Source organism: Solea solea, chromosome 1, assembly GCF_958295425.1.
Source record: "Solea solea chromosome 1, fSolSol10.1, whole genome shotgun sequence".
In the NCBI taxonomy this organism is placed as follows: Eukaryota; Metazoa; Chordata; class Actinopteri; order Pleuronectiformes; family Soleidae; genus Solea; species Solea solea.
Genome location: NC_081134.1, coordinates 2,605,582 through 2,721,351, shown reverse-complemented (window position 1 = coordinate 2,721,351; position 115,770 = coordinate 2,605,582). Strand labels below are relative to the sequence as shown.

General features: G+C 40.9%; 1 protein-coding gene across 1 annotated transcript; it reads right to left on the bottom strand.

Moving 5' to 3' along the window:
- Positions 1–692: 692 nt before the first annotated feature.
- Positions 693–80,328, bottom strand: LOC131462432 (neuropilin-1a-like). Its single transcript, XM_058633659.1, has 18 exons — positions 79,581–80,328; positions 78,540–78,714; positions 52,858–53,039; positions 42,035–42,262; positions 37,034–37,204; positions 31,292–31,458; positions 21,032–21,187; positions 19,420–19,564; positions 15,690–15,865; positions 15,074–15,229; positions 13,510–13,654; positions 11,332–11,520; positions 10,952–10,996; positions 8,110–8,247; positions 5,637–5,962; positions 4,906–5,002; positions 4,644–4,688; positions 693–4,121 (listed from the first exon to the last, which is right to left on the bottom strand). Exons 1-18 carry the CDS (start codon positions 79,645–79,647, stop codon positions 3,847–3,849), a joined length of 2,883 nt encoding a protein of 960 aa, XP_058489642.1. The 5' UTR covers positions 79,648–80,328; the 3' UTR covers positions 693–3,846.
- Positions 80,329–115,770: the final 35,442 nt, after the last annotated feature.

The window sequence follows — 115,770 nt, the reverse complement described above, 5'->3', positions numbered from 1 at the left end:
GAAACCTCACCTCAACCATAGCCACACGTAGGAAGTTCATATCAGTACACAAACACATACACACACACACAGTTTTATGACAAAGATCAAGAGCCTCACTTTGTTGTTATGCCTCAGGCTGCTCAGTGCTGCCACTCTGTGGTCAAACGTTGATATGACAGACAGATCAATTCCCCTTGAACAGGACATAAAGAAATGGTTGTTTGTCTCTGTATGTGATGGACGAGTGATGGATGAATGAGTGAGTGAGTGAGTAAAAAAGATTTTTATGGCCTTCTTTTGACGCTGGCGTGGTCAGATTCTGATGATGCTCCAGCTCCACACCTGATCATGACGACACAGGGAGTTGCTGAAGAAAGCACATTTACACTAAATACACATTAAAGCCACAGGAGTTTTGATGTAAACGATTGTCCCACAGAAAACACAAAGGTGTAAAATCAACAAACAGGAGTGTGGGTAGAGAAATATTCCAGGAAAACTTCCACTTCCTGTGACAATAAGAGAGTAACGTGTGTAAGTGTTTGGTCTTTTCTTGTTCTTTTCACTGAAAGTGTAATTTATGTTCCATTAGCTTTGTGTGGTTTTGTGTCAGAGATGAAATCACTACTACAACTAAATTTAAAGTGTATTTTGGGAAACAAACGTTGACACGAGTGACCCTTAAAGCAGCTGGAAACAGTCGAGCAGAGTTTTACTTAAAACATTTATTTGATCCAATTCTTTGGAATGTAATAGTCAATGATCAGAGTCTGAGGGACGACCGGGACGGATGAGTGTGGGTGCTGACCAGAGAGTCAAAGTACAAACAATACTTTTAGTCACATAAGGCCTCACTGTTTTCCCATTGTGTGTTTAAGTGTGTGTGTGTTTGTTTTTTATTTTATTTTCTTTTTCACTGGATCTGAGACAGCAAAACTACAGAAGCAGTACTGAAAACAAAACATTTCTCTTGTCATACAAGGGGAACAAAAACATAATGAAAATAAAACAATAAAACAAATGGCACGTACATCAGTGACGGTACAAAAAGACAAAAGTAAAATATTATACCAAGTGAAATACACTTCAAAGAGACGATATAAGCTTTTTCGAGAATGAAAAACATCTCTGTGAGTTTCAGAGTCTGAAAACTGTGTTCGAACAACACTGTCTTCTTCTACCATCTTTGTCTCTTTTCATAAATCAACATCATAAACACATAGATTTTTTTTTTCTTTTTTTTAAATATATATCAGTGCAACATTTGTTTTCACGTCGAGTGCTGCAGAATCCTTTCTTCGTCTAAAAATGAATCAGACCATCATCATTTGATTAGAAATGTTCCCTAAAAAACAGACCAGAGTCTGATTCAAACCGATCCGAGTTTCCTTTACATACAAAACAGAAAACCCACCAAAGTAAAAGTCTCGTTTAAAAAGAAAGTGAGAATTGTTTGACCAAAAATCCCTATCATAAATGGTTGTGAGTGACATTGTTAGACTGAAACTTTATAAATCAATAATATTAGCATGTGCCGAGTTATTTCCACTTTTTAAAAATGAATATTCACTGAAAAATACCCAGATTTTCCTTTGTTTAACTTCATTTAACCTGATTTTATTTTCTGCTGTCAGAGGATACTGATACTGATCTGTGGTGAGATCGCCCCCCAGTGGCTGGCTGCAGTATAGGTTATATTAATAAATAGGACATGGATCAAATTACTATCATTATCTTCAAATTGTATCCATCAGAAGTCACTTCATCAATGACCAGGCTGTATATTAAAAATTTAAATCTGTTTGGAGAAGGAGAGTGAAAACGACATGTTTCAGCTATAATTTGAGTATTTTCCAGAGCTTTTTTTTCCCTTGTCTCCCTTCTCCTGTCCCGTCCTCGCCATAAAATACGCTGACGGACGTGAGGAGAGACACTTTAAGTCTTTCTGATGCCGAACGGGGAGGACATTTTGACTCCAGTCCGACTAGGCGTATACACGCAGGAGTAATCAGACTATGAATCGCATAATCCAGGTATGCTAGTCCGACTAAGACTAGCTTGATTTGAGTCGGACTAACGTGTTTACATGACATTAAGAAAACTGATTTTTGGTCTTAGTCTGAGTGACTATGCATAAGGATCTCATGCGGCCTTATTTAAAAACAAACAAAACAGAAATATCCCTTGAATAGCTAATATCAGTTCATAGTTGATGTAAAGAGCGGTGAGTGATTTAAGTTGAACCAGAAAATGATTCTGCAGAAGCAGAATTCCAAAGGAAAACAGTACCGAGACAAACTGGGGTGCTTTAAATGCAAGTCATGTGATTGAAATCCATATTTTGCACAATTTAAACATTAAAAAGAAAGAAAAAGAAAGTTTGATGGGTCTGTTGGGTCTCTGCTCAGATACGGTGCCGACTTGATTCTGTGTGTGTCGTCTCCAGGCCACTACTCACCTGGCGACTCAGAAAAACCTACATTTGGCTCTAATAAAAGTTTCATTGATAGTCAAAATACACTGACAGAGTACAGCACTGTCACAACAAATCCACAACCTCCCAGCAAACGATGGACGTGAGGAGAAAGTCTCTCTGATGCCGGACACGGCTGCAAAAACATCTTCCATCTTCCACATGCTTTCTGCATCTTAGTGGTTCTGACATTGTCTTTTTTTTTTTTTTACCCTGTACAGGAAACAACACTTCCCATGATGCATTTCTCAGTAATCTCAAAAACATTCTCACAGTTTAAAAAAATCTTGTTCCCAGAACAAAATTCCCCAAAACATGTCAAAAGAAACACATGATTGTGTCTCTGTTTGTTGAAATTAATATATATATATATATTTTTGTACATTTTTTCTGAATTTAATTCCAACATAGAAAGGATGCTGCGGCACTGGTGTCTTTTCTATTCAGAAAAACAAAAGATGGGGGGGGCGCAAATATATTAAAACCTATGTACAATATGTTAGATGTGTCATGTGCCGTGAGAGCGAGGCATTCAGGGCTCCTACACGTTCCCCAGATTTCGTTTTTTTGAGCTTCCAAAACTTCACTCTTGGCCGACGACACAAACATTTGTCGTGTTGCGATCGCAATCTGGAAAAAAAGGTACAACGTTCATTTCTCCGGGTGTTTTTCCGCACTTTCGTGTAGGAACCCTGGACGGAAACGCCAGCCGAAAAAGAAAACAAGGCAACGGAAAAAAAGAAAAGAAAAAAGGCACTGTTGGAACTAGACACAAGTCACACACACTTGTTTTTATATCTTAGTGAGGACACTTCATAGATGTAATGCATTTCCTAACCTTAAAACCAGTTCTTAACCTCTTAAAAAAGCACTTTAAAGTTGTGGGGCCCAGAGAAAATGTCCCCACAAAATAGGACTGTAGGTTTGGACCTCACAAAGATATAAATACAAGTACACACACACTCACATACACACTCACGCTCACACATTCTGCTCTTTTTGTGAAATTATGACAAGAAAAACAACCAATCTTGACTCTCCATAAAAGTACACAAACAATACTTTCATCTGAATTGGTCTCAACACCAGCGTGTGGTTACATGAACTCAACAAAGCACATCGAAAAACAAATAGAATCCTTAGTTTTCTTGCTCTATGTTTTGTTTTTTGTTTGTTTTTTGCTGTACAGATTCTTTATACACAGTGCCCCCTACAGGTCGGTCCCTTCCACCGCCGCCGCTCCTGAGAAATAAAATTACATGGGCTCACGTTCAGCCCACCCTGCTGTCCCATCTGTGGCATCAGCGCCTCCCCCGTGTTGCTCCTCCCCGCTTGATTGGCTGCATCATGTGTCCACGCGGAGTGACCTCGGCTCCGCCTCTCGTCTCGCCTCACGCCTCTGAATAGTTAGTCTGTCCGTTCATCTTGTCCTTCTTTAGCTTCACGCCGTCCACCAGCTCAAAGTTATAGTTTTCCAGGGCGGATAAGTTCCTGTCCGTCATGCTGCCCTGAGAGCAGGCGCAGTACAGCACCACGCCACAGATGGCGCCCAGGAAGACGCCCAGCGCGGACATGGCGATGATGGTGATGAGGATGGGGTCCAGGGTCTTCAGCATGTTGCCTGGTCCTCCATGCTCGCTGGTCTCCTGAGACAGCGAGTCCAACGCTGCGGGACAGACACAAGAATGGACACACGTTACAAGTCTGCTCCAGTGGACTGAAATAACAAAGGCCTGTCATTAAAGGCTTAAAGCAACAAAATGGTGGTTTCACATGTTCTGCACCATAAAACAAGAAAAAGCACAAAGTCAATGTTGTACTGAATGCACCACAGAGGAAGTGGTCACTGCACATGAAGCTGGACGTAGAGTAAAGCCAAAATATCTGGGTCGCCCCCTGGTGGCTGATGCCCCCTGCTTTTAAGTACATGTTTTTATTTAGTTATTTAGACTTTGCCACAGATTCAGTCACTGGTTAATAATTGACCAAATGGAAATCGGAGGAAAACAATCAATCATCTACTTCTACCATTGTAAAATCCAAAATGAAGACGTGTGATATTGAAACTTCAAGGGTAACCGTGTCAGTGTCACGGAGTTTGTGGAGACAGGTCGAGGGAAAATGAAAGTATACGCTGCGAAATCAAAAACACAACTGATAATAACCACAACAATGATGATGTGCTTACGTAAGATGATGATCTCAGTTGGCGGAGACGTAGGAGTTTCTGGATCTGGAAGGAGAAGAAACGCAGCATCTATTAGCTTTAAGTCCCTGATGGTATATACTGTACACTGTTTCTATACATACATATATATATATATATATATATATATATATATATATATATATATACATATGTATGTAAACTAAAACTGGATTAATAAACCAAGTAAGTTGAAAACAATACAACAAAGTAATGCCTGGTGTCTGTAGTGAGATCTACACACCCTTGCAGTAATCTGCATTGATCCCATCCAAGATCTGGATGTTGTCCACAGCTATGTGACCTGTGCTGTGTCTGTCTGCAACTCCTTCCACCACCACCTGTAAACAAACAAACAAACAATCATATGTGGAATCTTGTTAGATATTAACTAACTAATGTTTTCTTTTCAAACTATTCCATTATCTTAACTTTTATACTGAAAACACGGGGTTACACACCTGGAAATCTCCGTTTTAAATCAAAAATCTACTCTTTGTTGACGTGTAAGAGTTAGCAACACCTAGAGGTGAAGTTGCATATTGCAACCAACTGTTTGTTCCCACACATTGAAGAAAACTACAGTTGCATTCAGGTAACACAAGGACACAAAAGCAATTTTCTGCAGCGAGCAGTTCATTTGTCCTTTCTGATCTACAGTACACATATGGAAGTACTGAATACAGGAGAATACCAAAGAAAACGCTTAAGACAGCCTTTCTCCAGCTGGTTAGTAAACCACAAAATCTCCTGTGTTTAGCTCATGGGGACACAGGAGCTGCTGGTCCTGGTCCACTGCTGCCATTGTTGATCCGTTTGTGTCACGGAGGTAAATCAGAATGAAGGTTTTCAAACACCAAAGTCACAGAATAACACATTTGAACTTAGAGATAATAAAGATACTGTGGATTTGTTTTAAAGAGAAAATACGAAAAACCAAACCACAAGTGTGTCCCAGTTACAGTTCTCTGTTACCTGATATGAGACACTGGAGTGTGGCAGTAGAACCCGTCCCTCCCTCCAGCGCTTGTCCTGGTGTCCACTGAGTGTCCACAGCATCTTCTCCGCCTCCGTCTCCTTCCTCTGCTTGATGTGGAGGGAACCCGCATGCTCGCCGAACATGTGATACCAGAAGGACATGCACAGGTCGGCGTCCGCTGCCGTGATGGGCAGACTGGCCAGCCTGGCCAGCCTGGCCGCTCTCTCCTCCTCCTCCTCCTCGTCCTCATCCTTGCCTTCACCCATTTTACCGTATGTCTCTCTGTCCAGCAACTGCATATAGATGAAGTTCCCCATTCTGCCTGCAGGGGGCAGCATCAGACAAGGTAAGAGGTGACTGTGTGTTGCAGTGAAATGAAGATTATTATCAATGGTACAAAGCTAATAAATTAAAAGTCTTTTTTTTCATGATCAAAAAGCCTTGAAATGTTTTCCAAGGTTTTTAATAACTCTCAAGGGTTTATTATACTTTCACGCGTTTACATAACGTATAAATATCTGTCTTTTAACGGGATAAGAAGAAGAATACATCTCCTAAAAGCATTTAATACATTCAGAGTCAAAACTTGAGTTGACATGAGAGTGGGCTCATTTTTTATTTCTGATCTGGTTGAGTCAAGAAATCAAGGTGAAATCATTCATTTTAGAGTCGCTGCTGCTGCTGCTGCTGCTGCTGCTGCTGCTGCTGCTGCTGCTGCTGCTGCTGCTGCCTCTGTCCGTACAAAAGGAAAAATCCATCAGAGGAGCTGTGAATGGAGAGAAGGCCAGAGCGAGCGCAGAGGCGCGGTGATGAATCTGAGGGCCGCATTTTCAAAAGTATCTTCAAGGACGTTTGCCGGGAGTTTTTGTGATGCATTGCTTATTAGTTTGATTTTGTTGTCTCACTTACATTTGCCACTGAATAAAATCACCTGCACATTTCTTTTCAACCTTTAATTCATGATTTCTTGACTCCATTTCTGTGTAAATCTGATTTAAGGGCTCATCTTTGATCTGAAACTCATTATCATTGCTGTTTATACCCTTTATTACTCATTTAGAAAAGACACTTAAAATCTAAATGAGGATTTCCTAAAAGACAATCAATTATTCATCGGTTTGAGTGTACTTTCAACAGAACACTCAGCTTCAGCTTCTTAAATGTGAATATTTCAAGTTATTGTTAAGTAGCTTATTATTAATCTGTTTTAAGAAGCAGGTATAAATGACAGTGGCAACAAGAACAGCAAAAAAAAATGTTTTTTTTTTTTTATTATTATTATTAGCCATTAGCTTCATTTGAAACTTCAACTTTCAAAAACAACATTTTCACAAGGAAGGAGAAAGTTAGTTCCTAATGTCAAAAATTAAACAAATAAACAAAACTCTGGACCTATTTGCCTTTAGTTACTCGTTGCTCTTAAACTTAAATGATCTTGGGGCCAGCGAGTACCTCGTGTGGCCAATAGGGGGCCGGTCAGGTGACACGTTTTGGGGGAAATAGCTGAAACTATTTAGGAGTGTTTTCGCAGAATTTCTAAATAAAATTGTCTGTGTTGATATGGACCGATACATAGTTATGGTATTGTTTTTAGTGGCTCTGTGTGTCTGTTTGTTTGTTTGTGCTTCCACACTTGCATTTGCCAATATGATCAGCAGAGGCCGCCAGAGGCTTGTTGCGTGGGACGTCTGCCATCTCTGATCGACTTGTTTTATTGTGTAAGTGTTTTATGATGCAAAATAATATATTACTAAAAAAAACAACATACAGAAATAAGTCATTATAACTTCATATTAAGTGGTGGGCCACATGTGGTCCACCGGCCACGAGTTTGAGACCTGAGACCAGTATAAATGTTGGAACTGTGATGACGTTTCCCAGTTTAACCATCAACTCAATCTTATGTAAAATAAAACATGAATGGAATCTAATATAAAGAACTTTAATTAGGAAAATAAACCTAATTAAATGCACAGGCGAAAAATAAACGTTGATACTCGGACAAACCAACTTTAGTCAGTCATGATTTACTAGTTATACATTAGTAACTATGTCAATCAACATATAAAAGTCATTTCTGTGTGTGTGTTTTCACTTATGTGGAGATTTCTGCAGATTTATACTCATATCATATAAGGTTGTGTAACGTTCTCCATGTCCTTCAGAGCAGGAAGAAAGTTACAGAGGGTTTTCTTTTCTTTCTCTTCCTTTCTTCTTCTTTTTCTTTTTACATCATAAGCATCTGTCCCTATTGCTTAAAACAGAACATAGGTACAGTTGTGAATTCCCAGCAGCACCGAGAGCCTCGAGTGTTATTTAAAGCCGAGTTTTAAAATATTCCGTCTAACAAATAGAGGGTTAGACAGACTTTTCAACAGCTGCACATAGAGCGCTCTCACACTGCATCTGCCGAGTGGAGCTAAGGTGAGAGCACACACACACACACACACACACACACACACGTCGTACCTGCGTGGTCATGGGCGGGGCCTCTGTGGACAGAAGCGGCGTCACTGGTCTGGATGAGCCACTCCGCCCCTGTGCCGGCCTCTCTGGACCAGCCGCAGAACGACGAGAACTCGAAGTTACAGGCGAACCACACGTAGGCTGCAGTCAGAGACAAAACAGATGTTGTTAGAGGAACCAGGAGTTCATCCATGCCGTGTTTTTTCAAACTGAAGTTTCATGCTTCATCCTCTTTGTATTCTCACACAAATTAAACACACATATTCTCAAGATAAGCTGAAGAAGCTTCCGTAAATACTGGATCTAGCCAACCAGGAAATAAGAATATATTCTATAGCCACCAGGGGGCGACTCGACTGGTCTCAAGTCAAGTCAACTTTATTTAATAACAACCGAGGTTGACCAAAGAGCTTTACAGAGTTAAAGGCACAGCAACATAAGAGGTATAAAACATAACATCAGTAAAATAATAACATAATAAAATAGTGTCTGGGTTGACTAGTCTTATCCTGAAGTTGGGTCTTTAAGAGTGATTTAAAATGTTCATTGGTGGAAGCAGATCTAATTATCGTGGGTCACTCGGAGCAGCTACAGAAAAAGGATCAGCCCAGGTTTTTAGTCGGGATTTTGGCACAAGAGCAGCCTGTTATTAGACCTCAGAGCTCGGGATGGGAGCGCGAAGAAGAAGAAGGAGTTCTGAGTGGTAAGATGGTGCCAAACTGTTAAGAGCTTTAAATAAAATGTTTTTCAATCAATCCTAAATCGAATAGGAAGCCAGTGGAGAGAGGAGCAACACAGGTGTGATGTGGTCTCTACGGGTGACGTCACGGCCGATTGGCACTTGGTTAGAAGGTTGTCCGGCTTTGGCTGTGACAAGATTGTGTTAAGATTCAGGTGAACATGCGACTACTAAAATTAAAACAAGCTTTTTGAGTTTTTAGCTTCTAGAACGTGAATGTTTTCTGGTTTCTTTGCTCCATACAACAAAGGAACTATTAAGAACTATAGTTTGTGGACATTTTACGGACCAAACAAGCACTGGATTATGAAAATAATCTTCAATTGCAGCCCGACATGTGACTATCTTAAATAATCTAGAATCTATATGAGCTTCAGGCGTCCACATTGCATCTTCCAGACTAGCTTCATACCAGATCTGTGACGATAACGTGTATATTGTGTAATATAGTGTACGATGCAGCGGCAGTGCTGGGAGGGAGAGGAAATAACTGCGAGCCTCGGTGTAACATCAATATTACAAAGCTGTTCCCGCTCTATTGTTCGCTCAGTATAAATTGTGTAGCTTGTAAGAAAATGTATTGCACAAACGGAAACGGTCCAGGCCAGACGGAGCAGAGTGAGGGATGCTTGTGATTGTATACATCACACGAGACGCTGCTGCCGCGGGCTGTTGTTCTGCAGACGGACTCAGTCAAACACATGTACATATGTTTGGGATCAGGACGTCGAGAGGGAGAGACAGAGAGAGACAGAGAGAGAGAGAGAGAGAGGGAGAGAGAAGGGTGTGGTGCCACCAATATGCGGATGTGGCCCCTGAAATAAACCCCAAACAGAGAGAGAGAGAGAGGGAAGAAAACAACACTTCCCTCCCTGTGTATCTGCCTGTGCCAGCAGTTGCCCGGCGGCAGTGGTTCACCACAGCGTCCACATGAGCGCAGACTCCTCTGAACACTGGACATGTTGTTTCTGAGAAGCTAATAGGATGCAGAGATGACCGTGGAGCTGCATGTTAACTCTCCTCCTCCTCCTCCTCCTCCTCCTCCTCTTCCTCCCTCCCTCCCTCCAACCTCAAGCTGTCTTCACGCGATGCTCCGGCTCGAGCTAATTGAGACCCAAGAGGCCTTTATTCTTTCTCTCTCTGTGTCCAGCCCTTTCTCCCGTTCACCCTGACTTTCTCTGTCCATTGCTTTTGCTGACACTTCTAATTCTTGTCTTTCTTTCTGCTTAATCATCCCCCTCTCCTGCTCCCTCTCCATTTACCCCAAACGAAAAACCTCGTGTATTTACGCAGGACGATAAACCGTGACGCGATTCTGCACGTTTGCAGTATAGAACAGTCTTTTATAAATATATATGTATAAAGGCTACTGTTCTTTTTATATTTCACACTTTTTTTTATCGTATTGACGTTTCAGCCACACGGAAAACAGAAATCGACAGAAAGTTTGCAAGATTTGTCAGAGTTTGTGGGTCTGAAAAGTCGCTAAATGTAGCGACAAAGTCACTCAGTTGTCAACACTGTTGTTTGGTCACTTGGTTCCTTCTTTATTTTCCTTCCTTGAATACACTGTAATGTGCATTTTTGGAATGAATGAATGTTTGCCAGCAGCTACATGAGTTAGCATGTCTATCATTGGTGAAATAAGTGCAATAGGCTTAAAAATAATTAATAATAAACTAATTAATGAACTAACATCAGCTAGTTTCCTCTTAATTCTTAGTCGTGGTAGCAGTACAGGTTTAATGTAAAATCACACATGTTACTCTTGCTACTGCTAAAACAATACTGCAGAATCTTAAAAAAAGGTGAGATTTCTTTTTTGCTTGATCTTACAATCATACAATCCCAATCTTATTTCAGCCAATGCCATGTTTCAGGCACAAATTATAGAAGCAGGCTTTAAATACGCAGCCATTGTGCTACATTTAAGTGCCGATCTGGCAACCCTGTATTATGCACAGTGTCGAGATGAAGAGATGAAGACGAAAGAAAGAAAGAAAAACTGAAAACAGCTCAGTAAAAAGAGGGGAAGAGTGAAGGAGTGAATCAAAGATGAGATTTATTCCTCGAGACGTGGAAGCAGATGGCGGCGGACATCCTCACCTGGCATGAAGTCCAGGATTGGGTCAGGCGCCGCCGTGCCTCCTGCTGTGAACAGATGGGACAGTCGGAGTAAGGTCACAGGTCAAAGGGGGCTGGTCACTCCCACACAGATGCCAACACACACACACACACACACATGCGCGCTCAGAGAAATCAATATCTGATAGTTGACATCGTGAGAGATGCAGAAAAATGATGGGTTTGATTTTGTGTGAGACATAAAAGTAAAAAGTTAAAACTGAAAGTGCGAGGGGGAGGATGATGGAGAATTTACTCTGGCAACTTTCAGCTCTGCCAGACTGGATGGTATTTTAAGGCATTTATTTTCATTTTGACAGACGTGGATGAGGGTGTTTTTTTTTGTTTTTTGTGGCATTAACCTGTCGCTGTGTCGTCGTCGTCGTCGGTGGGCGCGTCCGTCTCGCCGCCGCAGCGCTCTTGTCCTCCGTCACAGTCTGTGGTCCCGGTTGTGCCCGGCATGGTGATGGGCGCCGTGGTGGTGGCACCAAACGTGGTCATGGGAAGCGTGGAGGCCATGGGTGTGGTGGGCGGAGCTGTCGTCGTGATTTCTGAACGAGGAGAAGAGGTCAGAATTCAGGTTATGTTCACAAAAAAAGGACAAAACTACTAAAGATATTTAACAAAATGAATAGCTTCATGAGTACATTGAATATTTATCAGATTTTCATCAGCTTATTTAGCTGTTAAAGCGAGTTTATACATACATTAACAACATGATTCCTAATGTGTGTGTGTTGGGGGAGTGGCATGTAGGTAGACCCTCCTTTCTTTGTGCGCACATGTGCATAGTTAAGTCTTTTCCAGTGTTCACATACGCTCTGCATGCATTTGAGTGTGACATATGGTGTGTGTGTGTGTGTGTGTGTGTGTTCTTTCTCTTTGAAGTGAAACTGTTCATCTTAGCCACACATACCATAATAGTTCTTCCCTTTCTTCCATTCTTTTCCAACACACACAACACGTTTTGATGTTTACGATACTTTTTTACAACAATGCGACTGAACTGAGCATCAGAAAAACAAAAGCATTAACAACAAAATAAAAGGCTTCAAATGAAAGGAAGTGACTGTATTTGAATTTGAAACGTTTAAAACTCATTTAATAACTTGTTTAATTTGCAGGGTTGTAATGTAACAAAGTACAAATACTTTGTTACTGTACAAATTCTCGCATCTTTACTTGACTTTATTATTATTCATATTTCTTACTTTTACTCTACTACATTTCCTCTAACTCGTTATTATCAAATGAAATCAGTAGAAGAAGAGTTGGTATTATGGTCTGTATTTATATAGAGCTTTTCTAGTCTTGATGAGGAGCTGCTTTACACTACAGTTTTCTGTCATTCACACGCTGCAACATGGGGTTAAGTGTCTTTGCTCAAGGACACACATAGACTAGCAGAGCCAGGAATTGAACCCAGAACCTTCCAGTTGAAAGACAATTACTCGCCCTGCCACTGAGCCACCATGACTCAATCCTAACGCCTTTCGTTTTTAATACTTTTACTTCTAAAACTTAAGTACATTTTATATCAGAAAATGACTTTTGATACTTAAGTAAAGTAAATGTCATAAAGTTAAAGTACTTTTACTTAAGTAATATTATATAAAAAAGAGACTTCAACTTCTACCAAAGTCATTTTCTGGTAACATACTTGTACCCCTTTTAGGTACTTTATAGACTGTTAAGTTTTGTGTATGTATGTGTATTACAAGACGGCTTTTATTTTGACGTTTTTTAGATTTTCACCTGGATAGTGTGGCACACTACCACATACACACTCACTGAAATCCCCCTACAGGGAAACCAAACATTTAAACTACACCACGCTGCCTCCCCTCCTCCATTCATCTCTTCCTTGGTCCCCTGGAGCCCTCCCTCCTCTCCTCCTCTCCTCCTTTCCTCCTCTCTCTCCCTCATTAAACCAAACACTGCACATACGCAACATCCTCACGTGTGTGTGTGTGTGTGTGAGATCACTTCTGATGTGAGGCCACATTCACATAACATGCACAAAACATCTGTTTATCTGTTAAAAACATTACATTTTCAGTCCACACGAACATGTTTCATGCTTAGTTTCGGCTTCTTGGACACAGACACACACACACACACACACACACACCGAGACGACGACATTATTCCGTCATTTATTGTGGAGTGGAAGTTCAGACGAGTGCGGATTAATCCCACAGACAAGGACTCAGATTTAACTCTCAGTGGTTTTTAATGTCATAGAGAAATCCCAAGGGGGAGGAGTCAGCCTCTACGTCAGTTGTCTGTGTCTGTCGTCTCCTCTTTAAAAGTTACAAAAACATACTGTGTACACGACAGCTGGAAACTGGAGAACCCTCCACTGACGGAGAGGTACAGTATAAATACAGTAATAGTCACCACCTCCTAGGTGAAGCGTCACTTCCTGAAATTCAGCCACGTTTCTGTGACTGGTTACTGAGCACTGTTCTCCACGGGAGAGTTCCTCTGAAACACTGTCATTTTAAACATGTCCAGTTGAGTTTATTACAGTGACAAACCTTCCAGTTCACATCCCAGAAGCTCCAGTCGGAGGCCCAGGCCCTCGGAGGTGGCTCTCTCTGGGTAGATCCTGACAAAGCGCGTGATGAACGGAACCATGGACCTCAGCTCTGGAGTGTCGTGGTTCTGGTTCCCGGAGAAAACCTGTGGGTGAAGAATCAAACTGAATCTGGTACCGCTCAGGATGAGTTATAGTTCCCTGGGATCTTGAGGAAGAGACGCAACTGTTGGGATGTTCCGCAGCTCGGCGAGTGACACGCAAATAGATTTTTACAGAAACACCTGCAAAAGTCAGGATTGTCTGATGTGTGTCAGGATGATTAATAAGTGTTAAAAAATAATAATAATGATGAAACGGTGTACACAGAACTGTGATAGGTCAAGTTTCTGTAGGTGGCGCTGTTTGTTTTGTTATTCTATTATTTAATCTGCCATTAATGCTAAACCTACGACATAAAGGGACACACAGACTGTCAGACTGCGTCCTTGCAGCAACAGTGCAGAAGTTAATGAACCCACATGAGAATTATGGGATGTCTGATGTGGCTGTCGAGTGAGTGAGTGAGTGAAAGAACAAATGAATTAATGTTGCCGTGTGTTTGTGTGTGTGTGTGTGTTGTTTAACCAACATTTCTTCTTATACTTCTTATGAAAGTGACTGCTCTGTGTTGGTGTGTGAGCCTCTTTCCCTCTGCGTTTATTACTCTATTTATTGTATTTTAGCTTTATTTACTTCAGCAAGTCCTCAAGAGTCTTTGACAGAGTCATACACTCTACACTACACATGATGAATCTACACAGACAAATAGAATTCCAGGAGCGGCGCTGCGTCGAGCCGAGTATCCGCCCGCCCGCCCGCGGGCTTTTTAGAAAATCACAGATCACACTTTATTTCACGCCAACAAGCTTATATCTGGCTTTCTTGTGAATTAAGTTTCTGTTAATCTGCCTCGGCCAAAATGAGAGCAGCGCCACTGCGAGTGTGGAGAATTGTATGATAAGGAAATGGGAGCGGGAGACGTGACTGAACGTTACAGTGGTGCATTCGTCTCAAGCTTCTTCCTTTTTTTTGTAGAAATCTGATCGTAATTGTATTTCTAACTACCTCAAAATGTGGTTTACAGTTTCCTGTGGAGTTCCTTTTACATGGATCTGCACAGTTTGGCAGCAGATCTTAAAAGGGTCATCACTCTACACCTTCACCATGGCAACCTTTCTCTCAGTGATGTGGAACCACATACTGCGAAAAAACTCACAGGTCAAAAATACAAAGAAGACACGCCGCTTCATTTAACTGGTACGTTGACATTTAAACACCAATTAACAGCTTAAAAAAGGGGGGCGGGGACACTTGAACTCATCTTTACCTTCCTAAATGGGATCTTAGCAGAAACATTTGATATTACAAGAATAAAGGCAACGGAAGAAAGTCTGTTTCTGACAAAAATGATCTTATTGTAAGTCTGCTAAATGACACATAATAATGGAATAACATTACAACAAAAACACATCCACCAGAAAGCAAAGCATTTCTGAACCAAAACATGCCTTCTGAGAACTGACCTTTGGCCTGGTGGTGTTTTCCTCTTTGACGAAAGTCCAGTCCTCGCCATACAGACTGTAGCCCACTTTAAACTTCCTCATGAAGACGTTCCTGTCACGGTGTTTCCCTCCCTGGATCAACACACCGCTCACAAACTTGTCCTGGCCCAGATCCACCTGACGGCGAGAATAAGGCAACAGTTGATTGGTTAACGAGGGGTCAAGAATCTCGTTTAAAGTGGATTTTAACCCTAATTTAACAGCTTCAGAGTCTTTAATGTCTTGTTAAATGTCTTGTTGTGTTGTCTCTACTCCCCTACACACTGTCTGTTTGTGGAAAACCAGGAAAACCAAGAATTGTAAAACACAAAAGCATGCAAAAGAGATGCCGACTGAAAATAAATGCACATGGGCATGAGAGGGGAAAGGCGAGGGGAGTGTCGATGGATGTTTACGGTGGTGTCGTAAAACACATTTACTCCAAAACTGTAGGGGGAGCTCCGTAGAGTTAAAGGCGATAAAAGGACCAGAGTTCCAAAGTTTCGCTTTAAGGTCTTTAAGAGAATCTACTTCCTGTTTACACCTGGTGTACCTGAACAATCATGTGTTATACTGCACATTTCCATCCCAAACTCACCTGCAGCCACTCGTTTCTGAAAGGCTGCTTGGTCTGCTGCCCGGTCCAGCCTGACCTCCCCGTTAACAGGCGAGCGTTCTCGGCAACCCAGCCCCGGTCGGCGTAAGACGAGGCGCTGATCTGTGCATCGGAGATCTGACCCGACACCATCCCCAACATCCCGGAACACGGGTAGTCTGCACAGCAAGACAGAATAGAGAGAAACTTTTGAAAGGCGTACAGTGTGATAAGGAAGGCCAGTACTGCACTGCCATCGTTATCGTGTCAGCTGGATTTAGCTGTTGCCCTCTGGGGGTTGATGCAATGCTTCAGACTCCAGACTTCAGACACAAAAGAGTCATTTATCTTCTCGAGAACAAGTTAGAGATGAAGCTTTTCCGTATCATGAGAATGAGTCTTATGAATTCTATGGTGAATAACGTCTATTAAAAATATAATTACAGCTACTGTTTGAACTGCAAGTACATCAATTGCTACTGCTTCTACTGCTGTACTATAAATAAGATTATTTTCTATTGTTTATACTGCAAACAAATTAGGCTTACATAAGGTGTCTATTGTGTATCTGTCCAAAATGCAGGGATTGAGGTTTCCTTTTTTGGAGGGATGTTTTTACTTTTCGATTTAAGGCAATTTTGTGATTTGTGACGTGTGATGTGTGGCTTTATAAATTACATTCACTTGACTGGAGGTTTTTACACTGGGGATCTGCATTTTCCTGTCCAAAAGGCAGTTGGGGAGAGCATGATTTGTGATATTGGCTGTAAATAAGGAAAACAGAGTGCCTTTGTTGTTTCAAGCATGGTGACTGTACATCTACATATTCAATGTTTTAACTCAGTCTGGACTCGATTAAAGACACGTAGTCTTACTCTCTTGATTGAAACAAAAGGATTCCTTTTACGGCAAGAAAACATGATATTTTATCTGAAAAGAAAATCCATGTAAACACAACCAGCTGTTTCTTAAATGGTTTGACAACAGTTGGAAATGTGCACATTCTATATTTGTACAAAAGTCAGGGGCCAAGAGGCGAACTGTGGCAGAGAGTTTGACATGTCAGGGGATCACTATCTTGTCATGTGACCTTGAGGCTTTAATACAATCTATTTAACAAAGCAGGTCAATCTCATTTCTCTAATCTTGCCATTTTAGGTCATCAAGTTTTAGGATGCACACTGGGATAATTACAGAACAATTGGGACACTGTGTTTTTTTATTTTTCCTGGAATAAGCAAACTTAATAACATTCTAAAATACTTGAGCACAATGGTTCTGGTCATTCTGAGCCAAGTTTAATTCATTATACACAACAAGCTTGTTCTCATATCCTGCCTAAAACAGCCTGGAGTCCCAGTGTGTGTCGTTTGTTTACGTGACATATGCATTTAAGATTTACATCTGGAGCTCAGCGGCAGCTTCTGAGGATGTAAATCCTTGATTATGTGAATTTACAGCACTGGTGGGGTGTGTCCTCGTGTCCACGAGAGCCAGACAGCCTCGTGAAAGAGAGTCTGCCTTGAAGATTAATCTCATCATCGCTGTTAAACTGTTAAACGTCTCTAATGTGCTGCATAAGGGTCTTTGTTTGGGATTAAATATAGAATTCAACCGTTTCAACAGAGTTGTCAGCACAACCTTGACTGTTGGCCACCAAAATCAAAAATGTCCAGAGCATGTGGGTCAAGTTTTTCCTTCTGTGTTCTCTCAGGGGTTCATTCAGGGGTCATTGCATGGGCATTAAACAGGGTGACTTTTCTAGACTGTTGTTCATCCACTTGCTTGAAAAAAGAAAGCAGCATATGGGCATTTTCAGACCAAACAGGCATAGCATAGGGCTGTAAAGTCCCAGTCAACTGGTCGATTTATGAGTCAATTCATTCTGGCTCGACTTAAATTCTGATTGGTCAACTTTCTTTCATACAGTCTATAGTTCATTTGATTTAATCCGGAGGAATGTACCAAGTACTAATGGGGGTGTTTTCAGAGCACCCCTTTTTCACAGGTAACAGCGTGTCTTCAGAGATCACCCCCCTTGTTTTCAGAATTTTGGATTAGCCCAAACCATAGGAAACAGATCAAAGAACGTCCGGTGGTTTTATTTAATTTCGAGCTACAGTCAGTCCTCTAACATCCAAAAATAGACGGCGGGAAAAAAGGTCAAATTCAAAGTTTGCCAGCAACAGTTTACAAATCACAGCTCGACTACAAACATGGCATATCATATAAATATGCTAAGCTAACTTGTCTGCGTTATGTTGCTTCGTCCTTTTTGAGTATATGAACATGTCAGAATTGGCATATTTCAATGTTTTAGTCTAATAATTGTGATGTAAAATGCTTTCAGAGCTGTCAGACTCTGAAAGAATTTCTTTTGGTTGATTACAGCCCTAGTATAGGAACTATGGCTATGGGAACTACCCACCGGGATGCTCCCTAAACAAGTATTTACCCTATGGGGATTTCTTTCTGTTTGCCCCACCAGAAGGTGCCATTAAGAGAAGGAAGCTGGCCAATGCCTTGTGCCAATCAAAGTCCCGACTCAAAGGTAACAGCTAAACAGGTTCCTCTGACAAAGTTCGGTGAAGCATGATTGTTCCCAGTTCCTGTGGTGTGGACGTGCCAAAAAAGGTGGACCAAATCTGAGAGGATTCCCTCAAGGCAGGCACTCTTAACTGTTGTCAGCACGTGGACATAAAAAAAATAAATAAAAAAAGACGACGTTTGAAATTACGAGCTAAGAAGTGGATAATATTAATGGCTCTTCGTGTGCAAATACTTGCACATCACACATACGTCCCCAGTTGTATCATTATATCTCTGGAATCACCTGTCTAGCACTCTACAGCCTGTTCTCCGATGAATAAGAGCCTAATATCTACTTTATGAAGCTCTCCTACTGAGAGTGGCTCGCAGCACATCAAGGACTGAGGTTTATATAATGTTAGAGGATGAGTAATGAGGCAGCATGATTTTCCGCCGCTCCTCTGTAATGAATAACGGCGTCCTTCTGTGGGAGTTCGCCTTGGAAGCAGCGATTATTTTAAATCAACAGATAGCAGCAGGAGGTTCTCATCCGCCAGCCAAAAACATGTTAGTTTGATTCATGATGTGAAAAAGCAAGAAAGGGGATTTTTAAAAGGGCAAGTTCGACGTCTGACAGGAAGAGTTGGTCAGCGCCAAAAGCAGGTGAAACCTGTTGAGAAGGATCTTTTTCACTGTCACTCATTCCAAGCCTTTCGCATGAAGAATCGACAGGATTTTGTCTTTGATAAGTTACATAGAGCTTTTGTACAAATAAGGGATGGATGGAAACTTTATTTACCAAAATAGGGTAACTATTTTTTTTTGTTATAGTGCATTATTACTTAATTTTGTTTATATGCCTCTGATATGAGAAAAGACATACTTTAGATTTGTGAAAGTGCATCAGTTCAACAACTACTATGACAAAGTAAGAAGAAAATGTCATTAAAGTAAATAAGGTTAGAGGAAGAAAATAAAAAGACTATAATGATTATAAACAGAAAACAGACATAAAAATATCTCAAAACAACCCAAACTGAACATGTGTGTTTTATTAGATCAGACTGAGATGATATTAAGCTGTAAAGATCCCTGTGCGTATAATTAAGATGAAAAATTCATGACATTTTATATGATTGAAAACATTGAGTGAGCCTGAAGTTAAACACAAATCACTGGGTAATAAGGCTTCGATCAGCGTTACCTGACGTTCTGCAGCCATAGACCTCGAAGCGCATGCAGATGCCTTGCTCCCAGGTCATGGGGCGGATGCGGACGTAACGAGCCAGAGACTGTTTGGGAAGGAGGGCGTGAACTTCGTCCATTGCATTGTGGTTCCCCTGAAAGATCTGACGATAGACAGAAAACACACATGAGTGTGTTGGTTAATTCTGTTACTTCTACAACTGATATGATCTCAAGGAAATCGTTTTACTACATAAAGTTGTTATCAACAGCTGATACAGCTATATCAGCCACTTGTAGAACCAAATAATCAATAACCAAACACAACAAAGAAACAACCTACAAAAGGAACGAACCAATTAACCAACGACAGAATCAACCAACCAACCAAACTATTAACCAATCAACCATCTAAAAGACGTATGAATCCACCAACAAAAAGAACAAACCAAGGAACCAGAAAAAGAAAAACAATCAACCCATTAACCAAGGAACCAAAGAATGGACCAATCAGCCAGCCATCCATCCAACCAACCATCCATCCATCCATCCAACCAACCAACCAGCCAATGAATCAGTCAACCAAAAAAACAACAAAAATCTAAATAAATATTCAATAAAAGTTAATCAATCAACCAAAAATCAACCATCAAAAGAATCAACCAATCAAGGAACCAAATAATCATCCAATCAATCAACCAACCAGTCAACGCAGGAACTAAAGACCGGACCAACCAACCAAGAATCAAACAACAAAAGGAACTTACCAAGAGAAAGACTGAGGAAAAGACTCAGTAAAAGAATCCAACCATCCAAACTATTAACCAATCAACCAAGACTAATCCATCTAAATTACCAACCAATCATGGAACCAAAGAATCAGTCAATTTAAAACCAATCAACTAAGGTTTTAAAGAATGGACCAACCAACTAACAAATGAACCAACCGGTTTAGCCTATTGACTGAAGAAAGCCATGCAATCACCATCATTATTTCTGTGAAGTCTCTTTTTCTGGTTTTATGCATATAATACATTTATATAATATAATGTTTGCACTATTACTAGGACCACTACTGTATAGCTGCTGCTACAACTATAACTGTTTCTACCAATGGTGTGATTTTTGTTGCTGCTACTGCACTTTCTAACAGACCTGGGAGAGAATATACTGCATACTTGACTTAATCTTTGATTGTACCGTCTCAGCCTCTCTTTCTTCTAAACAAGGGACACTGTCTCCACATTAAGCACCATGTAAAACTCTGCAGGCTCCATTTAACGGCCGCGGAGACAAAGACGTGACTTATTAGCACAATGTCCCGCGTCTATCAATATGTTGCTTAATGAGAAGCTCATTGCAGTTCTTCACCAGTATCCATGAGACAACTGCCTGTACAACAGAGTTCCTTCCTGGAAATTGATAGTGATTTTGATGAGGGAAGCGCGATGTAAAGCAGAGACATTCAGATGAGGCACGCTGCCAAACCCTGTCAGCCTTGGAAAACATTGATTAAACGCTTCACATTTTCCTCCCCATTGATTACAAAGCAGAGTCCTTCATTACTCATCAATATCATACAGATAAGAGTTGTTACAGCATATCAACTTAATCATCGTTCATTTCATTACCTTCTGCTTGGGGCCCTCCTTCACTGGGACCCAGTCCTCTCCGTTGGAGCTCAGGTCTACCTTGAACGAGCGAACAAAATAGTGCTTCTTGGTCTCTTTTGAGATCGCTCCCTGCGTCCCGATGGCTGTGATGAATCTGAGAAAACCCAAGTCCACCTGGAAACACAGTGGAGGTCAAAGATACATCAGCGGAAAGATTTGATTGACAAAATATCCATATGTTTAACCAACTTGAACTTTATATATTCATGTTTTTGATCCATAGTAGAAAATATCAGTGATAAAAATGTGAAAAGTTGATATATGTGCATGCAAAGTGACTTAATATAAAACTGAAAGTGCATACATGGCTAAAAAATGAAGGCGTCATGAAATGAAAGTAATACATTTAATAGCAAAAGCTAATTCATAGATTGTTAGAATACAGGGCGAATAATTAAATGGCTAAACCATAAATACTTGGTTATAAAACATAGTAAAAAAAAATATATAAATAAACATTGTAAGTAAGGTATATTACAACGGTTAAAATACAGAATGTTTCTTAAAATGATATACAAGAGAAATACAAATATATTAAAGTAATAAATCATGGTTTCAATACAAAATGTATGAGTATTTGCAATACATGTGCACATAATGAATAAATTCTGCCTGGGATACATTAAGGACAACTTGATTTGCACTGTAAAATCCAAATGGACAGAAAAGAAAAATGAATAAAAGGGAAGAAAACGAGAGCCTGAGGCTGCAAAAGTTCTGGATATTAAAGGCTGATTTCACCTGCATCTGCTCGTGTTTTTTATTACTGGATAACTGAGTGTGAGTGCTTTAAAAACACACATTGTTCTGCATCACGGAGCATCCTATGATCCTAGATTTCCTCTTTACGTTACAAGAAAGAGGCAATTTGAACAGTTCACATGTAAAACCTCGCACCCACGTTGACGGTCGGCGGTCTGTCCATGAGCAGACAGTAAAACATTCAGACAACAGAGACAGACACGCCACCAAACCAGGACCTACAGGAACATCACGCAGTCTTCACGCTTCACTGCCAAACTGCTGACAAGCCGTGTCAGTGATGAGGACTCCTCAGTCATTTCCTCTTCAAATAGACACTCACACCTGATGAGATTTTTAAAAAAAGGCTTTTTAAAATCTCCTCAGCCATTTTCAGGTGCTTAAAAACTTCATAAAGACCGTCAGTACAGGGTCATCAAAGGGTTTATCACCACATCCTAAATTTCAGGTGGTACTTTTTAATTCACCAACAACTGATTTATACACATTTACACACATTTATATAGCAACAAAACGAGTTTTAGTAGAACTGGAAGAAGTATAATTAGTCAGAGTATGATAAGGACTTATCCAACGAGGACATTTTCTCAGTTTAGGACCTTTTCTGGCATAAACGAACAATAATGTGGACGTTGTCTTTAATCAGCAGCTTGTTACGAAGACAAAATGAGACACGTCCTCGTACTGTTAATATCTGTTGTGCATCATTTACATTTAAAGATTTACTGCGTCTTCTTTGAGCCTAACATATGCAAGTAGCTATTTTATGGACATTTACTCCCCAAACCTGGCTGTCTCCATGACAACAGCAGTGTTTTTATTTTCATTTTGGGACCATGCACAAAAACCGAGCGTTCTGAAAGGGGCGGGTTTAGCAGGGTTATTGAACTGCTATGGTGCTTCATCCTTATGGTATTTTGACCAAAGCGTGTCACAGACATGTTCATTAGGACACCAGGGAACTATTTTAACTTGGAGAAATAAGGTATAATATGTCTCCTTTAAGTTAACTGTCCATTCTAGCAACAGAATCTATTTGAAAGAATTTCATTTTTTTTCAGAATAAAAGCTCTGAATTCGATGTGAAATTGTAATTTGTTTGAGAAAATAAGCAAATAATTTAATCAGATCAGATTTGTTCAATCGTCTACTGGGCCCAGATACTGATGCTGGCGTGCCAATTTTGGTCACCGGGCCACCAATTGCTGACCACTGCTTTAGGCTGTCAATGCAGTGTCTGTGTGTGTGTTCTTGTATGGGTGTCTTTGTAAGGACCAAAGTATAAACCATAGAGACTGAGGACATTTTGGGAAAGTGAGGACATTTTGGTTGGTCCCTTAGGGTTGGCACTTATATGTGATGGTAACGTTATGTCTATGAGTGTCCTCACTTAGAACGCTGTGCCAACATGTGTGTGTGAGTGGTGAACCAGTGCAGGACAAATTTTATGGCTGTCCACTCGAATCTCTAATGACTAGACCTGTGGGCCATCAGTGTAAATATATAAATGTGTGTGTTTTTGTAGTCGTCTGGGTTTAGAGGTTATGTTGGAACAGCACTGTGAACAAATTAGGAATCTCACTCCGCAGGTACTTTAAGAATGGAATTCCAGCGTAAATATCCTTATTTTTGTACAGATTTAATATGGTTTTGACACAGAGGAGCTAACTGTAGGGACAGAAACTGGAGAAAACCCACACACACACACAAGGAGAAACGCCCGGACCAGGACTCAAATCTTTTTTAAAGAAAGAAAGAAGAAATTATATTGACACTATCACATCATCATGACTTTTCCCACAAAGTTATGATCTAGGGGTAAAACATCCCAAAGAAGATAAAAAAAAGATGGACGAGGCGTTTTTTTTTTTTGTTAATCTCACTACGTCCAGAAACGGCGCTGCTCACAGTGCTTTTACAGAAAAAGATAGATAAGGATATTTATCACCAAAGAGAGCAGCGCTGCTGATAACAGGAAGTCTTACTTTCAATCAAAAGGCTGTCCACCAAATACTAAGGCTTATCTGAAACGAAGAATACTTCACTGATAGTGGCTTTGCATATAATTATCGCATCAACTTCCTCCAAACCGTATGGAAGAATGAGGTGGAACCCATTTATACTCTCCATTTAACTGCACTTTAAACCAAATAAAAGTGCTTGTTTGTTGAGTTTGGAAACGATCAGTTGTGTACCGAAATACACTCGCCCCCTTCAGTATGTGGGACGCTCGTGTAATATATGGCGTGTAATTATATTACCATAGAGACCATGTTGCTGCTGTGATAGTGTACATGGGAAGACACAAGAGGCCTTTAACTCTTCCCACTGTTGCTTATTCAGGAAAGCGGGAGAAAATAGATTCCCGCAGGTCTGTGACTGACAGGGAGACGGACCCCATGGGAAAACCAGGCTCGCCGTCGTTCCCGGCTCTGTTCTGATCTAAATTCCCATGAGATCTGTCCGACGAACAATACACAAACAGGACGAGACAAAAGACACCGTGCATTTTAAGTTGTAGTGGGAAAACGAGTGAACTTGTATTGTTAAATTACAGCATCAAGCGCAGTAATGGCCTGTTGCATCAATAATTTCCTAACAAAAAAGGGAACTTTTGGTGCATCTAAATTAATGGTTTCCACTCATGACTCACCACCTATACTTTGTCTACCCAGTGTCGCCGCTATACCGAGTCTGGGCAACACAAAAACACAATTATGTGTCTCTACTTAAGAATAAACAAGGTAACGTTTCTTTCTCAATGCTTGGCAAAATGACATCTGTGTAAATGGACTCTGACGCCGTTGTTCTGCACGTCGCGCCTTTGATTCCAGAACACACGCGTGTTATCTGAAATCATGCGGCGGCAAAGTGCCAGCTTTGTTTGCTCCGTGTAAACAAGCCAAGACAGAATAATAAAGAATCTTTACAGTGGGAGCTTTGTTTAAAATGGGACTTTAGTGAGTTGCCATATGGTATAGCATTATGTAAATGAGGATCATAATCTTCAGTTACTTATCACTTTAAGACGACAACAACAACAACAACAACAACGACAGCGCTTTATGAAAAGGAAGAAAATAAACCAGACGAGGCATAAAGAACAAGAGCAAACTCATTCAAGCCGCAAAATATCATGTTTTATGAGGCGGCCATGACCTTGATGTTTGACCTTTGGGGTAGATTTTAGTCATTTTTTAAGTAAAGGATTCTCTCGAGACATTCTAAACATAAACTATTCCCAAGGCAAAAAGGTTTGCAAGGTCACAGCAACCTTGACTTTTGGCCAATCAAATTGAGTCCAAGTAAATTTTGTTTATGCCAAGTTTGTAGAATTGATTCCCTCAAGGCAATTTCATGAATCACGCTAGACGTATCGAAGGAAGGCCGTCTGTGTAGATTCTTATTTATCCAGGTCATAGTTCTTCCAAAGTCACTGAATCTGGAGCACATGTCGATTTGCTACTGATAAAAAAAAGAGTCAAAACCATGTCAAATTGTTCAGTACAACTAAGTCTACGTGTGTCTGTGTTTATACTATCTATGTAACGCAAACATGTGCTTCTTTTTCCTCATTTCTGACAAAGAAAAGCACATATGAAGTTGTTTTTATACGACAAAGGGAACATAAGAAATGGAGGTGGTCAGTGTGCCAGTGATAAAGACATGACATCGACATGAAGAATACCAGTGATCAAATATGGTGGTTTTGACATGAGACAAAAGTGTTGAGCAACACTGTTTTCTGTCCATTTCTGTCACTTGGCACGTTTTAAAAATGTCCTGCGAGCATAAATCAGAAGAAGTGTTCCCCTTTGTCACCAACTGTGACTGGGAGTCATCAGCAGGGCTCAGTCCGTGGATCTCAATGGTCCAGACGACACATACCAGGTCAATAAATCACAGAGGTTTTCTGGAGCGACGTCGTTTTAAAGGCCTTAAAAGTGAGCAATAAAATTCTAAAATCAATTTAGACAGCTCACAGCTTCAGCCAGTGTAGGAAGCCCAGAAGCACAGTAGCAACGCGGTCAATGGATGATGACGGTGGTTAGGTTTGGATAAACACAAAGTTTTAACAGGTCCAGTGTTTATCTTTGGTTCAAGTACAATGTATCTGCGGACGCCGCAACAGGGAAAAAAGCTCAGCGTTTACAGTAAACTGTTGGCCAGGCATCACAGTCAATACAGCCACTCAGCGCTCCGTTCTCCACACTCTTCCTCGGAGGCTAATTGCTCTTCCATCTTCTAATTACTCAACACTTGGCAGTGCCTTCATTCATGCCACAGAAAAGAGTCACACTTAGAGCTTTTTAATGAAGGGGACAGAATGCAGGAAGGGGACATATTTCAGTTTAAATGTGGCTAAATGAGATTTGAAAAAAAAAAAAAAAAACACACCACAAAACAACAACAACGGTGCTACTTCCTGCCAAAACAGGATACTGCTCCAGTGGTGATAGTCGGACAAAGAACTTCAGTTAGTCACTTCTCATTTGTTTTCGTCTCCTGGGGACGCAGTGGACGACATACACTGTATGTATCTCTGGATTTGTAAGGGTGGTTATTTTAGTTCTTTGTTTTAAGGTCAAATTATTCCATCACAAATGTTATATCACAGTTTTTTCCAGCAATTCGAATGTGTGTTATAAAACATGTTAAACATGATAAAACATGTTTTTTTTTAGACCTAAGAAACCATGTTTGAATGAGAGGGTGGGGCTACTGAAGGCCAGGTGGATGATGTCATAGCCACACCCTAGAGCAGGGGCCTCAAACTCAAAAGACCTGGGGGCCAGTGAACTTCTAGTCTGGTCAAAGCAGTAAAATATAATCGAAAATTAAATCAATAAGAATATTTAGACAATGCAATTAACGGGTAACTAAACCACGGCTAACTCCGCCCAATGACTGATCTTGAAAAATACCAAGAAGTGGGCCGAGAGCTGAGTGAGTGGCAGTGCAGGGGGCGTGGTCTGATTTGGATCAACAAATAACATCACTAAATACCCATATACACTGGTTTACACCTGAAAAAAGGGGTTTACCCTTTAAAACACTACTCTAACTTATATATAATTTTACCTTTAATGTTTAATGTAATAAATACAACCTAATGAATTATTATTGCAAATATTGTTCACTTTCCATGCCAATGCTAAGAAAGTAACACACTCATGCTGTGTTTACTTGGAGGATGGCCGCATACAATCGACTGAGGGGGCCGCATATGGCCCACGAGCCGCAAATTGGAGACCACTGCCCGAGAGCAAACCCTGCTTTATAGCGTATTTGACTGATGATTTCCAAAATGGACATCATGCTATATTGAAGAAGTCCTGACCTGACCAGCAGTGTCACCCCCTAAAGGCCATTCAAGAGAATACACGTTTCAGACGCCTCTGAAATGTGGTGGAAAGACATTTATAATAATTTCATAAACAAATTTAAAATGACCAATTACCAAAAATGTCAAACACGCCCATGTTGAAGTTTTCACATGATTACTTCCATCTAATGAGTGACCTTTGTGACCGCAGGACTCTTACAACCTCATTACAAAATGTCAAAAAATGGTGATGATTTTATTTTCTCTCATTTAAAAAAAATAAATATATATGTTGTTGAAGCTTTAATCCAAAATTAGCCCAATGCTAATTAGAGCTACTTTGCTTTGGGGTTTTATTGTCCGTGATAAATGACATTTAAGTCATATTTCGCTACCTTTTTACTTCCACCTCCCTCGTTAATTTGGAAAGCAGATTTATAATTAGCACAGAGAGGGAGTCCCCCCCTCGTAGTTATTGATAGTCACAGTGTTTGCAAGGTAACCTTACTCTCAGGGTCTGCTCTGGATCGTGAGGCCCTTAATAAACCCTCTCCGTCGGATCCTTTGTCTCGCAGTTTCCTCCTACAACGTAAACCGCTCACACAAGATCCAAATGTGTTTTCCAGATGCTCAACGCCGAGCTCTTCCTGGTGGCGGGGCGTCTATAAATACCTGAAGTCAGGAGGGAAGGAAGCCTTTCCTGGGCTTACACCATGGTTTTCAATAACAAGTCAGTTTAAAGATGCACCTACTGGCCATTTTTAGACACGTTCAAAAATAAACAGAGTTTAAAAATACCTGGTTTAATCTGATCAGATTATTTGAGAGGTTTAAGATCATAATTCTACCTACTTTTGAATTATTTATAAATGCAAGTACAGATCAATCTATAAACTATATATATATGTATAAATATAGGTTTTCCATTACCGTATAAATATTTAGTGCGGTGATAAAACAAGCCACTACAGTGATATAAAAATATGATTACAGGTTTACTATAAAGCAAGACAACGACCTCACTGTCTGCTGCCATCCCAGTTGCCATGAGTAACATCACAGTCGACAACGCTTATGAATAGTAACCTGAAAATAGCGTCGATAAAATATAAATGCCTTTAAATGAATAATAGAGGTGTTTGCAGCGGAGGAGGCAGACACGCAAAGAATTAACTAAGTCATAATTTTCTCTTCAAATAAGACGGATGGAGAGCCGCGAGGCAAAAACCATGCTGTGCGAAACTTGGCCACGCACCACACTTAATCAAATAAAGTGGAGTATTCTCCTCATAAAAAAAAAAAAAACACCAGTCATAACTCAGATGCTTGAGTCGGAGGGCAGGCGGCAGCAGCAGCAGCAGCAGCAGCAGCAGCAGCAGCAGTGCTGCTTCTGATGGTATAAATCACAGTGGCAGGGGGATGGTCTGCTGTTTCTTCAGGACGTGCTGACAATAAAGCTTTGGTTAAGCAAAACAAGAGTGTGCACAAACCATAGAGCAAAAACGGCGTGAGACTGACAATTCTCATGTTAAAAAGTCAAATGAGGCTCTGTAGCAACATCTGGAAGAAAATATGGTATTTGTTCCTCATTAGCCAATAATAGTGAACTTCTGAACACACACATGTGGAAAGTATGAACCAGGCCTAAGACAGTTTTGCAGAAACTGTTCCAGATCTATTAGCTCACCATCTTTTTGTATATTGTGAAGAAATAAATGTTCACTTCTCTTGTAACTGAAGCGGAAACATATCCGGTAGTTTTCAGGGAATAAATAAAATTAAACAGCAAACAAAAAAGCTTCTGCATTAGAGAGGAGTTCTTGGGGGACTCGTCAAGCCGCTGCTGCCGTAAATTCAGTGAACAATGTTCGCTGGCTGTAAACTGCCAGTGCGAGGGTTTAAAAGCATGCAAAAAGCCTCATTTTCACTGTGTCTGTCAGTTGCTTTGTGATTCTTTTATAAACTGGCACTTTATGTGAAATGGCGCTCGTGAAAATCTCGCCGAGGAGGCAAAAACACGCTGTGTCAGATGATTTCTCAGCCATATTTGATTAAAACCTCTCAATACGGTTTAATCAAATCACAGCAATGCAACGGAAACACGCGAAACACAGGGGCCACTACTGTTTGCAGTGAAATGTCATTAAGGGGCCACGTCAGCGGGGATGTCGCGTTAAAGACGATGAATTTATTGATCAAAACACTAATAAAAGCACGTTACCCAAAACCTAAATGAAGAAATATGCTAATAAATGAATAAATCATTCCTTTGCCATGACACGAACTTGGCTGAAACAAACTACTCGTAAAAAAAGAAAATGAATGGACGCCCCTTATTTTCACCCCATCTGTACACATTTAAATATCCTGCAGTTACAATGCTCACTGCACGTTAGCAGCTCAAAAACAAAGCAGTGCTCCTGAGCGGGTGTATTATCTAGTATTTATGTTATGACTGAGTGAACCCTGTATTGTATGTGTGTGTATTTGTTCATCTTCATCTAGATATCACTGTATATTCTCTTTAAAATGAGCTAAATTATCCCTTATTTGTAACATTGGCGGGATTTTCTTTTTGGAAGGTTTACCCCTGGAGATGTATCGTCTCGTTTTCAAGGGGCTCAGCCAAATTTTGCAAATTAGGATCCCATTTATAAGCATTTTTATAGTTTTCCACACTTTTCCACTACGTGGTCCTTTCCTCTGCAACTTTCTCACCATTTACACAAACTGCACTCAGAGCTGCTCTGTCCTGCATGTCGTCATATCCCCGAGGGTTCATCTGTGCTAAAAGAAGTCCCCAGACAGACAATAGAGAGCCACTCATACTAATCAACACTGAGGCCGTCTCTCTGGCTGCTTCCTGTTGTAACCCCTCAGGAAGGAAGTGACGGCCTCTTCTTACTGTGAGGGCCACTGAGAGTTTCCTGTATGAGTTCCTGTCCCGGACAATGGGACAGTCGCGGGCTCCGGCCGCACCTTGCTACTGGAGGAGGAGGAGGAGGAGGAGGAGGAGGAGGAGGAGGAGGGGAATCTGTTTTCTTTGGTCCAGCCTAGACTCTCTGGAGTAACTGCATTTATTTTCCTGTCAGTTTAAAATCGACCACACTCTTCCCTTCAGCTCTCTGTGTCAGAATTATCTTTTTTAATCCCCTTCAGTAAACACTGCAGCTACACAAACAGGCCAGTGCTGCTGCAGAAAAAACTAAATGGCTAAATAAATCTCTTTTATCATATTAAAATATACACTTTCACCCTTGTGAAATGAGTAAGAACAACAAAATAAATGTAAAAATAAAAACTGGACCAGAGCACATTAACTGCACACTCGTTTTAAATATAGAGTTATTCTGCCTCGTACGAAATATGCTTTTATTGTGGAGAATGTGTCAGTCCACATCAAAACAAACACACTTTTACTTTGAAATGCTGCAGAATATTATTTTAATACTGTTACTGTGATATCATGATGACGTAATGTGGTATGCCTACAAAATAGTTGTTTTTCCCAAATGATTGGACTTCTTTAGATTATATTAAAAAATAATCTTGCGTATGAATAGAACATGACACAACAATATTAGTAATCCTTGGAATTCGCTGTACTTTGTCTCAAGCTCAATATTAGAGATTTACTTTCATCATGTTCATCTCTCAAGGGCTCATGCCTGATATTATTTTCAGAAATTGGACATGGGGGTTTAACAGGAAAAGGTCCAGAAAACATCCACTCCACTTTGGAAGACATTTCCATACAGACTCTGAATAATGTCACGAAAATATCAGGACGCAGCTTCTAAGGAAGACAACAGAAGCCTATATTTATGGTTTTGTAGCATGTAGTTTAAATGAATTGGACTATAATGATGGGCGTTTTTGCCACAGCACTAATAACCTGTGTCAATCTTCCAGAGAGAGAGAGAGATAATGGATATGTTTGGATAATTTGAAATAGCAGGTTGCTCCAGTTTCTGCTTTCAGGGACGGCAGATTTCACGATGATGACAAATGTCGAGGTACAAACCTTAGACAACACATATTTCAAGATCAGTCCCTGACTGGAGCTGTAGCTGGACGTCAACAAACAAACAAACATACAAACAAACAAACAAACACCAGACTTGACCGACCTGTATCCACTCCTTGATGGTGTCGTCCGACGGCGTCCAGCCGTTCTCCGCGTAGTTGAGACGCGAGCGTTCGGGCGACCAGTTGGAGTTGTACTGGGAGGAGGCAGTGATCTGATCTGAAGAGATTTCTCCTGACTCCATCCCCAGAGGCTCCATACAAGCGAAATCTGGCAAAAAAACACATAACAAGTCAATGTAACATCCATTTTTGCAGCTTCTATTTATAAAAACAGTAGTTTATGCTGTTTTAATATTGATCTTGTATTTCTATTACTAATATTTATGTTCCCTTAAGTTTACATTCAATGTTCATTTTATCGCTCATGTTTTCTGGTCTTTTTTTCCTCTCCTTTTTGTTGCTGTAACGCAACAAATTTCCCTTTTTGTGGGAGCAATAAGGGAATATTATCATATTGTATGTCATCTTATCTTATCTTATCGTACCACATCCAGTCACACTGCAGCGGACATGTGAATGATGAGGAGAGGTGAATGACGAGGATAGGTAAACAATGAGGACAGGTGAATGATGAGGACAGGGGAATGATGGGGACAGGTGAACGATGAGGACAGGGGAATGACGGGGACAGGTGAATAACGAGGACAGGTGAATGACAAGGACAAGTGAATGATGAGGACAGGTGAATGATGAGGACGGGTGAATGACGAGGACAGGTGAAAGATGAGGACAAGTGAATGATGAGGACAGGTGAATGATGAGGACAGGTGAACGACGAGGACAGGTGAACGACGAGGACAGGTGAATTGGCATTAAGATAATACTGATACTAATACTGATACTGATATATGCAAACACATCATTATGTGTTTGCATATTTTGTCACGCTTTAATTTGTAAAGGTTTGCCTTTAATTAAAAACAATTAACGTGAGATTTGTGTTCCCTTGTCCTTTTTGCACGACACAAGAAAGAACCTTGTTAAAAAAGTAACTAAGTAACTTTTACTCATTTTAAACAAGTTACTTTTTTACTTAACTTGAGTACATTTTTAGACCAGTACTTTTACTTGTTAAAATGTGATCAAAATACTTTTACTTGAGTAGAATATGTCAGTACTCTTTCCACCTCACTTGATCTTTTTTTTTTCTTTCTTTTTTTGTTTCATCTCTGTTCATGATGTCATCTCAGCGTGGAAACTCCATACATCAATAACTTTTACAGTCCACACTACAGAGAGATGATGATGCAGTGATTGGGCTGCTGCTGTTTTATGTTGTTAATGCAATCGCACTAACTGCCCCTTTAATATCAGTTTTAAAATCCTGTTTCACACAAAGTTAAGTGAGGGAACTGAATGTTGGTGATTCATGCCCTAACTTCTCTTTTTTTTTTGCTGCTAATGACTGAATGAATGAATGAATGAATGACTAATGACTGAATGAATGCTCCGGAGGAAACTCCTCCAGTTAAGAGTCGTAAACACGTGTCTGTGACCCTGTGAGCGCTGTGATTAGAGCGTCGTCCAGACATTGTAAAGTGGTCGTCTGAGCTCCCTGCTGAGCCGTCGGTGTGGGGGTCAGCTTCTGTGTTTACAGGCTGCTCACTTTACCATGACTTTGTCGCCACGTCAAATATCTTTACATTTATTTTAAATACAACATGTAGAAACCTTCCAACCACCCTGATACACATGGCTGCAACCATTGATTCTCTCCGTTTGCTATATTATTTCAATTATAAATAGTTTTTTTATATTTTTAATGAAAAGCAAAAACTAAATACACTTGAAAAACCATAAAAACACATTTTAGAAGATGGGCCCTGACATTGTTTAATTTAATTTTATCATTTTTCCTTCAACTTACTAATAACAAAGACTAATAATCACATTTTTTTGTCATTATTTTTGAGTGATTTACGGCTTCTGTGACATATGAATAGTAGTAGTTTTATGATTCCAGTTATTTTCAGGCAGATTCTTTAAGCTGTTTAAACGTGTGCGCTTCTATCACTGAAATTGTAAAAAAAAAAAAAAGAATCTTGATTTTATTTTCCACTGTGTCTCTCTTAAACTTTGAGTTCTATACGTCTTAACTACAGAGGGTCTAGAATAAAAAATAATCCTTGTTAAATTACAAGAGGATTAAATATAAAAGAGAGTCAATGGATTTGTTTTAAGACCAATAAAAACTCCCATAAAGGCCGATAAAAACTTTGAACACACAAACACAATGAACATGAAATACACATTTGGTGATTCTCGTGTATTTAAAAACACTATCTAGAAACATTCTGTGAGTAACACGGCTGTATCTCCGAGGAGGAGACGTCCACCCTCTAACAGCAGGGAGTCTGGGGAAGGAAAGGAAGTGATGCAGGGACACAAAGGGAAACGTGTGTGTGTGTGTGTGTGTGTGTGTGTGTGTGTGTGTGTTGTTGGGGGGGTGGGGTATGTGGTATGGTCTGACACAAACACACTTAAATAATTTCGTTCCTCAAATAAATCAGGGAGTGTCTTCTTACAACATCATTTAAAAAAAAAAACACACACAGGAAGTTGGATTTTATGCTCGTCATCAGTATTTCCTCCAACTTTTTGGCTCAACTCTTCAAATACAGGACTTCACTCATAAGTAGATCCTTGCTCTAAACGTTTCACTATCAAAACAGTAAGAAAAGAAACAAACTTTATGTTTTTCTTCTCTGCTCAGTTCCACCAACGTCTCTCTGGGTTTATTCTCATTTTTATTCATGACCTGACCACCATGTCACTGCTCACCGCAGGCGCGGGGAACAAACTCCAACCCCATCTTTCTACCTTTCCACACAGACAGGAAAGAGAGGGCATTAACTGGTGACCTCACCAACAGCTCAGCCGATCAAAGGCTCGGCTGGAGGCCGTTTCTGATGGCGATGGCAGGACGCAGCGACAGAAAACCATAAATTCACCACCACAGCAGGAGTTTGATCCCGCTGTGGTTATTAGTTATAATATTATAATATTCTGTCTGAATGGAAATCATCTCTGAGCGTTTAAAGAAGCTGAAAGCAGAAATTGGTTGGAAAAAAAGAGTTTGATGAGCATTTTTGGCAGATGCAACTGTGTAGTCCAGTCAGAGCTAAAGCTCCAACATCTTCCAGATGTGTTCATTTGAATAAAATAGGGAGCACTGAATGAGCTTTATATGTAACTTTTACACATTTCTGAGTCAAATTAACATCAATTTGTCTTTTTTGTTTCAACCATTAATCAACTAATGTCCCAATTTCTCTTCCTACTTGCCTCATTTGACCCAACTCTATGTACAGACCATGGTTATCTCCCAGTACTGCAAAGCCTTCTGGTGGGTCTCCCTTCATGAACAATGAAAACACTGCAAATGATCCAGAACAAACCTAAAAGAGCACAGATCACGCCACTGCTCACAGACCTCCACCGACTGCCAATTCCAGCCCTGATCGAGTGACTTCTGTGTCTGCACCCACGGACTCTGCCATTCAGATCCATGCACCTTCTCGTCTACGTCGACCTCCAGTGGATTCCGTCTCATTCTGCCCTCACTGCACACAAGACGATCTCAGTCCAGACTCTTCTCAGATGGTGGTACGAGTTCATCCATGAAGTTACCGGAGTTACTGCTGACTCAGTATGTGGACATCATGGATTTTTCTAATCAGAATATAATTGCTATTTTCAGATTAGTGGAGCTATTTTATCTCCACCTTCCACGTCTTCCACAGCAAACCCATACGGTACCAATGCCCCCCCCCCGGTGCTGTGGCTGCAAATCACCGGTTTATGGCACCAGTGGTTTGCATAAAAGAAGAAAAGACAATAAGATTTGGTCTGTTGAGAGGCTTTAATTCAATCTGCTGCGCTTAGCTGGGGGTCTGAAGGCAAGAGTAATTGTCTTTCTCTTTGAATGTGTTTGTTCCCTCATTTTCTGGCATAAACACTGACCCTGTCAGGACCAGTAGTCCTCATGGACACAAAAACCTGATCCCAATGAGGCAGAAACTCATTTCTAAGGAACTGGTGATGGTAAAGTTAAGGTTAGGCATTAACTGGGAATGGTTTATGTTAGAGATTCCCTTTGTTTAGGCTCTACAAATGAATAGAATAGTGAATAGTGATGCTACAGGGTCTGTGATGAGCAAAATTAGCATCGTTTGCATAAACACTGCACTGGTAACTTCCTGAAGTCACCTCCACATCACAGTATAGTCTCTGTTTTTAAATATCAGTTTAAAACTGGATTTATGTCCATTTTCTCGGTGTGACTCACCTCTGCACACACTCACATTCCTGAACAAGGAGGTGACTGAGGTCGAGGTCACCAGAGTTCAACAACCATACGCAGCAGCATAACTTAAACCTCTACAGGTCTTTTCATACAGTCAGCTGAGGCGGGCGGACAGATGGCTTTAAAGAATGTTGAAGACCGTGTGGACATGAACACACACACACACACACACACACACACACACACACACACACACACACACAGCAGGGAAAAAAAGAATGTATAGAACAAAAAAAATAGAGGAGGAAAGCTCCATCTGGTGATGATATCAACATCCGCCAAATGTACGCGCCGCTCGACATGAGATAAGATTTATAAGGAGATCAAACAGATGAAACTATATTTCTTTATCCGAGTGAATCACAGTTTTAATTCAGCGTTTGATCTTTGAGATTAGATTAAAAATCCTAAATCAGATATTTTAAAAAGCTCAAGAGAGATGAATGTTAAAACAGTCGCTTCATGTGGTTTTATACTGCAGATGACAATAGATGGGTCGATGTAACAGCCCAATCAGAAACAGTGCATATTTTAAAATAAAGAATTTTAGATTATTATTATTATAATTATATTTTTTCTAGATTTCTAGTGCAAGTTAGGCTAGAAAGTCAGTGCTGAGTCATAATGTGGACATTCTCTGTGAGTTATCGGTGGTACAGTCAGACAATGTTTTTGTCTGGCTCCATATTTAGACTGTGGTCACTATTGTATTACAGAAAAACTGTCTGCAAACATTTCACTGATACTATCAATAGCAACATATTTGGGATTTGCCCCATTTTATAAATCCATGACACAACTTCCTTCCTTCAAAAAGTCTTTGCCTCTAAGTTGTAACTAAAGACGAATCCATTGGAAACATGAAACAACATGAAGGTCAGAGGACAAAGGTCGTTTAGTGTCCTCTGGGTACCAAACCACAAACGTAAGTCAAACCAGTTTTATGATGTGTACAGTTTACAGCCATGGTTCTCAAACTGTGGTTCATCTGGTGGTACTTGTTTGCAAGTTTTGTGTGTGCATGGGTTTTCTCCGGGTTCTCAATATGGGGATTAGGTAAATGGGACACTCTATATTAACCGTAGGTGTGAGAGTGGATGGTTGAATGGTGGTTTGTCGCTATATGTGGAGGAGGATAAAGTGGTAGAAAATGGATAGAAACCGGGGTATGTGATCATAGTGGAGCTGAGGAACTTTTACTGGAGTGTGTAGACGTGTGTAGTCACCTTATCTCTCGCTCCATCTTAATCTAATTTCACTACACCAGTGTGTGAAGTATATGTGAGGAAGAGGAGGATGATGAGAGAGCAAATTATCTTCTTGAGAATAAATCTGCCTCCCGTGAAAAGCTCGGCCTATTTACACCACTGTATTTTAATGTTAAAATAAAGTCAAGTCAGATGACATCAGAACCATCCTCACTTCCTCCACCACCACCATCAGCACCACCACCATCATGGCTCATGCAGCTGCTCACCCTCGTCCTCGTGTCCCGGGGGGAGGTTCCTCTCACGGATGGTGTAGTTGGCGGAGAATCCCTCTTTGGCGATGGCGCTGTCAGTCGTGATGGTCATGGACAGGATGCCGGTGTAGGAGATCACACGGCCCGGTGAGGTCTGTCCACAGTATCTGCCAATGTGGGGGCCCACTGTGGAACAGAGACAAAAGGAGAACGTCAGCGACAATTACTCGTTATTCTTTCACTGCCTTTTACTTTTACACTGACTTTGAGCTTTTTAAGCAGTTGTAAAGTTTGAATGAGTTAGAGTTATTTCTGCACACACGCTAGTTAGTTATTATTTATTTATTTATCTGCTTTCCAGTATCCATCCATCTGAGGTGAGAACACGAAAGCGATCTCCAGTGTCTCACCTCTCATCAGTGATGTGACGCAGAGACAGGAATAAAGGTGAGATGACAGGTAACACAGACACCTCATCTCCCCGTGTTGTATCGACACTTATTGTCCAAACACTCTTTTATTATCCAGTTAGTTTTCACATTCACAGCTTTGAATCCTGGAAGTTCAATTAAAAACTCTAAATAAAATCCGTCCGATAAAGAATAAAAGAGATTTAAAGTTAGTTAAAGCCATAATGTAAATGTGAAAGCCTCTCTGGGTTTATCTTTCATGAAAGAACATGCGGAGCTTTGCTCCACACTCACATGTAATGATAAAACAGAGAGAAGCACAAACTGGGGCTCAAATCTCCTGTAACAACATGATTGTCTTCTTTATGAGCAGTGAACAGCGACAGGCTGAACGCCGACGTCTCTGCCTGCCCACAGTTTGCTGCTCATTTCATCCTGTCCTTATCAGTGGGAGACAAAGCCGCGCTCACTGCGCCTTCTGTTTCATGGCGATACTCTGATATCTGAAGCCTCTCCACGACTAAAGGAGGGAACGTTCGCTTCAGAACGAAATTATAGATATTACACTTTTTTTTACCAAGATTTCCAGCCTTGGGGCGAATAACGTGATAGCAGAGGAGTCTGGTGGATTAAATTTATCAGTTACAGTTTCAAGTATGTGTCTGTGAATCTGTGACAGATTACACTGCGGTTTGTACGGTGGCCTTGAGATGACATGTTCTGTGTTTCCACTTGTTGTGCAACTTTTCCCTCACATGGTGTTGAATGGTGTCATTTTGAACATGACCCTTGTTTTTTGTTTTTTTTTGGAAAAAAACTTTTCAGGTTTTGCACATGTTTATGTTTAATGTGCACAGACTGGAACCGAGCTGGAGCTCTAGGTCACAAAATATGGAGCTGTGAAAATAAAAAATGATGCTTAAAGGATCCTCTGATAATTCTTAATCCCACTGAAAGCCGCTGATCACATATGTTAACCAGCTGACTCATCGCTGTCGTATACGCAAACACACACACACACACACTGATTTCCATTACTTCAGAGTTACATTAATTTCCTGGAGATTAACCTTAACTATAATTGCTACTGACCTAATCCTAACCCTGACACTGACCTTAATCTAACTTTAAAACATGTCTTCACCTTAAAATGTAGTAATAGTATGCATAATGTGACTGTATAAACAGAATTAGGTCCCCACAACATAAGGAATACCAGACACACACACACACACACACACAATATTAGGGCCCAAGCGCTCACACAGTGATGTGAGGGACCTATTGGAATTCTTATTTTCTTCTGAAATTATCATATTTTCGAGGTATTAAACGTTGGGGAAAATGGACAAAAATTGGCACCCAAATCAGAACCAGTGAAACATTTTGATAAAATATGCAGAATATGTAAAAGTGGTGCAAAATGGCTCAGTAGCGCCCCAAAAGGTGACTCCTGGTAGCACAAAGCTGAGACTAAGTTGCACCAAATTGTATAAAACTTGGTGGAAAACATGTAACAGCCTAAGACGATTGGCACCATGGCCTCAACTCAACAGGAAGTCGGCCATTTTGAATCTGGTGTTCATTTTGGCGATTTGTACATTTTATAAATGAAATTATTCGCCTGAGCATGATAATCATACCGACATAAAAAAACAAACATCATTTTGTGCTGAACACATCAAAGATGAAAAGTTACCAAAAAGTCTTGCATATTAAAAGGGGTGTGACCGCAGAAACCGGAATTTGGCGAATTTCAACCATCTGCCACGAAACAGGAAGTGCCCTGTAACTTCGCCGAACTTTGACCGATCTGCTCGAAACTTCGTACACGAGCCAAGACACCGACCCTGAACACGTCTACCAACACTTGCTGTAGTAGATATGTCTGGGAATCCTGTTCATGATGTACTTGTATTACAAGTTAAGCATTTTGTTTAATAAAATCTGCTGGAGCTGTTTCACACAGTTTTCAAGTATTTCATTCATATTAAGTGAGATTAAATATGGTTTTCTTCTTCTTTTCTTCTTCTGTTTTGCTCTTCACTGACAATAAGTGTTTTCACTTAGTGAATTACTGACTTAATGTAAAATACCGTCTTTATTATGTTCAATACAAAACAATAAAACAAATAAAATTACACTGAACGTCTTTATCGTTTATTTTCTCTTTGAACTTTAATCAAAGTGTGTCTGCTGTTTACGACAAGTATGTTTTTGATAAAACGATGAAAAGAACGTTCTGCAGAAACACTCGCTAGTTATGATATTCATGAGACCCTTTTTTATTTTACCACATCTATCAGAACAAAAATGAAAAACGGGGGGAATAATAACAATAAACAGTTGGTTGTTTGTGAAAAACAGAATTCAAACATAAAACCCTTGATATTTGTTTGTTGGATTACATCCCGTAAGAGGAGCTGACACCTCCTCTGTGAAGACATGATTTGCATCAGCAGCAGTGCATGCTGGGAGACGTTTGAACATTTTTTGGAAAGCGTTTGATGGGATTAAAAAAAAAGAAAGAAGAAGACATCCTGGTCTTCACCTTGCTGCAGTGATGCTTTGTTATCTGCACTGACTCACACTTTCACTCAGCAAACACAGGAACACAAGGCCCACCACACATCATTACACGTGCATTCATGCAAACACACACACACAGATCATGTGTTCATGTTCCCTGGCACGTCTTTAAAGTGAGCCATTGTCCGTGTACCTGTGCCAGTCCCTCTGTCCCTCCCTTCCTCCTGCCAGTCTCCAGGATTGAGACAAAGCTGTGGGCACAGCAGTGAGTGTCGTGGGCATCCTGTCAGCCGCGCACAGGTACGCAGCGCTCGCCATTATGTTCACGCCGTGCGGATAATTAGACAACAATGGAAGCTGAGGAGCGGAGGAGGAAGAGGAGCTCATGTGTCCATCACTTGTGTGTGTGTGAGAGAGAGGGAGGAACAATGAGCACGCTGTGAAGATGTATTCATTCACCAGTGAGTGAATGAGTGAGTGAGTACTGGGCTTCCTGTTCTGGCAATGTCTGAAAATGACATCAGGAAACTCCACAGTTTTCCTTTTCTGCCCCTGCTTTCTTCATCCCTCATCTTCATCAACTTTTTTTCTCCCGCGTCTCCATCTCTCCACCTGCAGGGGAGCCATCCATCCATCCTTTCTTCCCCTCCCTCTCACCTCAGGCAGGGCTACGTCTGTATCTCTGTCAGGGAAAAGGCTGCGCTCATCCTTCTTCTCTCATCCCTCCCTCCCTCCCTCCCTCCACCATCTTCACCCTTCATGTTCGCTCCTTCATCTTCCACAAAAATCCAATTTCTTCTTGCCGCCTCCATGTCTCCTACGTTTATTTGCAGCTTCATATTCTGTGTTGATGACATTTTTCTTCTTCTTCACCGCTGCATCTTTGTGTTGTATCCATTTTTCTTTTTAGTATATTTGACGGTCATTTCTAACGCGATGTAAGAAAGTGTGTTGATGTGACAGCCGCTTGAGTTAAAATGCACCTTCATCAAATGTTTATGAAAGTTGAAAATTGTAAAATGTTTTTTTTTTTCTTTATGATCACCATCATGCTCGTGTATGAGCAGAAATGGAAATTATGAATATTTCCAAGTGGTAACATTAGACTTCTGCCGCCTTTAAAGAGACAGTTCAGGTTTACTGAAGCGTAGATTAATGATGTTCTGACACATTTATCTGTAATATCTGACTCTTATATATTGTAATATTTTTAACATTCTGGTTCAGCTGTCTACCTACCCACTTACCCTTCCATCCTTCCTTCCTTCCTTCCTTCCTAGCTAGCTACCTACCTACATATCCATCTATTCTACCAACCTATCCATCAATCTTACCTACCTATCTATCTACCTACCTACCTACCCATCTATCCTACCTATCTTACCTACATATCTTCCCATCTATCCTACCGACCTAGTCATCTATCCTACCTACCTACCTACCTACCTACCTACCTTCCTTCCTTCCTAGCTAGCTACCTACCTACATATCCATCTATTCGACCAACCTATCCATCTATCCTACCTACCTACCTACCTACCCATCGATTCTATCTACCTAGTCATCTATCCTACCTACCTAGTCATCTATCCTACCTACCTACCTACCTATCCATCGATCTTACCTACCTACCTACCTATCTTACCATCTATCCTACCTACCTACCTAGAACCAGTAGCATGGTCTCAATGAAATCACGTAGAGACACTGATTTAAGTCACTAATACAATCTAATCACCTAATAGAATCTGCAGCTGTTTATGTCGACGCGTTCTTAAGAATATTAAGAATATTTTATATTTGGCAATGATCTGAAATATTACCCACCATAAATTTAAGCTGGTGTAGATTTTCTAGATTAGACACAAGTGTTTCCCTGTATCTCTCGCTGTCAGCCATGTTTTCACTGACAGTGGACTTGTTGGGTTCGAGGCATCACGATATAATAAATCAGCGCCTGGTATAACCAGACTTTAAAGACCCTGAACCCTGATCACGTTAAGATATTCCTTCACTCATAATCCACCCTCAACATTCCACACATTATTTCCTCATATGACGGGAATCCTCTCCTCACCTGCGGGGAATCCGTCCCAGATCTCCAGCCAGTCGAATCTGCAGAGGGCGCCCGGTGGCGGTGTGGTGTCGGGCTCCATGTCGAAGCTGTCAAACTCTACCACGATCTCCGACATCTTGGGGGCGAAGATCATAAAGGTGCAGTCCAGGTTGTTGGGGTATTTCTCAGGGAAGCCCGGCGTCTTGATGACTCCCCGGGGAGCTGTGAAGTTTCTGGAGCATTCTGGACCTGCGAGGGCAAGAGGAGGAGGAGGAGGAGGAGGAGGAGGAGACACAGATGAGGTTTTTAAAATGTCACTGTATGTTTGGACAGAGCGAACCGTCAGAGGTCAGAGGTCATGGCCCTTTCTCTCATTACTGTCACTTTGAATTGAACTTTTCTTGCCGGAAAGTGAAAAATATACGTCATTGTTGCATTGATTTTTTCTTTTCAAAATAAAAGCACTTAGCTTTGCAATGCTACTCTAGGAATATGATTTAAATCCCAACTTAATGAGACTTTGGTGCCTGATAAAGTTTGCACTTTATTCTGTTTTGTATTAATATACTGACGTTTTTGTGCGCCGTTGCTAAAAACAGTACAGACATTGTAGAAATGCACAGGCAAACTGAAATAAAGTGTTGGCTTCTTTTTGAAGTTTTTAACTTTTAGTGTCCCAAAGCACTTTTACAGCTGTGACCTCTGTGCAGAGTGTTTTTTATGTCATGTTATACGAGACACTTTGAAATAAATGAAGAAGAAATTCAAGGGGGAAAAAAAGCACATGAAACTATATTTATTTCCATTTTTCTGAAGTGCTAATGAGAATAAAGACATTAAAGCAACAGCGCAGCAATAATAAAACCACTTCACTGTTTCATGACAACAACACACTCAACACACTAATACCATCTCTGTTGTGATGGTTTCCTCCTTGTTAGAGCCGGTTGTGTCTGTGTTGTGACTGTAGTGACATGATGGTGTTTACATGGACAACAAGCATCAACACACACAAACACACACACACACACACACACACACACACACACACACACACACACACAGAACAGACGAAGACAAGCTGAAAGGAAACGTATCGCCACCAGAACAAGTTGATAAATCAGTGAAGAAAACGTCACATGATGTGATGTAAAAATGTCAAAATAAAGACGAGGTTGAAGTGAAATTACAACCTGTTATTCACTTTCTTTGTTTTGAAAGTCAGTTCAAATAGATATAGAAAGCCTTTATATTCATTATACAGTGTACAACTATATTTAAAAAGCTTGCTGATATATGTATTTAAATATATACTCTTTTATTCATGAGATTTACATTAACACATAAAACTACATGATTTTAAGAGAAAAAGCAAATATAAAAACATCAGAGACAAAAAAAACATTGTGAGCTGCTGTTTTACAATGCCTGACAATTATGTGTAATTTATCACACTTTCATTCATGCGTTCACACATCCAGTCACACCATGCAGTGTTGAAATCATCAGCTGTGGTGTGTTTACATTCTTGTGTTCATCCTCATGTTGTCGTGCGGCGCCGTGTCGTTAATTATGATCCGAGTTACGGTGGAAAAAAGTGAAGACGAAGCTTCTTGTGTGACATGAATGTCACATGAAATGAGGCGATAAATCCGTTTTATATTACATCATAAAGCTCAGATTCATCCAGTGTGTAAAAAATGAAGTGAAATCATTCTCATTTGGCAGAAATTTAAGATAAAATGAGGATACTTCTGTATTTTACTTTGTTATTTATATTTCTAGCAGCTTTTACTTTTACTCGTTATTACCAAATAAAATCAGAAGAAGAAGAGTTGGTATTATGGTCTGTATTTATATAGAGCTTTTCTAGTCTTGATGAGCTGCTTTACACTACAGTTTTCACACATTCATACGCTGCATCATAGGGTTAAGTGTCTTTGACACATAACCCATATAGCAGAGCCAGGAATTTAACCCACAACCATTCCAGTTGAAAGACAGCTCCCCCTACCACTGAGACACCTAACGCCTCACTTTTGTAATACTTTTACTTCTTAAACTTAAGTACATTTTATGTCAGAAAATGACTTTTGATACTTAAAAAATGATGTAAAATAGCATCACAAATGTCGCCATTGCTGGAATTTGACGGAATATTGTGATACAATTTTACCGCCCAGACTGAACAGTTGTTGTTTTCCCCACACAGTTGGACTTTTTCCACTTGAGTGACTGACACTTGCCTCCTGACCAGACTTGAAGCTGAAGTGGCCTCCAGGTCATTTGAGTTTGAGACCCCTGACCTAGAAAGAGCATTTATTAGTTTTATGTATCTCGAGCAGGGTTCAGCTTTAACGAGGGCGGCATTTAGACCATCATTTAGACCACCAATTGAAGCATCTATTGAGTTTTGATGTGAACTGAAGGCTATTCAGCTGCAACTTGCAATAAATGCCAAATTTCACACACTGTACCTTTAACAGTCCTTTGTGACACATTCTTCTATAAAAAGCAAAACCAATGCCAGAAATATGAGATGAGAGTCACATGGTCCTCGTGATTACAGGATAACGACATGAATGACAAAAATTCAGTCATGTGACTCGAACGCATCCTGAGAAGAGCACAAACAGAGCAGCTGGCCAACATGGCGGCTCTTGTGTCTTTGCTGTTTCCCCCACAGTCACATCGTCGCTGTCACTGCTGCTCATGTAAAAATCTCAGCGTGGGCTCGCATCGCTGCTCACGCCTCACTCGTAAATGTGACACGAGCGAGGTTACAGGACGGTGACTGGTCGCTGCAGGAGGAGGAGGAGGAGGAGGAGGAGGAGGAGGTGTGAATGAGGGTCAGGGACTCCTCAGAGGCAGAGACACACAGAGTGTGTGTGTGTGTGTGTGTGTGAGTGAGTGTTGGGGGTGAGAGTGTCTTGTGTTGCCAGACCAGATGTGACCTGCATGTTATCTGAGCATGCCTATAAACAAGAACACACAGAGGTTTGCACAGCTATTCTTCTTAGGACTCTGCATTGACTTCCATTCATTTGGACAGCCTGAACAAAGCATTATCCCTAAACCTTAACCATAACCAGTTAACCATAACCAGTTAACGCCTGCCCCACACGCAACAAACTTTGTAACTGATTTCAGGGATGTTTTGTGCTGAGAAATGCAAAAAAACCTGAAAAGACAGAATCCACTGGGCTTCTACAAGTTACAATAATAATATAATAAAATGAAAATATCAATAAATGAGTCCTTTATCAGTCTCGCAGGGGGAAATTCCTTCTCTGCATCCTCGACTAGAAACCTTCCTAGGATTAGAAGCAGCGCCTGGGGAGCGATGATGGGGGTTGGGTCTCTTGCTCAGGGGTAACCCAGCCCTTTTTTGACCTGGTGGGGACTTGAATTAGCAACCGTCCGGTTACAAGCCAAGTTCCCTTTCCACTCGTCCACGGACTGCCCATGGGCTGTTACGATTCTAAACAAAAGTTTGCAACATCCGTTTCCCGGTCGACTCGCTCTCAGAGGTTATCGCAGGATTCTGCTCACGCCCCCAATCGCAAAAGTCATAAAAACCTCAAACATGTTTAATACTTACGATTTGAAATACTCTAATGACATCTGTTAATCCCTCACACTACAGGATCATTTTGGCCAGATAATCTGTTTAAATCCCACCCACAATTGTCGGAAGAGTCAGAACGGGACCGAAATCTGACCCATTATAACCTTAACTTAACTTAACTTAACTTAACCACAAGTCAAATCTTAGCTCTCAACTTGATCAGTTCTGCCTCATTGGGACCCAGTTTTGGTCTCCCATAAGGACTATTGTGTTCCTGACAAACCTAACTAACCCTAACCACAAAAGGTCCTGAAGAGGTAACATATACAAGAACACACCCCCACACACACATGCTGTGGACTCCTCCCTGTTGACACAGGTGGTGTCATTAACAGGCCGACATGATGAATGATGTGAACGGATGAGCGGTGAAGGGATGCGTCGGGCTTCGATGCTGCTCAGCTGGCACACTTTCCTTTGTTTGTGTGTGTGTGTGTGTGTGTGTGTGTGCAGATAGAAAATTATGATTATATTGTACGCCCATCAGAAATAGGTCAGAATGTGGATCAGGAGTAGGAGTGGGTCGTCCACTCACCAGAGTGTCTGAGGTTTGATCCCCGGAGCCTCCGGTTCATGTGAACGTGTCCTTGGTGAACACTAATTAGTCTGTGAATGATATGTAATGTAAAAGAAATGTGCGGCATGAATGTGTGTGTGTGTGTGAATGAGAAAAATCTGTACTATCAGGCCTTTAGCTGGCTGGTTATTGAGGTCTCAAGAGAGGAGAGCCGCGGAGGCAGAGTCGCTGTAGCTTCACATGTGAACACAAGCTCCAGCCTAAAGTGGGTCACCTGGAGGAGGGACCCGGAACACCTGCTGATTCCTGGAACATCACTGACGATGTGTCCACCAGTATCAGGGCAGAGTGTGTTTGCACAAACGGAGCGTTACCTGGAAACCATCAGACAAGCTTTTCTTTTCAGGCAATCTAAAAATAAACATAAACATTGGGACGCACATTCATCCCAAAATAAAGACCGACACCTACTTGGCGAAGAAAATGTCGCAAAACGTGAAATGAGGAGATTCAGATAAAACCTGTTTTTACAGTTTAACAGGTCAACCCTTCTGTAACAGGGTTTGGCATGTGTAGTGTGTGGCAATCTGTCCGGGGTGTGACCCCGAACTTGATAACTTTCACTTTCCATATCCGGCAGTTATTCAACCAATCCTGAACGGTTGAATAACTGCCGGATATGGAAAGTGAAAGTTATCAAGTTATGAATTAGCTGTGGTTCTCAAACCGTGGTCATTTGTGCGCGTTTGTGCGTGACCAGCGGTCGTCCTCTGACGCGTTTCCGCTTTTTGTATTTTGTCACAAACTAAAACCGTTCACATCTCATCCGTCACTGGCCAAATCCCGTGTCCATCCGTCTTTGTGCTTCTTTCATGTTTCTTTTTTCTTTTTTCATCAACAACCCTTCAATCAACTGAAGCGGCTTGAAGAAAAGAAGACGAAAAAAAGAAAAAGAAAAGCCTCCGCCTCCCCCGCGTCCGCCGCCTGAACCGCTGAGACATGTGTTTCTGGTTTGAAAAGCTGCACTAAACGCAGAGAGTTGGTTCAAATATAGTGACAGGACGCTGCAGCGGCCTCACACGGCTATCGTTTATGAATGATGTGTGTTGTGTGGTCAGCAGAGGGTGGAGCTATGGTGCTGGTGGTTGTGGTTATAAGAGACGGATGCAGCCCCAGCGCTCATTAGGCCAGAGATTTGCAAACCACAGCCGAGCTCTATCTTTAATACCAAACAGAGGCTTGTCATCTGAACGAGGAGTGCGGTTTTTTTATGCTGGAGCTTTGGGATTTTCTCATAGTAATGACATATGTGTGTGTGTGTGTGTGTGTGTGTGAGACAGAGAGAGAGAGACAAGGCAAAAGAAGCACTTTCTCATCTGCCACCTCTTTGGCCCAGTTCAGACTTGATATAAATATCCATCCTGAGAGATCACGTCGCAAGGTCACAACGCTAAGTACATCTGTTCACAAATGATATTGGGATGCGTCCTGAATGTGTCGCCGGTGACCAACGTCACTGCTGTGTGACGATCAGTGCGCATAACATAAAGAAACCAACAAACGTGCACTGAAGAGTGTGGAAACAATTCCAGATGGGACGTAAAGGCCCATTTATACTCTGTTTATCATCCGCTTTACGTCTTTCCCTCAAACGTTATCTCCCGTCACTCAACCTACTGACGCAATATTTCCTCTAGGGGGCACTTCTGAGTACGAAGTAGTGAAAGGGGAATATTATTTATTGGTGCTGCCAATTAGAGAGATCAATGACGAGCGGGATTTTCCGTGTTTCAGCCGAGACTTTTGACAACTTGCTTCACCGGATCAAAACGAGTCAAACATGCCAGTGAGTGAAGCCAAGCGCCTGGAAGTCACTCTCCGTCAGCAAGCTCTGGCAGCCAGTGGTACCGTTATAGACCAGGGGTGTCAAACATACGGCCCGCAGGCCAGATCCAGCCCACAGGATTCATTTGTTTCTACTACTACTACTACTAATAATAATAATAATAATGTGAAATACTATATTTTTCAGTTCCTGATACTGTGATCTGTAAGAAGTTGTAATGCGAGCATGTAAATGGTAAACTTAGGCGTAATATTGTTGAAATTGCACTTATTTTCCTCAATAAATTTCAGGTTGTTTTGTAAATTAAATGTGAAACTAAACAATGGGAAAAAATGGTTGTTAATGAGTTAATATGCTGGAGCTCCAATTGCTGTGTATGTGGCCCCTGCATTATAATGACTTAGACACCAGTCATTATTGACTCTTCTTCGTTGTTTTCCTGACTGACTGGACTATTGACTCTATACTGCCCCCACAGTTTCCAGTGGTATATAACTAGAGTGTGTGTTTTCAACTCATAGTTCCAGGAACCAGAAATCAATATAATTGCAGAATTACGCTCAATACAAACACAGTCTGAGATTCAAAATAATGTGACGATTGAAGGTTTAACTATTTTACCATTGAAGAACAAAAACAGCGAGAGACACAGAGACACAGAGAGAGAGACACAGAGGTCTCCACAGTGTTTGTAACCACCTCCATTTAGCAGCCGGTTTCAAATATGCTGCTCTGACTGTAATGGATTTTAAATGTGGCGAGAGGGAAGGTGGCAGCCTGGCAGGGGGAATTACCTGAGTGACCACAAGAGCTGTTTTTAACTTGTTAGACGGTGGAGGAGCTGTATTGAGGCCAACACACACACACACACACACACACACACAAACACAATACACATGCTGCCCTAGTTTCAGAGCATCCATCTCATCTGCAGGTCACTCCCGTTGCCTCCAAGGACAAACAGCCCATTAGCTAAATGAGCCTGGGGTCCCGTGCACCTGTCGTGTCACACACACAAACGCATCAGTGCGTACGCGAGGAAACACAGAGCACGCGGCGGCGCTAAACAAACAAGACACGGCGGCTACACGTGCACAGCCCAGTCTCCACGATTACACACTATGTTCCTATAACTGACGTGCATGTATAGTATGGTTATATATATATATATATACTGTATATAGTATAATACTAGTATATAGTAGTGTAGTATGTCTATATGACTCTTTTCACACATGCACTGATGACATTTTGTGTCACCTGAAAGAAAACATCATGGTTTTACTTTATCATCAGCATCATCCCCTCCACTGAGACAATGGAGAGGACGGTAACCATGGACGTCTGCCGGCACCCAAACACGTGCTCGAAGAACACGAGGTGAAACAGCAACGAGGGTAAGACTGCAATGGACTGTGAGATCAAGCGCTCGCTAAACTGACGCCGACCCTCGTTGGCTGTGAACGATGTGGAGATATGGACCAAAATATTGTTTCTGTGTAAGAATCTCTACGTTATCTCCTGAGAAATGCACAGACATGGAGAAAACATCTCCATCCTGCACTGAGTATGACTACTTCATCAGATCTGCAACAAAATGGAATGGTTTCTCCACCCTCGCACCATGAATTTTTTAAGGAAATCACGTCAGGCTGCAACAGAAACAACAAATGGACATTTGAACACCTTTTTTTTTATTTTTTTATTATTCTATTAAAACTGGGAAAAAATAATCAATCATATGAGTGAATCTAGTTTACCAATATTTCTTGAAATTAAATAAATAAAAAATTATTAAAAAAAAATATAAAATATGCTTCATAAAAGATATATAAGATATATAAGATTCATAAAACCTTTCCCTTTTAATAGTGATCAAAAATCTTTCTTTCCATTTTCAAGAAACAAATGTGTCGAGGAGCAGTTTCTTCTCCTCCTTCAAAGCTGATACCTTGTTGACCTACTTTCAGAGCTAATACACGGCTTTTCTGAAAACATCCCGTCATTCATCAGTCACATTGTGCAGCCTGATAATAAAAGCTGATCCAAGCAGACTTTAAAGTTTCTTGGTGCGAGAAGTTCTTCTCTCTCCTCCCGAGTGCAGTGAATGCAGGAGCTCCAGAGTGAATTGTGCCTCTAACTGTGCCTGTATTACTCCCTCACTTCTCATTTAAGTACAAAGGAGCACTTGCCTATCTATTTTTCATTGTGCAAAACAGGACTTTTCAACATAACATCCACCCTGGGATTGTTATTCCTGGATCCTGTGATTCTCTGAATAGTTATTGCTCTCTGGGGGTGAAAACAAAAAAAAAAAAGAGAGAGAGAGAAATCTAACGTCAACACATGTTCTGTTTTTATCTGATTTATCTCCAGTCTCCACTGGTGGCAAATCAAGTGGTCACAGGAGACTTGCTGTTTTGGCGACCGCTCAAGTGGACCCAAGAGGGAAGCGCAAATACAGATGTAGGACACGGGAGCAAGGTTCCTTCCTTGACAGGCGCTGTTTATGTAAGACTATCCTTCTGGCATCCTGTCCCAGCTGGGAATCACTGCTGCTCCATTGGAATTGTGGGTCTTTGAGTTTGTTTGGCCTGAGGCTCAGAGGTCAGTGCACCAGAGGTTCTTCTCTTCAACTGTGTGGACGACCTTGGCCAACATTGGTGCGTGCCTTTAGGAACACTTTTAGCCCCGTTATCTTCTCAGAAAGGTTATTTGAGGGGAACGGGTGAGAGTTTAAGCAAACAACCGAGAAATCATAAAAGCTTCTGGCCTCACTTTTAACCCTCCTCCGGTGTTCAGTCTATTCTGACCCATTTTTTAACAGCAAGTATAAATATTGTGTTTTTCGACATATTGCCACAAGAGCTCCTGATATCCTCCACAATAAGCATCTGAGCGAATGAAATTGCTTTTCCTGGTCAAGAAAATGACCACCATAGGAAATGAATAGAAAACAACGATATTATGTTCGTTCAACAGATGGAAAACATTCACGTACGCTCACAAACACATCCTCAAGCCCACACCCTGTCACCACGGGTGGGCTGTGGACAATGAAATAAGGGAGGGTTCAAGGAACCGCAGAGGAACGTTGGACTTGTGTCCTCTGTTCATCAGAAACACTCCACCTCAACAAAACTACCGAAAAACAAACGCTTACACGTTTTCTCTTCTCAGATTTCCAAGTTATAGCTCTTTGCTTTTTTAGAAAAAAAGAGATCTTTGGTCTTCAATACCCACACAAATATGTAATCTAGAACACGAGATGCAGTGATGGTTCAACTGTTGACAAAGCAACAGTCTAAGTAATAGATGAATGTTTTGAAAAGGAGAGATAAATGGATGATAATTGGTTTAAATAGTTGTGAAATAATGTTTGACACATGCTGGAGCTTTGGAGCTCTGACACTACAAATGTGCTTCTGCCAAAAACAACAGCTATAAACATGTCATCATTCATTTATAAAGTTCAGGACACACACACACACACACAGAATCCAGAAGCGGTGCAGGAGTCTACTTCTCTCTCAGGTCATTTGATTTTCATTAAGATTATTATGAAACGATTGATCAAAAATGCTCAGAATGTGTTGCTGTAAACTGCACGATCCCTATCCAATGAAATACAAGACAGTCAAATGATGACTGTCTTGTAATGACCTACACTATAGAAATATTTAATCATAATAATTAGAATAACGTGGTTAAATAGCTGATTTTCTTTTCCCTTTATGACCAGCGGTAAAACTCAAATAAACACAAAAAACAACAACGCTGAGGCCAATTAGTCCAATGTTTTTCAAACTGTGCCTGAGCCTTTTCCAGCAAAGTTCCCACATCTCAGCAAATATTATAACTATTCATAAGAATGAATAGAATGAACAGAGAGGGCTGTAATAAAAGTGAATTTGCCCGTATCTGTTACTATTCCCCTCCTGAAACGCCTGAAATATGTAAAACGGCTACAAAGAGTTCATTGTGGATTCTTTTTCCTCAGGTGTAGGTGGTGATGTGCGACACTGATCCAAAAGGCTGCAGCACACGGCGGAGTCGTGTGGAAACTTGGCTTTACTACGCACAGCTGAATTTAAATTGGCTGTTTTCCACAAGGCGACTCATCACTTTCAGCGCAGGGTGTGGAAAACAGCAGAGCGACTGCAGCAAACCACCTCTGTCCCTGGTTTAGGGTTTTTCGCTGACGCAGGGACACTCCGACGGTCGTAGAGGGAAACCACCGACAGAAATCACACGATAACGAAATCAAAACGAATAGAGGACTGAAAACTGACTGAAACTATGACGAAAGCTATTACCCATACATTCATTTTCCTCATGAAACTGTAAAAACGCTAAAAAGAGCAGACGCTTTCATGAAAAACAAGATACTTTGTAGACTACGAGGAGCGACAACCACCAGAAAACTACTTGAAACGATGACATTTGTTCTCGTTGAGTCATCCTGACAAAGTGTTCATTTCATCTTACGATGACGGACGAAACATAGCAATACCACCGGAAATCGTGGGGGCAGTATAGAGCTAATCAGTCAGGAAAACAACGAAGAAGAGGCTTTACACGGCGTTTAAAAATGCCAAAAGTGTTTCAAAGAGACGGTGTGTGGATTTATATCCGTCTACAGCAGAGGTGTCAAACTCAGTCTATATCAGATCAGCACAAGAAAAGAACCTCTTCAATCTACGCAATGTTTGTTGATGCCTGCAACTTGGTGCTCGGCACTGCCCTCTAGAGGAAGTATTGTGTTGACGTCCATACAAGCTAGAGTGGCTAAATAAAAAAAGGTTGCAGACACTGGAATCAACACTAGAAATGGACCATGGACCAACACCGACCTGTCTTGAAGACCTCGTAGCGAACAGAGAATCCAGCTCCGTGTGTCTCGTAGTCGGAGACAAACTTGATGAGCAGTTGGCCGCCGCTGGAGATGATCGGCGACGGCGCGATCTTCCCGCAGAACTTTCCCAGCATGGGCGAAAGCTCGTCCCCGCCGTTATAAACCTCCACGTAGTCGTACCTGTGAGGAGGGGAGAGGGGAAACGGGTTAAGTTGCGTCTGAGTTGTGGAAAAGTACCTTATGTTTACATGAACACGAGCTCGTAATTGATTCTTTTAAATTAACCTTTTGCCAGCGGATTATTGAGCGCCGCAGTTTGTGCCTCCGCGGTGTTTTATTGCAGACACTTTGCTCGAATGTACACAGCTGCTGAACACATGCATGAGTAATCGCTGTTTCTGACTGGGCCTAATTTAAAACTGCTCCGAGCGAGCCCAACTTGATTAGTGGCGATGCAATTTTAAAGAGGTATTCCGCTAATTTTAACACATGTGAAAGTCAGTTTACAAGAGTGCAGATGTTAAACAGGAAGCCGGGGTTACAGATTAGGAGCATGGGGGGGGATTGGAGTCTTTCTTTCTTATTTACACATCGTCTTTACATTCTTTTTACAGGTGAATGATACATTTTTATCATAAAATGTACATAACTTCATGATAAATCAATGCAGTAGCCAGAATGTTTTTCCTCCATTGCACAGGTAAAGGAAAGAGAAGAATGGGACAGTAATATTATAACTGCCATAAAATATGTTTATATCTGCAAACACAGATGCAGGTTATCTATACGTCTGTGAAAGTCCCACATTGACTGATTTTAGAATGAGGCTGGGCTCCATTTATTATTAAAAACCAATCTGGTCGAGCTGACCAGGTTTGATATCTGAAATCTGGACGCAGCAGCACCGAGATGTACAGTACATTCAATCTCAAAATCCAAACCTATATCTATCTATCTATCTATCTATCTATCTATATAGACAGATATATAGATATAGATATATACATCTCTATATATATACATATACTGTATATATAAATATGTATATATGAGAATGTGAGGAACACGTTTGTCAAATGTCTCCAGCTTGTGTGTCACCTAATAATCTGACCCTACAATTCTTCGATCCACGTCCGCGAGCTTGAGGAGTTTGAGGTGACAGACGATGTTGTGTGTGTAAGACAACAGGAGCTCCGTCTAAGTAGGTGTGGGCCGCGAGAATAAAGAAAAACATTGGATGTGACAGAGCAGAGATGAGTGCGGTGGTGAGACGGGCAGGAGCAGAGAGTGAGTGAGGCGGCGATAAAAGAGATATGAAGACGCGGCACTGTGAGTCTCCTGCGGATCCCAGCGAAGGACTTCATCAGTCTCGCTTTACCGCGTGGACCTCCCACCATCGCTGCAGGACCTCATCCTTTTACCAGCTGACACACCCCTGTCCGCCCACGATGAACTTCACAACATCTCAAGAGTGTGTTTTGAATGTGTGTGTGTGTGTTTGTTGTTGTACGTTGTGTAAAAACGCATTTTAGTAACTCAGAAGTGAAGGTTTTTGTGGATATAGCTGTCAATCTTCTTCTTCTTAAATTCTTATTATAATCCTTTTCTTATTCTTATTATCATTTATTTCATTTTCTACACACCCTGGTACAGTAGTACTTCTGATTTTCCTTCAAGTACCACCAGAGGAAGCTCGTACCACAGTACCACAGATTGAGAACCATGGCTCTAAACTCACAAAATGCTACAGAATCCATTTTTTCCTGTGACATTAAATCCACAACAGTCAGAATCCACTGCAGGAACAAACACCCTCTCTTCCAAGTCAGGTATAAAACACTTTTTGCTTTTTTTTTCTGCAGCACAGTAAGACACAGCTGAGCGCGTCACACACACACACACACACAGGGTCGATATCCGGGCCTTGTTCAAAGTAACCGGGAAATGTACAGAATTAATGCGAAGTAGCAGCTGCAACAAGACGCCAATTTCACCTTTTACCACAAAAATAATTCCAGTTCTAAATTGACATTGAACAGCCCACATGCGCACAATCAGCATTCATGTCAGGAGCTCTCTGATGCTGAACTCATGACATGATCTCTACATGTCGGTGGTCTGTGTCCACTGCTCTGCATCAATGTTTCTATGGTCAAAATCGCTGGTTCAGTGCATGCTGTGCTACAGCTGGAGCAGAAAAGATGGAAACACCTGTAGGTTTCCCACGGAGGCTCCAGCTCCACCAGACAGTCTGATGATTTTCCTTATCACTAACAACGTTAGCAGGGCAGACACAAAGATCGTCAGATGGTGAATTTCAAAGAGTCTCTTTTTTTTCCCTCTCCTCTTCAGTTCAATCTCCAACACACATCAGACATCAAAGGCTTAGAACTTTGTTAAATGGACACGTCTACAGTGTCTATCTGGTCATTTGATATTTCTTTGACATATTTGATCAACAAACTATATGTTTTGGAATGTGAAAAATGTCTTTCTTGGACGTTTGTCTTTGTTAAGACAGTTTATACTGGAAATGGAGACAGGACATGTGGGTAACAGAGGGATGGAATTGGCCTGCAAACCAACCAGAACTGAACCATGGACTACGCAGTCATATTATTCTTTTTATTAGAATCACCACATGGCATGACATCCCTACATCTGCAAAATGTGGAACTATTGAAGTTTATTTTTACCAGATAAAGCAGAATCTTTTAAAGGGTCATGGGAGTGCTGGCGTCAATCGCAGCTGACAACTGGACCGGTCACCAGGACCAACCGGCAGAGACAAACACACATTTTTGCGCCTCAATTTAGATCACAGTAAACCCAAACTTAATTCACACGACTGTGGACGCAGGGCGGTCTCGTCAGGCTGGGATTCAAACTGCCAAACACCCTGTTGTGTGTTGCCACCGTCAAATTCCATTTGATCTATACAAATTCTCGATTCACCGCCAGCAACGTCATCGGCAGGATAAACCAAATGTAATGTAAAACACATTTCTGAGGATGTGGTTGTGTTATTGCTTCTCTTTCTCGTAGAACAGCATGTAGGCTGTTGTCTGCCGCCGTTGGCAGACAGAGTCTCCCGTCGTCTGCAAGACCTCGATGTCATTGAATGTCAGCCAATCGTCTGCAGAGCCTCCTGAAGTCTTTCTTTGTGTGCCGTCACAGACGTAATGTCCAGAGGCAGGTGTGCTGCCCAGATGGCTGATGATGCTGACCAGCGAGTACCTGGTCTTTTGGTTGTTGGTGCCACTGAAATCGAGATTCACCTCCAGCTCCCGTGAGACAAGCACGGGGTGGTCCAGTTTAATCTCACTGTAGGATGGAGAAAATGCGAACCTCTTTAACTGGACGATCAACACATTTGGTAGGGTTGAGAATGAAAAACACTGTGTTGACTTCACGGCACCACACTCGCATTTATATTCCAGGTGGCTCCCTTTAAGGTGCTCCTCCAGACAGTCGCTCACTGAGCCTCCAGGGACCAGGTCTAGGGAGAGGTAGCTATAGTCCTCCTCTTTGGTTGAATGGTGAGCACATTCTGTGCAGGTCCTTGTGTTCAACATCTGGAAGGCAAAGTGAGCTGTAATGGGGCAGGTGTAAGTCATGCCTATGGTGTGCGCTGCCATTTGGAGCTTGATTGATTGGGTCCTCATTATCTCCAGGACACAGCTGAGGAACTCATGAGCGTCCTTCTGATGACCATCCTCAAACTCTGCGTTATATTTAGCAACAATGTCTTTGAAGGCAGCCAGGGCGTACATCTTCTCCATCTCGTTCTGAGAGTAGCGGCAGCATTCAACCTCCACAAACCCGTTCATGATTTTACAGTTCGGGAAGTGACGCCAAACCCCCTCCTGGTTGTGGACCTCCTGCATGAAAGGTGTCAAGGTGAGGAGGCCTTGCAGAGTGGAGTTCATGTAACAAGTCTGCTGCAGGTTAGGGAACCCGAGGCAAAGGAGCTCCTTGCAGTCATCTTGTTCCATGTAGATGTGTTGTTTTACTTGTGTGGTCCTAGATGCGGTCGGCTTCGGTCGCCTTTTACATTGAAATTGGCGATTGAATCTTGATTTTCTCATTGAAGTCCATTTAGTTAACCATGGCTCAGCCCGCAGGTGCCTACTACGATCGGCTGAGTGGGATTGCCATTTTGAAGAGCTGTTAGCCTCGACACCATCTGCAGGGTTGTTGTCCTCGCTGCTGGATAAGTCGGCGTAAGCCTCACTCATGTTAAAATCAACAATCTCCATTAAATAATGAACTGAGAAAATGTTCTGTTCTGTTCTGTGTCCTCTCTCATTTATTGGCTGTTGTCCAGGGTATATCAGCAAGTGGTTCAGACGGTCCTTTGATCCGTTGGTCCTTTGATCCTTTGATCCTTTGGTCATTTGATCCTTTGATGTCAGTTGTCCTTTGATTACACAACTCATACAAGTGGGTGGAGCTACAGGAGGGTGGTTCTAAATGTGAAGACTAATATGGTGCTGGTTTAAGTGTATTGATGTTAATTTAAATACTCTAATTGGAACAATGTTTGCCCAATGTTGCTTGACCACACCAAAGTATGACTTCTATATTAAAACGAGATTTATTGAAAATTCAAGAATCAATTTGAGCCAAACTTGTCAAACCATCAGCTCAAAACCTTTAGACTCACCATTTACTATCACATATTACAGTGTTTCACAAACTTTTTAACCATGACTATCTGATTGTGCTGTCTTTTTTATTTAAAAACATAAAAAAAAATTATAATAACGGGGAGAAAACAATAGGACCTTGGTGTCCGTCGACAAGCTCGGGCCATGATTATCACAGCGCTGTTTAAGCAGCCGTGTACAGTGCAGTCTGTTCACACGGGTTATGTATCTGCAGCACTGACAGCTCAGGGCATAAACAATGTTCTCCGTGTTGAAATGGAGGTATTTGAGCCGGAAGAGTTTAAACAACACGAGCTGTTCTTTCCTTCTCTGACTTTTTCCCTTCTCCTCCGTGTGTTTGCAGGCGGCTTTACATGGCCACCGAGAAAAGCACTCTAAGTGCTCGATTGTAAAGTCTTAGTGCCGACAGTGATGGCATTTTTATTCAGCGCATCAAACTCCCTCCTCACACCACCTCCCCTTCTCACAGCGCTGTGTCTTACAGAGGCTCATAAAAGAAGAACTATAGGCTGAGGTGTGTGTGTGTGTGTGTGTGTGTGTGTGCATACAGATGGCTACACTCACTCACTCTCTCAGTGGCTGCAGCCAGTCCTGGAGGCAGTCTGTGTTTACAGAGACAGGTCATTTAATGAAGTGGGTCTTTCTCTTCACACTCTAGTTAAGGAGGAGAGTCTCTCCGTCTGCAGCCCTGCAGCCTCCTTTCCATCCCCTCATATCACTCATTAACCACACCAGCTATTTATGCCCTCAAAATGCAGCTGTCCGTAGCGAATGCCTTGCTCAAGGGCAAAACAGTCGCCACTCTATCCGGGCCGCCCATGAGCAGATGTTTGAAATTAACATTTTACGCTATTAACTGGCAACTGTACCAGGAGTGAGGAGAACAGTGTGTCCAAGTGGACTAAATGAAAGGTTCAAAAGATAGAATAATATTATTTCTATATATATTATAAATCTGGTCAAATTCTAAGTCTGGAACAAATGAATGTATGTGTGTTTTTAATGAAAAACGGGTGAATTATGCAACTCTGTATCTCTGTATCTTAAAAACTTACCCCATGATTATTATTTTTTTTAATTGGCTGATTTTAATGAGGAAAAACCCTTGAGAAAATGAAATGCAATTATGTTGTTTTATTTGCACCTGGGCTGCAGGTGCTGCTCAGTTATGAACATTTTTCCTTCAACTAGAAGCTACATTTTACAGTGCAGCCACAATAATCGAGATTGTATCAACTAAAGATGCATCACGTCAAGAACTATACTTAGTTCAGTAAATTTTAATCTTTATAATACAGAAAAAATATGGATAAGAAAATTCATATAGTTACAAAATAAACTTGTAAGGGTGAATGACCAATGGTAAGGGGGTATATGAGTGAGTGAGTGTCCCGTTGCCTTCATGCTCCCGCCAGGCTCCACCCCTCACCTGGATGTTTCAGACATTCTCCTGCTGTTGTGAATGGATCTGACCCAGAGAATCACCCACTGCATTCTCCACATGTGAAAGGCAACCTCTGGAAAATGTCAGAACCCAGTCTTCCAGGCTGTTTCCATAGTTGATGTCTGAAAAACGGCTCGTGACACAGTGGAAATCGCTGGAACGAGTGAGTCGCATGTACAAAAACTTCCCCGCGTCACTGAACTCCGAGCGCAGGCAATTATATTTCAGGCTGCACGCAAAAACAACATCATTCCAGCAAAAATAATAATAAAAAACACAAATTAAGACGCCACAATGTTTTTCCACACAGTTTAAGTAATCTTCAATACGGTAAATACACTGCAGTAACCAATGAGCAATAATGCCAGTGTAGCCTGATTTAAAACAAATGAGGATGTGGTGGATTACGACCTAAAATAAATAAGATCCAGACGGAGAAGGGGAATTTTCACACAGCCCTGCATTCCTTTCCAAGCTACTGGAGTACTGAGCTACGAGGAGACACCCCCACCCTGCTCCACTCACACACCGCAGCTCATTAACATGCTCCCTGTGTTGTGGTATGCTGTCCCCCCCCATGCCTGACTGTGTAATATACACCTAGAAGGAAATACATGGGCATTTATCAGCTGAACGTGTGAGGTTGTGTGAAATTCACCTCCTGCAAAGCAAAGCTAAAAACTAAATGACTCAGTGTTTCAGCAGACCATCGTTTCCTCTGTCCATCACTTGTTCCATGCAGCTCTCCCTTCATCTGGATCTCTGCTAACACAGTCTGTGCTCCGCCTTCCTCTGCAGACATTAAAGGATTCTTCCAAAGTCCTGCACTCCTCTGTAAACCAAGCGGCTTTAAATAAACATTCCACTTCGGCGGCAGCCAGACCAAATTTTCAGAGGTTAAAATTTGATCAAGTACTGCAATAAAGTCTGCCATGATTGCCCAGACTAAGCCTGAACGACTGTCGGAAAATATGCTGCATGTAGTTTTACACTCAGGCAAGATGTCTAATTTCTGAACTGTAACAAGTAACTGAAATGCATTATTGCAATAAGGTGAGTGTGGGTGCAAAAAGGAGTTTACCTTGATTTTGTAATAGCTTAAGCTCATGTGCATGGCACATTGCCTCTCACTGGCTCGTTCAGTGATACATCTGTCTAACTTTGACCGATGTCTCTTGCATTTCTTGTCCTAAGAACGTCAAAGTGAGCTCTGCACACACTGGTGCCTTTGGTAAGTCAACCGGCCAGGTTATGTGATCCATAATTGGGCAGACGGACAGATGTGCCTTGGATTAATAGATCCGGGTTCTCCGGTTTCCTCCCATGGTTCAAAAACATGCAATATGGGGATTAGGTAAATCAGACACTCTAGATTGACCGTGGGTGTAAGTGTGAATGTGTCTCTATGTGTCCCTGTGATGGATCTGTCCAGGGTGTGACCCCGTCTTTCGTCCTATGTCAGCTGACATTGGCGCAGCGGAGGAGGATAAAGCGGTAGAAATAATTTAAAACATATACCGTGATGTTGATGGACTTGTTACGGACGGAACCACAGATTGAACTCCGTCCGACCAGTCGTTTGTGCTCTGCTCTGCTGGGAGGCTACAGATGGTCGGTTTGTGTGTGTGATCAAGAGAAAACACACTACATCGCCACCTGCCACACACACACACACACACACACACACACACAGTGGTCCATCCATCCCCGTTTCTCACCTCCCCCGTGTTCACCAAAAAACCTGCATCATCTATCTGTCACTGTCTTATTCACTCATTCACACAAGCACACAGCTCAGGCTGTGTCTCTGTGAAGAATACTCAAAGTCTCTCTCTTCATCACTTCATCACTCAACACAGCTATTCACCCACACACGCACACAAACGTGCTCCTCTGACTCAAACCATGTCACAGCTCCTTGTATAAAACTGGCGAATATGTCAGAAACCATCTGTGATAAAATGTTAATATTCTATCTGTCTTTTTGTGGTTTGGCCCACGTCCACATGAAGAAGGCCGTTTTTATGACTTATACTGCAGCCGGCCACCAGGAGGCGACCTAAATGTTTTTTATGTGTCTATGAGGTAAATAACCTCCTACACTTGATTTATATTGTTTATATTTATATATTGTCTCGGTCACTAGTTTCAAGTCTTCCTCAGTACAACAGGACGTCCATGTTGAACACCGTGAACCCATGTACACACGATAGTGCTGAGCAAAGGGTAAGTAGAACATGCAGTGAGTCAGTCTCCACCCCTTTTTTCTTCTCCTAACATCGTAACTTCTTGTTTAAAAAAACAAAAAAAAACAAGAAAGCAATGGACCAATTATTAAACTCAGCGTTTTACAAGACACTTGACAAAACCATTGGGTGGGTCACGCAGGATTGTCACACACACATCACTTTAAATAAGTAAGGACCGGAAAATATGTCCTTCCTTTCCAAAAAAAAATCAAAAAAAAAAAAAAAGTCCTCACTCAACAGGAAACACGGTCCTTACAAGGATATAAGATATAAGAGGCTGCACACACACACACATAGTTGGGAGTCTTACAGACAAATGAAAACACATCAGATTAGATCCTTAACGAGCAGATTAACGAGGAGAGAGTGTGGAGGGGGAGAGGGGGGAGTCAGAACAACACACACACACATCTGCAATCAGTGTACTCGCTGATACACTCCAGATGTCCCAAGTGCAACACAATCACTCCTGTGCACGACAGTAGGGCAAATGTCAATGAAAACAGCTGGATTTTTTACAGTAAACAGAGGTTGTTTTGGCTGATTTTTGTGCGTTGCTTTCATTTAGATTTAGATCCATTAAACTGTAGAGTAAGCACGAAAATGACTGGATGACTTTTGGACTGCTGGAAAACTGAGACAAGGGTGAAGGCGTCGTCATATTTGGGTAGGGAAGGATATTTAATGTGTCAGGAGTTAGAGTCTGCTTGTGTTCTTAAACGTGAGGGAGTTTTCAGGCTCCATTCATAACTCAGGTCTGTTTTCACAAGCACAAATTCGTCAGAGACTTGAATTACATCTTGCATTCAGAACAAAAGTGTAGGTCATCCTCACATCCTTAGAAGGACACACGGGTTCCTGATAAACACACAAAAGGTTTCTTTCATGTTGGTCCAGATAAAACCATGGAAAGTGAGTCATTCATTGGTTGTTTGGTTGGTTGGTTTGTTTGATCACAGGACCACGGTGGTTGTTTTGGAGACACTTTTGTTCTTGTCATATTGTGAAACTGACAACACGTGACATTACATCCCTACAAATGTCAACATCTGTGACGTTACTGAGGTCCATGTTTGGTGCTAAACCAACAAAATTAGACACTAACTACGTTGATAATCATTTCATTGGTTTGAAAAGTGACATGGCCACAATTTCCTGACATGTCAAGGAACAAACAACTCATTTATTAAGAACTAATCAAGAAAACAGTCAACAAATGACATTATAATGAAGCACAGTCTCCAGACATAGTGCATCTTTTCTTTTCCTCCTACATTTACTACAAAACAAATACATGTATTATATATTAGAGTCTCTCTCTGGACGACTGCATTGCCAGCTCTTAATGCAGGCAGTGATCCTTAGATATAAAGAAGGATAAACTGATCAGTTCTGACCTACTTCTACACACACAAACACTTTTGTGTTTATGGGCATCCCAAAAGTCACAAGACGCCGCGTAAAAGAATGAAATCCTTCCACCGAATGACAGACAATTCATGTGATTTGTCTCTTTGGTTTAAATGCGGCTCAGTCTTGTGGCATTTTTAAAAGGTCCATAAAGTGTAAAGGATGCAAAGGTCAGAGCTCAGTCACCAGGTCAAACTACGCCGTGACCTTGTCTGAGATGGACAAGTGACCCAGGAGGCTTTGCACGCTTTAAATATGTGTGACGAGGAATGAGGACAATGAAGTCTTTTCTCAGCTTGTATCTGTCTGAGTAGAAACACCCCAGGGCAAAAATCCATTGAGAAACGTAGGTAGAGGACACAAACACACACACAGAGAGAGACACACACAGGTTTGTGCAGCTATTCTCCACTTTCTTTCATTTGGTCAGTCTGAACAAAGCCTTATCCCTTAACCTTAACCATAACCACAATTCAAATATTAGCCCCAAACTTAACCAGTTCCCCAAAGATGAGGTTCTTCCTTCTAAGGACCATGAGGAGGTAACAAATACAAGTGCACACACTCACACACTCACACACACACACAGCACTTGTGTGAGTTATTTTGAATCAGACTGCTGACTGAAGTAACACAACGGAGTTTAAGGAAATGGGTGTTGAAAGCAGAAACGGTGTGTAACCCAAACATTCATTCTGACTCACACTCACACGAGACAGAGCACAAGCAAGTATCACTGAACAATCGCCAGAACGGTTATAATCACAGTTCCATCCTGATGCAGCAATAACACAAAGGCATTAGAGCGCTACAATAACAGCGCACACACTTTTGGTCTAATGGTTTTTATTGTTAGAAAATTATCCTTACGGCATTTTCATATTTTCCTTTTTGTATGTTAGAGAAACACAGGTTGTGAAATGTATAATTCTTTTAGCCCTGAATCCTATACCACAATACCTATTTAATGGGAAGAATAACTTAAGTTTATATAGACCAGTTTTGCAGTAAAAAACTGAATTTCCCAGTGAAACAAATGAAAAGGTTATCCATGTAAAAGAGAGAAATGTCTCTTCAGGTTCTGCCTTTTCCTTCCAAGCCACTAGCTCAGCTAATAAATAATAGAAGATTATCTTTTAGCAATAAAAAAGTGATGTTTTCTTGGTACCACAGCGAGAAAGTGTGGTGTTTGAATCCTGGTTCAGCCAAAGACTTTCTGTGAGGACCTCTCATGTTCTCCCTGTGTGTTCCTTCTCCACATACTCAGGCTTCCTCCTCCAGTCCAAAGACATGCAGACTGCAGTGGTTCTCAAACTTTTTATTCCAAGCACCTGAGAAAATATCGAGCGATCGAAGAAACACTATTATCACCAACATGGTAGTAGGCTGAGCAAAGTCACAGGAAGCAGTTGATTTATTCTGATTTATTATTTAATAATATCATTTTTTTGTGTTCATTTGTTTAATTTTCAGTTTTAATTTCTTCTTTTTACAGTCGGTCCCAACTTTTTGAGAGAAATAAATCGAAATGATAATATTCATGATGAAATTTCACATAATTTCAAAATAAAAGTTTTTTTTTTTTTTTTACATGGTGAATGATAAACAGTTCACAATATAAACTTATTAAAGACGCAAAATGAATCTATTCATAAAACAAAAGCATACAGACATGGTATTAAGTGGTGAATTGATCTGGGGGGGCCGCATGTGGCCCCCACGGGCTGTGAGTTTGGGACCTCTGTTTTGGGATATGTTAGACCTGCAATATGCTGGTGATACTTCTCAGCGGGAAATGACTTCAGCTCCCTAAACGATAAGCACCCACTTTAAAAAAAAGTATGCTGGTTTGCACTTTTATTGTTTTGTAATAAACAGGTTATTTAGCCATTAAATCAAGCCTTAAACCATAATAAAATATAAGTTAATACAAGATAATGCTGTCGCTGCCGCACCGACACCCGTGTGTACATGTAGCACCAGACGCAGTGATCCACAAGAACAGGGGAGTGATTTCTGTTTTTATGTTTTCATAAGTGCAGAGCTAATTTGGCAAATGTGTTAATCTCCATTTAAGTTTCTTCATTTCCCTAATGCTGCTCGTTAAGTCAGAACACCAGCAGGCATTACCGCTCAAGAACATTATTCGCTCTGAATCACAACGTACATCTGTTTGTTCCTTATCTCTCTATCTGCCTCCATCCATGTCGGCCCGACACTCTCGCTGCCAAACTGCAGCATATTCCCACCGGGGGTTTCTATGTTGGCTAATTAATGTCACATGTTTTGTGGAGAAAGAAAAATGGATGTAAAGCGAGCAAGGCCTCCGTGCGCATGCAGATGAACCTATGGAGCGCTAACACATGTCAGAATGCAGCGAAAGTGACACGGTGTTTATTGCTTTGCCCCAAAGTCACCGGAGAGAGGTGTGGATTGAGTGTTGCTCGACAAAGGGCCTTTTTCCTCTCAAATCTCTCAGGTACGGACGGAGACGTTTGGCCTTTTCACTGCATTCAGACTTGGAAGGAAACGCCCTTCTGTGTTTATACAAGAATAAAGTTCCCTCGACTGGATCAGGACGCAGAGACACACTTCATGTTAGCAGATGAAGAAACCTAACAATCAACTATTTCTACCATTCCTTTTTTTTCTGTGAAATAATATCACAAATATCATAAATGTGATAACATGATGGGATAGTTCTGAGCTCATATCACCCGCCCTGACTGCTTTTTGACCCCAAAAAGGTAGAAACTATTTTTCCACATGGCCGGCCCCCCTCCTGACCAGACTAGACGCTTGGCGACCCCGAGGTCACCTGAGTTTGAGGACCCTGCTCTAGTGATCCAGTCTACTGCAGCTTTAAATAGGTTTATAAACAATCTGATATTCAAAGAGAGAGAGAGACAATCATTCATAAATGCTAATATTAGAGCATTCCTCTCATTCTGTTGCTCTGTAAGTACTCTGATCTACGGTATGTCTCATCATAAGTAGTGCAGTCGTATAATGTTGTTATTGGGTCTTTCTGAGGTTATTCTGTGGTTATAACTAAAGAGGCAACAGACAACTTTAGTGTCCATGGCGGTTCCCGTTTATTAACTGTCGTAAAGATGCAACAGTAAAAGATGTCGGTGTGAACACAGGTACTTCTCCTTTAGGTATGGTGGTGGACATAACAAGCGCCCCTGCTGTGAAAAACAAGTCCACTGTGAGCCACAAATGTGTGGAGACTGAGTTAACGCTATTCTTGGCCGTGTTTTGGCGACAGAATAAGGCATTTCCTTTGTGCTGTGAATCAGCCGTTATTTTCCCATGAAAGCAAAAACAAGAAAGTAGTCGAGGCAAAACATAGAAGCACCAACATAAAGATCATGAGATCAGGATGCTTCCCTGTTACTTTTACACTGTGCAATCACTTTTACCATTAAACAATTTGATCTCAATATCAATAAAGTAAATCTCCTTTGACTTTGTCACACTTTGTTTAGTCACACAAATCACTTCAACGAGGACCAACGTCCACAAACTTCACCGTTTGTCAGTTTTTGTACAGAATATAAATGTAAGCACACTGTTATTAATGTTCATGTTCAAAAAAACAAGTAGTGAAACAACGTTCACCTGCTTTGGTGGTGAGTCAAGCTTCTAATGCACTGCCACACACACATTCTGACCTATGGGCTTTACTGGGGACCAACATACGCAAACGAAACTTGTATGGAACCTTCATGCACCTTGATTTTCTACATGAACATAAAACATTTTGAAAAATGGAACAAAAGGAAAAAAAATCCTCAAAAACTCTAGGTACGGACGCTAACAGTGTTGTTGTTTAAAGGGTTGACAACATACTGAATACAAACACAGAGCTGGTTGAGCTGCAGTCCTATTTTTTATTGTTTTTATATTTAATTTAATTACTCTTAAAAAAAACATGTGTTAATGTGTGAAGAGAATATCTATATTTGCTTTACAGGGACTTCATAAGATGGTTAATGCTCCTCCATCACTTCATCCTGGTGCCAATGCTGAAAGGTACAAGCTCACCTTTTTCATCATTCAAACACTTTGATCTTCACTTTTCTTCTGAGCATTTCGATTCTCAAACCCCAGTGAATGTGCACCAAATCATCCTTCTGGTCTCTAAAACAGAGCGTCTTCAATGAAAGGACGGTTGGTGAAAATTGGTGTTATCCTTCCCTCCTCTGTCGGATTAAAGCCTCCTAAATGAGAACAAATTCCACCTCCTCCACGTCCCCGTTTTAATTTCCCAGCAGGATTGCGCTGCCACGGCTTCATATCTGCATGGCCGAGGTGAAGGATGAGGATATTCATACTTGCTGCGTGGCCCAATTTGTTTTTCAGTCAGAGGAGTGACTTTTTCGCGGCTGTGTGTGCATGTGTGGTTTTAATAGGATTTGCTTAAGTACGTTTTCCCAATTTTCAGAGGTGTTATTCATCATCATGCTGCAGTTACTGGGCTCTCCAAAACCATTTACATATAATCGAAGTTTGGATGTTATTGAGTGTTTTTTGTAAAGTCGGGCTCATAGACTGTGATTAACGGTGACATGTCATGTGTGGGCGAATGTGTGGCAAATGATTATTTCTACAAATATTTCTGAGTATGAGTGAGTGCTGTGAGTGGTGAGTGTTGTGGCATCTAGTGAGTGCTGATGAGTGGTTCTGCAAAAATTGACAAGTGTGTGTGTGTGTGTGTGGCTCACTGATGAGCAGGGAGTCCACAACTGCTCTACATTTCCATCAGTTTGTTAATATTGTTGCATGTGCACATGTTATTCCTCAGGCCTTTTGCATGTCTACATCTTCTGTGTTTCATACCTTTGAGCTGACTCATATAATCCGCACTTGTGCGCCACCCATGATTGTTTAGAAAAGAAAATCCAAACAAAGTACTGCACGTTAGAGAAACAATAGCAGGATTCAAAGTTCAAGCTTCCTTCCATGAGACAAACATTTGCTGCCGAAAGAGATTAATCAGTTGGTGAAAGTCAATGTTTGTCCTCTATTCTTGTCAACTCCTGTTCAAATAGTGGAAGTCTGTCATTAAACTCTGAACTCTGGGTTCACTGGTTAAGCATGTACAATTCAAAATGGCTGCTCCAAGCATTAGCAATAGCAGAAGCAGTCATTTTGACTGTTTTAGGCACTTTTATCAAATGTAATAAGTCATTTACACAGTAGATAATGTCCTGAAGAAATGTTGATACGGTGTATGGTGAAATGTGTTTATCAAATTAACTAGATTAGGTTTCTAGTTACTGAACTTAGCTTCACCTATAATGCTAACCCTAGCCGCAGAATATCTGAATTGGGAGTTGGAAACTGGAACAAACTTAACTCAGGTGTGCCATTGCACATTGAAAGAAATGTCAATCTACCCACAGAACATAACCTACCCAGCACCAAACAGCTAACAGTACCGGCTAGCAACTAGCTAGTGAATTTTGCAGGCCTTAGGAGCTTATAGCCTAGCTCTAGTCTTGACAGCACTATATAGCTGTTAGCATGCTTCCACCTTAGCCTTAAAATGACTCACTCTGTTTGTAGCATGAGAATGTTATACTGAGAGAAAGAGAGGCATACGCAGAGCTCTGTGTGTAGCTTCATCAGCATTGTTTGAACTCCTTTGGTTTGAATGTAGTGGACATTTGTTTACATTACAATGTCACACACTACAGCTTTAGGGGCACAGATTGGACATTGAAGCAAACAGTTAAAACCAGAGTGAATTCTGTTTAAAATGTTGAAAATCCAACAAAATTCCAATGCTAACGTTGCTCCCTGTCGGCGTCTTCGTATTCAGATTTATTGTTAACGTTGCACACGGTCTTTGCCGACAATGTGGCTCAGATGTGAGTCATTAGAATGGCTGTTAATCATCGTCTTGTAATTTCTATCAAAAACAGTCCACAGCGAAAAGTTCACCATCACTTATCGAGAAAAGGAAGACATATGGTGAAGAGAGAGTTCAAAGAGTGTGAGAAAGGGACGGAGAATGATGATAGAGAGAGAGAAAGTGATGAAGGAGGCAGTGACTAGATGACAAGTGAGGAAAAGAAAAAGCCCAAGGCGGGAGGAGGAGGAGGACGAGGAAGAGAGACTGTCACAAAGTCAGGATGAGTCTGTCGAGGCTAACCAGCCTGAAGCTCTCTTTGAGTCCATCTGTATCATAACCCTTCTTCATCTGAACTTTACTTACTTACATGCCTTTCATCTGAAGCCTTTATATTATATAAAGGTTATTGTGTTCTTCCAGTTCACTGAGGAAGACGCTGAAGGATTTAATCACTTAAATCAAACCTCCAGCAAGGCCACTTCATTTCCAACTGTGTCAATACACTTTCTCGCAAAGGTTAACAATAGTTTTGACAAAATCTCTGAATGCATATCCGGGTCACCAGTAGCTAATAATTTCCTCCCCAGCAAGTTTCATCCATTCATTACTTTCTAAGTTATGCAATACGGTCAAAAACACAACCTCCTTAGTGGAGGAACTACAGTCTGTGTAATTCCAACTAAAGCTGCTCCCAGACATGCACTGAGGTCTGGAGGGGTTGCTTGAGAATTTGCTCCAGACATTCTCAGGAAATTCTCCTGCCAGATCAGTGGAATCTTCAAATAATGTCAGGATGAGCCCCGAAGCATGTTGGTGATAGTGTTCTGTCTCTTGTGTGATCTAGACTCCACCAATTTCTCTGCAAAAATGTCCGGCACCAATTTCCCGCACATTCATGTCTGGAAATGGCTTCAGAGGGAATCCCACATCAAAACTGCACTGCAGTTATTTTGCAAAGCAACGACGGCCGTGGAAAATAACTGATGATCTTAAATCTCTTCAGATTTTAAGCAGCTGCAATTAAAACCTAATAATTCACTGCTAATTAATAAACCATTAGATTGTAGTCAGTGCAATACAAAAGATAAATGGGGGTGACCTTACATAAGACAGGACAATTATTCATCTCGATGACAAACAAGACGTTTATTTATCATTGTGCAACTTTTCATGGCTCTTATGCTTCAACGTTGCAAAGAGACGAAAAACACAACAAACAGCCAAAAGGCTCCATCCTCAAATTTCCTTGGAAATAAGCCACAGGCTAACTGTTCTGTGACAACAGCACACTCACTCTTCCTGTTTTGTGTGGCCACAGTGGAACTGAAAAACACAACCATCTGGAAGGCATGCCTTTATTTCTTATTCTTATTTGAAAATGGCGACGTCATAGTGAAGCCAGAGCACAGGATCAACGCCGCGGTCTGAAGCCACATAAAAAGGGCTGAGGATATATATATTTTTTCTATCTTGTGGCACAAACACAAGACTAAACAACAGGCTCTGGAGTCGCTGACTAATGTCGTTTTGTATTTTCTGGGAAACAAACTTTATACAAATGCACTGTAGCCTACATTCATCTGTCTGTCTGATCCATCCATCCATACATTGTGAATATATCAATTACAGCACAGACATTCATGTGCAGCATCCTTTTATTATTCACTTATTCATTTCCATGTACTCAATCATACCATATTTCAGCCTATATTCCATCCATCCGTATCTATTTTGCCATTTTTTCCATCAATCATCCAACAGTCCATTAATTCTTCCATACATCTTTAATTCATTCATGAACTCTCCCATTTTTTATGAACCCAAAATTATAATTTTGGCCATCCATCCATCATAGATTAATTCTGTAAATGATTTTATTCATTTGTTTTCTGCCAACCCGACATTACTCAGTTAATTACTTCATCTGTCCCAACATTCATCCTCTGATCAATCAGTCATTTCACAAATGCATTGATTTGCCCTTGTTCCATTATCATCCCTCCATTCAATCCGCCCACCAATATATAATCAATTCATCCAATATACAGTTGGCATTTCCGCCATTATTCCATCTATCATCCAACAATCCATTCATTCTCCCATCCATCTTTAATTCATTTAAGAACACTCTGATTTTTACAAATCTGAAATTCATTTTTTTTTTACGAGTCTTCCATCCATCCATGGCTCCATCTATCCACCGGAATTTAATGATCCATACATACTACAATCCATCCGTCATCATATAACAATCCATCCATAGATCTATGCTTGTATTAAACACACACACACACACACACAGTCATGTGACACCTCCAGGCTGTGTGGTGACTCTGTCTGATTTTTATGACTTATCACCGAACACTTTGCCTCAGGACAAACCATAAGAAACAACTGGTCCTTCCAGAGGAATTTACAGCATCTCTCTGTGTTTACAGACACAACAGTGTGGCTGCTATTGTTTTCAGCTTGTGAGTCTACAGTATGTCCCGGAGACACATGTGGTAGCATCACAACCTCGATCTCTACCCCTTGTTTTTTTTTCTACTTCGGTCTCTCAGCTGCTCCGTTTTTCCGCCTTAGGACAAAGTGTTGACTGTGAATGTCTCCGACGCGTCGCGATATAAATGTATGCATGTTATGTTCGTCCGCTGGGAGGAGACGGCTTTAAGGCCAATTCCCTCACGTTATCGTCATGTGACAGTTCCTGTATTGCAGTTGTTCTGTGATGAAGTGCTGCAATTAACTTCCTCACTCTGTGCACTTTCACTCAGCGTGCCTCATCAACCCCAGTCTCACTTTATTAGTCTATATCAACCACAAACGTGGTCTAATCAAACAGCCCTCAATAAATCCTGCCTTCGCAAAGTTAATAAAGTTTTTAATATGTTGTCCGACTCGTTTGCATTAATGAACGTCGGCCGTGGCCTCCGCATACATTGCTTTTCACGTTATTAGATTGAAGAGGGCACACGACCTGTGGGAGAACAGAGCCTAGTTTCTCCATATACACAGTGAGATGGCCTTAAGCCACAGTTTCATCGTCTATATCTGTCAAATATGTCACAAACACAGCACTTTCTGTGCACATCTGAAAGCAAAGCACTGCAGGGTTTCTGTTCCCCTTCAATCATTCATGGTGTTGTGAAATATTTGCAGGAACAGTGATTTCATAAAGGAAAAAGGCCTTTTTTTTTTCTTAAGGCAAACCTCAGCAGACTCAATCTCAGTGTGAACACCAGTGCAGTCATCACAGGCTGCACATGCATCCATTGTAGCCCAGGTGCACAGTAAAGGTCAATCAATAAACCAGGTCCCAATGTCCAATGTCACAGGCAGTCCAGTATGAAAACATCAAATGTGTGAGGGGCCCCTTTGCGGCTATTTTTGAGCATCTTTGCAAGAAAACTCAATAATCAGAAGAGGGTTAAAGCTCTGGTATACTTCCATGCACACCACGCACATGTCGTGAACTGCTTCATCAATGCGCAACCCATTTTAGGACCGCGCGCAAAGAGCACGTTGGGTGCACGTGGACAGCACATGCGCAAATTAGTCGCCAAGGAAAGTCATCAGAGCCTCGACCTGGCCACGAACCGGCTGACACCCCGACTCCACCACCAGACGTAGCATCGTTCCCTTCTTCTTTGGTAGGAATGCGTCCTATTCCCTGCGTCCAGGCGGTGAGGTGGGACGGTACAGGACCCTGACGCTCGAGTATACCAGGGTCACAAAAGTATACCAGGGCCTTTAGAAGACGCCAATAAAGCTCCAGTGTGTAACTTCTGTCACTGAAACACTGCTAGTGCCTCTAACAGCCCACATATATGCCACACTTCAGGTCTGAAGTGTCTTTATTCCAACAACAAGAACAACAAAACATTGAATATTGTGAAATGGAAGCGAACGAGAAACCCGGTCGGCACGCACGGACCACATGACGGACATGAAGCCTCGTTTATGCATGAATGAAACTGTGTGTTTGGCAGACACCGAACACTTTAATGTTTGTAATCTTGCCCACAAAGGACAAGAAAATTGCATCAAACTCAACCTCAGAATCCTAATTCATCCCATATAAAGGTGTAAATGGTGGATTTTCCCTTCTGGGCACCGCTGTGCTTGTTTAAACGTGCACGAGAGTGTGTATGCTGGAATGCTGGAGTATGCATGGTGAAGCACACTGTACATGACAGAGAGTTTGTGCAGCCTGTATGTGTGTGTTTGTTATGTGTATGTGTGTCACGCACACTGTGCCAGTGCAGCTTCACGTAGGAGGAAACAGTTCAGCCAACTCCTAAAAAGATGTCCCAAATTATCCTGCCACCGACGCATGTTCCTTAGCCGAGCCTCTGCTCTATTTTGCCGCACTCTGCGGGGATTCACTTTGTCAGGCCGCGCTATTTCAGACGACGTGGACGTGAGACAAGAGTTGTTCTGGTGGCGCTCCAGATTGGCTGACGGATCTTAGTGTGTCTGAACAAAAGTGTTACTGGTTCTCATTTAAACCGACGTCTGTTCACCGAGCAGAAACTGTGCCACTTGAGAGTTCGAGGGAGTGAAAGGTTGTCGACGCTTACACAGAAGCTTTTGAAGGATTTATTAATTAATCCTCCAAAAGCCCTCTAATTTTATCCTTACAATATCATTTATTAGTCTGACAACATGAAGCTACAATGTCTTTTTCCCCCCCAAAGATGTTGATTGTTTCCAAGCTGGTAAAAAAACAAATCCTCCAAATTCCCCTCCTTTCTTTCTTCATGAATCACCCGTGTCATTTTAAAAATGCTGTAATTAAGGATCATAATTACAAATGCTGGGTCATGAGGAAGGGGTGGGCAGGGAGGACATTTTCTGCCACAGATGTCTGAAATGTACCCAGCGTTTGCTTGTGGACGCCAGTGCTTTGGTTTCTTTGTTTGGCTGGTAAAACGACAGACATGTTTCACAGCACTGGAACATGTTTTTCCATTTTGGTCCAGTAATTAAATTATGGGACTGGAAGAAATGGGCAGGCAGTGACATGCTATCTGATGGAGGAGGGGGAGGAGGAGGAGGAGCAGGATGAGGGGGAGGAGGGGGTATGTCATTCTAACAATACATTTCAATTAGGGGACAACTCCTACTGCCCATAGCTGTATGTTGTAGACAGACGACAGAGATAAATGCTAATGACAAAAATACGAATATTCTTTAGCTCTGTGTTACATTTCTTATACGCTGATAAAACTCTTAGTTGATTATTTTGTATACACACAACATGTTCCAAAAAATGATGCCAGTGTATAGGATTTAGTGGCATCGAGGGTGGGAATCAGTATCGGTCAGATATTATCAAAATCATTCGATTGGATATCGGTCAAGTATCCAGATCAGATACAATCCAAAAATCACTTCACTCTGCACAGACTGTAAAGATCTAGGTGAAAATCAGCATTTTAGCTGAGTCATGTTTTGGCTGTTTATTACAAACAATATTTGTTACACAGTCGGAGAATGATGTCTTTGAAATGACTCAGCACAAACGTGTTGTTAACAGTAGCTAAATGGTCTAAAATGACTGTATCGGACACAAAAAAGTTTTTATATTTTATAAAATTATACTAATAATTTTATATTATTATATTAAGAGGCACTAAATCAAATCATGTTTATGAGTTAAGCTCAAACACTACACAGCACAAGGAACTCTCTGATATGGTCGTCTTCCCCGTTGATGATGTTTAGCAACTCTTGCTTTGTCGTCAACCATAACAGACATAGCTCTACTAAACTCTGCAGCCAGACACCACGCTTTAGGCCGGCCTAATAACACAGTTCTTAACTCATAATAATGATAATACCTTCATTAGAAAATACTTTCTGTTAATAGATCCATAAATTCCTTTAAAATAACAACATTTTCCTACGTTCTCTTCTACTTTCTGTCTGAGTTCTTGCTCCTTGAGTCCATGAACGTCATGAACTGATACTATACAAATAAAATGTAACTGAATTAAATTTGACACAGTGTACCTTTAATTAGTGAACCGACAACTTGGTCCCTGTTTGGTCACGTAAAAAAACACGGATAAGGACACACACACTTTACCACAGAGCCCGTGTTGTGTTGTGTCATTATTAAAACTCCTGCTGTGAAAAACACGGCAGATACAAGAATCTATCCTCTGCAGTGGCTCGGAGACAGAATAACGGAGTTCCTTTGCGCCGTAAACTGAGTCATCATTTTTCTACACAAACCCTGATCCAGTGGTGAAGAGAATAACACAGTGAGAGAACGATTTACTGTGTCGCGGATCAATATCAACAAGGACTGTGTCATCTTTCCAGCACCCTTACACTGTGTAATCACTTTTAACATCCTCATGACAAGTTTGAGACATTAGTTCCAGCTGTAATTAATAGAAAATAACATTTTGCGTGATCAAATTAGAAACTAATTAGGATTCAGTGTCTTGCTCACGGACACTTAAGCAGAGCAGAGGCTTAATATCCAGTGTGTGAAGAAGTTAATGTACCACATTTCACTTTTCAAACTGATGGTAAAACATTATAATATTATGTTGCTTTTTCCGATCATGGCTGCACAGGCTGCAGGATCATGTTTTGGAGCTGGCATCGAGGAGCAGTGGTATCACGCAGTGAAATAAAAACTCTAAGTATCATCTCAGGAAATTTTGAAGTAGGACTGCGGTATCGCCAAAGGCTTACGCCCCCCCCCCCCCCCCCCTCGCCCCCTTTAATGGGCATATTACAAACATTTGACTCCCTCCCAAAAACAACACTGCTCCTGCCAAGTCACAGAGCCATGAGATACACGCCGTCATCATCCAACATAAACTCACACAACAAATCAGGAAAACCCAGCGAGCAAAAGAAAACAGCCGATTGGTACGTGGAGGTGGCTGCAGGGTGGCCACAGGCCTGACTCCTGCAGCACTGACTGCGTCTGTTAGTCACCATGTGGAAACGTTTGCTCACTTGACTGCAAGCTCATCAAGTCTTGGACGTGTGTGTGTGTGTGGCCAAAATAAAGAGACGACACGACTAGAGGCTTTTCACAAGCAGGAGACGATCACTGTGGACCATTTTCCAGACCTTTTTCACGACCAATAACAATACTTATACCACAGCCTTGAGTATGCAGTGATGTGATGCAGTCTTTTACACTTCTTCGATCTTGCAATAAGTCCACATTGCAAGTCATGTTTTCACCCCTGTCCATCTTTTGCTTTGTTTGTAAACAGCACTAAAGAAATGAGATTGAATTGTAGTGGAATAGAAGCCACATGGTTTGGTTTCAAATGAAAACATGTGTCTGGATGAGCGTTTCAGCTCCACGTCAGACGTAATCTGCTTCTAGAAACCTTCCCGAGAATTTGAGGGCCTTTTAGTGACAGTTTCCCTTCTCTGAATGTGCCCTGGACCAACACATCTGTGTGTGTGTGTGTGTGTGTGTGTATTACACATATGTGTGGACTTGTGCATGTGTACATTGAGTGACATTAATGACAACAGAGTGAGGGTCGGTGTGGAAATTGGATGTGATGCATTCATCTGCTGCATGCAAAGGGTTAAAATGTCTAAAATGAGTTTTTATTTTTTGTATGTGTATGTGTATGTGTATACATATATGTGTTATGCTTATGACTTATTATTAATTACTGTTATTTATTATTTTCTCAATGTTTTATTATAGCTCCTTTTCATTTTCTTTCCCTGACCTTGCCGTTACAGGCACGGGGGCATTTACTGTATGTACATGATTTGCATGTTGCACTTCCACTGTATTCAAAAACATCCACCAATTAAGATAATAAAAGAAGGCGTAAACAGGAAGCTGATTATCTCCTCAGCAACTAACAAGACCCAACGGTGGTGAAAAGATCCGGGATTTGTTTTATCTGAACGACTGCGGGGTGAAAGTGAAACAGCTGATCATGGACTTGTGGCAGATCAGAGGCAGGGAACTGTGACAACTGTGCACCTGTGCTCTATACCGTTCTACTCATTTTACACCTGAAGACACTTCTCTGGATCTCTGGAGACATGGAGACCCTGCCCACTCTTACATCACATAAGACAGTAACATAAGAGAGAAACAATTAGCTGGTGTTAAGCCCCGATGAAGTCATAATCTAGTATATTACCGCCATATTCCAGCACATTAACCTACGAAAGAGTCATTTAAGCGAACAACGTGCTGTTGGTGGTGCCAGACACTGACCTAAAAAACTTTATCACCACGATTTATTGCGTTTCATTAAGTACTTAAACGGCATGATTGCGTACTTAAATTGCTGCCTGAGTTATGACAGAAAATAAGGTCATTGCAGAGAATGGCTGTTTTCAACACGGGTGTAAGGTGTGTGTGTGTGTGTGTGTGTGTGTGTAATCCACTGACCAACACAATATCCACTATCTGTCTGGGAGGCTAATGGTTTATTAGTCCCTTGGCGGTGCAACATGATCCAATAGTATGAGGAGGAGCCCATCTGTGTGACCGCGCCGGACAGGCAGTCGCGTGATTTACACAGGAGCCGTTTATGGAGCTTTTAAAAAAGACAGAGGAGCCGACATAAAAGCCGGCTTATTTATGGTGAGGAGCAACACAGGGGTTGTTGTGTGGATGCACACAATCGAATGTGTGTTTCGGTGTCAAAGAGAAGTTGTGTGTGTGTGTGTGTGTGGGTACTTGTTTGCAGATTTGCAGGGTTATAAGCACCGCTACACAAGAACAACCCAAAACATCCTCCTGACTGATGTCTGTGGAATTAAACACTCACGATGATGCTGGGAAACACTGTACACTCTGTCGTTCAGTTATTTATCCTCCACATGGAGGTCGCGTGATCGCTGATGCCAGTCCCAGGTGATATGGGGCGGACGGTTTCATCGGTTCATTCGGTTCATCCTGTCATCGCAGGGCCACACAGAGACAAACAACCATTCACTGTCACACCTACAGTCAACTTAGAGTGTCCATTTAACCTCTGCATGGAGAACCTGGAGAAAACCCACTGGCACACAGGGAGAACATGTTAAACTCCATGAAGAAAGACCCAAGGTCTTTTTGATGAAAAGGCAACAGCACTCACCACTACACCAATGTCAAAAACAACAATTATCTTCACAACTGAGTAATCTGTCACTTATTCTCTTGATTCATTGATTAGTTGTTTGGTCCATTAAATGTGTCAGTGTGTCGTTAACCTCAAAATATCAACATCCAAGGAATTATTTTCACTCAAACATAAAATAGTGAAAAGTGGAAATCCTCCAATTTATTCTTCAATTGAAAGCAGTCCAACATAATTAATGAATCTCCCAGAGGGAAACTCAAGCTGCAGAAACAGTTCATCCACAAACACAAGACAAGAAAAAGTCATAAATCTATAAACAAAGTTTAAAAAAAAGTACATATGTGACATTTTACGTCACAATTTAACTCCATGAACGGCTGAAACGATCCATGATATTCACAACGTGCTACAATGCTGTCACCTGACATCAGTCTGAAGACGCATCTCTGCAGTAATTGATGAACAAGCACCAACCGGCTTCAGACAAACACATCTGCTCGTGTTTGTTTCTCTTTCAACATCTGCAGTTTACACAAAAACAGTTCCTCCAACGATCTGAATAATCTGATTAAATCAGAACCTGGAGCTTCTATTTCTCCCAAAGCAAATCCAGATGAGCGCCATCCAGATTATTCCTCCACATACAGACAGTAACAACTTTCCTCCGGATGAAATTACAAACAATCGTCCTCTGGATTCGTTTTGTTTTGTCTGAATTCATGATGCAGACGAATTATAAAACTCAAACTCCATTTCATCTTACATAACCATCACCATCACAGCCTCTGAACCCTGTGTTATAAACCTCCACTTCTCTGGAAGCAGATGTGTAACTCCTTGACCAATAGGTGGCAGAGTTTCACGCTGTATCCAGGCAGGATTGAGAGGAGGGGAGAGTAGAGGAGGGGTGAGGAAGAGAGAGAGAGAGAGAGAGAGAGAGAGAGAGAGGTTGAACTCTTACTTGCAGTCTCTGTCCTCCAGGTCAAAATGTGGGTTGAAGTTGATGAGGATCTTCTGACCAGGCTCTGGCGCGGTTATCACCCACACGCACTGCTGGGAGGGCGGGTAGGCGCCGGGATAGCCCGGGGAGGTCAGGTAGTCCGCGATGTCTATCTCTATGTTTCCCCCACATTTATCTGCAGCACAGGAGAAAGTTCGTCAGCGGGGTTTTGTTTGAGTGTTTGACAGAGAAAAAAAATGATAATAACTCAAATGTGTAGCACAGTGTTGGCACATGTGTCATGAGCAAACATGAAGGTAGAAAAGCCTCATAAAACACCTATGCCTCTGTATCTCAACCTGTCAACATATACAGTGAGGATTCATACACCAAATCCATACCTTTGGGGCTATAAATTAAACATCTGCCAAGTGCCATCGTCCTGAAAACAGGTGATAAAAGGTGCTGTGGGTTTCTGCCCCTGCATCCCATAATAATGTGTGTGTGTGTGAAAATAATAAGTGGCTGCTGCTTGTGCAGAATGAGTACATTTAAATTTCTCAGTGAATGATTTATCAAACCAACATGTCGAAGCCTATAAGACTGAGCTCCGGCGGCAACAAGGCGCGCTAAAGCGCAAACGCTCCAGCGCAAACGCTCCAGCGCAACCCTGAGCCGAAGCTCGTAGAAAATGTGCCATATTTCTACTATAATCACCAGCACCAACACATTGCATCTTTGGTGTGAGTTTGTACTCATTGTGAAGTACTTTGTAACTATTTCAACACAATAAACACCCTTAATGTGTCTTGTTTTGGTGCATTTTGTATGATATTCCAAATTCTTTATTCCAGTGTGAGAGGAATTGGAGGAGAAGTATTTCAACTGAATCCGTGCAGACGCTGCAGACAGATGTAGAACAGGTGAGAGGCAACAATGACGCAAAATAAATCGATATATATATATATATAATATATATACATATACATATAAATAATATATATAATATATACATATAAAGACAGGCTGCTTGTTGTCAATAGTCATAATGTTAGAACCTACCAGTCTGTGTCAACGAAGCAACCAAGAGGACTTGGCTAAAAAGGAACAATAGAAATCCACAAAGCATCCTTGTCAGATTGTGTTCAACACAGAAAATAAAAAAAAATTAAAAAGGATAAATTAAAGACAACAACGTCCAGAGCGATTTTAGGTCCAAAAACAGGGGAAGAGGATTTTCTCAAAGGTAGAGATGTGGTGGTTGTAGGTTTTCCAGCATCCTGCGGGCTTCAGCACCAGGAGCCCTGCTGCGTCTGACAGGGAGCAAGTTAACAATCTCCCGGAGAAAACGAAACGATAGAGAGTATAATCCGAACACAGAGGCGAGAGTCAAAAGGGAGAAATCCGCTCGCCAATAGCGGCAGCTGTGCGCCAAAGATTCTTCATCAAACCTCTCACTTCTGAGAGCAGAGCACCGCTGATGCTGTTACTTCCAAGTCGAAAAGGAACAGAATCACGAGTGGGTCGGTGTTCAGTAAAAACCAAGCGCGGAGAACATCGGAGCGCAGCTTTTCTCCCTCAGACCTCCAGCTCTGTCTGTCTCTCTGTCTCTGTCTCTCTCTCTGTCTGTCTGTCTCTGTCTGCTCGGACTGCTGAATGCCAGCGACACGACTCGAGCCGCGAAAGTAACAGTGGAATTTCCACTCCCCAAAAATTCCTGCCTCCACTGCGTGTGTGTGTGTGTGTGAGAGAGAGTGAGTGAGCGCGCAACCAGCAGCGAGCGACCGACCGCTATGAGGAGCTGGAGCAAACTGACACCCGTGCGCCCTCTGTGCGCTCCCGACGCACGCACACATACAGGCGGGCGGGCGGGCGGGCAGGGCTGGAGCTGAAAGAGTGCGCACGCAAACTCACGCTGGCATGTGGGTCTGAGAGAGTGGGCAGTGTCCACCAGTGTCAACACGTCCTCATCCGTTTACCCCGTGAGAGGACTGTCTCACTCATGTCTGGATACTTTATGTTTTTAGGTGAAAAAAAAAAAATAATAATATTACTTACTGGCAGTGGCGTGCACATGATTATAAAGGGCCAGTATTTTCAGGCCCTAATAACACAACATGTAGATGAATAAATGTAAAATGAATCAACAAAGTGCTTATAAAAAGCAAACTACTTAGTAGCTGTGAGTGTTACGTAATTGCCATTTCGTTTTTGTCAACAGATTATTGTCAACAAATGGGTTTATTCACATTATCATAATACTGAGGTTTGGAAGACTAAAGTTCTAAAAAGAAATACAACACTGGTTTATTATTAGGCTTATTTATTGTTCAATATAAAGACTTTAACATTGAACATTAAAAAAAAAACTTAAATGTGAAACTCATTCTACTGTGACTGTTAGTAGGAACAGCAACGTCACTATAAACTCAATATCTGGAGGAAGCTGAGGATTTGTGGCAAGATAAGCAGCCGACAGACAGCTGTCATATTAGATTATGCTTAACTCTCATTAACAAGCAGTTATCTTAACAAGCACACACGGCACATGAAATATGACTCATATTAATGCCAGTGAATAATAAGAAAGTGACTTTTTAGCCCCCACAAGAAAGTTATGTTAAGGTTATAGACTTAACATTTTTAAGGGCAGGGGTGGATAATAAGCTTACAATTATATCAGGAAATTCCATCATGATAACACAATAATAACAATATTTGTCTTTCTGTTGATGTGGAACGATATATTGTTCACAATAAAAATGTATTCATGTTGAAAAATTGATCTATTTATTTAACAAATCATACAGAAATGACTCATTATCACTTGATTCATAGTGGCGGGCTGAATTTGGACTGTGGGCCGCGAGTTTGAGATCCCTGATCACACCAGCCCTTCTTAATCCAAACCCTAGTTCGTTTGCTCGGAAAATCCGGCACCAAAAAAGCGAACTCTGGTCCGTCTCAGTTCCCTTCATGTGAACCAAATGCAGGAAGTGGACTACAACGCAGGGAATTGTGGGTAAACACAACCAAAACATACACATGTGAAGAAAGATAGCCGAGAAACAACTGCTGTGACACATGAAAACTATCACATGTAGATAAATGGGACATGTTCAGATTTATGACCTCAGTGCTGGAGCTTCAGCAGAATTACAGTGACTGTAATAATGAATGTTTGTTTGCTCACCTTCGCTGGATAAACACACATGAACTGAGAATGTGATTATCGGACACTTATAGCAGCCGCTGATGGCTCGCTGCACTCTGCTGATGCCGCCTCATTCATTACGGCTGTTTACGCTCCAACGGAACCCTTGTTGTGCTCTGCTCTTTGCAAACAAGAAGCATTTAGTTTTCCTGAATGTCAGCTGCTGTCTGCAGATGAATCACTCCGCCGCTTTGTTCAATTCAAGGCCGGAATCTCTGGAGAAGATTTACACCAGAAATAAATAACTGTGGAGGAAAATCCGACTGGATATTGTCATTTACAGGAGTACTTCATATATTAGTATGAGTTCATCAATATACAGTACGAGTAGTTTTTGCAGTAAATTAGATTTCATTACAAAAATACACAATTAAGTTTGGGATCAGTGTGTTTTTGTGAGTGTGTGTGTTTCAGAATATGCACAAAATCCAGGATGGAAATACACTATAATCTCATGGACTCGTAAATCCACAATTGTGTGTGTGTGTGTGTGTGTGTGCAGTACCTGGTATTCCTATGTTATGGGGACCTGGATCTAGTTACTCAGTCACATTACCGGGGACAAAAATCAAGTCCTTATATAAAGTAAATGACTATATTTTAAGGTGAAGACATGTTTTAAAGTTAGGCTGAGGTCAGGGTTAGGTTAATTATGGTTAAGGTTATGGTAATTATGGTTAAGGTTATGGTAAGTCTCCAGGAAATGAATATAAGTCAATGTCCTCTGAAGCCATGGAAACCAGTGTGTGTGTGTGTTAACATTATTTATACCATGATATAACTAAATAAGTGGTTGGTCACAAAATGAACGGCGACACTGAATGAGTCAACAGTGATGTAAGGATTATGTCATCTCTCTTTGATCACACATTATTTTTAGACGATATAATCTGCGACAGGTCGGCGTTCGGACAGTTTATTCCTCCAGGATACTAAGATTACTCGACAGTGCACTTTTGAAGCGAGCATGACATCATTGTCTGACCTGTGTGTGACCCGCGCGTGACATCACCGCAGTGCTTCTCGTTAATTACCCAGACTGTGTCCGACCGCAATGGTCTAAAAGCCTCCATTAGGTTTTCACCACAGTCAAATCGCACGATTGGCGATGCATGCACGCACGTGTCAAACAACAGAGAGCCGTAGGTTTAACACCAGTGTGTGTTTGCATGTCTTAACTAACTGTCACACAAACCTGTCTTTGTGAGGACATTTTCACCATGTGAGGACCAAATGCAATATTAAAAAAAGCCTCCACAAACAAACTTGCAGTTGTTCCCTTTGGATCCACCGGCAGGTTTTCTCAAGCATGAATTACACACAATCCAAATATTGCTTCATTTATTTCAAAGTGGGTTCATTTATTTCTCTTACTTTATAAGAGGTTGGGTATGAACAACAATGAAAATGTCAACACTTTTCTTTTTATAGTTCTTGAATTTCATAAATGTAAACTAGCGTACTATTGCAGTGCCCGTGCAAAATCTGTTTTTGTGTGTGTTTTCAGTAAATTGTTGGTTTGGTGTGTTTGAGTGCTCATTGTTACTTTTTAGAGTGGTAACATGCTGTTCTGTCTGTAACTTGTTGTCTGTAGCCGGTTGTGGGATTCTGTAGCGTCCGACCATTATCGCTCGCTTAAATTTGGGACCTTGCAGTCGCAATTGTCGTTTGTTTATTCAAAGTCTAAAGACTGGGCTATTCAAAGTGTCAGTTTATTGCACATGTTTTACATGTTATGTAACATGTACACATGTTATCCTCACAGGTAGCCAACAGTGCTGTGTGAGTGTGAGTGAGAGGGGGCGTGGCTACAGTAGAGCGGCGAAAGCCAATGTGTGCTTCTTTCACCGATATATTTAACGCTGTCTTTTGCATTCCTAACCAAACAATGTCCAACTTGAGTTTGAGAGATATGTGAATAACAGACAGACAGACAGACAGACAGACAGACAGACAGACTTTCCTGCTGCAATTTATAGATAGATATATAGTATATCTGTATCTCTATCTTCATTTTGTGGGTCAAATAGAGTGATTTGGTTGGAGAGGGGACAAAAATGGCTCTTTTCATCCTGAAGGATACAGACCGCTGTGTTAGGGAATGCATTATGTGCATGTGTCCACACAAAGAATGCAAATCCTGTGTGTGTGTGTGTGTGAATTACGGTGACATGCAAAACAGAAGTCTTTTACTGCAACGACCCTAAAAACCACAGTAAAGTAAGTGGTAAATAACTGACAGGTGAGCAGCTGATCTGTTAAACTTAACAACACTGGAATCTTACACAGATGTCAACAAAACATAATAAAACTCAGACAAAACCTGAACTAATTATAGTTTTAACACAATCTGACTCGTGGAAAAGTGCCTAATTTGGCTCCTGCAGTCAGAAGACTTGAGCTAAACTCATCTGCTCGAACCCAATCACCGAAAGAAAGAGATGTCACGCTTGACAGCAAGATAAATATGTGTGAGAACATGGATGAAAAGTGAAGAATGATGGAGTGAGTGAGTGAAATAAAAACAGAGAGATCGGCACATGAGTGGCTGAACACGAAGGACATGGAGCAGCAAATGCACACACGATTACGTCTCGGAAACAGTTAGAGTTACGACCCAAAGATAATAACAAGGGCTTCATGTTTCCAGGCAGAGTTCAAATATGATTTTCTTTGAGATTCTTTGATTTAGTTTTCTGATAATTTCCTGCACGCTGGAGTTGAGACAATAGGGGGAAAAAAACACTGGCAGCATAAGACGCTCATGGCACTGCCACACATGACTGAAACTGAAATAGCCTCGTGTTTGTGACGCAAGCTGCAGAGCAGAACCTCCATTAACAGATCTGAGCTCTGAAACACTGACAACACTTTCCTTCTGTATCAATCCCACAGATTTACAAGCAGTTCCAAGGATTCAGAGCTGTTAATCAGGATTTAATAGAAGGCCAATAACAGCCTAATAAATAACGCTGTTGCTAGTTTGTGTCTATTAATTAAAAGAAGTGCGTTTGTGCCGAGGTGAATTATGAGAGAGTGTGGTGTGGTGAGTAGAGCAGAAAAAGAATAGTTTTCAATGTATCATAGAATTGTGAGAGTGGAGGTTGTGCACAGAGCAACGCCTCAGCTGAATGAGACCATTCTGAGGACAAATCACGTTCAAATTGTGTCCTCAAACCACCTCTGAATGTGGTTTCTGTGATCTGGACGCATTCAGGACAGATTGGTAGTGTTCAGACAAGGTTATTATCGTTAACGGAAACTAATGAAATAACGAAAATGAAAAAAACAAAACGTTTTAAAGTTTAAAAAAAAGGAAAACTCACTGAAACAGAATTGTGTGTTTATTAAAATTGTAGTGAAAGTGTAGATGGGCTTAGTTTTCATACATAATCCTTTTGGGTTCATCTGAAGTGTATTCTCTCTGCCAGCAGTTTTGAAAAATTATATTTGAATACTTATCACCTTTTTGAATCTTGCACCTACTTGCAAATACTCCATATTACAAAAAATATAATCCTAGCCAACCCGCTCTTAAAACTAAGTCATTTTTAAAGGCAAAAAGTCAAAACTAGATCCAAAATGATTGTAACCTTGGTTTAGACCTAAACTTGCTGCAGTCTGAAAACTACATGACACCTGGAGAGAAGGCTGTAAACACAGCATTGGATCCAAAGCTTTGTGTATGATACTAACACTAAAGTGCGACACTCTGTACCATCCAACCCTCACAGAGAACTTTAGGTAATGTGTTCATGCTTGGTTCTTCCATTATCCATTTTCCCTGCACACTAATAAACAGAAAATAGTGATCATCACACTCACTTTCTCACAACAATCCGTTCAAACACTGTCGTATTGGTTATTTTGTTTGTGGTTTTGCAGAAGGTGCAACATCTGCATCCTGGGGATTTGGTTAAACTGAAGTACGTAGTTTTATGTTTTTACTGGACAGTTTTCACATCTACAACAAGTAAAGAAAGCTTGATGCACATCTACTGTTTGAATAATCACTACTAATGGTGAGGAACAAGGAGGAATGTTCACTAAATGAACATTTCATCAACAACAACAAACAGTTGAATTAAAATCCCCAAAAAATCCATTCAGTTTGTTTCTGAAATGAACATTACAGCTGTATATTTTTAAAACCTTTAGTCTTTATGGTCAGATGAAATGTACTGTATACTGTATATGAAGGATTTCTTCACTAGATGATATGCTTTTCTGTGAAACTTCGCCACTGGCACGCAAAGCAAAGCCTCATGGGAGTTGTAGTTCTGGAGCACTGACGAAGTGAAGATTATGCTGTATCCTACTGTCTGTTTCTGTTGCCACAGATTCTGTGTTCTCTGGAGAGATCGCTGCAGTAGAGGAGGAACCCACTGGATGAAAGCTCATCAGAAGAGCTTAGTGGGAGCTGGACTGATGATGTCAGCCTCTGGAGTGGTATTTAGAAGTTTTGTGAAATCAAATGTTGTGTGTTTTTAAAATTGTCATCTCGGCAGAGGGTGAAGGTGCAGACTAGAGCTGAAACAATACCTCAATTAAGAATCAATGAATGGGTTTTTCATGATTAAAAACAAGATTTCTCATTGTTTCAGCTTCTTAAATGTGAATATATTCTTCATTTCTTTGCTCCATAAAACAAAGAAATCATTAAAAGAGAATCAAAACAAGACTTCTGAGAACAGCATCATTTCCAGGTTTCAGGCACTGATCGACATTTTTGAACATTTTCTGATATTTTATGGACCAAACGATTCCTCGATTATTATGGAAATAATCGTTAGTTGCAGCTCTAGTGCAGACGTCCACCACAACATAAAGCATGATATCTTCCTTTCATGTTCAGCTACTAGATAACACAATATCTGCACTTTGTATTACTATGAAAAATGTGCAGTAAAATCTGCAGCGTTAAAGTCGGAGCCAATTTAACACCATTTCAGTCTAAATCACCAAGTGTTACATATATGAAAGAGTGAAATACGCATTAACTTAACACCAAAATAGTTCATTTTTAACACTATTCCAAAGTGTATAGGCTCCTTATTGGCACCAACCAATGCGCTATTACAGAGTTTCTGTTTCAGTGACAAATAGAAGTTGAACTCTTTAATATCCTTAATAATTTGTTCCTAGAGGCAGAAAATGTCACCTTCCCAGAAACTGCTGTAAAAATATGAAATATCAGGTCTAAATTTGTCCAACAATGAATATACTCTGACAAATTTGAGCTATATTTATTCAATACAGACAAACTGGGTTGACAATTAAAAAACAGAATGGCACAAAATGTCCCTCGGAACTCTAAAGGGTTAAACCACTGTAGTTTCAAACTAGCCTTTGTTAGCCTCCCAGAATCAGAGGAAAGTGAGGAAACAGACTCGTTGGTTCCCGCTGTCCAGTGAACTGTCATTATGTGCAGCAACACCCCCACAGACGCCGTGTTGGACTGATGTATCCACTGATGTATAACCTGTCTTTATGTCCTACATCGGTGCACATACACGTGGGTACACACACACACACACACACACACATGCATGATGGAGGAGGGGCAGCATTTCTATAATGACACAGTCATATCACAGTAATTACAGGAGGCAGTGACAGTGATCCATTAGGCTGCCCGCGGTCGACTGCTGAGAGCAAGAAGTAGCACGGAGCCCAGTGGCCAACACCGGGCATGTACGTAACCGGTTATTATGCACATGCACTGAAACACACGTTCTCCACATGCTGCATTCACTGAAGCATGTGTAGGATTTAAAGGCACACACCTGAGACTGTGTTAGTGTGATAGAGTGGGTACTCTGGGAATGTGCTGGCTTGATAGCACTTCGAGGACAGGGGCTACGATCAGAGAGCAGGACACAGAGAGGTTCCTTAAACGTTCTTTAATGGTTACTTGTTGGCGTTACAGGTGGGTCAGTGGACATATATGGGTGTATGTGTGTTGTAGTCAAGACCACCATAACCGAGACCAAGTCGAGACCAAGACCACAGTGTATCGAGACCGAGACAAGACCAAGACTTTGAGGGGTCGAGACCGAGACAAGACCAAGACCGAGGCAGTAAAAGTTGGACGCTTTGCAGAATTTACACAGTTAGTGTGGAGAGTTCTTCTGCTGGACACAGTCTCAATGCAAAACACAGCAACAGCAGCTCATTACATCAATACTATACTTTTAAATCTCTAAACAATGGTTCTCAAACTGTGGTAAGCGTGCAACTAATTGTACTTACTACTAATAATAATACTCAGAGTCATCTTGTCTCTCGCTCCATCTTAATGTAATTTCTCCATACCAGTGTGTGAAGTATACGTGAGGAAGAGGAGGATGATGAGAGTAAATTGTCTCATTGGGAATAAATGGAATGATTTCAGAGTAAAGAATGGAAATCTAGACTACATTTCACTTTGGAACTGGTGCAGGACGTGTTGACACATGAAAGACAGAAATTAACCTGCAGTTCAGCAGCAGTAGTGAGGCTTTTAATCATGCTCTTCAGTAATGACCACAGACAGAGACAAAAAGCTAATCGTTGTGTGGAATATGCAATTAAAAAAACAGGTTCAGTAAAGGGACAGAGAGGATCAATCACTTAATCAGAAAGAGAGCCCAAGCTCATGATTCTCTGCTGCTCCATGACCTCATCAAACAAAGTGTTTTTGATACAGAGACCAGTGGCAGAATGACATACTGTGTATTTAAACAGCAGCTCCAGCTGCATATACTGTCCAAACTTTCTCCACACAAACACAACATAAGCACTTAATGCCTACTCTTAACCTAACCACAGCCCTGAACTTAACCCCCAAACAAAGCCCCCTAACATGCAGCTCACCACCATTACATCTAAATTTTAGGAGCCAAAAAAACAAATAACAAGTGAGTGAATACTTCTGATCAGCGAGTGGACGGTGATTGACACCAATTAGCCTCTTTGTCCTGGGACATGCCAGAGTCTAGGACCAGGTTTGGGTCTCCATGAGGACTACTGGTCCTGATAAGGTCAGTGTTTATGCCAGAAAGAGGTAACAAATATAAGTACACACAAACGAAAAACAAGAGTATTTGAACACATTTTTAGGTCATGGCACAGAAGCAGACACACACACACACACACACACACACAGAGCGATGCCCCCCCGAGGGCCTAATGATGATTGTGTGTTACAACAGACAACGCTGGACAAAAGCCTTGAATTATGATGATTACTGTCGTTTCCCTGAAGAAGGTGATTCAAAGTAGGACACTGCAGTCATCATCCAACTGTGAAACGGTCATGAGTAAAAACCCTCAAGCTCATCTCAGTCAGTGTTTCCGTGTCTCCGCCAGCAGCTTTTACACATTACTGGAAACAATAATAAGTCAGATCATGAAGGAGGAGCTGCCCTGTTCCACACTTACAACATGTCCTTAAAATAGGATTTAAATGACCGAGACGCAGAGCTCGTAAGTCATTGTTCACTCATTTATATCGCGCATAATGAAAGTTAAACAAAAAAGAAAACTGGTACATTAAGAGCGATTAAAAAAAGTTTCAGTCTTTTCTGGGAGGTTTTACTTCCCCCGGCAGCCGTACTGAAAATCTCCAACAACTGTTAATTAAACGGTCCTTTTAATACAAAAGAAAATAAAAGCTTGGTACAGCATTTACTGCAGGTGCCTGGGAGCTGATTTTCCTGGAAATAAAGGGTCAACTTTACTGAAAAATGTATAAGAAAAGACAGAAAAACAAAGACATTAAATATAGGCATTTCAATATAAAGAAGTTATTCCTTTATGAAAATAACCAAAAAAAAGTCTAGAAGTTTATTATAAAATTAAATGTATGGAAGGATAAGAAAATAAACAACATTACTGAATCATTTAGTGTTGTCGCAGAACACATTGAATCTAAAAATCTACGACGTTTTCCACCGCAGAACAAATCTGAGGTTTTCAAGGTTCGCTGTAAAAAACTAAATCTGATTTCCATCCACCTGCGAGCGTCGTCTTAAGAGCCATAACATGAGCAGCTGAGTCACATGTGACGCCTGAACGTCTCACCTGTTCTGCCTGTCAGAAGGATTTCATCTCCATTACTCAGTGTGAGGATTCCGTCCAAAGACCAAACTGTTACAGCCATTCAGCGACTTAATCCCATCACGTCAGGCTAAACACGTTTACACGACAGTTTTAATAAAGTGTCGACACTCTATTTTTAGATTTGTCTCTGTACTAAAAGTAGACACAAATATGTATATTTACATTGAACAACACGTTCTCTGCAGTGATTTTAAAGTGATGAAACTAATAAGCTCATATTTTCACCTCACACCTAAAAGACTAAAAGTCCCTAAAGTCGTCCCGTAAAACAAAAAACAAAAGGTTAATTACTGGTTTAAATTGTGTGAAGAAATAATGAGTATTGGTGAGAAAGAGACATGAAGCAAAAACCCGGCTTTTATCTCATCATTTCGACAGCCTTGTCTGACGGGAAACTGTGTGACAATCTTTTCACCAGAATCCACAGAGAAAATCAGTCTGGATCTCAGGCTGGTTCTTTCATCCAGCGCCAGAGTCGAGTCACTAAAACCCAAAAGCGTCAAAATGTTGAGTCCCTGGCGTTGAGGTTTAAAATCCCTGAAGAAAAGAGAGTTCTCGGAAAATAATCAGTGCTCGAGTCCCAGTTCTTAAACATCAGGACTTTAGGCTGACTTGAATCCAAGTCCTGGACTTGAGTGCTACAGTACTGCCTCCATCCATAGTTTGGCTCAGCATATTTTTCTTGCTGTTTTCCCCTTAAATATGTACTTACTTTTGATCCTCTTACAGAATCCAAATCAGGTTTTGAATGAAAATGAAACCACTTTTCTGCACAGAATGATATTTGCCTCACTTTGAAATTGTACTCGCTTGTGTCTCTCTCTTGGCATTGTCCTCTTCCATTTAGCCTATAAGCCCTTACTTGGCAAGAAGGATCAAAATGTGACTGTGATTGGTCATAGGAGGAACTGCTCGTCACATCTCTGTCAGTGTGTGTGTGTGTGTGTGTGTTTATCTATCGCCGGATACTTTTACACTTTCGCTTTATATCATTTTCCATGAAAAGGTTTAGTTTGAGGCTGAAAACGGGAAATGAACACTGACGCGCTATCAAGGCTATGATCACATGAATCTTGTCGTGGGGATTTAGTGTTTCTCAATTCTGCAGAACAGAAAGTTTGTAATTCTAACTGCATTGTGCAAGTTTTGTTGTTGCCAGTGAAAGGAATGACCTTTGACATCTAATCAAACAGTGTTCTCTGATTTAAGGCACCAAACATTTCAGCTCGTTAAAGAACAAAACTTAGGTACCCATGTATGTATCAAGACCTATCTTTATAGATAACATCAACATTTTGTGCTTTTTAAATGTCTTTGTTTGATAGTTTTTTCCTCACCTTTCCTGCACATGGCCATGCTTGAAATCAGGAACTGCCAAACCGGTCTCCGCCCACGAGAAGTCCTTTTATGGCAGGTTCCTGATGGAATGTGCCATATGTAGGGGAGTTTTTGGAACAGGTTAATGTTTGATTTTCTATAGTTTACGAGCATATTTTTTTTATCAGTGTAAATATTTGGGATAATATTAACATTGTATATTTGCTCAGAGTTGTTTTTTGTGTATATTGAAATCTTTTGGTTAATTGATTTCTTAATTGCTATTTCCCCGAATGGGAGGAGCCTCTGTTTATATACAGGAGAGTTGCCTCATTGTGAGGGAATCTTGAAATCTAAATTTGATTTATTGACATTATTATTTTCACTAGTCTAAAACTCAGTCATTTTTTTCTCCATCTTTTTTGTGTTTTTGGTCAAAACCCCAGTAAATATTGCTATAGAGCGTAAAAAAGGATAGAAAAATGCTTGTCCTTAAGAAGCAGTATTTTTTTCCTTTTTGCCTCGCCAACCATTCACTGCCTCTCAGTGAACATAAATGATGTAACATTATTTGTAATGCTGCTCTGTCAAGCAAAACTATCAGACCTGAGTGAGAAGCAGAATTCACTCCTGAAACTTTTTTTGTGGGCACGTTTTCCATTTTACTCCAGCCTGTTTGTGGCCTTCTCACTTTACTAGTGCAATGTTGCCGTTGCCGCCGTAATTTAATCACTTCCTGTGTGCAGTGTGGTAATGTCACCGGGCGACATGAGATCTAATCACACAGAGTCATTTAATTGTGTTTTTTTTCTCTCATATTTAAAAGCTACACACCATTCTTAAAGCTCGGGTTTGTGTGGAAAACTGACAACAGAAGGCAACACCATCTTGTTGGACCCTTTCTCAGAACTCCGCCCCCAAAACACAAAATTGTGTGTGTGTGTGTGTGTGTGTGTGTGTGTACGCTTGCTTTAGGAAACTAATATTTCAAAATAAAAGCAAAGCAGGATTATGCTGTTAAAGTTGTGTTAAAGGTTCATAGTAAGACAAAGTGACTTAGTATCATACACTATTTAGGCCTCAATTTTACACACCAAGTCAAATCAAAATTAAAATTAAAAATGATTATGTTCTACTGTAAGAGAGAATTGCTTGGCAAGATTTAGTTTAATTAACTGAATCAAAATGAAACGACAAAGCGACAAAGTTGTACAGAGTATAATGACTAACACCACTGGAGCTGTTATTCATTTAGGGAGGAAAGTGTGTGTTTGTGTGTGAGGGAGCGTGACTGCTGCCTGTTTCATTAAATACTGTAATAGAGATAAGATAAGGTCTGTGTTTGCAAGGGAAGTTACTGAAAGCAGGCGACTAAGATACAGAATACGTGAAACTGGGAGTGAAAGGTGTGCTCGACAATTACAGTGTGATTCCAACGTGTTCTGACCGGCCAGCAAACGACCACCAGGGGTCAAAGGTCGCCTCGGAGCACTGAGGTCACCTCGGTTGTCACCTCGGACGACCGGAGCAGGTAATTAGAGAGCGAGAGAGTTTTATTACACATTCCAGCAGAAGGTTTATTCCTGCTGTGCACAGATGATTTCAGTCACACAGGGGTCACATGATCACGCACAGTATGAGATGATTAATAACTGCTTTCTTTCTTTTCCATTTTAAAAGTTCATTTTTTGATCACTTCTTTACTCGTACTGTTAATCGTATTTTCTGCTTCGAATGAGGGAATTGTTGTATTTATATTACAAATATGACAAAATTACAAAAATCCATAGAGAGCACCGACTCACTAAATCACTAATTTTATTGACGTTGTGTCTGTTACAGTCACAAAAAATAATATTAAATGTACAATAACTTGACTGTATGATCTGTTGTTTTTTTTTTTTATTAACCCAGAATCAGCCTATATATATATATATATATATATATATATATACATATATATATACATATATATATATATGTATATATATATTATAGTGGATGATAAGCAGAGATGCAACCATCCCATTTATTCAGGCTTTGGACTGGCACACAGATAACACACTACGAGTGTCCAATTAACAATGAGGGTACCTTGCTCATGGGTACCCCAGTCCTGGACATGGTGGGGACTCAAACCGGCAACTCTCCTGTCACAATTTCTCTTCCTTCTTGGCTACTGGCTGCCCCTTCTGCCAGGCTGGGTGTAATTTTGTCACGCTTTTGCAATAAAGTTAGTGAATCATAAAACTCCTCGGTATGAAAACAGAAGATCAAGATTCATTGTGGATTTTGTGAAGCCACCTTTATTGTCTTTTTTTTGGATGATGCTCTCATGTTTTCAAAATGAAATAACAGTGTGTCTTCAGTCTCACATTGAGGGGGTCACAGTTCGTCATCCTGGAAACATTCCACAGATGTGAGGAACACACACGCTGTGAATGAATATCCAGCCGTCTGTGTTCAGTGTCTTGTATCTGGAAACAGGCGTTTGAACAGTCATTGTATTTCTCTTGTTATACCGAAGCGGTGACACAAAACCAAGATCAAACACTGTGTGTAAGCCGCTTCCATTCCTGCCTTCGTATTAAGATAATCTCCTGATATTTGTTTTCATTTGTGGCAGCGCAGCAGCGACGGGAGGGAAAGCACTGCAGATGCAGAGAGCGATATTTTTATTGCACCACTACACACATTCATGGCTACAGCGCTGAGAGCAGGACACCTGCATAATTAGGGAGACTTGCACACCTGCTGATTTGTGCAATTATCCAATCAGCCAATCATGTGACAGCAGTGGAATAAGTGCAATGATGCAGAAAATAGTAAGTCATTTCACGTCAAACATATCACAGGATTTCAGTGATTTTTGTCTTTTTTTAGAACTAAATTGGCTAATCAATATCCAACATTTTGAATTTTGAATGCTAAAGGCTTAAGTAGTTTACATATTGTAAACTACAATAATAATAATAATAATTATTATTATTATTATTATTATCATTATTATTATCATTATCATTATCATTATTATTATTATTATTATTATTATTATCATTATCATTATCATTATCATTATTATTATCATTATCATTATCATCATTACTATTATTATTATTATCATTATTATTATTATTCTGTAGGCTTTGCAGCCATTTTTGAGGGGATTCACGATTGTGAAGAGTGTTGAGTCTAGACAAAAAACAAATATCATATGGGAGAAAATACGTTTCTTGTAAAATGTGATTTTAAGAATTCAGCTGACTCTTATGGAATGTGATCCTTGTGAGACAGGGATAGAAAGAGACAGGTTGTGGATAGAAACTCAGAAACCTACTCTTCAGTGCTGTAGTGAGCAGGGAATCAACTCAGGATGCACAAGACATCGGGCCCGGTGGACTGCAGCAGCAGAAGACCGCGGCGGCTTTCACTCCTCTCAGCCAGAACCAGACATTCAAGGTCTGCAATGAAAGTCTGCTTGGACGGGCAGATGGGTGAGAATGTGGCTCACCTTAGCCACGATTAATACCAATCAATCATTGTTTCAGGACCGCGGCCTGTCTGAGAATAGTTGCTGACCACCTGCCTCCATTAATGGCTACAATTTAGCACCATGACACGAAGCAAAAACAGGTTTCATGAACATGGGTGAACTTCCATGACCTCTCCAGTCACCCGATATGAATCCAGGAGAACACGTTTGGAAAGTGGCTGAACGGGAGATTGACAGAGTCGATGTGCAGCTGACACATTTGCAGAAATGGTGTGAAAATGGAGCAGAATCTCAGAGGAACTTTTTCAACATCTTCCCAAATCCTTGGAGAGCTGAGTCTGCTATAAGTACAAGGTGAGGCTGTGCTCAATTCCCTTCACCCACTTGTGTCTGTTTGTGAGCAGCACAGCCCACAAAGTGTACAACTTATTTTGATTAAATATTCTGTGCATGAAGGTTATTGCCCAAGGAAGAAATGATTAGATTTTGGTGGTGATAGATATGGAAACTGAGGGGCCTCAGCAGAGGTTTGCACACGCTGACTGCTGTCTCTGCTTAGTATCTTATTCCTAATAAAGTGCTCACAAAGTTTATATTTATCATACTGCGCCAAATAAAAACAGGATGAATGGCATTTGTTGTACACATGCAACAACATGGCCTGCAAAGGGAGAGGGAAAACCAGATGTAAATACTCATACATAAAGAGATAATACATAAATAGCAATAAATGAACAATGACAAATACCTAAAGGAGGGGAATCCTGTTTTAAAACATAAAATATTGAAATAAAAGATCTTTCTACTCTAAAAATCAGTTAAATCAGTTAATGTGATTTTGTGATTTACATGAGTAAACACCAGTTAAATCGAGTAAATGTATTTACATCAGCTCAGACTGGAGTCATCCAAAAAAAATAAAAATGGCTGATATGACCAGTATTTTGCATATGGTTATTTTTCTAAATGCCACAGAGTAATAAAGCTCCTGTGTATGCAGGAAAAGTGTCTGAGCACCATAATGCCTCATCGTAACACTCCCATTACCAATCACCTCAGCAAACATTCCCCTTCCTCACATGACCAGCCCCGCGATCACTGTATTTACATTAACAGAAATAAATGACCCCGATCGAGTACGACCCACAGTTCCTAAATCACAGAAAACAGCAATTGCGGCCTGACAACGTGTTCAATTTTCCAGCCGCCTCACCTCATTTTTATTCTGCGTGTGATGCCCAGTGTCATGGAGCAGCGGTTTCAAGCCCGAGCACACGGAATGGAAAGCAAAGCGGGGAGGAGGGGGAGGAGGGGGGAGGAGAGCAGAGGCCTGCAATGGTTTAAAGCACCATGCATCTTTTCTATCTGACGGACTCTGCTGGTTACTGAGTCGATGGTTCACTGGGCCATGAAGGAGCCGATTTGTTCTCCTCCGGGAGATGGGCTCTGAAATCAGCTATAGCTACCACTCTGCAGAAGAAGAAAAAAATCCATCTTAACAAGTCGTTTAATCTGCTATCATTTATATTTGTCGTCAGAATATTCACCAAATATGGAAAAACACATTTCTCCAGCAGATTTAACGATCAGTGCACCACGCTATTCATTAAGCCAGGCTAATTCCAGCAACATTAGAGACAGACTAAAACAGTCAGGGTCACTCCAGGACAGGACGAGTGTTTCCAGATTTCAATTCAATTATTCCAGAATCTTATACATTTTATACGCTCTCTCAGTAAAACAGGATTTGAGTGAGAGTGAATGCCTTGTTGACAAGTTTTGCAGTCCAGTAAGGCGATACATGGGGACGTTTGAAATGAAAAACGGAGGTGAGGTTAGTGGGGGTGGACAGAGAGCACTACCAATCATTCAACACCTCAGTCCAAAAGGAATCCGAGGACAGCAGGGAGCTTTCTTAGAACGTAAGAAAGTAAGTCCGAGAAACGTCTTCTGCAATTAAATCCAGACGTTCTTTGAAGAGACTTAGAAACGAGGGGTGATGATACTTGACACGAACAGTAAAGTCATAAAAACGGTGAAGTAAGTGTTGGTTTTTCATTCATGAAAGTGAACCAAGCCTAGCACGGCCACGTTAGCAGCTCTGTGAAGCTCTGAGCTAAAGGCCAAGAACAGCATGCTAACATGAGCATGTGGTTTATCATGAGCATGTTGGCATGTCACGATCATGAGAGTCTTGTGATGCAACACATCCGCTGGGGATCATGAATGTTCGCGTTAAATCATTCGACAGTGAAACCAATGGTTGCTGAGAGATTTCAGCCTCGGGTGACACAGTGATCCCAGGCTTTTGAAGCTTAGTTCAGCCCAATTTTCCAGTCAACAAAACCCCAATCAGTGTATAATCTGCTAACATAAATCTTAAAAGATGCAAGAGAGGTTTACCAGTGCATTACAAAAGCCAGATTTCCATCAGAATGCAACATCTCAGCAGGTCAGAGACCAGATTAGGATGAAGAGTGAAGGTGTGTTTTGTTCGGGGGACTGGCTACACTGCAAATATGACACCGACCATTCATGGTACTGTGTGAGGTCATGAGGGAGGCGGGGCAAGGAGTTGTCAATCCTTCTGAAGCGCTGTGGGCGATGCTCATGGACTTTGTCGTGGAAGTCCCTTGAGAAGATGTCAAAGAGGCAGGGGTAATGTTGCCAAAGCTCAACAGAACGTTCTTTGGTGTCACTATTCCACCTAACCGCAGCAGCATCATCCTCCTCTTCCTCTTCACCATGTTTATGTCTGTATATTACGCCGCATCAGAGCGTGCCAACGTGAAGGAGCACCTTGTAGGAGATAGATAGCCAGCCTTCTTGCTCTGTTCTTCAATTAAGTTACATTACACATCTGTTCCTCATTCCAAACATTCATAAATGTGCCAATCATGACCAAATCGCTTGAAACATGGCCTGAATTTGTGTGATCTGATCCCAGCATGAGGCCCCATGGGTGGTGTAGTGGTTAGCACTCTTGTCTTTGCAGCAAGAAGACCCGGGTTTGCGACCCGGTCTGAACAAGGGTCTTTCTGCATGGAGTTTGCATGTTCTCATGTCAATTGGACACTCTAAACTGACCATAGGTGTGAATGGTTGATGATGTTTGTCTCTATGACTGCCTGTGATGGACTGGCTAACTTTCCAGGGTGTGACCCTGCCTATCGCCCTATGTCAGCTGAGATTGGCACAGTACCCCCCGTGACCCTGGATGGATGGATGATCACCAGCGCTCTAGTTATTTGTGTTTTATTGTGGTTGTTTTTTGCCGTAGTCCACGTCTTCAACACAGCCTACACCAACTTTATAAAAAAAAAAAAAAATAAACAGGTGTTTATTGTACTGCCTTTTGTTCTGAGGCCTAAACAGACCAAGATTGTCTGATTGAGAAAGTGGATGGTCTGTCAGCGGAGACACTGTCACTCCATCACATTGATTATTTGGTCAGGCCAGACGATTGTTAACAGGAGGCCAATCAGTAAGTGCACATTGTAATCACAACACACACACACACACACACACACACACATGAATGAAAGAAGCCATTCACACTCTCTGCAGCAGGGAAGCGAAAGGCACTTACATCTTTCAGTCAGTGCATCATATACATCCTAAACAGGTCAGCTTGTGTGTGGGAGTGAACATAAAGCCAAACACATGCATGCCACATGCTCCCGAGATGCAAATGCTAGCATTCAAGGCATGTGCTACTATGTAAGCTAAACAGTTTTCACTATACATGCAAATCTCACTCATCTAGAGCCAAGGTTTACAAACCATGTCACATCACACGCTCTCACTTTAATCTTTAAATCATAATCCCAGAATTACTGAGCTGATGCTTCTTATTTACTCTGAGTCTCGATGTTGGCAGAAGTGAATTCATGCAAATGGAATGAAGCGCAAACAGCTCTGAAGCTGTGAGTCCCTTTGGAGAGATGAAAACTTCATTACCAAATGCCTTTTATGACTCATGTAATAGTTGTTATTCATTCTTATTGCTGCTCGAATGTCGACCGTCCGACTTTAGATTGGTTCTAAGTGTTTGTCCGTGTTGCTTGTTCATCGGTTGCCTGGCAGTATTGATCAAACAGAGAATCTATTGTTGTCTAAGGAGCATTTGTCTGTGTTTTCCAGAGTCAATGTGATGATACGAGGTGTGTGAACATGAGCACTTACAGAGCTGAGCGATGTCAGTGGACGACTCTCAACATTATTTATTACTGCAATACTGTACTCTCTTGCATTTTCATGATGGTTAAAGTTTTAGACACACTTTCAACATTCACTGTCGACAGATACGACAGATATCGCATTTTGATGAAGTTGTACTGGAAATTGAAGTTGTAAATGCATGTAAATGTACTGTTACTGCTGAAATTGACGACGAAAAAGTTGATTTTTCATTCATTTTTATTATGTGTAACCTTAAGCTTACACTAATGACCTTTAAACAAGTTTAAAACAAACAATTTTACATGAATTACTTATCTGTCCTCCATCTTTACTTACATTTTTGGTTTTATTGTGGAGACTTCGTCTGTTCTAATTTTGCCTATTTTATTTTACTTTGTTCTTTTGCTGTTGGTTCCTCCTATTTAACTGTATTTTAATATACTTGTTGATACGTAGATTTTTTTTTTTGTCCCGGCCCGTTTCTGTCCCCTATTTTCCTTTCACCCCAACCGGCCTAGGCAGATGGCTGCACATCTTTGAGTCTGGTCCTGTCAGAGATTTCTTTCTGTTAAAAGGGAGGTTTTGTTCACTAGTACTTCTTCTTCTTCTTCTTCTTCGTTCTTCTCCTGGTAATATTTGATTAGACTGGACTGGACTGTGAGGCACTATGTAACATTTGTTAAGAAAAGTGCTGCATTAATAACATTTAGTGTGATAAAGTTTATTATCAATTCTCAAACAGCTCTTTAAAGGTGTCTCAGAGAGTGACCAAAACGTCCTCTTCCTCCTCCTTCCATATGGTCTGACTGGTACTCACAGAGAAGTACAAGTACACACACACACACACACACTTCAAGTAACACATGCTCGCTGCAGACAGTCACCCTTGGACACTGTCTGTCTTTGAAGTACATTTCTAAGTGAATTTCATAAGTGTGTTTGAATTGGAAACAGAAGCCTGCAGATCAATATTTGAATACAAGTGCTTTTGGTTTTTCTCCCATGTGGTCTGTTCACGTGTGTGTGTGTGTGTGTGTGTGTGCGTACATGTGTGTGTACATGTGTGTGTATGTGTCAGGCTGCCTTGGGCGTTGCTAGTGGGACCGATGCCAAAGCGTTTACTGTCTGGAATTCGATGTGGTCTGGTAATGTTTTATATGGACTCGCCTTCATGATACATTATGAATGAAGCACACCTTCCAACAAAGAGACAAAAATAACAGAGACTCAGGCGTCAAATGGACAAAACACGGACTCCTGTATCGGTGTGTACATGCACATGAGTACTGTCTTCTTTTTAAATGTTTTTTTTTTTATTTCCTGGTGAAATATTTAAGTCATCTTTCCGCTAACACACAGAGTCTCACTGTGACAAACACACACTCACACACAGTAGTGATTTTTTTTATCTCATTTCTCCACATTGAGACAGTTTATGGTTCACCCTCCCAGACATACATGCAAACAGAGCGAGGGAGGGAGGGAGGGAGGGAGGGACAGAGAGAGAGAGAGAGAGAAGGAGTGGGACAGACTTCATTTCATGATGTACCACAGCCTCCCTCGTCTCTCCTCCCTCTCTCACCCGTGACGTCTCCTATTCGCCCACTTTCCCACAGACGTCTCCTTCAATGATACACTATTGATTTATTGTCCACCACATGACAGAGAGACTGAGAGGAAGACGCTGGACGAGGGACAGGACGATATTGTGCTGGTGAGAGCGAGGAGGGAAGGAGGGACAGAAAGTGAGAGGTTTTATTAATGTGACTGACCTGTTTGTTGTTGTTGTTGTTGTTGTTGTTGTCAAGACTTGCTCGTATTTATAGAGCGACCATATATAGAGCAACATGGGAGAGAACTCTCTGTGCTCAAAATAAACCGGGGCGGTCATGTGATGAGTCTGAGTAACTTCCTCTACTCCAAGGTTGTTTGTTAATGAGTGTAGAGCATATGAATTATTGATAATGGCAGCTGAGACACTGGGCAGTGCATTACTGTCTCTACGGCAACATATTGACTTGTGTGAGGATTTAATTAGCCTGGCATTTTTCAGTTAGTCTTTTTTGTTTTATTATTCTTCTGCTGGACAAAAAAAACGTGATAAAGGTTTAAAGCTGTGGACCACCAGAGGAAGATCTTAATTGTCCATGCCCACAGTCGGACGTTTCATCTAGATTAACTTAATGCACCACAGCACATTGATTGCGGCCTTATTAGCTTTAACAAAAGAAAACTGCAATGAACGAGTTATTTTAACCTAATTAGACCAAACATATTAAAAAGGTCAATTCCAATGTCTCCACAGTCAAAGCCACAAAGGTTAAATACACAGCAGATGGAGTTCGCCTGTCGCTTTTATAGGAAAAGTCATCTTGGTTGTCGGAGCTGTGATGTGTTAACTGCTGTTTGCACCGTTTACATTAATGCAACCGATGACTTATCTGGCGTAGTGTCAATTTTGGCTTTAATGGCGTTTGCAATTAGAGCCTTGAGAGTGTGATGTTTAAGGCAGTCTGAATCGGTGTCTTCTCGCCTTAGAAACACACTTGTTTTGGTTCACTTTTTGGATTTTAAATGCTCACTAAGGCTCACTTAATAATAAAGTGGCTATAATCTGTTTCTCCTTTGTGCCTGAGAGTAAACACCTTATTTTGTGAGTGTACCTCTGCGTCTTTCTTAAACAACTCTCACTCATGGCTCTCCATGTTTTCTGCATTCTGTGTTTTAGGAGAGCAGCACATGCACTTCAGCCACATTTAGTGTTCCATCCATGTATACATGTATATATAAAAAAAAGACATGTAATGTAATGTATACAGTACCGGAGCCCACATTCTATTCCAGCATAAATATATATATGAATATTGGAACAACGTCCACAAAGAGATCCATATGGCAAATTCAAATTCTTTTCAAAGGGATTTGCTCACAGACCTTACAAGCTTTGACTGTGCTTTTAATTTAATTAATTTTACATTTGTAGTTGTACTTGGAGTTTATTAATGTCAAACTGGCGAATATGCAAACAGGATTTTTGGTCAAAAGCCAAATTGCATTTGATTAGGTATCAAAAAGACAAATTATTTTCAAGTGAGAATGAAGCCTCAGGCGATAAAGAAGCAGAAGACACACACTCTGAGTTCTTTGTGTAACGCTGCACTCATACATATACTTAATTGGAGATAAAATATCATGTATATTTCACTAACAAAGATCACAGTCATGAACAGACCTCCTCACCATGTCTGTCTCAGGGAGTCCAACACAATATTAGGGCCACTCTTTGCCTTTAGTTTCCAAGGCAACAAGTCAGAAAAATAACGGCTCTTCTGCACAGGAGCACGAGCAGCATGGCCGTGTTATTTACCACGAGCTGAGGCTGTAATCCCTGTCACCTACTCACTATGTCACCGACTATACCTCTGGAAAAGAACATCCAATCCCCACCAACCAGCAACAGCACTCACCCCTCACCCCTAACCCACACACACACACTGCATTGTGGCATTGTGAATCTCGGGGAACAGTGGGGTGCCAGTTACCATGGCAATATCGATAGTTATCTTTTTTGCCCCCCTGTGCATCAACAGGTGAGCTCTGTGATGTAAATTTGTCACACTGTCAAACACAGATGAGGAATCTGCAGGGGACGCACACACACACACACACACGCAAAGACCTCTCCGCACAATATCACACAATGAAACAAACATGTAAAATATACAGTATATAGGCTAACCATAGGCTAAGCAGTGACATTTCCATAAACACATGCAGGAAATGTGAAAAACAAACACACACATATATATAAATCTCCCACTGGCAGCAAATGCAGCAAAAATATACATATATGAATATAAATGAGACACATATGTGCGCAGAAATCTAAACATATTTGTCCTTACTTCACATCCACAAGCACATTAATGTACATATATATATATATATATATATATATGTACATGAACACACAGTGGGGTCCAAAAGTCAGATGATTTTCCCACTCACAATCCCCACAAACATTCAAGTATGCGAGTGATGTTGCTTTCATATAAAATCCAGACAAACACAGACGCATGAAAACACCCCGTCTGCTCGCCCCATCACTCAAATCCATAATTGGCCGTCCATTATGGCAGAGTTCATTTGCATGGTTCCAGCTGAAGTGTTTACCAGATGTCTGTGGGTATCACTAACATGATTAGGCTGCCGTTCCGCTAATTTATTGGGTTTATCCCCCGGGTGCTCGTCCATCTTATTGGTTGGATTAAAAATAAAAAATAAAACAAACAAACAAACACACACAATATGAAAAGTGGAATAACTTACGTGTCACCCTTTTCAAACACTATTTGTGTCACCTTATCGTCTCCATGGAAACGAAACAAAGCGTCACAGTGTAACAACATGACTCTGACAAATTCCCGCATATTTATCACGCTTACAGATCTAAGTGAGAGTGACTCGGGTGTACACCTCAGTGTAAACAATCCGAGGGGGAATAAACAAATCTCGGCTGGTTTCCATCAGACGGGGTTTTTATGCACATTTTTAATTTGTGCATAAAATAAAACACCTCAATGGGAAAACTGAAGATTGGACAGAGTCTAAGAGGCGTGACAATTGAAGGTGCATAAAGATAAAGGTAAATGTGAATAAGAGACAAATGAAGGAGGAGGTTTAGAAATCCATTTGGAAACAATTTAACTAAATTGAATACTAAAGTAAACAATAATTCATGTTGTGTACAGTATGTTATAACACAGTAAACACTGGTAACACTAGTACAACACACCTACACCTACATTGTAATAAAGGACGTGTCACTGCCACTCATATTTTCACAAGTTCACGGAGAAAAAGCACATTTCAACAGTGATCTTTGAGGAACGTTGAAACGCCAGCCGTTATCCTAATGACAGCAAAATACCACGCGAGGTGTCGCGGCAATCTGAAATAGCAATCAGACATAAATGTCAATGGGAATTCAACTCGGACGTGTTTTCAGAGGGAAATTCTGATCCGGGGATTTAAATCCAATATAAATGGCTAATGTGATTCCTGTGCACTCTGCATGAGAACAGTATGGAGGTGAATTCAAATGCCAAGTAAATGTCACCGGAATTACCAGAATCCACACGTTTCTTATGAGATATGACAGTCAAGTGTTACGCGGCCGTGAATGTGAATATTACACACACACACAGACGTGTTGTTATTGGATTCCAAAGTAGGCTTTGTGATACATTTGTATCATATAAATGTTTACTACATATGTACACAGAAAAAACCCCACATAGATATATATATATATATATATATATGTACTGTACATTCATTACATACACACTCATGAGGGGGAGATTTATTGATCTGGATTGATACATTGTTTCATTGAGCGCTGATATATTCAGTGTTTTCACTGTTATGTCGTCCACGCCGTGTTATAACGTTCCATATAAACATTTATTCCTTCTAATATTTATCTCCAATTGAATGTAACACCATGGTTCTCAAACTGCGGTATGACCAGTGGTACGCAAACTCAATCTAGTGGTACTTGGAGGAAATTTTGGAGGAATTTTGATAAATAACATCAAAAATAAACATAACAAAAATAGTCACCTTATCTCTCGCTCCATCTTAAACTAATGTCACTACTCCAGTGTGTGAAGTATATGTGAGGAAGAGGAGGATGATGAGAGAACAAATGATGACTTTTGCTTGGCCTATTTACACCAGCGTATTTTAACATTTGGTGATAAAAAAAAACACTGATGCAATGTCTATATATTGATAAGATTTGCAAATGCATGAGTTAATAGCACTTTTCTAGTCTTGATGACCACTTAAAGCTGCTTTACACGACACTTTCATACAGCGCAGCTATGGTCAGTGCATTTTTCCATCACTCATCTTTCACACGCTGTCAACACAACCCAAGGACACTGTTGACTAGCAGACCCTGGAAATCGTACCCACAACCTTCAATTTGAAAGACGACTTGCCCCTTTACCCTCCGTGTGCTCAGTCTGAATCTTATTAGCAGTATCATTATTATTATTATTATTATTATTATTATTATTATTAATATTAATATTATCATTATTATTATTATTGTTATTATTATATTATTATAATTATTATTATTGTTATTATTATATTATTATTATTATTGTTATATTATATTATATTATTATTATTATTATCATTATTAATAACAGTGGTAAACACTGATAAAGACTGGATTACTTTTGTAGAAATAACTGTGTATTTGCCACAAGTCCATGAATCTTTTAAAAAACAAATCCAACTGGAACTGAAAGTTAATTCTGTGTGTGTGTGTGTGTGTGTGTGTCTCTCCCTCTCTCTCTCACACTCACACACACACACACACACACACACACACACACACACAGTTTTGATACTGTCAGCAATTCTAAATGGAAGAATATTAAAAAAATAAAACTACACGCACAAAGTATATGAAAAATGTGCATAAACGAAGCAACAATAAGACACTTGATTTGGAAACGAGGGTGTGCACCTACCGTCTGTTTGCCGCTCGGCTGCTTATAGACCATTTCACTAACAAGACACTGTGATAAAAACCAATACGGTCTGACAGCAGACTGACAGCTGAGAGAGACAGAGACATGGAGCTGAGGACTGACCTGACAGGAACAGTTACACACAGTAAAGTTGATTTTGACTGAAATATTATAATTACTATCCATGCCTTTTCTACCTCGCAGGGATTCTCATTCATAAACTCATTTCATATGCATCAGGACATGTTCATCCCAAACCTGAAGTGAGTTTTTTCACACAGTGAGATTAAAAGGGCGTGCAAAAAGTAACAGATTATGTAGATAATAGAGCTCTGCGACTGCTGTGACACCAATCGTGCACAAATGAAATATTCACGTGGAAACCTATGGGAACAATGTGTGACGTGTGCAAACGAGCGGAAGAGATCAGATTATTGTATGAACTAATATAACAGGCATTCATTCATATTTAAAAGATCCACAGTGCTGCTGCAGTAGTTGAGTCCACAGTCCACAGTGTGACTTCCACTCTACTTCTTGTCTGGATTTGTGTCCTGACTCTGTTTTGACCTCCGTGTGTGTGTGTGTGTGTGTGTGTGTGTGTGTGTGTGTGTTCTGATTGGTTAGCCGGGAAATCATTGGAAAAGGAAGCTCGGGAAAATGTCGACGTTGTGTTGATTGGACACACGAGAATAACGTGCATGAAAAATGCATCTGGTGTGAAAAAGGCCTTAAGGGTTAGGGATAGGCACTTAGTTGTGATGGTTAAGGTAAGAGTAAGCAGCTAAGGAATGCATTATGTGACAGAGAAACGTGTTTTCTTGCTGCACATTTGACGATAAACTCTTTGAATCCTGAATCTTTATGATGTGTCCTCACACAGATATTAAAACAAATCTTAACACAACTCAAAGTTGTGTCGGTGAGACAATACAAATACAGGCTGCGAGTAATTCTCTATTCTCAGTGAGTACTCAAACACTCAGGGTCAGAACCTCGGAGTCTGGTTTCAAACTTTAGCCTTGATCCCGGTCTTTACTCAGTGTTCACGGTGCGCGCTCACCACCCTGCACCCTGAGAGCTTTATTAGTAAGCCGCGCAGCAGCACCGCGCCTGGATTACAATTCACTTCCACCTCCGCTGAGTGATGGGAGTCCATTGAACGTTTCATTCAACGCGCCCCTGACACCGGCAATGCCCCGCGTCCAGTCTCAGAATTAATATGGCGTGACTTGGCTACACTGACCCATGAGCTCCACTTGTCGAGGATCACCGACTGCTTCCAAATACACTCCTTTAAAGGCCGCGGTCTGTGGTTTAAAGGGCGACCATGTGACCTGGGGGTTCAAACTCCACAACCAACATAAAGGTCAGGATCGACCTCCTCTCACATTTAGAGCAAATATTTCAGCACAAGCTTCACCGGGATGCAAATGATGGCGCTGACAAGCCGTAATGTGATATTTGATGTATAAGCACTTAGTGACACATGCTCCACATTAGGGTGGTTATAATGTATTAAAATGCCATTGATATGCTGATCTGTGACTGAAATCTGAATGGAAGTTCTCATTATTTTTCATTAGCCAGTAGAATTAAAACCTCGTCTCATAAATTAAACAAAAAGCCTTTGAGATTTAATTGATTTCCCTGGCGGGGCCAAGATCCATTCATCACATGATTACAGGTTCCATGAGGATTATCAACATAACAATAATAATAATATATAAAATGTTGAATGTCAAATCCACTGAATGAAAGTCTGTGCACATGAGATAACAATGACATAACATTTGCTTTCACATTTTAGTGATTGTCGGGAGAATTTTGTTCTAGGTTGTGATGATTAATAATGCAGGAAACTTTGTTATGAAAAAAAGATCCGCCTCATAAGTGCTCACCGAGTAAACTGTGAATGAATGTGACGGCGATGTTTAGAATAAACCATCTGTGTGCAACGTAATCCAGCTGTATAACTGTGAAGACTGTCATGTGTGAAGAGTGGGAGTCACAGGGTAATTCACAGCACACCGCAATACAATATCACGATACAGTGAGTCTGTGATAATCAATATGTTGCTCGATAATCATAACAATATCTGTCAGACAGAGATTTCTACAGTCTTTCTCAGACTTTCTAATCTGACTTTGTATTCAATGTTTTAATCCTGAGAAAGCACAGACTAGACGTTCCAGTCCAGACGCAAACTTGGCCTTTAATTCAATTATTTCAGGGAGGAGATTCCACGGATTTGGGATCTCGCAGAAACTCGTGTTGATCCTCTTCTTTTGTCTTGAGTGACATTTTTGTTATGTATGATTTTGCAATGAATGTTTTCGAACAAGGCTTTGATGATGTTGACAATGTTAGTCTGAGGATCTTCCAAAGTGAGTCACAGTGCAGACTATCGAATGCTTTCTCGAAGTCGACGATAACCACACACAGAGAACTGTTCCATTCCTGTGTTTGTTCTAATATCTGTCTTAGTACAAATATGTGGTCGGTGCACAAACAGCCTTTCCTAAAAGCCAGCTTGTTCTGTTCTTAATATGGCATCCATGGCTGCATCCATGGTTGGAGGATAATACGAATAAACACCTCACAGGTAAGTGATAACAAAGTAATCAAGGTCCCTCCAGTCGTTGCAGTTTTGTAGACTTCCTTCCTTTTTGAGGTATTTTGACCATTAGAGCAGTTTTCGATTCATCAGGAAAATGTCTCTTTAGGAATGTTTGGAATAGAGTGTCTACAGATACCAATATCAGTCAATATTTATTTTTTAAACGTCCTTTTTAACAAGCTGTTAACACAATTGTGCATTTAACACAGAGCCATAACGATGTACTACTTCAAAAATACAAATAAAAACAGTGCACAAATTACCTACACACCAAGTGAAGCATCAATGTGATATTTAGGCTTTACGGAGCATATTGGAATTGACTTTGAAATGAAATGAGTCACATGCCTAACTGCTGTGTCAATGGTTTGTCCCTCCCTATGTTCACACAAGTATAAGCAGCATCTTTACCTTTCAATGGAGAAAATAAACCCTTAACTCTAAATATCGACACCTAGTTCAGCTTCTCTATATATAGATAAAGTATAAATTATAAAGTATAAACTGTCGGTGGATCACGGTGATTCCTGAAAGCCTGTCAGTGACGATTTCACGTGAAATCAGCGACAGACTCACAACATTATCGGTAATCCGAGGAGGCTGCTGTGCTTTTCAGCATCTCACTTGTAATCCTTTTACACGCCGCGTAATTCCACCCACCCTCGTCCGTGATCATCTGTCACTCACCAACTCTGACTTGGACATGTGTTAGCTATCTGCAGCCTGAGAAGCAACACTCACGGTCACTTGATAGAAGTGGAGCCCTTGAAGTGACAGGAGGCGAGTCTTCAGACAGACAGCCCAGTGTGCAGGGTGAGGAGCCCAGGGCCTGCCAGAAAACCTGCCCTCCCACCCACAAGCCTCCAAACCCCCGAGGGGCACGAGCTGCTCTGTGTTCATGCCAGCACATGATAGCAGCCGGTGAGCAGACGGTGTGTGTGTGTGTGTGTGTGTGTGGTTAAGACGGAGCCGGCAGACTTACATACAGATCTCAGCAGCCATGTTGTATCGTAGCCAGGCATCAAACATGAACGAGCACAATGCAAGAACACGTACCTGCGTTCAGTCGATGTAAACGCTCACTGAAATGGTTTCGCTTCACATCCAAACAATTACGGGTGACGGTAGCTCAGTGGGAGAGCGAGCTGTCTTTCAACTCAAATACTGTGTGTTCGATTCCCATCTCCAACGTGGCTACATGCCAATGTGTCCTTGGGCAAGACACTTAACCCCACGTTGTTCCTGGTGACCGTGCCAGCAGTGTGTGAATGAGTGATAGACATAGATGTGCTCATCAAGTGGTCATCAAGACTAGAAAAGGGCAACACAAACCATTTACTGTTTTGCCAAGACACATAAACCACATTATATCTATCTTATATCTTATATCTTATATCTATCTCCAAGTAAACGATACTGCTGAACTGGAAAAATAGAAAATGGTTGGACTTAGATTTATACAGCATACAGTATAATAACTGAACAACAATCAGCTTCACACAAGAAACAACTTGAAGAATTGCGAACAATATATTCTGCAATCCTAAACTCTATGCTGTTGCCAAACTAAACACACTTTGTCAAACCTGCCAAAAAAGCAGCAGAAATGAATGTTTTCTTGTGTGTTCTGTGATCGTGTCGGTGTTTTTCTCCTGCCTTTTCTTTCTTGTCCTCATCATTCCTCCATTTTTTATCACTGTCCTTTGTTTTGTTGTTGTTGTATGTTCAATTTTGACCAGTTTTATGTACTAGGCCTACTATCACTCCCCTGCATGTCTTGTTGGTTCTGTGGTTGCCATGTGTGCGTATAAAAATATACATAAATTAGAAAAGGTGCATAGGTGTGACTCTTCCTTCCTGCACTTATGATTTATTTGCCTAATTGCGCCGCGGTTAATGTGAATAGTAAGGCTATGATTTGTGTGTGAGTGAATTTTGTTTCAACTTTGATGTGCAAAGGCCTTAATTCTATTCTTAATTTCTCATGCATTTGGTCATTCAAGTTGCTGAAAATGTTTTCAAACATGGGGAATGTTCCACTCTCACAATGTTTGGTTTGTGGGGGGGTGCTTGTGAGGTAATACAACATGAATAGGGCACATGGAGCTGTAGACCCAGATAAGCATTTTCTATATTCATTTTCAGGCCCTGTTTTTTTGTTTGTCTACTTAGCAGCTGCTACGTAGCCTGATTTACATGTGGCTGTTTTAAATTCTTCACAACATTTAGTATAATTCTAGCAAACAAAATAAACAAATACATTTTTCTAGCAGTATGTAGTTTTATAGTTTCTAACTGACTAATTTTAGCTAGTTAGCGAACAGAAGTCAATTTTAGCACAATAATTGTTAGAGCTCAAGCTCTGCTAACAGCTAACAGCTAACAGCTATCCTCAGTGGTAGCAGCTCTGTGACACACCAAGACTAGATTTACTGTTAGCTCGGAGCTATGAGTTAGATTTGTTTCCTGTCTCATAACTCAGCAGCTCTGTGTTTGACATGTGGTTTTGGAAACTCTGGAAAAAAGATGGATACTTGGAAATATTTCCTCCATAAGTTAAAGACACATCACATTTGGCTAAACGCGGCTTCTGTTTAACACTTCTCAGTGTGGTTAGCCACATTAGAGTGAAGAAGAAAAAACCCTGCAACCCCCCGGGTCATGTGGGATAGGCAAAATAATTCATTTGAAAAGGAACACAAAAATAAATCAATTAATCAATCAAAAAAGCCATTGGATGTATATCTTTAAACCTCTGGATGTTCAGTCTGGGATTTCTGGAAATGTCTGTGGGTGACGGCTTTTTTTTTAAAATTCTTTTAGAAACTGGGACACCACAAGAATCCACCAGAACTGTACATGTACACGGAAATCCTTTTTCACAGCTAAACCTGAATGTTTGATTCTGAAAGTGAACTTTCAGTCTAATCTTATCATCACCACTGCATATGCTGCATATAATCTGTGTATTTTACACTTATTCTTTGAACTACACTTGAAGTATTAAATGTCTACCCTGAAGTTAAAATGTATATTTTATATTGATGCACATTTTCAACACACACACACACACACACACACACCCCTCAGGTGTGTGTGTTGATAGTGTTGTAAAGGCACTCGCACGCAAATAAAAACAAACTTGAGGGGGAAATAATTGACTGACAGGCACGACACGGGCTCGGGGAGAAAACACGATAATTGCAGGTGGATGAAGCGTTTGATATCATCGTGTACTTCTGATTACAGCAGAGAATTTAAAAGGTTTTCACATTCAGATTTGATTCCGTGTTACTGCTTACAAACATGTATACTGACATGGCAACATTTGTTCCTGCTGTGAATAATCAAGTGTCCTTTTTATACCAAGTACCACCTGAGAAAATACTGAGCTCTTGAAGTAACAACTTTATCACCAACATTAAAATACAGCGGCATAAATAGGTCAAGCAAAGACAGCTACAGACTTTCCACAGAAGGCAGATTTGTTCCCAATAAGATCATTTGCTCTCTCATCATCCTCCTCTTCCTCACTTCACACACTGGTATCGTGACATTAGATGACGATGGATGCGAGAGTACCACCAGAAGAAGTATACCACAGGTTGAGAACCATGGTCCTAGAGGGAATCAGTAAAGGTCTTATCTTATCTCAACCCTTAAATTACCCCAAAAAACAAATTAAATCTCAAACTGGGGAGGATTGATTCAAATAAAAATTGTAACGTGTAACTTTGAAACATAAAGAAGAAAATGTTGCATTCAAACCATTGTAAAAATGAGTTTAAATGCTGCATTAAGTGATTTACTTTATTTCAAGACAGATGGAGGCAACAGCAACATTGTGCGAATAAGTTAATTCTATTGTGCTGCTGCTGCATACACACAAATGCTCCCTCAGTCAGATCTGATAGTATTTCTTGACAGAGCCCTTTTTTTCTTAGATGAAGAATGTGGTATACATATAATGGTGACATCATCATTTCTGGCCATGAAGATGAAACAGAAGCTGAATACAAACAAACAAACAAACAAAAAAGACAAAAAGTTACACCATGCAGCTTTAATATTTTAAAATGAGTGTGTGTCCATCTTCAAATGTGAAATAAAAGATCAAAACAAAAAGATTACAGAGCTACACAATGACATGCTTCAGTATCTGGTGAATGTTTGATGCGCAGCACATTGAGAGTGCTACATATTTAGCATAATTGGAACAAGTCCCCAACTCAGAGTGTTAGATTCTCATCGCCTATCCACCGAGTGTCAGATATAAAAACATGCAGGGGCATGTATTTCAGAGAAATCTCGTAATGTATAATTATCAGGGTCACAGCTTTTAATATTAACAGCTCAACGCTGTTTTAATGGAACACGATATTACGACCACTGTTTTTTTTCTTCTTCCCCCGTTGATTACATTCTGCCGTTTGAGTCGCTCAGATAGTTCAAAGACAGCTAGTTTAATTCTTCTAATAAATAAGAAAAGAAAATAAATAAACAAAATCTAAAATAGCAATAACGTAACAGCCATTATATCCCTACTGGGAAATTTACTTTACTGTTGCTGCTGACATGACTTGCTTCGTCAACTTAATCCACTAAGCAGATCCAATTTGTTCCAACTGCTCTTAATGGGCAATAAATGGAAATGAAACTGTAATATCATCCAGAAGGAAGAAAGCTTGCAACTATTAGAAACTTCTAATAGTCTTTTCTCTGCACCCTGGGATCGTTGTCCATCCTCTGGCTATACTAATACCAAAACACAGCAACATACGACGACAACAACAACACCGTTCAATACCTGAAGAAGTAATTGTTTACTTTATTTGGTAAGCGTTGCCTTCAAGATTGTCTCTTTCCCAAAGAACCAAACATTATCGCAACATTATCTCCATAAAATTCATCATCATAACATCGCGACAGTCTGCAACAGTCACATGACGATTAGGAATAGAAACGCTCTGCACATGTGGTCAACACAGCCTTGAAGGACATCTCGCTTTGTTGTGTACCACCAACCATCACATAGAGATACCATCTCTTTCCACCGTTTGCTGAGTCGTGGCCTTACATGAATATTCATGAAGGAGCGAGGAGCACTGCACTGATTAGAGGCTACGTGTGCTTCAGGTGACAGTCACACTGTGCTTCCACTCTGCTCTACCTGTCTGATTAATAGTCTGTGTGTCTCCAACAGCACAATGCAGGCGATATGAAGCACTAACAGCCTGGAGGAGGAGCCTGGAAACATGGTTGTCTTAGTGAAGAGCATTCTCCCAGATCAAAGATTGTTCATCGAAATATTGATTCTGCAAGTGGAAAGAGAACTTGGCTTGTGACCGTATGGTTGCGGGTTTGAGTCCCTGCACATGTCAAGGGCTGTGGTACCCCTGAGCAAGATACCCAATCCCCATTGCTCATTGTTCAGGCCCTGGTATACTTGGGCACACGGTGGTGTGCATAAAGCGGACTGCGTCAACATGCAAGCAGCCCAGATTTTGAAACCTTGTGCAAAGACTCTACACTCTAATAACTCTATAATGAATGTAACTAAGATAAAAACTTCATAATTTAAGAATTCTATTGGTGCAACATCAAATTCTGCCTGAAGAATCAAGTTATTAAACAAATCATAAATAAATAAAATCAAATAGAATAAACAAGTAAAGGTCGTAATATCAGTACAGTAACTAGTATTGATAAATACTTTAAATATGAATACGCCAAATGATATATGGATTCTTGAATGTTAACTGTATCCATTTTATTTCATTTGAAGTCGACACACACTATCTACAGTATATACACCTAAAAACTGTGGTTGGAAACATGAATTTCAACATGTTGTAGTGAACACACAGGGTTGAATCTCGACCTCAGCAGGCTACAGTAGAAGCAAGTGAAAGCAGGGGAATCCATTTATTCCTAGAGACACATTTTTCAAATCTGAAAAGTGACACGGAGCATCACAGCACGCAGGCGTTCCTCCTCTCATCTCTCCGGGCTATATGTAGCTGGACTGAAGGCTTCCCTCTATCTCTGCCAAATGTCCTCGCTCTGTCCTTATCTGTGGCTAATATTAGCTCGGTACAGTGCCGCATCCACCGAGGGAGGCCGGTGGCGATGCTTTGTCCGTCCCCCAGGACCATCTGTCTTAGTTAGACACACAGCATGCGATAATGGCATCATGTGCTGCTGTTGCACACATGGCGGGGGGGGGATGCTCTTCAGATGCAGACACACATTTCATCTATCAGCTCTGGTGACCTGGCCGAGGACATTCCTACTTTTTTTTTGGGGGGGGGGGGATATTTAATTGCTGCATTTGTGTAGCTTGCATACAGATGAGGAAAGTGTTGACCCTCATTTGAATATGAAGGGTATTAGTGCGAACAGGATGTCAGTAATTACCACTTTTTCTTCTCTTGGCAGGCACCTGTTGAGCAGCGGGGGGGGGGGGGGGGGTTGTACATGGTCACATGCAGTCACCTGACTGCCAAGAGGAATGGAACTATGACCTTTGCAAAGACCTTTCACTGAATCCTATTAACCCAAACACCAAAATCAGAAGGCTGTCATCATACATCAGAAGCCTTGTACCCAGCGAGAGCCAGCCAGTCCCTCCCTCTTTGTCATCAGTCACAGAAATTCTAATCCAGAGAGCAAATCTCCATATGCCTGGACAAACCTAATTAACACCCATCACTTATTAACGCCGAGATTTTTTTCCTCTCATTAGACGGCTTTTATATGAGCGATGGCTCGACAATGTTCCGTGGCCTTGAGTGCGTCACAGAACATTGTGGGGTCTTTGTTTTCACCCCCCCCCCCCCCCCTCTCATTTTTGGATCCGCTACATTTATGCAAGTCAAGCACCAAAGCTGTTAATCACCAAGTCATTAGCTATGCATCAGTTACTCATGATGCCCACCACGCTTTTTGATTAGAGGCTGGGCAAACTCTGGAAGACTGATTTGTTGAATATTTAACAATTATCTGTTAAACGCTTGCCAGGCCTGTTCCTGTGACACCCTCCTCAACCACATCACAAACCCAGAAGGCATCAGGCAACATCAGCACATGAAAAGGAAAATGCCTTTTAATTAGAGATCTGCATCTTCTCCCTTTGAGGACATTTTAATACATATACTGTATGCATGGGCTATGTTATAATTCAGGGAAGATTCTTATATATAATGGAACAGTACAATAATACAGTGCCATTTTATAATTTGACACAATTCTTTGTTTAATGCAGCCTTCGAAATACCATAAAAGATGAGAGAATCCTATTTTTTATTTGTTTTTAATGACACATTAAATGTTTCAGTGAGACATTCATCTTTGATGAGGACACTGAGAACAAAGTGAATATTATAATTCATAGGGCTACAACAAGGAGTACAGCTGGTGTCCAATTAACACCGACACATAGGGATTGGGTACCTTGCTCAGGGGTTCCCCAGTCCTTGACCTGGCAGAGACTCGAACATACAACCCTTTGGTCAATTGTCAGCTATTTTTATAATCAATTAATCAGTTTGTGGACAACTTGAGAACATCATCTTTTTGAAAGTTTGACTTTTTATGGGACAAACAAGTAATTAATTTATCAAGAAACTGACTGACATATGAATTGATTATGAAAAGAATCATTAGTGGCAGCCCTACAGTTTCACTCCTGGCTCCTCCAGAGCTTTGTGACTGGAGGTCCATATTCCAACAGTTCTCTTTCAACATTTGTTTCAGGAGCTCATGTCACGAC

Coding starts and splice junctions, on each gene's coding strand:
- LOC131462432 (XM_058633659.1), bottom strand. CDS start 79,647: ATGCTTTGTGGATTTCTATTGTTCCTTTTTAGCCAAGTCCTCTTGGTT. Junction 31,459..37,033: donor CCCGGGACACGAGGACGAGG/GTGAGCAGCTGC, acceptor TTTTTTTGCCAG/ATTTCGCTTGTATGGAGCCT. Junction 15,230..15,689: donor TCAGAAACGAGTGGCTGCAG/GTGAGTTTGGGA, acceptor TCTCGCCGTCAG/GTGGATCTGGGCCAGGACAA.